We start from the raw sequence: 144,179 nt of genomic DNA on the forward strand, positions 1-144,179 counted from the left end.
TCTCCCCACAGCCAACGCAGGACAATTTGCATATTTACATCCTTCTCTAGCTATGGTAAAATGACTCTCTTGAGGAGTTTGAAATACTTGTAGCTGGAGGAATGCCTGAGAGCCAGTGACTTCCATGCTGAAGCAGAACAAAGGAACCCTCACTGCTCCTGAAACAGGAGAAGATATTCCAGACAAGGTGGTAAATCCTGTACAGGCTGTGTGGTTCTTTATCTGTTGGTAAGTTAATGTTGCTAGCCCAAGGCTCATTGTTTTACAGAAGCGTAGGGATCAAAAGATTGAATGCGTGAGACTGCATTGCTCAATAGTTCCCATATACTGCCTGTCTCCACACATGCTTAAACTACCCCCACTATCAACATCCTGCACCAGAGAAGTATTTTGGTCATAATTGACTCATTATTATCAGCCATAGTTCATTGTTTACATTAGGATTCACTCTCAGGGCTGTACATTCTACAGGGTCTAACAAATGTATGACAACATGTTTCTGTTACAGTATTGCACAGTAGTTTCACTATCACAAAAATCCTCTGTGCTCTATTCAACACTCCCTCCCACTCAAGACTGGTGACCACTATTTATTTTTACTGCTGCCATAGGATTGCCTTTTCTAGCATGTCATATAGTTGGAATCCTACATTACATATGAACCCATTTTGAATTGGCATCATTCAATTGGTAAAATACATTTAAGTTTTCTCCATGTCTTTTATGGGTTGATATAGCTCATTTCTTTTTAATACTGAGTAATATTCCATTTTCTGGATGTACTACAGTTTATTCACCCTCTCACTAGTGAAGTGTGTCTTGGTTGCCCCACAGTATTGGCAGTTATGAATAAAGCTGCTATAAACGTCTGTGTGCAGGTTTTTGTGTGAACATAGTTTTTAAATTCATTTGAGTAAATACCAGAAATATGATTGCTGGATCATATGGTAAGCATGTGTTTAGTTTCATAAGAAACTGCCTGTCTTCTGAAGTGGCTATACTATTTTGCACTTCCACCAGCAATGAATGAGAGTTCCTGTTGTTCCACATCCTAGACAGTATTTGGTGCTATCAGTATCTTGGATTTTGGCCATTCTAATAGGTGTGTAGAGGAATCTTTTTCATGGTTTTAATTTGGATTTCTCTAGTAACGTGATGTTGACCAACTCTTCATATACTTACTTGCCCTCTGTATATCTTCTTTAGTGAGGTGTCAAAGTCACTTGCCCATTTTTAAATTCGATTATTCATTTTCCTATTGTTGAGTTTTAAAAATTCTTTGTATATTTCGGATAACAGTTCTTAATCAGACGTGACTTTTGAAAATATTTTCTCACAGTTTGTACTTCCCACCTTTTCTCTTAAGACTGTCTTTGCAGAGCTCAAGTATGTAACTTTCATGAAACTCAGCTTATCTTTCTTTCTTACATGGATCATGCCTTTGGTGTTGTTTCTAAAAAGTCATTACCATATACAAAGTCATCTAAGTATTCTCCAGTGTTGTCTTCTAGGAGTTTTACAGTTTCATGTGTTGTATTTAGGTCTATGATACATTTTTTTTTGTTTTTTTTATTTTTTTTCTATGATTCATTTTGAGTAAATTTTTGTGACAGTGTACATTCTGTGTCAGGATTAATATTTTGCATGTAGATGTCCAGTTGCTCCAGGGCCATTTGTTGAAAAGACTATCTCCATGTATTTTCTTTGCTCCTTTGTCGAAGATCAGTTGACAGTGTTTATGTGGGTCTAGCTTTGGGCTCTCTACTCAGTTCCATTGATCTATTTGTGTATCTTTTATCAATACCACATGTCTTCATTACTGGTAGCTTTGTTTGTAAATCTTGAAATCAGGTAGTGTCAATACTCCAACTGTTCTTCTCTTTCATTACTGTATTGGCTATTCTGGGACTTTTGCCTCTTTATATAAACTTTAGAACAAGCTTAATATCCACAAAATAATTGAGATTTTAATTGGCATTGCAGGGAATCTACAGATCGGCTAATATCATAGCAATATTTAGCCTTCTTATCCATGAACATGGATTATTTCTCCATTTATTAAGTTCTTTGATTTTATTTATCAGAATTTTGTAGATTACCTCATACAGATCTTGTGCTTAGTTTATTAGTTTTATAGCTAAATATTTCATTTGGGGCATGCTAATGTAAATGTGGTTTTTTGTTGTTTATTCTTTTAAAGATTTTATTTATTTATTTATTTATTTATTTATTTATTTATTTATTTATGAAAGAGAGAGATAGAAAGTAGGACTGGGGGGCAGAGGCAGAGGGAGAGGGAGAAGCAGACTCCTTCCTTAGCATGGGCTTGATCCCAGGACACTGAGATCATGACCTGAGCCGAAGGCAGACACTTAACTGACTGAGCCACCCAGGTGCTTCTGTAAATGTGTTTTTAATTTCAAATTCCTCTTGTTTATTACTGGCATATTGAATAGTTAACTTGTGTATGTTAATTTTGTATCCTGCAATCTTATTTGAAATGCTTATGCTCTATGAGGTATTTTTTGTTGTTTTTAAATTTTTTTTCTACCTAGACCATCATGTTATCTGCTAAGAGGTTTAATTCTTTCTTCTTATTCTGTATACATTTTCTTTTCCTATATTATTGTATTACTTAGGACTGATAGTACGATGTTGAAAAGCAGTGGGTAAGAGACATCATTGCCTTGTTCCTGGTCCTAATGGGAACGTTTTGAGTTTCTCACAAGTATGATGTTAACTAAAGGTGTTTTTGTAGATGTTCTTTGTCAAGTTTTAGAAGTTTCCTTTCTGTTCCTAGTTTGCTAAGACTTTTTACCATGAAAGGATGTTGAAGTTAGTAAAATGCTTTTTCTACATCTATCTTTATGACCATATGATTTTTCTTTTATAGCCTGTTGATGTGATGGATTATATGAATTGATTTCTGAATGTTCAACTAGCCTCGCATATTGGAGATAAATTTCACTTGCTCGTGGTATATAATTGTTTTTATATATTGCTGGATTTGATTTGCTAATATTTTGTTAAATGCATTTGTACAAATGTTCATGGCAAATATTCTTTTCTTGTGATGTCTTTGTCTAGTTTGGTATTAAGGTATGCTGGCCTCATAATATGTCTTAAGGAATATCCCCTCTGCTTCTAGCCTCTGAAACAGATTGTAGAATATGTATAATTTATTGTTTTGATGTTTGGTAGAATTCACCAGTGAATCCATTTGGGCCTGTTGCCTTTTGTTTTGGGAGGTTATTAATTATTGACTCAACTTATTTAATAGATATAGGCCTATTCAAATTGTCTGTTTATTCCAGTGTGGGTTCTGGAAGATTATGTCTTTCAAGAAATTGATCCATTTCATCTAGGTTACCAAATTTAGGGGCAGAGAGTTATAAATAGTATTCTTTTATTATTTCTTTATCATACATCAGATCTGTAGTAATGACTCCTCTTTTTTTTTCCTCTTTTATTTCTGATAAAATAATTCAGTACTTCGTGTTTGCTCTCATTTTTTTGTTAGTGTGGCTAGTGGCTTATCACTTTCATGGATCTTATCAAAGAACTAGCTCTGGTTTTATTCATTTTCTCCATTGATTTCCCATTTTCAATTTCATTGATTTTTGCAGTATATTTATTATTTTCCTTCTTTAAATTTAGTCTGATTTTTTTTTGGCTTCCTAGAGTGGAAACTTAGATTAATTTAAAGTTTTTCTTCTTTTCTAATATATGCATTCATGCTATAAATTTCCCTCTAAGCACTGCTTCCACTATATCCCACGAATTTTGATAAGTTGTATTTTCAATCAATTCAAAATATTTTTAAATTTCTCTTGATATTTCTTTTTTGAACCATGTTTTATGTAGAAGTGTGTTGCTTAATCTCCAAGTATTTGGGGATTTTTACACATATTTTTTACAACTATCTTATTTGTTAATATTTTCTAGTTTAATTTCACTTTAGCCTAAAAGCAGACATTTCATGATTTCTACTCTTTTAAATTTGTTAAAATGTGTTTTATTACCCAGAATGTAATTTATTTTGGTGAATGTTCCATATGAGCTTGAGATGAGTATTTAGTCTGCAAGTGTTGCATGAAATAGCTATAAAAAAATAGATGTCGATTATATCTAGTCAAATGATAGTGCTGTTGAGTTCACCTATGTCCTTACTGATTTGTCTAATGGATCTGCCATTTCTGATAGAGTGTTTTTAAAATCTTCCAAATATAATAGTGGATTCATCTATTTCTCCTTATAGTTCTTTCAGTTTTTCCCTCAAGTAGTTTGATGTTCTATTATTAGGTGCATATACATTCAGGATTATTATACCTTCTTGGAGTACTGACCCTTTTATCATTATGTAATGCCTCTCTTTATCCCTGATAACTTTCCTTGCTCTGAAGTCTGCTCTGTCAAAAATTAATATAGCTATTCCAGCTTTCTTTTGGTTAGTGTTACCATGGTAGAATTTCCTCCATTAATTTACTTTTAGTCTATATGTATTTTTATGTTTAAAGTGGGTGTCTTGGGATCCCTGGGGGCTCAGCAGTTTAGTGCCTGCCTTTGGCCCAGGGCGTGATCCTGGAGACCCAGGATGGAGTTCCACGTCAGGCTCCCTGCATGGAGCCTGCTTCTCCCTCTGCCTGTGTCTCTGCCTCTCTCTCTCTCTCTCTCTCTCTGTGTGTGTGTGTGTCTCATGAATAAATAAATAAAATCTTTAAAAAAAATTAAAAACAAATAAAGTGGGTGTCTTCTAGACAACATATTGTTCGGGTGATAGTTCTTAGGCAGCCAATAGTGTCTGCTACATAAACCTCTGCATTGCAAAATACCAGAGACATTTTACACATAGACTAACACAGGAACGATAGGCCCCAGAATAGTGCAATGTGGTACTGTCAAAATTAATTACTGGTAATTTTGTGAAAATAGTATTGGGGAATTTATAAAGTAAAAATTGATTTATTTTCATCCAATTGCATAGCCACTTAAATGAGAGTGAGATTAGTGTTGGTAAAGAATTCAAGGAATGAGCACTCTAAGCACAGACACACAATGAAAAGGGAGAACATTCTAGCTGGGGAAGTATATGGAGTGATATCTAATTATATTGAGAAAATATATGGATAAAGTGACATCATTAGATTAAGATTTTCTAAAAAGTCTCTGGTAAGTTTTCACATGCACACAAAAGTAGAGAAAGCATACTAAAAATAAGAAATGCTTGATAATAATAAAAGCAATCTTCTCTGTTTAAAGAAGTACCCTAGAGGAGACATGACCAAAATAGTTAGAGATGAAGTCTAGTTAGTTCAAGAGTAAGGATCCCTGGGTGGCGCAGCGGTTTGGCGCCTGCCTTTGGCCCAGGGCGCGATCCTGGAGACCCGGGATCGAATCCCACATCGGGCTCCCGGTGCTTGGAGCCTGCTTCTCCCTCTGCCTGTGTCTCTCTGCCTCTCTCTCTCTCTCCGTGTGACTATCATAAATAAATTAAAAAAAAAATAATAAAAATAAAAAAAAAATAAAAATTAAGCCATCTTTCCACACAGATGAAAGGGAAGGCCAAGGATTATTTCCTTGGGATAAATTCCTAGAAATTACCTGATGAAAGATTATATCATTGTTTGCTCATTCATGCAGTTTTTGACAATTTCTTTTCAAAATTTCCAACTGAACCAGAACTTTCAACTGCTGATCATTCCAGTGTCTTTGGGGACTCTAAAATATTAAAAATATAAATAATCAAACACAGCAGTCTCATCATGGATGCCTATGGTTACTCTTGACTTTTTTTTTTTTTATTGATTTATTTGAGACAGAGAGCACAAGCAGGGGGATGGGGTGGAAGGGGCAGAAGGAGAAGCAGACTCCCCACTGAGCAGAGAGCCCAACATGGGGCTCGATCCCAGGACCCTGATGATCATGATCAGAGCCAAGGTCAGATGCCTAACCAACTGAACCACCCAGGCACCCCTATTCTTGATTTCTTATCTTTAATCAAGTAACAGGGACTTGACTTCTAACCCCTTCCCATCCGAAGGGGAAAGACTGGAATTTTGCTAGTATTTTTACATAATTTACGTAAAAGCACCTGGATTTTTGCCAGTCTTTTTACATAATTTACATAAAAATCTAAATAGATTTAAAAAAAAAAAAACTAAAGTTCCCTTTAATCCATGTTTGTATTTACTCACTAGATCTCTCACTCTATTACTCTTTCTTAAAAAAATATTTTATATTGTTTTTGCTGCCAAAGATGGATACAATGAGTATAATGGGAAGTAGGGGTGCACAGCTTCTAAACGTTCTGTCACTAATTAGCTGGATAGTGTTGGGCAAGTAATTTTTCCTTCATGGACCATAGCTGCCTCATGTGCAACTATAGGACAAAATGAAAAGACAGCTTGGTATTAGATGGGCATTTCTGTTCCATTATTCCATGATTCTAGAAAATAACTTGAGTGACAAGATCCTACTTTCAATGTTAAGTATCATCCATTTTTCTACTGCCCTAGTGTAGTACTGGTAAAATAACAATTTTCATTATACTGGGTCTCATATGTTAGAGAATTTTAAAGCCAAAGTTATTCATCCCTTTGCCTAAATATTAGTTGTAGGCCTCACAATTCTTTGTATTAGATTCAGAAATATAATCTAGACATCCTAACTTCCAGGTCTCATGCACTTCCCTCTTTTTTCACCTGAAAATGTAATAATTACACACTATGTGAGCCTGACAATTATGCTGAATTGTCCTTTCCTCCCCATATGAACACTGTGGATGATATTATCAGTGGACATAATTAAAACATTTGTCATTCCACATCTTAATTGTATCTGGACAGACTCAGCATCCAACAGTATGGAAGTCTCAAAAGTAAAAGCTGAGAAATTGTATATTTTCCTATAAGAAATAGCTCCAGGAAATACACCTTTGTCAGAAAATTAACCCAGAATAACATTCAGCAACACATAGCATACACACCTGCTGAGGAAAACATTGATTTGAGGTTCTAAATATTGCTCAATTTAAAACATATTACCTTCCCTTTCTATAAACTTTAAGGCCTTTTTAAATGAAAAAATATTAAAAATCTACTGGTTAAAGATTACCTCCCTCTCAAATAAAAACATGTTACTTTTTATTAGCTTTAATAGTATTCACACAGTAGTGCTGAAAAAAAATCATAAGAAAATAGTGATGATTTATGTAAGGGGCCTTAAAATGGTGTCTCTTTTACAAAATGTGCAGCAGGGGGGGCAAACGCTCGCATAAGTCATGCTCCTATCTAATCTTCCAGCCCTTCCACAGGAACCTCACACTCTTAGAATTGAGGACAGTGCCTCAGCCACTTCACTGCACCAAAGTCAAAAGTTTCCAAGCCCTTGCTCAGTCATACAGCTGCTTTGATGAAAGACAGGGATCCAGATGAAGCTCCTCCATATCTGCATGCCACCCTCCCTTCACTGGGCCCCTCTAAGGAACAGACTCTATGACAAAATATCTCACCTTAACCCTTCTCAACTGTAATTTATGTTCAGTTTCTGCTCTTTCCTGGTGGGAGTTAAGGGATACATAGCTTTCTCTTTATCCTCTACATAAGGAGACATATAATGCCAACCACAAATTTCCAATTTTCCCTAATAGTCACTTAGTAGGATGTCTTTGAAGAATTTACTTGGTAATAAAGACAAGTGATGTAGGAAGAAAAAATAAAAGATTCCCTCCAAATGACAGAAGCAAATATTTTTAAGACAAAAAAAAATATGTAAATGCAACTGGCTCCCAAAACTTTACACAATTAATTTCTTCCTAAAACATTTGTCTGCTGTCATGTGGATACAGCCTTGTGTATTTTTCAGTAGGCCTAAAAGGGTAATGTTTATCAATAAAATGTTCCTAAGTACCAAAACTAATTATACTTTATATTGCTAAATCTGGAAGTTGCTTTATTTAAAAAAAAAATCTGAGGTTTCTATCTTTACCAAATATGTGGCTTCCTTGCTGTCTGTATTTCATTTCCCTTGCTTATTTACCAAGAGATAAACTAGTCACATTTTCCCCCTGGCTTTGCTTAGTTATAATTTTTTTAACCTCACGGACAATTTTATTTTGGACTTTGAGAATGGGCTATCCTGTTCTTAGGTTTACTCTGTTTGTTCTAATTTAAATTTTATTCAATTTAAAAATGCATTAGCAGAAATTCAATTCACAAATTCAAAATACAAAAACAGAGTTGAAAACAGCAGCAGAGTTTGTTACCCGAATTCTAACTCTTAAACCAATAGGGATTTTTTTTTTTTTTTTTCCGTCACAATGCCCTTTGTTCTCTAAAAACTGATTTGGCATCATCCCCCAGGTCTTTAGTGCTCAGATTGGGATCTGCCATTAAGAATCCTCACCTAAGGAAGTTCCAAATGCTCACTGAGAATGTCCTCAAGTAGCTCAAAAGGGTTTGTTCTCCACTCATTATGTAGGACCTATGTGCAGCCATCCAGCCTTAGGTTTCTATGCAAAATAACCAAATCATGTTTTATCTTTGCACAAAGCTAGCTCAGGAGTCAAGTCTCTGGCCCAAGTGAAATAAGAGGAAGAGTAACTTGACACATAGAGCGCAGGCCCCAAGTTAGGGGAAACAGCTCTCTTTACTGTTACTGTGGTCGTATCAATAGGAAAAGGCAGTTGTGCAGAAAAAGTGTCTGCAGTTAGGAAAGGAATAAAGAAGCAGAGGACATGCTTTTGAGCATGTATTCAGAACCCAGAACTTTCTGGAAGAATAAAATCAGGGACCTGAAAGAGAAAAAAACAACAAAAACATCTACGTAAAGAACCATTGTCTTTATACCTTAGATCCTTCTAACACAGATATTCCCAAACTGTGACACTGACATTTCTGAAGTGCAAAGTACTCCACTGGGTACCCAGCACTTTTGTATTCACAGGATAGTGTCTGAAGATGAGTCCTGGCTCTGCCATTTGAGCAGGTTACTTCCCCTTCCTGAACTTCAACATATATGTCTAAGGTCAATACTCCTCTCTGCTTCCCTTGCTTATTTGTCACTGACAACTCACATGTCTACTATTACGGCACTGAAGTTTCTTTGACAAATCAAATATTAAAAGTTGCCTTTAATTACAATGGCCTACTTTCCCTATATTACTAAGCAATTATTTTTCTGGGGTTATTTCTGTCAATCTAGAAGCTGGCCTCTAAAACAGATAGAATCCAGCACCAATTCATATAAATAACGTTAATCTGTTATAAGTAAATTCTGAACTAGAGCAAACGCTGTTTATATATTTGGAGAAAGCTAGTCAAAAGGTACAAATTTCCTGTTATAAATAGGCACTAGGGATATAATGAACAACATGATGACTAAAGTTAATGCTGCTATATGATAATATAGGAAAGTTGTTATGAGAACAGATTCTAAGAGTTCTCTCACAAGGAGAAATTTATTTTTTCTTTTCTCTTTTTGTATCTATATGAGATGATGGATGTTAACTAAATTAATTGTGGTGAGCATTCCACTGTATATGTAAGTCAAACCATCATACTACATACTTTAAACTTACACAGTGATGCATGTTAATTATTTTTCAATAAAACTGGAAAAAAGAAAAGAATGAAAATGGGCCACTTTAGCTCTTGATCATCTTCCTAATTCATGCTTTGGAATTAAAAATATTTTTCAGTCAATCCCAAATAATCTGACAGGCCTTGTTTTTCCAAATTCAGGTGTCTAACAAGAGGTATTAGAAGATGTGTGTGTGTGTGTGTGTGTGTTTAATAAATGGGAAAGATCACTTTCACAGTTACATTTCTAACTGCAGAAAATACAAAATTAAACCACTTCTCATAAACACCTCCCTATATTTAACCACAGCAAATATAGGTAAAATCATAAAAACACTGGCTACATAAATAAATCCAGAAAACATTACTATCTAGTGCTATTAAGTAGAAAGAATATACCCTCATCCACCCAGAAATGAGCATGACTTTGGTTAAAGGCAAAATTGTATTTCTTTCTCACAAGTTAGCCAAAAAAAATTTTCCAAGTCCTATCTCCTTCTGTCCATAAAACATAAATATATCAAACCAAAATATCCAAACTCACACTGACAACTGAAAGAAGAATGTGAAAGCCAGAATGGTATAGACAAGGAGGAGCCATTATAGATGCTGGAGCAGAAAATGAATTTTAAAATCACATATTTTTAGGGCTATTATTCTGAGGGCAGTCTCTTCGTCCCTTAGCTAGGATTCAAGCAACTTATCCAAATGCTCCCCTAATTTAGGGATAGTCTCATATGTTCTCAACCACAAGGACATGCTCTTTTGAAGGCACAAGTTCGAATAAACTGAGAATTTTCCAAACAACATGTTAAGTGCCCTAGAGACTATGAAATGTTCTCCCTCCCTGTCCCACAGCTTCAGCAGGGGCCACTGTTGTTCTTGCAAGTGTATTACATCTTCTAAGTATGTGAAGCTTTCCTGCAATTTGCTAGTTTAGTGAAGGCACAGTAACTCATCACTACTAGCCCTGTTATCCTGGGCAGCTTGCTTCCTCTTCCCAGGCCACCGCCTCTGCTTCTCCTCCTGCTCCTCTTGTTCCTATTGCTCCTCTTGTCCTCCTGCTCCTCCTCCTGTTCCTCCTATTCCTCTGGCTCTTGTTCCTGCTCTTCATCCTCTTCTTTCCCCCCACTACCCCTAGCCTGTGAAGTAAGGGCAGCAGGACTAAGGAAGTTAAAGTCTTTTCCAAGCATAAAGGTTCACTATTTTATCACCGTTCAGGCTGATAAGGGGACAGGATAAAAGACAAAGGTTTTATCTGCACTCCATAAATTCTGGGTAATATTGATTTCTGTAAGGAGTTATTTGTCTGTGAAATTCATGGAATTGTCTGGACAGTGACCAATCCACAAATTATCTGCATATATAGTTTGTCCTGGGAATCTTTGTACTGTACCCAGATTTTATGCCTAACTAACAATTCATGGTTAGTTCATCTCCAGTTTTAGAGAATTATCTTTAGATCAAAGTTAAGCAGGCTAAAAAATAATACTATTTATCTCCCTCCTTCCTAACTAAAGAATAAGTAAAGCTCAATGTAACAAATTCATTCACAAAAAATTAATGATTTTAAAGATTAGGAAACATTTAAATTTTTCATAGTAATTTAAAAAGAAGGTAATTTTAATATAGAGTTTTTACTACAGCTTTCTACAAGTGCATGTTATTTATAAACAAATTTCTACTTTACTGAATTCATTTTCGAAAGCTATTTGTGTGAAAATATTTTATTGAACACTTAGCAATCAAAATGTCTTATTTATTCTTTGGTTAGGGACCTCAAAGTCATTCCCTATAATCAATCAATAATAATCAAAATAATCAATAATCAATCAAAACTTAATATTAAATTATATATTTCTTGAGGACAAATGCCATGTGTCATTGTCTTTTGTATAGTTCAAAGAATATAGCATATCAAGCAAGCACTAGATATTCTACAATGCACTTTGTATTAAATTACACTCCTCTGCTTCCTTGTACACATACAAAACATATTATTAAACACTGGTTACTCACTGCAGATATGTGTTCTAGTTACTGTCCTGACGATGACATAGAATTTGTCTCAATTGATTTAGATGAAGAAACCTGAACAAAGTTACCAGTTATAGGGGTATGGGTCTGGTAAATAAACAAACAAGAAATGATGATGATAAACCAGCAATAGAGAAGAACTGTTAGCACTCCTTGAGCTTAAAGGGCAAGGGGAGGAATTCATATTGCAGGGATTCCAGTGAAAGTTGGAACCCTGGAGGAAAGGTTATCCAGTAGGAAATGGAATCTGGAAGGACATGGCCACTGCCAGAAAAGTTACAGTCAATCAAATAGAAAAAGAGGAAGAAATACCCAGAGCTCTCTCTCCTGGGCTCTGAACTTCCGCAGATTCCATTCTCCCACCAACAAAACTGATGGCAAGTCATTGTCCAAGGGGCACTGGTGATATACAGGTATCAGCACAGAGCTGAGGACAGAACGGCAGGAAATGGATCTGGGGACCAATCCAAGAAAAATCCAGCAGCATGAATATTGCATTCTCCCAACACAATAATATTTCTAATAGTAATTACTGGATAATTTATCTTCTTTGTTGAAGTCTAACAGAGGCAAAATTTGTCAAATAGGGAGAATGGGTTTCAGGTCAAATTATATTTGATAATATGTATGTTTTAATAGGAGGCGCAAAGGACAGCATATAGATTAGGAGACTCTTACTGGGAAGTAATTTAAATAATAAGCTGGAAAGCATAAAACATACATCCAGAAAGCCTGAGAACAGAAGGTAAGGAAAGCAAGTCAGGTGGAGTTCGCAGAAAGGATGCAGCTCAAATGCCTAGCCGGCAGGAGAAACTCTAAGGGATTATGTCAGGGACATGTAACAGGAAAATATCGAACCCTGATCCTTGTGAAACTAGAAGATAGAAGTCACAGTTCCTTCAGCTCTTTTTGTAGACAGTAGGACAAACAGAAAAAAATTTCAGGGCCTCTTTTTTCTCCTCCTAAATCTCTCCATTTACTTTCTGAGTCCTAAGATTATTTTGTTCGTCATTAGTAATAAGGTACCTAAAATCATTCAGTCATTCATGCTTTTTACAAGGGATGTAGTTCTGTCTTATTCATTTATAAAATCCTGCACCATGCACAATGCTACACTGGCACTTAACAGGTATCAATAAATATTAGTTAAATAAAAACTAGTTAAGTGAATAGACGAAGGAAGAAATTTACTATAAATGTCTGTTGTTGTAAGACATTGCTACTTTAAAGAAAACACGATGACCTGCCAATTGAATCACAAAGATGACATCACAAAAACGACTGATATTGGAGTGTTTAAACTTCTGATCAAGGATACAAGACTAGGAAACCTAGAGGGCTTGAAGTGGAAGGAGGCACAGCTCTACAAAGGGACAGCTGGAAACATAGAAAACAAACAGAACTCTTCATACTTCACAGCTTTGTCAAGGGAAGGTTCTGTTTACCATCAGCTGGGAGGAGACAAATAGCAGCTTTGTGGAAATATGTTTGGTGTGTTTGGTGCCAATAGGCAGAGTTGAGTTTCCAAGAATTTTTGTGATTTATTGTATAATTTAAACATTCTAATATAGTTTTTTTTTTTTTCCTTCAAAACATCCGTGTCACTACCTTGGCCAATTTTCATTCTCAACAGTAGATCGTTACGTCTGTTTGAAAGCTTGGGAACAGAAACTTTAATTCCGTTTCACGCTTTGAAAAAAAATTATTGAAGCCAATACCTATGCTTTGAAATATCACACTGCTTTATGGAAATTTAATCTTGATATGGAGAAAGCAGAATCAAACTATAAATCTACTCTTCTAAAAGATGCCATGAATTTCCTGAAGAAGAACTTAAAATTTTCAATTATATAGAAAAAAATGCTTGATTATTCTGACAATACGTGGCATGCATGGCTTTCTAATTGTGTTCATTTCACAAGTTTTGATAACATAGCCCCCTTTGCCAAATATAGACATCAATATTTAGTTGGCTAATCAACTGGTACCCAATAATTCAACACCAAGCTATTCTATTACTTTTCTTTGGCTATTGCAGCAAAGATATATTGGTTTTGCATAAGGAAAGCCTCCTAACCGCTTATCATTTCCACCCTGGCACCTGAGACATTAGAGTGATGAGTGGTCAGTGATAAGGAGAAGAGGAGCTGGCTGGGGGAAAAGAGAAAACAGACAAGGCAGGTGTTACCAAAAATATTAGGACAGCGGCCTATGGTTGTTAAAATTAGGACTCAGCACCTGAGTTCTAAACTCTGTTCTCCCACTGAGTGACTTGGGCATCAGTTCATTCAGCTACAAAGTGAATGAGTTGAGTTCAACTATTGCTAAGTTGGCTGTCAAGAACTGCACTGCTCTCTGTGGCTTAAGACCTTTTCCTTTTGAAACCCCCTCTTAGAAAAATAAGATACCACTATTTAATTTGTCCCAAATGTCGCAGACCATAAGCATCATCTCTAGCTACATCCTGCAAAGACCAGAAGCCCCAACAATGCCTTAAAACTGGCATCTTCCATATCCGAAAGGGAACAAGGGCTGGAACACACAGTCATGAGGACTACCACTGCAGACTTCAAAAAATGAGGCCTGCACATGTCTACTTTGTAGAACAGCCTGGCTGACTTTTGACCTGACTTCTTATTATTTGAAGCAGCTTACTGACACTGCCAATTACATCACACATAATAGAACACACATCTTGTAATTGAACCACAGATAGTGCCAAGCAACATAAAGAATCCAGGAAATACATACTTAAAATGTAAACTGTTCAAACAGAACAGCTACTGAAGGATCTGGAAGTACATATGTAAACTGCTTCTCTGAGGTTAAAGAGCCACATTTTAGGATTCTTCAGTGGCTGCTGCCATGGACCTGCTTTTAAAAGCCTCAGTAACTTCTCAAGACATCACGTTAAACAAAAGGCCACATCTATTTCCTCCAGTAAAGACTCAGCCTAATAATACTGGATATGTTTAGGACAGAGAAATAAAGCATGCCTTCCAGAAGTTGAAAAAAAAAAAAAAAAAAGAAAGAAAGAAAAACAGCCTTTTAGAATTAGTAGGTACCACTCTAATCTGAAGCTTGTACTGTCCTTTTCAATCGTTGCAGAGAAACAATTAATAAAGGAACCCATTAAGACCTGATTATTGCTGCTAAAAAAAGGAAGGTAGAATTTCAGTCCTTTGAAGTAACTGAGAATGATTCAGGCCTCATTACAGAGATATAATCTACATTCATACATTTATGTTAGTGATTCAAATCTATTGGGAGAGATTGAATTCCGTTAAATAGTGCATCTTTCCTGTGGAACTTTTCTCAGGCTTTCTCAGGCTAACCTAAGAGGTGACCTAACAATGCAAAGCAGTGGAGTATTTAGGGATTCAACTGTGCTATAAAAGAAAGGCTGTGCAGAAAAGAAAAAGAAGAATGAGATATAATCTAAAAAGCTATGTCAGCTTTTCCTTTGGGCTGTTTTGTAAATGCCCTTCCTGTCATCACGCTGTACAGAAGAACGGCAAAAGGACTCTAGAAGTTTTAAACACTGCACCTGCTGCAACCACATTTTAATATGGAAGTTTGACGATGTGTTTTCTCCCCCTCCCCCCATTTCAAACAGAATAAAAACACAAAACTTCTCACAAAGATCTGAATAGCTTTCTCTGCTGGAGCAGAAAGTCCGTAGATGTGGGGGTTAGGGTGGGAGTGGGGGGACTGCCTTCAGTGTAGGAGGGGGTGTCTTTTGTGAGTTTTTTAAAAAATTAAAAGGATCTCAAGTTGGCCTCAATAGTGTTGATGCCCAGTGTAGAGAAACCTCAAAATTATAACTTCTCATATTTTGTAACTTTTCACAGAAGAATCTTTACTGTATGGTTTCATCAAACATAAAAAAAAATGTAGTTTTAATTAGCTGTCAATTCAAACATTTGGATTCTACTGAACAATTTGACTGAAACTCAAGTCCCTTAGAAACACTACACTTTCTTTCAGGCACTTGTTAGCTCAGGTATAAAACTGTGAACTAGAAAAATTAGCACATGATTTCATTTCTAAACAACCATGCTTTAATGAAAGAACAAAACTTTGAGCAGACAAATGACGTAGCTCTTTAAGTTTCCAATTAATGGCTACAGAAATCAGAACTAACTATATTAAATTTAAAAACCTACTGTGCTGCTCACCACATTGTCAAAATCTTTTCAGTAAGCATTGCAACTGGATATAAACAATGCAATTAAAACCCTAATTCTAGCATTACGTGGCTCTATTTCAAAGGCTCTGAATGTGTAGGAAAATATAAGCACATTCATGTAAAGTCATTTTTTCAGGTCACTAAACAACATAATTGGGCAATCATTCCTAATGCCCATCTCTAAAGCTAGATTTTTTTTTTTTTAATTTCTCTGTATTTTCTCCTGTTCACAATGAAGACTGAGGTCAAACGCGTATTATAGGGATCCTGGCTTGTGGCATATACACAAGTTCTTCTGATTAGCTCCCCTCGAATTAGTTACAGAGGTCAAACTCCCAAGTTCACCTTGAAGTGACTCTCCATCTTAGAACAGCAGTCTCTAAATATTAAGCTGAACCATATGAAATTGCCACTTTGGAAGGTCAAAAAAATATGAGATAGTGGCAATTTCACATGCTTCAACATAACACTAACATCCAACTGCCTTACAGGAGACCATAAATATTTTACACCTTTACATCTTCAGTTACCCCCCCCCCCCAGTCAAGCCCTCCCGAGTTGAGAGTAATCCTCGTAGTGATTCTCTAGGAACTATCTCCTCCTCGGATCGGAACCGATGACCACAGTTACTTGCCTCTCGTGCCTCTTGGTTCTTGGCAAGTCTTCCTGGAGGGGGATTTGGTTCTGTCTACACCCGGGCTGCCAGCATCGCTAGCAAACGAGGGTGTTGGGACGTGGTGCGTGTGAGAAAGAGGGAGACCTGGTAGTGCAATTGCATTTGTAAAAGAGAGCTCTCTTCACATTAAATGTAAAGGTAGGAAAAAGACGCCCCTTTTTATGGCAAAGCGCAGAGGAAATCGCGTAGAAGACAGCAGAACGTGCGGGGCAAATGGTGCGGGTATATCTTCCCAATCTCAGTATTAAGTGCGTTCGCTTTGAAGTGCACGCGTGATTCGGTGGACGACTCACGCCAGCAATTAGAAATCGCTCTTTTCGGTCCCCCACTTCTTCTGCGCCAAGAGAGAGGCGACTTTTAAGGGTGACGATAAATCTCCCTGAGCTTAAAAGGCAGAGAGGGCCAAAGTGTGAACTTTTTACTTCGGCAACGGAAGCGAGAAATCAGTGATTCATTAAAGCGGAGACCTCCTTGGAAGCTGGCAAAAGAGGAGGAAAAGCAGCTAATTACGTCTCCCCTTTTCTGGGCTCGCTGCGACCAGTTTATAATGTGCTGCTTTAGAGGGTTTTGTCCACAGCATCCTCTGCTGTCCTCCCCAGCCTCTCTCCTTCTTCTGGGAGCCAGAGAGGGTGGGTGGGGGCCGGGCTGGGGGTGCGGTGGGGGTGGGTGGGGGGACAACCGGTCAGCCGAGCACCGAGCTCCAGGTGGCTCTCAAGTACTTCACTGCCAAAAGCCCGGGGGGGGGGGGGGGGGGGGGGGGGAATCCTGCGCTGGAAAACAAGTGAGAAAGGGGCTCCCCAGAGGGGACTGGCTCCGGCTGGAAGACAGCAAACCTCGGGAAGCCCGAGGACCCAGCTCGCGCCGCTGGCCAGCGCCGCCGGCGCACGGGCGCTCCCCGGCAGCTCGCGGGGGCTGCAGGCGCGGGGCGGGGGCGGCGGCCGCGGGGCCCCGGGGAGCGGACCCGGCCGCCCCCAGCTCCGCGCGCGCAGGCACCGCGCTCTCTGCCCCCGGCTCCCCTGCTACCCCCCCGCCCCTCCCCCTCCCCCTCCCCGGAGTTCCCAGCAGCCGAGGGTTTCAGATGTCCCACCGCCGGTTGACCCCCTCCCCCCCGCTTCTCCACCCCTGCAAAGGAGGTTTGACCAGCAGAGGCTGAGCCCACCTCTGGCTTAGAATCACTGACATTTCGACTCCGGGCTTCAACCTGTTTACAAGCGGGCTTCCCAAAGGAAGGGGGTGGCGGGGAGGGGGGCGGGAGGGAAATAGGGCCAAACCAAACACCAACCGCCATCTCCCCCAAACAAGAAGTGACTTTCTGGAGGCTTCGCATCCGCAGGCACCACCAAAAAGAGAAAGCAAGAGGGGGAAGGAAACAACGGCGACGGGCAGCTGCCTCCAGTCCTGACAACCCCAAAGGGACGCGCTTTGCGAGCGGGCTCGCAGGCTGGGGCTCCGCGGAGAGGGGCCGGAGGGCGCCCACCCCGGGGCGGCGCAGCGGGCTCCCGGCCTCCCGCCGCGGCCAACGCGGGGTTTGTTCACCGTGCTGTCATCTGTTTTTCAGACCTTTTTTTTGTTTTGTTTTTTTGTTTTTTTGTTTTTGTTTTTGTTTTTTGCATCTAACATGGTGAAGAAAGGAGTGAAGAAGCGAACAAAGTAACTCCCGAGGGGAGTGGAGCTCGCTGGTGACCCAGAGCCCCGCCGCCGCCGCCGCCGCCGCCGCCGCCAGCTCCCGCTCCCGCGGCCACCCACGTCCACGTTCACCCGGAGACTCGCGCGGCCGCGGATCCCAGGACGGAGCGAGGAGAGGCGGCCGGCCCTTCCGAGGAGTTATGGATGTTGGTGCACTCACTTCTGGCCAGATCCGCGCCCCGGGGGAGCTAACCAGCGGCCGCCACCTCCAGCTGTCTCCTTGCCTCGCACCAGGTCTTACCCTTCCAGTATGTTCCTTCTGATGAGACAATTTCCAGTGCCGAGAGTTTCAGTACAATGTGGAAATGGATACTGACACATTGTGCCTCAGCCTCTCCCCACCTGCCTGGCTGCTGCTGCTGCTTCTTGTTGCTGTTCTTGGTGTCTTCCATCCCTGTCACCTGCCAAGCCCTTGGTCAGGACATGGTGTCACCAGAGGCCACCAACTCCTCTTCCTCCTCCTCCTCCTCGTCCTCCTCCTCCTCCTCCTCCTCCTCCTCGTCCTCTTCCTCCTTCTCCCCTCCTTCCAGTGCGGGGAGGCATGTGCGGAGCTACAATCACCTCCAGGGAGATGTCCGCTGGAGAAAGCTCTTCTCTTTCACCAAGTACTTTCTCAAGATTGAGAAGAACGGGAAGGTCAGCGGTACCAAGAAGGAGAACTGCCCGTACAGTAAGTAACAAATGCGCGCTCCCCTCCTTCCAATTATCCACCCCCCACCCCACAAGGGGGGAAAATCTGTTCCAGATGTGGCCAGCTAAATATTTACGTCCCCAACCCCTGTAAAATGATTAAGTGGAATACTTTCACACTAAATCACTCCCCCCCCCCATACATTGAGCTGCCGCCCCCTCCCCTTGGCGCGGCTCCCTCCCCCCCCCCCCCCCCCGCCACCCCGTCCGCCCCGTCCGCCCCGTCTCCCCGGCTTGTCATCCGCGGGACCACGCCGGGCGCCCGAGAGTCGTTGCGGTGCCCGATGCCCCCTCTCCGTCTCCGTCAACCCCGCCGCACCTCATCCCCAGGTCCCCCTTTCCCTCCCTTCTGGAAATGGCTCCGGGTAAACACATTTTGTTTCTTTTCGCTGGCAATCTTATTAAGAGGTTTGGGACGGTTTCCTCAAGCTGAAAATAATTATCCGCTGTCAATTACAGGGGCTTTATGGGAGCTTTATTTAAGGAAGAAAAGTCAATTCCTCGGGCTCCCCACCCCCCACCTCTTTACCCTACTACCTATCTGGACAGGAGTGCAAACATTTTTCTGGTTTTGATTTTTTTTTTTTTTCTTGACCCCTCATGTTGGTTTGAGTGATCGCAGCCCATGAAGTTAGCTTTTCAGGCACCAGCGCTGCTATTTGTCTTCTGCCTGCCTTCTCTCTTGGTAACATGATGCTCATGTCTGCATTGTCAATGGCATATGCGCTGCTTTGTGGTGTCCCGTTGTACTCCTCTCTTCTGAAACCTCTCATATTGCAGAGCCACACTACTACAGCATTGTAAACATCTGGGACTGGATTCACACAGACCTCACACAAATTTCATTGTCATTCTTTTATTTTCAAAGTAAGAGTCATAAGTCTGTTTCCATGGCTATAAGTTTGTCCCCATTGGATGAAGTTTTCTGCTCAGGATAAATTATGCTGCCTCCCCCCCTCCACCTCCCCCCCCCCCCCCAAGCCCCATCCCTAGATTTCTTTCCATTTTCCTTTCTCTCTTTCCTTCTTTAGCTCTTTCTCTTCTTTCTTTCTTGCAGGGGTGTGGGCTGGGTAGGGGGAGGGAGAACTAGAAGAGGAGGGGTGGATATTGTGTCTCTTGAATCAGTCCAGCAAAGCCAGATTACTCTGTTGGTTTCCTTTCCTAGTTACTTTTCAAGTGGTGAGACTTATTCACCCTCTATTGATGGCTTTTTGAAAGGATCCCGAGGCTATGTAATGGCACACTGAAGACAGTAGACAATGACATTTAAACATCTTTAATGACCATTTAGCATTATCTCAATGGTCTTTCCTAAATTACCTTTTAAAGGGACCTTTATGTGTCAGTTGTTTGGGAATTTCTTGCCAACTAACTTAAATATGTGGGTCGGACATTCCCAGATACCTTGGCCCAGAAGAGTATTTGGTACGAATGGGAAAGACAGCTAATCAGAATTTAGGATTTTCTTTTTTAAATAAAGATTTATAAGAATTAAGACTTAGATTCCTTATTTGGGGATCCACATGTATTCAACATTAACTTCTGTTCCTCTTCAGCTACTGCTTCCATTTACTAAAATTAGCGATATGTTTATAAGTAATAAAAATATTGTGAAAGTATTTAAAAATATTCCACCTTGCGTTTAATATAGAGATGTTAAAAAACCCATTACCTCTTTTTTTCCATTCTGATTCATAGAAAATGCCTGAAATAATGTCATTTATGTGGGGTTTTTTTTGTTTGAAAGTCATTCATTCCCTGAATTCATTAGATACTATGTAGAGATGTTATAGTTGTTGATTAAAACTTAATACCTTTGTTCACTTCTAAAACAAAATTAGTTGTGGTGTCATCCAGGAAGGTCGATGTAGACAGGGAAGAAGTAAGCCAAACACTTGCTAAAGAGTGAGCTGGGAGTTAACAAAACCAAACAAAACAAACCCCATTGACTGAAACTCTTCTTTGTATTTTTAGTTTATTTTCAAAGTGTTAACCTTGAGCAAATTGTTTGTTTGTTGTTTTTCGACACTAATTTGATTTTGCTATATTTTAAGTGTCTTTACAATGTGACACAAAGACCAATCTATACTAGTTTGTTTATGCAACTGAAATTACTATTTTCTAAAATAATAATCATATGTGCTTATTTAATAAAATGATTGCCAGGGGTATAAATTGAATTACATTTTTACAGTAAGAATTATCTGCAAAAGAGAAAGGTATACAATTTTTATTGATAAAAACTATTGTGGAAAATTTCTATCCCAACCATCCAAAATATAATATCTCTTCCATAGGAAAAGTATACCAGTAGTCCCTGTTAAAATATCCTATCTTATATAGTAATGCAATTGTAATCAATGGTTGAAAATCAAAGGGGTGGGGGCTTACTCTGGCAAATAATGTCAAACTATAAACAATTTAGGCTTTCCAAGAACATCTGTATCAAGACATGGCAAGTGAAAAGTAGAGGTTGAAAAAGCCTTAATTTCACATGTGGCTGGGTAATCAGAACACTGCTACAATTTCCAGCTGGACTGATTCAGCTGAACTACATGGTATCATTAAGATATTGTCTAAATGTTGCATAATTACATGTGAACAAACTTTTGCCATGCCTACAGGGTAACCAGCCAGCCAGCCCACCAAATGGTAGCCTGTTAAATATTAGGGTTTCTGAAGAGTGTCAGTTCCTTGTCCAAAAACCACTTTTCAGTAACATTTTCCTAAACAAGTTATTAATTATTCTCAATACACAAAGCTGTTCTTTTGAGGTTTGCTTATTTGAAGCTTAATTTTCTTTGTTACTTTGACCTTAGTATTATTGCTGCTAAAATACAGTAACAGCTTATCTAAGAGGTTACATGTTTGGGATGTCCTGGGTAATTAAACAACTGCTTTCCTGGCTTTTTGCCAGCAAAATACTAACAAAGGGGAAGTAAGGAAATCACCCATAAGCATTGCAAAATCATTTTTAACTTCTACCTCCAAAGCTGGTTCCCAGAAATTGAATGGTTCTAAAAATATTACATGTGTTAAAGAAACTCTTCTCAATTTGGGTGATTATAATTTTTTTTTTTTTTTTTTTTTTTTTTAGTGGAGGGGGTGGTTTTTGGTTTGCTTCTATGCCATTATATGAAAATAGAATAAAAGGAGCAGAGATGAATTATGTTTCTTCTTCTACAAGTCTAAGAAAGCTTGAATAATTTAGAATAGCTGCAGTGTATCTGTCACTAGATATGCTTAGACTCATTTAAGTTTGTTTTATCATTCTTTACATCTAGAGCTTTGCCCTTGAAACATTACCACTCAGCTCCAGTTCTGGCCTCCTGGAAAGGCTGGATACAGCTGTTAGGTACCCTTGCAACTGGAAATGGTAGACTTATTTCTGGATGTGAGTGCACTGTGGGCTTCTCCCATGGTTGTCATTTGTAGAAAAAGGGAGTCTAGTGAAAAAATAAAATGTATCCCTAAACTTGAGAGAGCCAAGAATGGCTATTCTCAAAATGGAAAGCCACAGTGCCTAGGAGTCTCTGTGGGAAAGGAATTTGGGAAACAATGGAGAAATCGGTATGTACTGTGTAGCATGTGCTCTATTTCTTCAAATATATATATCATTGAACACATAGTGGTCCTATAATTTAGCTATAACTATCCACATTTTTTCAAAGATGAAGCTGAAAAAAGTAAATTACCCAAGGTCATTCAACTGGCAATTGACAGAGTTAGGTCAAGACTAAATCTATTTGGTTATATTATTTCTTTTACCTCTGCTACTGGCAACATTGATGCCAATATATTTGAATTGGACATCCCAAAACTCTAAAAAACAATTTATCCAAAATCTTAATCGCTTCTTGATATGAACACCAATAGTTCTTCAGGTTCAAACTGAGACGGTAGTAAATTGAGAGAGGAACAGAAATGAAACATGTTCAAGGTATCATCACTGCAGGTGGCTACATGGTATCAGACAATGGTAATGCATTATCTAAGTGAAATATCCCTTTTGATATTTTGTTTGAGAATATATATGCTTTTGGAAACACAAACTACATGTACATAGATCTCAACTTTTTAACAGAGGGCATTAGAAATACATGACCATTTAAGAAAAATACATGAATGTTATTGTATATAGTAATTGTTTACAGCTGAGGGCAAAATGTTTAATTGTTCCCACATGTAATAAAAATAATTTGATTGTAAATACCAGTGTGAAATTGGGCTATTGCAGAAACTTCTGATATATGACTCTAAAAAGGGCAAAATCTTAGAGACCTAAAGCTCTATATTTGTTAAGAAAGCTTTAAAATGACTCTGCATATCAAAAAGGTACTTCACCACATACAAATGACAAATTACTGTCTAGGATTAAAGGCTTGCATTATTACTTTTACATCAGGACTAGGGCGTATTGTAAGTAGTTAAATAACATGAGAAAGTAACTGTTGAGGAAAATAGGGACTTGAATATCATCTCCTAATAAATATACAATGTGTTTTGGAAAGAAAACCTATATACAGCTTAAAGCTTCCTCTAGTGTCTTACTTAAACTGTAGTCATTTCTAGAGTTTGGTTGTATAATTTATAACTGGCAGCATTTAATCATGCACACTGAGGATTTATGAAGGTGGAAGACACTGTTTTTAATGTTTACATGACACTGTCCTGTTACCTTTACTGCATTTCTACCATATGGACTCTCCACTCCGATGGCTTTATCATAAATCTATTAAAAATGCACAATTACAGAGTTTCCTCTTTACAAACCTGATTTATAAGCTACAAGATGAAACCCAAGAAAACAGTTGGCAGAAATCACATGCCAATACTAAAGTATGAGAACTCAGAAACCCCAATCTCTAGGTAGGTCTTGGGTATTTTAGGGATCTATTAGGCGAAGGTATGGACCACTCTTTAAAAACAGGTGTTTTCAAAATGATGTTTAAGCACAGACTTTAAAAGAAAAATTGTGCCTTATTGAATGACCCATCGCATGCATATTTTCTTCTGCATTTTTACTGTCTGGTTCAGAGCAAAAAGGCATATTCCAGTTCATTTTTTTCAGTGTTCAATGAACTTATAGCAGAATATGAAGGAGCACTTTAAATTTCTGCACTGTTACCTTAATGTGCAGAGGCGAACGCCATTTATTGTTCAAACGTCCAACTTTCCACAAGCCAAAATGCTGGAAAAAAGTTGACAGCTCATTTGAAATGGAGCTAATGTTCCTCACATTTATGAGCTGCCTGTGAATATCTACATCTTTCCTAAGCCTTAAATGTCTGTATGCTTATCCAAAATTGTGGTACAAATGTTATGTCTTTATTATGCTTCAGAAGGAAGAATAATACATGCGTATTAGTTCAAAGTGATTTTAATCTATCTTAACGTTAATTCTGTGAACTTTGCAATGAAGAGTAATTCAGATGACATTTTTAGTATTACTGTTCCAACATTTGTTAGCATTAATAGTTGATACTTACTTAATATAAGTAAAATATTAGCATTTCCCTCCCAGAAATTAGAGTTCTCTTTTAATTTTCCAGTATGATGGACATAAGATTTATGTTTGTCATCTTAATACAGCTTTGTCACAGTCTAGAAAATAACAAACCTCGTTTTGTCTCAAGTCCTTTATGCAGAAATATCTTTATTTTTCATGGCATATTGATATGATTTAAGATCATTTACATTTACCATTTGACTAGTGGTGTCTGTTATTTGGTTTTGCCAATTAAAAATACTTACTTTTCATCATTGGCACTCTTATTTTTCAGTGCCTGTTACCTTTACCTGTGCCAGTCAGTCAATATAACAAGTGACAACCTAGGAAGAGGCCTTTAAAGTTAGTGAAAGAAATTGTACCTGATCTTGGGAAACCATCAGTGACATTCTGATCAAGAATTAATGAATATACAATGTCATGCTTTATAGGATCATTTAAAAACCAAATACTTAATAAGTACAGCATTTACACAAATAGAAAGTTTCAAGATATCTAAAAGGGAGCCAGGTCATCTACCAAATAATGGCCTTAAAGGCCCCCTTGCCTTTAAATCAGGTCAGTTGTGTTCTTTCTTTGAACACTGTGTTCTAATTGGAACAATAAATCAAAGAAGACACTCAGAGTAGATTCCCATGTAAGGTGGACAACTGGACAGTGACTTTTTACTGCTGCTAACACGTGCATCCAATTACCATCTGAAAGATTCATAGTGCTGGCAGTAAAGCATTGCCTCATTGTATAGTTCACCTAATAATTCTTCAGCCTAAATCTGTCCACCTTTACCTATATCTAATCTGTCAGTATGTGTGTTATCATTAATGAGGAATTTTCAAATGTTTGGCATGCTTCCTACAGTGAATGATGACATTGAGAGATTAATGAACCATTTAATTAACCATAACAGAAGAGGCAAAGTATTGATTAAGTTGATGTATCCCCAACTTGAAGTAAATGTCAACAAAACATAACCTAATAATTGTACCACAACTATAACTTAATTATGAGTAATGTGGATTAGTGCAACTTAATTCTAAGTAGCAGTGGTTAATTGCAAAATTGAGAACTTTTTAAAAGGCATTTTTCTATAATCCTATTTTCTTTCAAGAACCTGGTGTTAACATGTTTTTTTACTAAACAAACTAAACTAAAACATGATTTACTGATAAACATGCGTGTTAGTTCATCCTTAACCTTTTTTTGACACATTGTCCCTGTTTGAGGATAACCTGGCATATTCATAGAGTCTAATTCAAGGCTCATCAACTTCCAATAGTTCTGTCTTGAGGCATTTATTCACCTGAAATATTAGACATTTGTGATAGCCCCAACTCTGAGGCAATGTGAATCCATGATACTTTTTCAGTCCTTTAACCCCTTCATTACTTTTTCCTCTTTTCCTTGTTTTCTCCCACCACCCCACCTTCTCTGGTTTCCAAACCCTTTAAATACCATGTAAGCCAGGGAAAGGTGTCCATTATCACTGCTCAGCATGCCAGACTATATAGTTAGAGCCAGCAGCCTCAACGTTTTTGGATGTGCAACATCCAAGACAGATAGCTTATATTCTATGCATAAAAATCTTTAGCAATGTAAATTCCACATACTCCACAGGGGTCTTTTCTCATTTTGAATCTTAAGTGCATTTTCTCTTATCCCAGCACTCGGGTCAATTTCTTAGAGATCTGCCTTTAATGAAGTAGGCAAACCACAGATAAGTACCTTCTGTGAATGAATGTTGATTGTCTGGTTACTAAATCACCATCTTGCTGCATTTTTCCTCCGGATTAAATATTCTGTTTCCAATAACTCTCTGTGCAGGTTCACTTTACCTTTCTTTTAAATTGTTTTAATACATGTAATACTTAACAGCTACTTTATCAATTTCCATACTTCTTTTGTCATTAAAGTGAAGATGATTTAGGAAATCAGATAACTATTTCTCTTCCATTTTAGTCATCATTTATTTCAAAGAAGATGAATGCTAATCATAAAGATCTTTACTATTTCCAACTTCCATGATTTCTCTTAAATTACAAAGCTTCTCTATACATCCCTGCCAAATGTAGCATTTTTTTAAAGATTTTATTTATTTATTTATTCTTGAGAAACACAGAGAGAGGCAGAGACACAGGCAGAGGGAGAAGCAGGCTCCATGCAGGGAGCCCGACGTGGGACTTGATCCCTGGTCTCCAGGATCACTCCCTGTGAAGTGAGTGGACTGAAGGTGACGCTAAACCGTTGAGCCACCGGGCTGCCCCAAATGTAGCATTTAAAAACAAAACCCAGGGACCCCTGGGTGGTTCAGCGGTTGAGTGTCTACCTTTGGCTCAGGGCGTGATCCCGCGTCCTGGGATCAACTCTCACATTGGCTTCCCTTCATGGAGACTGTTTATCTCTCTGTCTCTGTCTCTGCCTCTCTCTGTGTGTCTCTCATGAATAAATAAATAAAATCTTAAAAAAAATAAATAAAAACAAAACCCATTTACTCATTCATAATAGTTGTCAAAGGGGAAAAATGTAAAATACACATGAATATATACTCCAGAATGACCAAATATAGAAATGCACATATCTTTGTTAGAAAGATAGTAAGACACTAATGGGAGTTAGAATTTGAATTAATAGCATACATGTATATTCACTTGTTTCTTCCCCTTTTTGTACTGATTGCTGAATTAAATTTATTTTTATTATATACAGAATGTGACTATATAAGTTAGATTGCTCTCTTACCATAATAATTAAAAGTCAAGCTTCTTTTTACAATTGGTTTCAAATTATATAGATATATAAATGTAGATATATTTCCAAAGCCTGAGTTGCTTTGATTTATTGATAGAATTATTAAAAGAAAAATTAATATTTTATAACATGGGGAAAATGGCGACACATGATATTAATATGCAAACTATTTCTCATCTAAAGTGAGACATATTTATGATGATATTAATAATGCTAATTACCAATGTAGTAAGCCGGATTTCTAGGGCATATTTTGGAACATCTCTGTAGAAGGGTGTGATTCTACAAGTATGAAAAAAAGAGTATATTGATCATATTATGGTACAAAAGCATGATAAATGAAACTACAGAAGTGCTTTAAAGCTGAAACAAGAAAAAAAATAAAGCTGAAGCAAGGGAGATAGTAAAGAACATATAATTAGAATGTTAGAAACCAGAGGAAAAGCAGAAGACAGAGTATTTAGATACAGATTATGGAAAGAGGAAGACATGCTTTGCTAGAATGATGGAGACTAGGGTTTGGAACTCCCAGGAAAGAGATCAAGCTAATGAGTAGCACTGCAAAAGGGCTGACATGACAAGAAAGGTGTGAGGGAAATATAACCCAAGCCCTGGCATTTGAGTTAAATTAACTGAAATGAGAACCTGTGATCTAAAAGGAATCCTACAGAAGTAATCGCAGCCGCAATATCAAAGTAAGAAAGGCTAAGTCCAGAGTTCCTGCTAAAGAGGCAGTAGGATAGAGGGATTAAAAGTGTGGGCTTTGATTAAAAGTGATTACAAGCATGGCCCTGGATTGAAAATGAGTTTTGAAGACACAGAAGTAGTGTAGTTGAGGCTCTGAGCTGCCAGACAATAGTGTATGGCTTCAGCAAGTTGTTATCAGTAAAACAACAATATTAACAATACCTTCCTCTTTCCTATATGGTAAAGATTAAGTGAGATTATTCATTCAACAGAAATCAAGTGCCTGCTTTGTGTCAGATACTGTACGACACTACATATAGTGCTGAAAAAAGATGCTGGCTTTGCTCTGACAGAGATTCACTCTAAAGACAGTGACCAAAAAAAGAAAAACAAACCAAATAAACAAAGAGCTGTGTGATGAAAAATTAGGGTAAATGCTATGGAAGAAGCAAGTAGTATACTCTAAAAGAACACAATTAGTAACTATTCTAAACCTCCTAGTTAATTAGAGGCATTTGAAGGTGGTAAGAAGAGCATGAGGAGTGTTTGGTGCCTCCTCCAAGAAGTACAGAATTGGCATACTGAGCCTGGGGCTTGGTGAGAAGTTTGGAGAAGTCAGACTTAATACATGGACTAGCTTAATGGTGTTTGGTGCCAAATTAAGGCCTCATTAAATGGGTATTATGTAAAGAAAATGTACATATGATGCTTCCCTTTGTTTTAAGGGAAAAGATTAGGAAAGCAACTAGCAGATGATTCGCTGAAGTGGGAAGTAAAAATATTGGAGCTAAAGAAAGAGACAGGAATGAGGAATACACCTGGTATTTTTAGAAAAGGGACATATTAAAACACCTGAAATTATTTAGGATTTGCAAATTGTAGTGTTTGTAATGTTCTAAAGTTTGGAGGGGGAAAGAGTAAAGGTCTGATTTATTAAAAGACTAGTAGCAGATATTTGAAAATTGAAGATAATTTGAGGAGACAGCAAAGAGTTGAAAATAAAGACGATAACAAATATTTTCAAGGACATATTGTAAAAGAACAAAGGAAGACAAACAGGGATGAAACAGGTAACTGTAGAGAATGGAGGAAAGCAGATTATTGCAGAAAAGGCAAAAAGACAAAAGTGACTCTAGGCTAAATACTTTGAGACAAACTATGCTTCAAGTTATGATATAGTTTTGAACCAGGATTATCACAGATGCTCAGCTCTTAGTAAATTCTGTAAAGTTCTTATTTCTCATTCCATGACTGTGACCTCTTTGGCCCATAGCCTAAAGTGCTCACAATCTAAAGATAGACAGAAGACTTTCACAAGGAGTTGGAAGATAATGTAAGACATTTATACTAACCACCAAAGAAGCAGGACAGAAATTAAGTGAACAGCCACCATGAATGACATGGACAGAGTCACACTAAGGATAAGAACTTCAACTAGACACACAGAGAAAGGAGTAAGAATGTCCTAAAAGAGGGCACAGAACCTTACATGAAGTGTCCAGGCAATAATGGACAGGTGAAGGGGGTGGAGCAGAGTATCTAGGCTAGCACTACCTTAAGAAAAACAAAGGAAAATACACTAGAATATGTTGTCATGTGAGAGTGGGGTATGTAAATACCATGGTATTTGAGGACTTTTCTGCTAAAATATTACATTAACATAGTTTTCTTTTTTTTAAGATTTTATTTATTTATTCATAAGAGACACAGAGAGAGAGGTCGAGACATACGCAGAGGGAGAAGCAGGCTCCCTGAGGGGAGCTGAATGCAGGACTCGATCCCAGGACCCTGGGATCACAATCTGAGCCAAAGGCAGATGAGGCCACCAAGGTGTCCCATTAACACGTTTTCATTTAAAATTGGCCTTTCTTATTTTTTTATTTTTTGAAGTAAAGGAAAAACAAGCAGAAACCAGAGAAATACTTTAAAAGAGTATATAAATTATAGTAGAATAGACATAACTGAAACATCGAAATTCTAGCTTGGTCAGCAAAGCAGAAAAAACCCAAAACTAATTTTATACTAGGGACATGAAAAAGTAGTTAGGATCTCCACCAAATGACACCATCTTTAGCACTCATCATTACTTAAAAATTTAAAATAGTCCCTAGTGCTGAAGTTCTTAAAATATACATAACATTTGGAAGGGTTTTGTCATTTCTCAGCAGATTCCCAAAGGCAACTACTGAGGACTCAATATTACTTGCTCCTGTTGCATATTTTTCCTTGTCTTTCCTGTTCTAAAGTATCTCAGATTTACCTGGTTTAGGTTTTTAGGAAAAGAAACAAAGTAAATACAGCTCCTTTTCTTGCAAAAAAAAAAAAAAAAAATTTACATATTTTTAAAACAAACTAGGCATGGGACACACCAAATGCAACTGCACCCACAACGAAGACCATGAGCTTTGGAGATGAACTTCTTGATATAGAATCAGGGCTCTAAAACTTTGGAGCTTTGTGGCCTTGGACAAATTACTGGGTCATGATCTTTGCAACTCTAAGTGAAGATAATAACATCACCCACCTCGTCACTGTTGGATGAGTTTGTAAACTTAGAACTGGGACTATAAATGTGAAATCCTCGATTATAGGACTTGGCACCTTTGAAGAGCTCAAAGTGTTAGCTCTCATTACTATTTTATGCAATGACTACTGTGTTGTTTTTAATTATCTCCTTTTCTGAAAAGATCCCTAAGTTATGGGCTAACATAAGATTAGACAGAAAATTGATTATCATACTACTTTACTTCATTTATAATGCATTTTTAGGTTTTCATGGGTTAATTCTCAGAAAAATTTTATAAAATGGGTAATTGTTACTCTCATACTATATTTAGATGAGAAAACTGAATCTAGAAGTTTTGGGTGCCATGCTCAAGTTAGCATGAGTGAGTCAGGATTCAAACCTAGGCCAGTCTAGGGTGACTTCTGCCTTGGTGTGCTCAGACAGTCTCAGTATGCGCCTCTTGCTCTGGCATATTATTAATAGCACCCTATTTACTCTCGAAGGCAAAATCACCCTAAGCTAGTTTGGTCTATGTATGGCACAAATCTACACAAGCCAGTTCCCCATTAAATACTTTAATTTCTTCACAATGTCCTCAGAACAAGATCTATATTCCTTAACATGTAAGGCCCTCATGATTTGTTTCCTACTAAGCCCCTACCCCATTTCTTACTATACCCCCCATTGTAGACATACTGAGTTGATGTTAGTTCCAGGACATGCCTTGTCCCCTCATGTCCAGACCTTGCAAACACTACTAGGTCTGGCTGGAGTGATGTTTCTGTCCTTGTCCCTAGCACTCTTCTTTTCAACATCCTGTTAGATGTCATCTCTAGAAAGCCTTCCCGAACATTCCCCAAACACTTTGTCTCTAGTGTTTTAACACATTATCATGCTTGATTAGTTTGCCCATCTAGTTTCCTCAAACACAGAAAACCTGTTGGGGGTAAGGACGGTACATATCACATTGACCTTCACATGCAAACCCTCAATACGGAGTCTGGTATATAATGGGTCCTTCCTATTTATTTACTAGGTAAAGATGGTTGTTTTTAACTGCGTGTCCTTGGTCCAAGTCACTTAGACTCTTGGGTTCGGTCACTTGGTCTGAAAAGTATGATTAATACACCTAACCCCAAAAATGTGGTTGAAGTAAATTTATCTTTTAAAATTACATCAGGTCTAAATTCTACAGTTCTGAGAAATTAGAAAATGTTAGACCCATCATTATTTAATTGAATGTTAAGTCATTAAATTCATACAAACTTCTAAATTGAAATATTATGTAACCCTTGAAATGGATCCTTTTTCATATTTTTCCCATTTTCCTTAAGTTACTATTGCCTATGATCAATGGATATAAATGATGACTTTATTCTGTTTTAAAATTGGTGCTGGCTGTGAGATACTTTTTGTTTCAGAGTTATACTTGGATACTGGAGTAATTTGGTAACAATTAAGAAATGAACAACTCTTGGTAATTCACTTAGAGAAGGAGAATGTACTGCAAAGAATAGGAGTAAAAGCATGTGGTTCATAGTCTTGGTTGTGTTAGAACATCTGCTGCGCAATCTTAGGCATGCCATTTACTTTAACTTGACTTTAGATACCTAATCTATGAAATGCGTGCATTGAGCTAAATTATTATTAAAATATTTCTATATCAATACGCTCATTCCCTAGATTAAGGACCAGATTCTGCAAGCATACTGATATTAAGAGATAACAACTATGATACGCTGAATAATAGCCACCCAAAGATGGTAAGTCCTAATCCCTGGAAGGATCACCAGGATCACCAGGAGGAGCCTTAGGCACAGAAGGCTGAACCATACATATAGAGGTAGAGACCCTAAACATAGGCCCAGAGGCAAGACCCTCAAGCTATGGAGAACTATTCTAAGGTGCTGAATTCTAGAGGAATTTGCCCTACTAGATTTCAAAATGGTTGAGACTGGTGACACTTTTCTTCCTTCCACTTTTCCTTTTTTGTAATGAAAATGTCTATAACAGCTGTACTATGCCTGTGCCACCACTGTATTTTGGGAAGAGATGCTTTATTTTCTAGTTTTACAGATTCATAGATAAAGAGGAATTTTGCTTCAGGATGGATCATACCCAGAGTCTTACCCACATCTGATTTAGATTACGTAGGTGATAAGACTTGGGATTTCTTAACTATGATATTTAAATGAGATTTTTTTTAAAGATTTTATTTATTCATGAGGGACACAGAGAGAGAGAGAGAGAGAGAGAGAGAGAGACAGGCAGAGGGAGAAGTAGGCCCCATGCAAGGAGCCCAACATGGGACTCAATCCCAGGTCTCCAGGATCACACCCTAGGCTGAAGGCAGCGCTAAACCGCTGAGCCACCCAGGCTGCCCCATTAAATGATAATTTAGAGGGGAGTTTATGCTGTGTGTAAACCCTGAGGGATGTCCAGATAGAGTTTACTTATGCAATGGATGTGAATTTTGCAGGTCCAGAGGTGGTATAGTATTCTGAATAATGGTCATTAACGGTCATCCAAAGATACTGGGACCTAACCCCTGGAACCTCTGGATGTTATTATAGTGTTTTTGCAGCTGTGATTAAGAATTTTGAGATGAGGACATTACCCTGAATTATCCAAGTAGGCTCTAACTACCATCAGAAATGTCTATAAAATAAAGGCAGAGGGAGATTGGACATACACACAGAAGGCAGAGGGTAATTTGATGATAGAAGCAGAGAGAAGATTTGAAGATGCTATACTATTGGCTTTGAAGATGAAGGAAGGGCCATGAGCCAAGGAATGTGGCTCAAGAATCTGGAAGAGGCAATGAATAATTTCTCCCCTAGAGAGCCTTCAGAAGGAATATGACCCCGCCAACATTTTTTTCAAAAGATGTTATTTATTTATTGATGAGAGACACACACAGAGAGAGGGGCACAGACACAGGCAGAGGGAGAAGCAGGCTCCATGCAGGGAGCCTGACATGAGACTCGATCCCAGGTCTCCAGGATCATGCCCTGGGCTGAAGGCAGCGCTAAACCGCTGAGCTACCAGGGCTGCCTCCTGCCAACATTTTAATTTCAACCCAGTGAAACTGATATTGGACTTCTGGTCCCCAAAACTGTTAGGAAATAAATTTCTATTGCTTTAAGCACCAACATTGTGGTAATTTGTTACAGCAACCCTAAGAAACTAATACAGTCAACCATGACCATTTTATGTGGCCCAAATTAAGGATAATTTGGCAAAAGCAGTATCTTTTTTTTTTTTAAAGATTTATTTATTTATTATTTTAGAGATTGAAGAAGGACAGAGGGAGAGAGAAAATCTTAAGCAGGCTCCAGGCCCAGTGCAGAGCTTGATGTGGGGCTTGATCTTAAGACCCTGAGATCATGACCTGAGCTGAAATCAAGAGTCAGACCCTTAACCGATTGAGCCAACCAGGTGCCCCCCCAAAACAGTATCTTATCATGAAAAGTACTAAGCATTAATTTAGATGTAAGTGCAAACACTTTATCCACCTGTTGAGTGTCTGAGATAGGTGACTAGATTCTTCATCTGATCAATGAAGATTAAAAGAACTTCTGTAAAAATATCCAACCATTAAGCTTATAATAGAAGCTCAAATTTTAGTTGAATCTAAATTGATGATGAGTTTAAATGACTCTGTATCTGTAAAACATTGTTTAAAAAATATAGTTTAGTTCTTTGATTGCTGGGCCCTGCAAGAGCAGAAGAAGGGCTTTGATTGATGCAGAACTGTGGTCTGATTTTTCACTTGGTTATATATTCAATAAAGAGTATCTGTTCTCTTCCTCATTGGCCCAAGAGCCGCACTCCTGAAGGTACATACTAAATCCAGGGGAACTGTTCCAACTTAAAAAGGCCCTCTTAGAGCTAAAGGTGATAGAAGAGCTATTTAATAAATGGATAATTAATATAATTAAGTAAGTGGTACTCTGCAAAATATTTCAATGTCTCAATATGTTGAAGCCATATTTGCTCTCTTTGAAACTATACTCTGCATCCTCTTTCCTCTGTTGCTGTGGATAAAATTCACATAACATCTTAGTTTCAGCTTTTCACATCACAAGATGTTTCCATAATGGGGCAACTCTCCTAAAATGTATTATCATGACTGTTTATATCACTTAAAGTTTTAAAGCCTGGAAAAAAGCATGATTCTAAAGCTGGCATTTCCTCTTATAGAAAATTAGTCCTGCATCAGGCTCCCTGCAGGAAGCCTGCTTTTCCCTCTACCTATGTCTCTGCCCCTCTCTGTGTGTCTCTCATGCGTAAGTAAATAAAACCTCAAAAAAAAAAAAAAAAAAAGAAAATTAGTTTCTCTCCCAGCAATAGGGGTATGAAATTGCAGACAGTAGATAAATGTTTTTGTTATTATGTCTTAAAGCAATGGGGCTTTTTTTCCAAGCTGAGGCTGACAGTGACATCTCCTAAGTTGGAGTGTGATAAAGCTCACTCCTTTTTCTCCTTCACACTCACTGTTAACTGAGTGCTGGGGCTAAAGTAATTTGAGGAGAGGTTATGGTGGTGATATTGGGAAATGTGGTTGCAAATATGAATAGGGCTCTCATGCAAGGGAACTGGGTAAAGGATCCGATCCACAATTATCTTGAGCAGAATGAGTTTGCTAGCGGTGAGGATCAATCTTACCATCCCTGGAAGCATTCAGAAATGTTTACTTGTAGTCTCTGAGACCAGGCAAATAGCAGAGGTCCATACAAATCTACAGAAGGCTCCTGAAACATTCTTAGCAATAGAATGGCTGATTGTGAGTTCCGGTTTGAGAGGTAGCACGTAATATAAATAAGATTCCTTCTAATAAGTACACAGAAAAGATATTTGGAGCAAAAAGAGTAAGAAAGGCCAAATTTGAAAGAGCTAGTAGTAATAGGCAATGTTAAGTATTTCTCAGAGTTGGACCTATGAACCACGTGATCAGAACGTACTAGGGTGCTTGCTTAAAATGCGAATGATAAGAGTCCTATTCTGGAAGGACTGGTCAGTGGTACACACACAGGAATCTGAACATCAATAAGCACCTCAAGTGATTAATGCCAACAAACCTCTAAGGAATAATCAAATTAAGGACACACTAAGTTTGGTGTGGAGGTGATAAGACAAAAGGCCAAAGGTGTTTGAGCTTGGAGTAATGGAAAAAACTTGGCAGAATGAATTTCATACACATACTGTGTGTTTGCATATTTTCCATTTTTTGCACATATTCTGGGAATGGGGAATGTGCCAGTATATTTTGTAAAGAGGAAGTAATTTTAAAAGTGAGTTAAAACATATGCTGAAGTGTAAATACTCTTTGGTTGGTGAAAGTTATTGATAAATCTGAGATTAGGTCAGTCTTTAGCTCATGGTTGTCAAGGCATGAGTCATGTGTGCCAAATCTGTGGTGACGGGAGAGAGGCTCGACACCTGTCTGAAGCTGGCTGTTTCGTCCCCAAGTCATAGTGCCCTGCCACTGCTATTTATGAGGAAGAGTTGGGCGGGTGCTATATCAAATGACAATTGTGTAAACAAACTTTTAGAGATTCAGGGCTCCTCCCCACTTGTTCTGTTATTGTTGTTGTTATTTTGAAGCCACAGGAATCTGTGTACAAGCACCCCTAATCCCAAGAGTGTTAGCAGGAACGGAAACCTCAAAGTGATCACTTGAGTTTGCTGCACAGCTTCCAAAGCTAGAATCACGAAAAAGGAATACTGATGAGATTCTAGAGTTTCCTGGAAATGATCTTCCAAACTCCAGCAGCTCTTTAATGGCTTAGGCATTGTTGAGGGGGATTCCTCTTTGTTGTAAGGCTTTCTTTCAGCTGTGGAAATTGTTTGAGCATCAGTTCCCTATATGACCCTTTTTTTCAGGTGATTCAGACTGTCAGGCACTACAGCAAAGACTGTGTGATATGGCCACCCTGGCTATTCCATGAGTATGCAAATGATAGACTCCTTTCTGGTTAAGTGACATTTATTTATACCTACAAAAGACGTCTCAGACAGATTTACAGCCCAAATAATTTACAGAATGTCTCCTGCAAAGTCACAGGAAATATGAATATGGAAATGTGAATACAAAATCAACAATTAGCACACCCTCTGATGCAACTTTTTTTCCCATGCTTATTTCTTCTTATACATTTTTCTTTGTACTGAAAGCTTCAAATTCACTTGATAAGATGAGCCAAAATCTATTCATCTGAGTTGAGCTGTACATAATCACTGACACTGGCCATAATTTATTAATCTGAGATAGTTATCGTACTGACCAGCCTTAAGGAGTATAGTTGGGTTTTTCACATTCCAAAAAGACTTCATGGGTTTTAAATTATTTGTTATATCCTGCTGTGCTCTATGAGGTACTTGGCCAAAGGTGTTTTTGCCCGATGTTTTGTGCTTCAAAGAAGGCCTCAACTTTTTTCAACTTTTAAAAAAATCTCAAATTGAACACTGCTGATTTTATTCACCAGAAAAATGCCATAAATTGTCATGCTATTATCCCTTTTGATCACAAGGATTATGGAATAAAAGCACCCTGTTCTGAAACTTCCTATCATCCCATGGCCTTATTCGGAGACTGACACTTTAATTGAATTAAAGTTTTCAACTAGTAATGGTGACATTTTGTCATATAGTAAAGCTAGAAAGATACTAGAAAAAGAAAAATAACTTAGAAAAAATGGTATTCTTAAATTCATTCTTATTTTACCTTAAACATAATAAACATTCAGTAATGCTTCTACAATCTCTTAGATTAACTGCACAGAAAAAAATTGTTTTCCTCTATGTTGATCATTAGAAATGTTTGGAGGCATTTCTGTTTTAATCAACATATGGGTTCTTCATGTCCTATTGGTTATTTATCATTTTGGATATCAGTAGAATACATCAAATACACAGGAAAAGTGGCATTTAAAAACAATATAACAAAGATTTTATTAGGCAACATAGAATGATTGATGTAAATTGGGGGAATAGTCTTAACAGCTGATACCTAGCTCTATAGTTGTAAATATTGTTTCAGTTCTGTGTTTAGAATGGGATAAGAGAAAAACAGCTAGTGGCGTTAAATGCTTAGTGAGTCCTAAATACTTCACATATGTACTCATTTAATCTTCAAACAACCCTAGGGTATAGATACTAGTGTCATCCTAACTTGCAGATGGGGAAATGTAAAGATGATAGGAGACTGAGTAATTTCACTGCAGTCTTACAGTTAATAAGAGGTGACGCTGGGACTTGAATCAGGTAAAGCAACCCCACTGCACAGGCACTTAGTATGATATTGCACTTTTCCTTAGGATGCAACCTACAACTGGTCTGATTTGAAATCATTTAATCAAACAGAGGCAAGCTGACAGTACGGGACATTAGGAGATTAAATTTTATAGCTGGGGGAGCTTTATGCAGTGATCTATGCTTTCCTGACTCAACTTTGCCTACTAAAGACCAAAGAATCCTTCTTCTTGCTATCTACAAATTTGTACCCACAGCTTCAAAAGGTTGGCTCCTGAGCAATCTTTGATGCTGTCTTGATACTCACGATGACTAAAATAGAAACAGGACAATAAAATATATGTACTTTTCCAGTAGTAAACTTTTAAAAGAATGATAAACTGGAAATGTTTTAAAGTTTTATAGTATGAATTTATTTTTCTATCAGTTCTTTCAGCTCGAAATTCTTTATGTCATTTACTTAAAATCAAAGATGATACTTTTGACCTAATCGCATATGAGGAGAAAATACTTTATTTTCATGCAGTTTGGGAAATATTTGTCTGGAAGCCAAACTGCCCAAAGATATATTCTTTCACTAAGAAAGCAAAATTTTAAGAGTTTACTTTTCCCTTTTATTTAATGTCCCCATAGTTTCCAAGTTCAAGACTTGAAGTATTCTCTTTATTAAAGAAAGTCATTCATATTAAACCCCTACATCCACATGTAGCCATTTTTAAATCCAAAGGAGAACTTAAAAATGATCCAGATATTGAGTCAAATAAAAGATTTATTCCCCTATCTTAGCAAATGTCTTTTCTAATGAATTTCAACCAAAGTAACCTAGACTCAGCTTTTGGCATACTTCATGCTAATGGTAGATTTGCTTTCTGCTTTTGAAGGCGAATTGATATTCACAAATCATATGTCACAAGCCACTAAAAGTGTCAGAATCCCACAGCAGGCCCTTGGTGGCTTGTTAATCTCTCCTGTTTAAAGGAAACAGACTAATTCACTTAAATATAATGAAAGCCATGCCTGCTCCAGCCCGGTCCCTCAGAGTGTCAGCCCATGCAAGTCCTGCCTTCTTTCTTCACCTCCTTCTTTCCTGGCTCTGACAATTAAACATGAAACTAAGAAGCAGTGATTTCCTTAATGCTGCCACGTCTGAGTTATTTCAGATGTCACATATGTACAAAATACTGAATGCTTTTTTTTTTTTTGCATTGAAAATACATAGAAGAAGGTATCCCTGCACACCTTTCACCATTGTTCTCAACAAAGCATAAAAGATAAGCCAGGATGGTAAATGGAAGGACCAGATGTATATATAACCTTTTGCCCTCATTATTCTAGTTGGCTTCCATTAGGGAGAGGGAGGAAAAAAATAAAATAGTACAAAATAGGAAATAATTGATACAGAGGTATGAGAATGAACTTTTACAGTGGATTGGCTAAAATCTGGAAATATGATCAGAAAGATGGAGGAGTGGGTTTTCCAAGGTACCAAACCATAGGTGATTGGTATAAAGTTGGTGGAAGGGAGAGAAAGAATTTCTCTTAATTCTGTGCATCCAGAAATTGTCCAACTGTAGTCAATCATGCCCAAGCTATGTTATTTTCAACATTTCTCAGTTTTTATCTTTTTTTACACTTTGAAAGAAAAGCCAAATGTTCTCTGACTCTTTTTGCCCAAATACACAAAACCCTCACTCTTTTGGCTAATTATACCTGTACTTAGCTTCCCCCTACCCAAACTTGGGTATTTTCCTCTTTTAATAGCATTGTCTATTTGTGGTTCTCCATGCTGAAACTAACTGCAACACATGGTGAGGTGAGATTTTTCTATCAAGTACCTTAGCGACAAAGGAAAGGACCTGGGGCTGGGATGAAAACAGATCTTTACTTTTAACATATGTCCCAATCAAGCTTAAAGTCATAAGAGTGAAAATCTGGAGTTAGGACACTTAAAGGGAAAAACAATTTTCATTGCAAGCATACTGTACATGTTAGTCATGGCTCAGTGGAGTAGAAATTTTATGGAGCAAGAAGGGGGAGGTGCAAGAAGAAGGTTTTGAGTTTCCTTCCAAATGTATTTTTAAAAAAGCATTACAGAATCAGTATTTATGAAAAAAGGAAGACAATGACAAAAAGGAAGTTTTTTCTTTGGCAAATTATCTACGAACTGAATTGACCACCAGTAAAGGGACACGAAGAGACCAAAAGAAGACAATTAATAGTAGAGCTCCCAAATGTGGCAATGTCTGGAATCCCACAAGACAACCTGCCAGAGCCTGTTGACGCTAATCTTGGGGTATAAAGTCTGAGTGAAGGTTGTAGGAAGGGAAGGAGCTTTCAGAGGTCACTTAGGTCACCCCCTCCCTCTCTTCACAAACCACATTCTTTGTCATTTTAGATATCTCACACCCACACTGATATTTAAGAATCATTATAATTGGAGAATCTACAGTTTTCATTAATTGCCACTTCTAGTTTTGAATATACTATCTGGATATGTATACTAAAATTTTTAATGTAAGCCTCTGATTCTCTCATCTTATTTTGTCTTAGTTTCTTCTGAGAAATAACTGAGTCTAAGTAACCTATTTAAAATCTTTACATTTTCCATTTATTTCTGTCTTCTTCAATTCTTTTGTTAAGCCTTAACAGTTTTCATTGTACAGGTCATTCATTTCCTTGGTTAAATGTATTCCTAAGTATTTTATTGGTTTTGATGTTATTGTTAATGGGATTGTTCTCTTTATTTCTTTTTCAAATAATTGGTTGTGAGTGTGTAGAAACATAACCACTTCTATATGTTGATTTTGTATCCTGCAACATTACATTGTCACATAAAAACCACCTGTAGAAAACCATCCACAGAGATTATATTATTATATTTCTCCCTTGATTTCCTTAAATCAAAAGATGATCCTGGGATCTTGGGATGGAGTCCTGCATCAGGCTCCCCGCAGGGGCCTACTTCCCCCTTTGCCTATGTCTCTGTCTCTGTGTGTGTGTGTGTCTCTCATGAATAAATAAAATCTTAAAAAAATTAATTTTTAAAAGGAAAAAAAAGAAAAAGAACATTTCTTACTGTGATTCTTTCTAAAGGAAAGATGGAAAATTGCCTTATGATGGGAAACTAAAGGCCTTAGAAGGATGAAGGGAAGGTAGTAGATATTTGAATCACATTGTAAATAAATAATTATTTATTTTGTTTTATTTTTGAAGTTTTCTTTTTTTTCATAGTATTCTCTGAAGCTGAGAGCTTTTGAAATATGTGATTCAAATATAAAGAAATCAAAAAAAAATATAAAGAAATCATGTTTATTACTAGTCAAGTTGTTGCCTCATCATCGTGGAACCCAGGGCTATCTTATTCATGTAGTCAGGGGTACATGAAAGAGCTAGAGAGACAAATTATGAAGGAAAAGTTTATGTGGGGAAACTAGGAAATAACTAATGAGAACAAAAGAATGAATAAGACCGAAAGTGTATGCAAAATTATGGGTGATTGCAAGTAGATGTAGATAGTGACATTCTACTTTCTAACGTAATAAATTACCTAATGACACAGAACATATACCAAGTTGCTAAAAATTACTTTCTTCATATTGTAAAGAGGGTCTCATTAATCAGCGAAGAAAGTCTCTGTGAAATATTTTGGGGATAAAAATTTAGTCATTGCTGTCTCCCACACGGAGCTCACAGTCTCAAACCAGAGACAGACATATGCACAATTATATGCATATTAACGGCAAAGAAACAGTGTAGTGGAGGCACAAGAAGAAAAGAGAGGTAAGCCTGCCTCAGTCTAAGTGTCTTGGGTAGGAACATGACAGATACATGTGATGGCAATTCATGTTTCTCCAGGAAAGAACCTCTTCAGCAAAGAAGATAGGATACATAGAATATCTCCAAGAGTTTAGGAGCATTGTAAATAGAGGGAGAGTAGTACATATAAGGCAAAGAGGAATATAATGCAGATTTATTCTCTAGCGCATAGTATCCATTTTTACTCTAGGACATCTCTAAATGGGATAGTGAATATGACAAAATGGATATAGGACCAGCTGCTGTGAGTGTTAAAGTTGTCAAACATGAAGAAATATTAGAATAGCTGCTATAGGAGCTTTACATATGTGTTGGTTGATTCTATCAAAAATAGTATGGAACAGATGGTTGGTTTTTTCAAATTCATTTTTCAGAAGCATTAAGGGATAATTGATCGAAGTTGATGAGGACAGTAAATAGCAAAGCCCTGATGCCAAGTTAGGTTTGCTTGGATTCAATCATGAAATACTGTCCTTCTATGTGTGTTATCTGGCTTAGTAAGATGTTATAGAGAGCATACTCTCTTCAGATGGCTTTCAGAAATGGAAGCAGAAAGCATAAAGGTACAGAAGTTGGACAAAATAAACATAGACCACCTTTCTGGTAAAGGGAGCAATTGAGAGAGCAAAAGGAGGTAGTTTTGTGTGTGTGTATTTGAGAGGAAGACTTTTTGCAAACGCATGTAAGTGAGTGAAAAGTGACATCTAGGTGCTCAGGAGATGGAAATTACAAAACTGCTGAGCAGACAAACTGAAATCAGTGAAAATTTTCAAGTAAACTTACAGAAAATATCAAATGCAGATTTATTAAGTGCAATATAAAAATGAGTTTGTAAGGCACAAAGAATCTGTAGAAGCCCAATATTTCTAAGTTTTGCCAGACTATGCAAGACAGACTTCTCTCTCCTCCCTGGCTCAGATCCTAAACAGAGCTATTATCTGGAGAGATAATTCCAGATGCTCTGACCTCTTCCAAATTCTTATTTGATGATCAGTCATCTGGAGTGGAACTCTTACTCTCCAATGGGTTTTCAGAGCGATGCACCAAGCTTTGCTCTCCTAATTAACACTATGGGTCATCTCCATGCACCCAGTAGTTCTTGGAGACTGTCAGAATTCTCAAATCTATGACACTGCCCCTGGGAAGGAGTAGGATGGGTGGACCCCTTGAGTGGCCTTCAAATGCCTCAGCATTAAAATAGAAGTCTCTCATGAGTGTCTGAAAAATCTCAGCTGTTATTCCTCCAACTTAAAAAATTTTTGAACTCAGAAAGCAATAAACTACAAACTAAGAAGGCCCAGAGAGCTTCTGTGGGACAGCAGAAGCCATTTTTAGCTGAACTAGCAAACTCTGATTGTCATCATTCCAGTCAAGATTTCAACACTGAAGAATAATCTTGACACAGTTGCCTCTGCAAGGCAACTCTTTCCATTTAAAAATTTGTATTATTGCTTATAAGTGTACTACTTTTTAATGTAGACATTTCAGGGCACTTTGGTTTGTATTCTATATTGGGTCAATGAGATTAGCTAGGACAACATTCATTCAAAAAAGAAGTTTTGGTTTGGAAAATTAGGAATTTGCCCATGTTTTCATCAGCATCAGACCTCCTTAGAAGATCCAAATTTTGAAATATCATTAAGACAGAATATTTTCTAGATAAAGTCATGCCCTTAATATTCTTTGACAATCAGTCAACTAGTGATGGGACTGCTAGAGGTATCTTGCTTAACTTTTAGTGGTAGTGATAATGACTGTCATCATGTGCTGCAAACATTAAGTACCTGCAGGCATAACACAAAGTAACATAAGATTCTAGGCCCCAAGCTTAAGAGTCTTACAATCTAATTTAGGAGACAAGGCTGGTAGTATAATTATAAGAATGTATAAAATTTCCTAATTATTAAATACAAATAGAATGAATGGTATGTAAAGTCAATACAGAGGCAGGCATAAAGAAGCCATAGGGCTAAACATTTGAGAGATGCTCTTTAAAGGAAGAATATAATCTAGAAAAGTGGCTGAGATGGCAAGGAATTCGAGGTGGTGGCCATGGCTTAAAATAGAACTGTGACTAGTATGTTCAGGGATCTAGGCCCAGATGCTTGTAGCAGAATGAATGGCTGCCATAGAGAAAAGAATATGAGATATTAGCAAGAAAAGCTATACTGACATATCAAAAGCCATCAGAATATCTTAAATGTCAGTCCCAGGAGGAAAGTCCAATTAATACATTAAATACCTTACCTTTCAAAACTACTTTTCTTGATGAAGTATATTTTAAACAATGAAATCTGTTTTAATTAAAGATGAGTCTTATGTGGTTAAGATAATGTCATTTTATAGTGGAATAATGAATTGTAACATTTGGACTTCAAAATCCTCCAAATGTGACTTGGCAAATGTCATCCCATGAAATCATGATATGTCATAGTGAGCCAAAATGTTGAATGAACACTGGTCAATAGAAAGCCTGTTTGTGGTTCCTAGGACTATGAGGATATGCGATGACTTCAAGGCCAACTCAAACGGTTCATAAAAGGATACAGGTATTCCAAAAAGATAATTTATCCCCGGGAAGTATCATTTTCTAAACAATCACAAGGCGAAATATAGATCCCATATTTTCAAGTTGGAATTAGGTTTTCCAGTCCAGTGGGATTAGACCCGTTAACCACCCAGCACAAGCTACCTTAACTAAGGAACAAAGTAATCAGCCATTAAAGAGTACCTACCATATGCAAATGATTTATATGTGCTCTTGTATAGGTTCCCTACTGAAATGTCCAATGAACAACTCCCTCCCTCTGATGCAGTCTGCACAATTGGCCCAAAGAAGGTGTATCTAATCCGTACTTCTCCTCTCCCCAGCAAGGTGGAAGGTTTTATGATTTCCCTGGGAAGCTGTATGACAAATGCCAGGTAGGATAATTAAGGATTATTTTCCCTAGGAGATCCAAAATGTCATGTCAGTGTCTTTGAATACGCATCTGATTTTTGGCATAAATACATCCAAGGTGTGTTAATATAATTTTCCTTACAAAATCCATGATGTAAAAATGTGCAAATTCAGAGCATACCTAATAGTAGGAAGAAAACCCTGAACATTTCACTAGTACAAAACTAAATATAAGCACTCTGCAATGCACTGTGCACAGTTCAAAAGAAGTACAAGATGGTACCCTGCATTTACAAGACTTCGAATCTTGCTAGAAACCTCTCTTTGGGGTATAAGACTACACATAATCAGCTGTTGAAAGGCTTGAGCTTTTGTGCATAATGAGATTTGGAGGCTTGGGCCCATGTACATTGCATCACACAAAAAGAAAAAAATGTACCACAGAGTCTTTTGCGGTGAATATCATTCTGAAATTTTCTATTTTGGGAAACTAATCCTATTAATTATATAATTTCCATTTTTTCTTGGCTTTTAAAATAGATATATCAATTTAAGATACAATGTACTAGCTTTCAGTGTTCTCAAGGGTAGAGCATGTACCATTAAAACTGATGTGTGGAGATAATATGCACCACATGGTTTCTTACTGTCTATATGTCTGGCTTTAATCATAGATTCTTCATGAAATGTTGCAATCCTGGGGTGAGCTAGATGTGAGATTCTTCTGGGGTACAGGCTGAGCTGTGGATTATAGGTGAAACTGCATTACGAGGCTACTGAGGTTAATTATGTCTGAAAGTTTCCTGTACAATCCACATCAGTTGACAGTCTCTGCACACTACATAAACAATCTGGAGAGAGTCCTTTATTAGCAGAGCAAGAAAGCAGCTAGCTGTCTGTGTTCTATAATGTCCTTTAGGTTTTTAGAGATTTTGACTCAAATGGCCCTCTGCTTGCTTAATGTATGTTTTTTCAAATCTGTACTTATTAAGCCAAACAATGAAGAGCCAAGAGGATCAAAAAATTGGATATAAATTCTCAGTCTCAAATAATGTCCTGGGGATTATGTGCCCCAGGACAGTAGTCCAATGCACCACAGGGAAAAGCATCCTAGTGTTTACCCAGAACTCCGCATCTCTGCTGGAGCGCTGGGAGCCTTCCTAACCTGCAGAAGTTTTATTTAAAAAGTGAGCCAACAAGCAGAGGTTAAAGCTTTCATCCCCTGGGTATGTTGTGTCTTATCTATTGGAGCTTCTGCCATGTAGAAGTCTCCTAACTCTCAATGAGTCACAATCCTCTTATCTGTGACACTCTTTCAGTTGTTAAACAACAACAAAAGAACAGAAACACACTGGGGGCCCCATAGTCTAGTCTGGCCTGGAAACACTTTTGTCTTCCATCAAGTCTTCTGACTTTGAAGGCAATTAGCCTTTGGAGTACACCAGGTCCACATTTCCTCACATGGGCTCTGCTTCATCATCTTATCATTTGGTGGGTATAGCACATTCTGGAAGAGACAGAGGGGGATGTAGAATTCCCACAGGTCTTCTGAATTACTTCCATAGCAGAAAAGATTAGGAAGTTTGCGGATCCTGAAGACCCTGTAAGTACAAAGGTACTGTGCTCATAAAGAAAACCTGATATTCACCAAGATGTTGAGAAAGTAGGAGAATTTTGCCCCAAATTGGCATCTTTGTCATTACACTGCTTAAGCATCTTACAAAGAGGCACAAGAGCACAGTGGCTAGGATCAAGGACATGGAATCCATCCTGCTTGAATCCTGGCTTCGAAGACCACTTATCACGAGACCTCAGGCAAATTAACTAAATTTTAGTTATCTCTCAGCCAAATAGGATACTAATAGTCTATTAGATACTAATAGACTAATAGGACTATTAGATGGTTAAATAATTTGATACGTGTCACCTGGTAAGCATTCAAACTTCAACTGGAAATGATCAGTCCCATCCATTTCTCTGACACCAAGTTCATTGTTAGCAATTTGCATATAAATTTTTAGATCTGTAAACTGGGAAAAGAAATACACATGACTTACAAGATATCTAAGTTTTATATTCACGTACTTGTGAACCACATGACTGTGTGACTCCTTGATCTTTTTTGGGCTCAGGTTTCCTCAGCTGTAACATGAGGAGGTTGAAGTAGATTACTTCTATGACCCCTTTCAGGTCTAATGACTAATTACTCCAACCCTAGAGTTTTGTTGTTGCCAAGCCAAAATAACTCATCATGTTTCCAAATTGCATTAGAGTGTTTGTTTTTCACCATATCTTAGGAAATTACAGGTAGTGTTAGTGATCTAAATGGCATCCCTCACCTACATGCACACACATATATTTTTTCCTTGTAACAATCCTTCTAAAAGTTTTGGCAGTTGAAACAGGAAGAAGTGAAACATTAGATTTTTGAAAGCAAAGTATATTGCAGGGAAAGGGTTATAAGGTCACCTGGTTAGTCTGAAGTGTGTAATTCTTTTCTCTCTCACCTCATTCTTGGTTCTTCAGAGTAGCAGTTGAGTAATATCGTATCAGTTTGATAAGGCTCCCTTGCCCTTCCTAACAACTAAAACCATCCTGGACACCTTTTCATGGACACTCCCTCCATTAAAACATCAGAGAACTTTAGAACTGCTTTTAAAAATAGATAAATTAATGATTTTCTTGAGAAATATTTTTCATGAGAAGAATCTGACGGAGAGTTGATAATGCTGCATAATATGATCCTTACACTGAGTAAAGACATGGAGCATTTTGGCCTCCAGAAACACGTTCAGGAAATATCCCTGGACATTGATATTAGAAAAGGAACAGACGCAAACTCTACTACATTTGGCTGCCAGTAAAGAGCTCGTTTTGTTTACATTATTACTCTCCAAAGAAGACAAGATGAGATTGTCATTATCCAAATGTTGTCCAGTGTTTTCCAGCTCAGTTCCTGAGCTAAAGTAAGAGATTGCCAAAAATCATGTTTACAACATTGAATGCATTGTGTAATAAAGTGTTAGGTAGATCAGCTAATAAAATTAGTTACTTTAGACTTAAATCTAAGTTGAATTTGGGTCTAATTCTCTTCCCCAAAGGGAACAGAGAGTTGATTTTCTTATAAACTGAAACATACCCAACTTTTTGTTGATAATAAGGGGTGAGATCTCTTATCTAGATATTGCCCATGGGAACCACTCTTTTTCAGTGGGAGAAGTTGGCCAATCTCAACTGAATTGCTAATGGTCATCTTTCTAATTGATTCTGATTCTCAAATTTGTTAAAACAAAGTTGGCAAAGAATATTTTTTATTGTCCCTCTTGGCTGACCTATGGACTCTGAGCTGGAATGGAGTTGGTAAAAGTTTAGGAATGGAACTGAAATTACATCCTTAGATTCCCATCATTAATTTCCTAGGGGAGATTGTAACAACTTCACCTCCCACCCTTTCCTGACACTGAGAGTTGTATGATCAGCATTCCCTTGTTAAGGCATTAGTGGATCAGGCCTCTTGGGAAAAGCACTGATGTGCTTTGAATATTTGACCCAAAGTACCACTCAGGATAATTCATCTCAATTTATTCTACTTATAAAATGCAGATCAGGAAAACCGAATCACGATGCTTTAAAATAAATGCACCCTGTTCTTAAAATAGCCATGAGGAGTCATACATAAGAAGTCTCCTCTTCTATGCTATGTTGTACTTACTGTTATTTTAGTGTTGCTGGAATATTGCAGAAAAACTTGGGCCATTGGAATCTCCTTGTTTTTATGATACCTTTGTAAACTAACAATTAGTCATCTTCCGTTTGAAACTCAGAAGCCTGAGACGTTGATTAGTTCTCTACTTTCTGAGGTAAAGGATACCATTTTAACGTAGAATGTAAATATATAGCAGGATATGTTCACACTTATGAGTCCTCAGCAAGCTTCCTTGTGCTACTCATAACTATTCACATCAAAGCCTTATAAGCTGTTTTCTCTTTCTGTTCATTCGTTTAACATGTCCACAACAAAAACATTATTCCATGTAGAAAGGGAATATACTTTGACTTTTCTATAAGTACTCCCTTAAGAAGATCATTTGTAATATTAGGTAGGGGCTACATACATTAGACTATTTTGGTAGATGCCGAAGAATCCAGGAGACAATGATTACACTTCTTGAATCAGTTGTCTTCTTCCCTACCCCATTTTCCCAATGCTAAATTCAAGTGAACTAAATGTTCTTGTAAACCCTACTTTCCTTTTCATCCCATTCAGACTGTAGTTCTGCAACATATGGACATATGTTAGAGACTGGGCAGATGCAAAAAGGATAAAGTCACAGCCTTTTCAGGATCTGAGTTTACATCAACACTGCCTAGCCAGAGAGAAAGCCTAATGAAGGAAAAGGGAACTGGTATTACAACGGTAGTGAATCATAAAACCTAATAAAACTAAGATCCAACCAAAGCCGCATCTGGGAGTGAGGTTTTAAGGAGCAGGCAGGAATGTGCACTAATTATCGGATTGTTAATATGTTACATGTGTTTTGGAGAAGAGATAGTGTGACTCAGGGCAGGCAGTAGCTGAACCAGTAGCCCTGGGTTTTATCCATCACAGATTTAGTACTAAAACGCCAGCTGCATTATAACTTTTCTAATGGAACAAATTCCCATATGTCACCTGGTGCAACAAGCAAACATCCTACCACTCTCAGAGACTTTTAACATTTATATGAAGACTAGGATCTGTTTGGACACCTTCTCAACAGGATAGAAAGTTTAGATATATATGCTAGGGGATGTTTAAGTTTTGCCATGACAAGGAACAAAACTCAAGTTCTTCATGACCAAGTAGATATGAGTCAGGTGGTTATTTGACTTAAAGCCAGTGTAATCGCTCTTTAGTATGAGGTAGCTAGAGAGTCAAGGAAGACATCTTAAATACAATATACTACATATTACATATTTAATAAGCCCTTCTCATTACTATACCTTACTCTAAATCAATATGAGAAATGACATCAATTACAATACCAAGGCAACATATATGCTAGGCAAAAACATTTTAATAAGAACTGGGAACATCAACATTTAACATGTTGCCCACTCTCTATTTTCCATTTAAGGGTTTAACTTGACAAAGAGATTTAAATGTTACGAAAGCTGCAATATAGGAATCTTCTATATTCTTTGCTAAGCAATATGTTTGTATTCTCCTAAAAAGTGGGGAGGGGACTTTCTAACACTCAAAAGGTAAGGTGGATCTAACAAACCCTAATTCACCTAAACTAAGAAAAGAATCCCTGCAAGTTGTAGCTTCTTATTCACCACCTTACTCTGTGCTTTGCTTTATTACTTAGTTGTATTACTACCAGCATAAGAGACAAAAACAGAGAAAATCTTCAAATAACTTAGGAAATAAGTGCATTCGTTACAAATTCATTTCAAAAATGGAAATATATGAGCTAGCTGGTTAAATTAGAAGTACTCTTACAAGCATAGCTGCTTCCTAGCAATGAAAATAAGAGCTGTTTTTTCATGATAAATGACTGAGTTTTCTCTCCCTAATGATGGCTTAGTAGACAGTTCACTTACTCTTAAAGCTAATAGGAAGAGACTGTAAAGCCTCCACATATTTCCTTATTTCCCAGCTTCTTTTGCTGAAGAAAAATTTTCCAGATACATCCAACTTTACTAACAGAATCTTCCTATTTAGAAATTATCTAAGAAGCTCTTGTGACATTGGAAAGCACCCTCAGAATTTCTTTTCTGTTTATTTCTACGTAATTGCCAAAGGATTTGAGGCAATTAAAAAAAGACAAATGCACCACACCACCTCTAAAATAAGGAAATAAGAATAGGAATTATGTAATAAGGGTTTTTGTTGGAATAGTTTTATTAGAAACTATGCTAGAGGTGGCTATTAAGCATAATGTTTGGTTCTAAGCTTATTGAATGTAAAGAGAAAAATAGAACAATGAAAGAGTTCTCAACAATAACCACAATAAAGTAAAATAAACAACAAAGTGAGATCATCTGGACAGTCAAAAATATATCTTGGCATTGGACTCTTTTGTGGATACTAAAGAAAGAATGACTTACAGAAATGGAAACTAATATTAACTAAGAAGAGAGCATTGAGCAGACACTGTTTTAGGTATCTATATGATTTAATTCACAAACATTTCAAGATTTCTGTGAAATGAACAGTATTAGCTTTGCAGGGAAGATAAGCATGCTGAAGCTATGTGATTTAATTCTACCTGCATATGGTACTATGTCACATTAAGGGAATTTTTTAAAATTCCAAAATGTGTTTTCTAAGTATCTCACCCATTCTTGCAACCAACCTAGGATATAATAATAAGAAGCCTGAAAGTTTATTTTTAATAATAACAAAACAACTTCTGTTAGTGTTTATTGAGCACACACTACATCAACTCATTTAAACCTCAGAAAATCCCTTGTGTTAGGTACTCTTAATATCTTTATTTTACTGATGAGGAAAAAGAGCCATAGAGAGATCAACTTTCCCAGGTCCCCATAATTACAGAACCTAGAATTTTCCCAGGGTAATGTCTAAATCATGTACTCTTGGTAACCTAAATTAACACAGTTTGTGCATCTTAGAATATTTTGACATTCTCGGTCTTTCAACTGCCAATCTCAAAACTTGGTTATCTCAAAGTTCTGACAAGAGCTGGGAAGGAGTCAGGCAAAGCTTATGAAATGCACAGTTGATATTTTGTTCCCAAAGGTAAGATCCTGGCTCATACCCTGGCCCAGGTAAGGGTCATGCCAATTCTGCATCAATGTTGCCTTTTGGATGCACGGAAGGTCAGGCATGAGTTCCCTCTGCAGCAGCTTTTGCACTGTGTACAAGCAGCTTTTTTACTGAACCCATGAGTTCTGACAATGGATTTCAATACACCCTGGACTTGTGCATCGAAAGTTTCAGTCCCTCAGAGCCAAAGCCCTCACCCCGTTAACTAGCTCAGTGGTGTGGCATTGTAGTTGTGCATCAGCCCCAATGCTGTGACCAGTACTGAATGACACCTACTCACATGTCACTGTATCTCCGAATGTGCTCCTCTTTCAAGGGATATGATTCTGATTATTTTTGGCCCTTTTTAGCCTGAGATAGAATCACTAAGAATGATTGACTGACTCTACAAATATCCACTAGCTTTTAAAACTTTTACCATTAAAGTCAAATTAAAACACAGTTCTCAGTTGTCAGAAAATTTTACAACTTAGGAGTACAAAATAATAAGCTAAACATAAATCAATAAATATTTAACTCTAGACTGTGTATCTTTATGTGTGCGTGTATTTAATTTGAAGAAAGGAACATGTTGATTGTACATCTTTTAGCACAAATTACTAGGTTGAAACATGTACTTTTAACTACGCTCCTCCAAATCTTATCTCTAAGTTTAAATTTACATGGTTCAATCTAGTACCTCCAAATAACAAATTATTAGTAATAGCAAAGTAGCAATAGAAATGTTAGCATAGAAAATAGACAGTGGTAATCTGGCTATCTTCCTTCCTTAAAAAGGATTCCAGGAGTGCCTGGGTGGCACAGTGTGGGTGAAGTAACTGACTGTTGGTTTTGGCTCAGGTCATGATCTCAGGGTCATAAGATAGGGCCCTATGCTCAGTGGGGAGTCTGTTTGAGATTCTCTCTCCCTCTCCCATTCTCCCTCTGCCCCTCCAGCTCATGTGCTCACTCTCTCTCTCTCTCTCTCAAAGAAAGAAAGAAAAAGGGCAATTCTAATAATGAGCTATATGGGAAAATACCTACTTGTGGTTTTCAGAAGGAAAGAACACATTGTAGCATGTTTCTCTGTTTAATTAATCAAACACAGTGTTTGTGATCATCTGACTCAAGTTTTACTTATAGTTCTCAAATCTTCAGATATTTTCTGTTGTTAAATATTTGGAAAACCACATAACTTCAAAAACAACGTAGATTATATTAAATAAGATAAATCAGAGAGCATGACCTGTCTTTAATCATGCATAGTCCTGAAGCATAAATAATATGAGAATGAATCACTGACTCATTTTATCTATTATCTATCTGTTCAATTATCTGTTATTGAATGATGAAGTACTTTTTTTGGGTAAGAAAATTGGAAAACAATGTCATGTCTTTAAAGCATGCCTCATGTAGATGATTAGCATATTTTTAAAAAGATAAATAAGAAACTCATATTATGGATATTATCTTCTCTCAAAAGAGAAAAAATAAGAGTATTTAAAACCCAAGAGAAGTTAAATTTTAACATGGGCTAAACTGGATTAGCTTATGTTTATCATTTTAACAATGCCAGAAAAAGCAATCTACCTGACCTTAGAAGATTAATTTTAACCAATGGATATCTACCTATTTTAAATATTTTCTAAATTCTTAGCTGCAATATAATACATGTAGGTTTTCATTGGTCATTACTTTCTAAGCTATCTAATGACACAAATATAAATAATTTTCTCAACATAGAAGTTACTAAAAATCAACATTCCTCTGAAAAAATAACTGCACTGCCATCTAAAGCATGAATCAAAACCAAGAATGACCATAGTGATTTTATAAGCTCTTTGCGAAACACAGATACTCATTTTTTAAAAATTTTTTTTAATTTTTATTTATTTATGATAGTCACAGAGAGAGAGAGAGAGAGAGAGGGGCAGAGACACAGGCAGAGGGAGAAGCAGGCTCCATGCACCGGGAGCCCGACGTGGGATTCGATCCCGGGTCTCCAGGACCGCGCCCTGGGCCAAAGGCAGGCGCTAAACCGCTGCGCCACCCAGGGATCCCCAGATACTCATTTTTTTCCCACAGAATGAACCATGAATATAATAAAAGTATTCTTCATTTTAAAAACTCTTACTGATCATTTTAAACAATATATTTCTTAAATTACATTATATATATTTTAAGAGCACATATATATGTCCACTTATGCATTACATATATGTATATGTTATCCATCTATGTTTATGTACATATAATTTTCTCATTGCTAATATATGTTCATTGTTAGAAAGAAAAAGAGATATTAAAATAATAATTATTCAAAATTTCACTACCCAGAGGTGACTGCTGTTCTATGGTCAATTTTCTTTCATTCTTCTCTCTGTATCTATGATTACATAATTCTATATTATGTTGATATTCCTAGTGGATATCATGCTGCATATAGTACATTTTATCTTGGTTATAGTTTTATTTTTCCCATGGATATTTTTTCATATTGTTAAAAATATTTATAGATAGTAGTTTAAGACTCCTGTAAGATACTGACTTGTAGCTATATCATAATTTACTTAACCACTTACCTATAATATATATTTATTATACATAATTAGGAAATACATATATGTCTCTACTTAAACTAATCATATTATTTTAATATTCTTATTCCAATCTTTCAGATAAATAAATGAGACTTAGGTTTCCCACAGCTGATAAAACTAGGGTTGCTTGTATGATTCCAAACACTATGCTCTTAGCCACTCAACTTGACTATCTTCAAATGATCTAGAAGCCAACTTTTTAGGTCAAAGAGTACTCAATTTTTTAAAGTTACTGACACATAATTCCCAAATAGCCTTTCAATGTTTTCTAAAGATATTTAATCAGAGCAAACTTAGAATACCAAACTACTTTCAAAACCAAGTGTGAATCAAAATGGTATGACATATACACCTAGACCAAGTCTAACTTGATTTCAAAATAGAGGCTCCATTCCAGCAAGGGAAATAACAGGACTTCATCAAAGCTAGTGAGATACAGATACATATAAGCATGCGCATGCACACACACACACACACACACACGTATGATTTTTCTTAGGGAAGAATTGCCATTGTTACAAAATTAAGGCCGTGAAGACACGGTCTGTAAAACAATGTTATGTTGGCAAATTGAAAACCAATAAAAAATAAATTTATTATTAATAAATAAATAAATAAATAAATAAAAGCTACAGGGGAATAAAAAAAAAAGATGAGATAGCTAAACTGCTTTGCATGTGAACTTAATAGAAATCTGGCTGCTGGGGCAAATAGATAAGCAAGAAGCTTGAAGAAATGAAGAAGAGGTGAAACAAAACAGGAGACAAAAGATTACAGAGATAAGTGGATAGTGAGAAATTTGCTCATAGTGTAAAGTGGGAGGAGGACAGCGTCAGATCGAAGTACCCTGGAAAATAAGCACATCTTTATTTCATCTTAAATTATTTACACTATATCCCCTCCCTAGTGGCAAATGCTAAGGGAAGCCCACTACATACAAGACACCTTGAATGAGTTTAGGGGACAACATTATAGAAAAGGAGCCCAACTTCACAAAGCAATCAGTGTAGAACATAAGGAAGAGAACGTTCATGGAATGTTGAGATTGAAACTGGCACATAAGATTGAGGGTTGAGTAAAAGCAAGAATTTAGAGCCAGAGGTGATGAAGAGAAGCAAAACTCACCACTTTCCAGAACCCTCCACAAGCAGAGTTGACAGATAAATACAGGTCTTCCAGTTAAATATGAATTTTTTTTATACCTCAAAGGACAGGGCAAACACTAATATGTACAGTGTCAGAATGATTATAAAATCCAAATCCTATGTTAAGTACGTGTTATAGTCTGAATTTTTGTGTCCTGTCAAGATTCAGATGTTGAAATCTTAAATTCCAAAGTTGATGGTATTAGCAGGTGGGACCTTTTAGGAGGTGATTAGCTCATGGAGGTGGAGCCCTCAGGAATATTATTAATGCTCTAGAGATTCACAGAGCTCCCTTCCACCATGTGAGAACACAAGAAGTCTGTAACCGAGAAAAGGGCTCTCACCCTCATTCCAGCACACTAATCTTAGACTTCCAGCCTCCAGAACCACAAGCAACAAATTTCTGTTTATAAGCCACCTGGTCTGGTATTTGGTTATAGCAGCTGAGCAGGTCAAGACAGGACCCCATTTCTGTCCTCTAGTTCTGCTTCCAGTATGACAGGACTCTTCCATTAGCAAGTTTTCTTAATATCAGCTTTAATATCGATATTTCATCCTACTATTGCCATCATACTATTGGTTTCATAAAAAAAATAGCTTTTAATAACTCACTGCTTGCTCACCTCTAAATGAACAAACAACTCTTTAGAATAGCTAAGACATTACCTTAAAGAAATTCTGTGATCCTAACAGTGCCTTGGTAGCTATCTCACCTGTGGTTCAGCCAGAAGGTAAGTAGAATCCTTGGGATCTTCTGTTAACTATCCTTATATTTATGAAATATTTCTACTCGGACACATTCTCTTTACATTTTATACCCAATTATGACAGCCCTAAAAAATCCCCAACATACTGCAGAATCGTTATATGGAAGATTCCTATATTTATGTTCTAAATTTAATAAAAATATGGCCCCAATGTAAATAAAACCAGAAATTAAACGTTAATTGTTCTTTGGAAGAAAAATGGAAGAAAAGAATTGTTCTTCCAGGAAAACAATAAAAGTCTTGAACCAGAGGTACTAGGTTCTATCCATCAGTACAATGGGATTCTGCTATAAGGTCATGAGTGGAGTTTAATTAACAATTATTGATGGAGCATTTACTATGTGCTAAAGCTAGAACTCTTGCTCTGGCATAAGGTTACAAAGTAAGTCACAGTCCCTAAAACCAAGTACCCGATATTCATATAGTAACCAAGGTAGGGATAAGATCTAAAAGGTACACAAAAAAAGGAGTGATTCTCAGCAAAAGAAGGAAGATTTCCCATGAGTGAATCATCATATGGAGCATACCTTCAGGTTTTTGAAGGATACGTAAGAGTTAACCAAACATGAAAGGAAGTATTATTCAAACCAACATGAGATGTGTGAAAACTTCAAGCACTTTAGTATTGCTTGAGTGTAAGATAGAAGGTAAGGAAGGCCAGTGAGGCAGAAGTCACCATATCATTAAGAGATTCTCATGACATACACCAATGTGTTTTAAGCAGTAGTGTGTGACATATGTAACTCAAACTGATCTCTGAGTAACATGAATGAGAGACTTAATTGAGGCAGAAGTAGTCCAAGGGTGTCTAGGGAGATAAATCAGACACATTATGATGCAGACCTAACCTCCAGCAAGAAGCAGAGGGGATGGATTCATCTACTTACCCATTTTTTTCGTCAAACGCTTATCGTATCTGTGTTTGACTCCAAAGTCAACACAATATCTCTTTATTGAGTAGATCAAAAGGAGAAATTACAAGAATGATTATGCATATTACAAAGAGTGCCCCCCAAAATAGGAGCAAAAGCCACAGAGTGTGGTATCTCAGAAGACAAGTGAGAAAACTGAAGTATGAAAGAATAGTTACTTCAAATGCCACTGACAAAAGACTTAAACAAGAAGAGACCCTTGGAATTTGGCAAGGTGGGAATGTTGGTGTCTAATGAAAAGGTGCCAAGTGGAAGCCCAGTCTTATTGAGCTGAGGAAGAGAATAAAAAGTGAGAAAATGGAATTATATAGACAATGTATGACTTGGTGAGACAGGGAAGAAAAAAATAGAGAGAAGCTTGGGAAAAACCTGAGGTCAGATGTAGGTTGTTTTTCTCACACCTGTCAGAGTGACTAAAATAAAAAAGATAAGAAATAAAAAGTGTTGGTAAGGATGTGGAGAAAAAGGAACTCTTGTGCACGATTGGTAGGAATGCAAACTGGTACAGCCACTCTGGAAAACAGTATGGAGATTCCCCAAAAAGTTAAAAATAGAACTACCCCATGATCCAGTAATCACACTACAGGGTATTTACCCAAAGAATACAAAAACACTATTTTGAAAGGATATATGCACCCTTATGTTTATTGCAGCATTATTTACAACAGCCAAATTATGGAAGCGGCCCAAGTGTCCATTAATAGATGAATGAATAAAGAAGTGGTATATATATATATATATCATACATATGAGAGATATATATATACACACATATGAGATACATATATATAATGGATTTTTTTTTTATGATAGTCACACAGAGAGAGAGAGAGGCAGAGACACAAGCAGAGGGAGAAGCAGGCTCCATGCACCGGGAGCCTGACGTGGGATTCGATCCCGGGTCTCCAGGATCGCGCCCTGAGCCAAAGACAGGCACCAAACCGCTGCGCCACCCAGGGATCCCTATATAATGGATATTATTCAGACATAAAAAGGAATGAAATCTTGCCATTTGCAACAACATAGATGGAGCTAGAGAGTGTAATGCTAAGAGAAATAACTCAGAGAAGGACAAACAACATATGATTGCACTCATAGGTGGAATTTAAGAAACAAAAAACAACCAAAGGAAACTATCTTAACTATAGAGGACAAACTGATGGTTATCAGAGGGGAGGTGGATGGGCAAATGGGGTAAAGAGGTGATGAGATTAAAGAATATACTTACCACATGAGCACTGAGCAATGTATAGAATTGTTCAATCACTATGTTGTACATCTGAAACGAATATAATATTGGAATTAAAATTAAAAACTTAATAAAAGTTAAAAAAATATTTGAAGTTCAGAAAACAAAAGGTAGATTGTTTTTAAGATGAGAGCTACCCAAACATATTGCAGAGAATGATCCTGTATTTGGGTTGAAATTGATGATGGTAATGGTCAATTTGCTTGAGAGCTAATATGAACAGAATTCCAATAATAATGGGAGTTTTAATGTATTAATATTCTTACAAACAGAAGAATAAAAAATATGGTTGAAATCTGTCTTGGGAAATACAATCTTAGTTCAGTTTTATTTTACTTAAATTTTTCCCAATATATCTTCAAATCGAATCTTCTCATTTTCTCATTCTGTCATTCATTATTTACCAATAAAATAATATACTCTCAGTAATTCCCAATCTTTTGGCACTTGAAGACCATTTTTCAGACTCTACATGGAATCATCATAATTATATAATGGTAAAAAGCTAGTATGAATGCTTTAAAATAAATTTGATCATTTTATCACTACAAAATATTCACATACTTGGGAAATGACACTTATTCAGGTTATAGGCAATGTGTAATGTGACCATTGATCCAATAACTGAAATCCTTAAAGCACCCAAGGCCACAGATTGAAGATCCACATATAATATGAAAAGAAGGGAACCAGCAAGTAATTGTAATTACTACTCTAGCCTGAATCAGGGATGTTGCTAGGAGTATACAAATGCTTTTATCCAAATTCAAAAAGTTATTTTTCAAATGAAATCCTTTGAAAGTCCGAACACTTCCTTCCCTTTACTGACCCCTAGAAACCACTGACCCAGTACATACCAAAATCAGAACAATGCTGAAACTGTTATTATTAGCAAATGTTTCACAGAAAATCATCTTGAAGGAAAACTTGTACTCTCTCAATACTGTATTGAAAATACAAAATATTTTTATTCCTGGAAGCAGAAGTGGGTCAGGGTGTTGGTTAAATTTTTTTTTTTTTTAGGAAAACCCTATTTTGGTGAAAAGAAAAATTATTGCCCAATTATAACTCTGCTTTAATCTGGCATTTTTACTGTGTTTGATTTAAATGTAGGGAGCAAAAACATTCACTGAATGTTTTTAAATTTTTCAAATGATGTATCTTGTGGTTTTATAGTAACTTCATGAAAAGTACAATTGCTCCAAATGCTCTTTTGTTAACAGTTTGTCTTAAATTGAACACGGTACTGTCATCTGCCTGAATGTATCCCCACACAGGAACAAAGGTTGTGTAAATCTCAAAACTGGATTGTGATGATGGACTGCACTGACATACTTGGGCTAGGAAAGGAGCTTGCCTCTGCTTTGGAGCAGATACCCTTACTGTGTTGTCATGCATATCCTCATTGTTCCCGACAGATGTCCTTCTATTCACTTTCTGCCCAGATTTTTTTAAATAAATTTATTTTTTATTGGTGTTCAATTTGTCAACATACAGAATAACACCCAGTGCTCATCCTGTCAAGTGCCCACCTCAGTGCCCGCCACCCAGTCACCCCCACCCCCCGCCCACCTCCCCTTCCCACCCCTAGTTCGTTTCCCAGAGTTAGGAGTCTTTCATGTTCTGTCTCCCTTTCTGATATTTCCCACTTATTTTTTCTCCTTTCCCCTTTATTCCCTTTCACTATTATTTATATTCCCCAAATGAATGAGAACATATAATGTTTGTCCTTCTCTGACTGACTTACTTCACTCAGCATAATACCCTCCAGTTCCATCCACGTCGAAGCAAATGGTGGGTATTTGTCATTTCTAATGGCTGAGGAATATTCCATTGTATACATAGACCACAGCTTCTTTATCCATTCATCTTTCGATGGACACTGAGGCTCCTTCCACAGTTTGGCTATTGTGGACATTGCTGCTATAAACATCGGGGTGCAGGTGTCCCGTCTGCCCAGATTTCTAAGAGAAATCTTGTCCTATTGGTTTGTCCACTCCATTCCTATGCCTGGATTTACATCTGTCCATGTTAACTATATTGGCATTAAAATTAAAAACTTAATAAAAGTTAAAAAAATATTTAAAATCCAGAAAAAAAAAGGTAGATTGTTTTTAAGATGAGAGCTACCCAAACATATTGCAGAGAATGATCCTGTATTTGGGTTGATATTGATGATGGTAATGGTCAATTTGCTTGAGAGCTAATATGAACAGAATTCCAATAATAATGGGAGTTTTAATGTATTAATATTCTTACAAATAGAAGAATAAAAAATATGGTTGAAATGTTCCTTAATCATAGCTTTTCCCTAAACTGTCTGCATGCAGGATTTTTTACTCTTCCAGAGTAAAAAGTGACACCTTTAAGTTTGCAGACAACACTGAAGTCTAAGGAGAAACTCCTCAGCCTAAATTACTGAAATATCTCAAAGTGTGCAACTGATTTTTTTCTAAATGGAGATGAACTCTAATGTGGGCGGCGTTACAAAGAATTTTCATTTTCTTTATTCTAAGGGTCCCTTGGCTCCCTCCTCCTACCTGTGTTTTACTAGACTGCTTGACCTAGAGCTAGCAATCTGTAAATATTCTGAATAATGGATTCTGCTTTCTTCATAAAGCCTCCCACAATTTTCCTAATCCCAAATCCTTGTTCCTTTGAACTTCTGTTGAAGTTATTGTTTGTACTATTCATTTGGCAACATACATATTCAGAGATGGATTTGTGACATCTATATATCGAACATTTATTAACTCTTCACAAATTGTTTTGTCCCTTGACAGTATGTGCCTAATACAGCATTCAGGGAACTTAATGGCTGAATTAGGAGCAAGGTCTAGATGCTGGAGTGTGACTGCAACTTCCTGCAGTAAAAAATACATATGGTACTTGACAAGTGGTCATTGACATGTTCGTGATGCTTGTGAAGATCAAATTTAAAACTAAAAGAATATAATTTTATACAAGAGACAACTAAGGAATAGATAGCAATAGATGGTATAGACTGAAAATACTTCTACTAGTATCTACTTGCTTCCATATAGGATTAAATTCACACATATCAAAGGAACAATGGAGTTATTAAGAGATACATAGTTTTTAAAGCTTATGTTAGAAAAGACAGGGCTGCTTTCCCAGCTCTGCCTCTGTCATCACTAAATGGTATTTCTGCAAAGTCTACTGGGTTAGAGTAAATAAATTAAAATGACCATTATTCTTTAAACATTTTCCATGCATTAAATTTATTTATTTATTTATTTATTCCTTATATGAACCTTATGAAAAGTAGGGCTGTTCAGTATCACCTAAAATAATAAAAGGTAGAACTGGGTTGAGGTCTGTCTGATTTTAAATTCTATGATCAATCCACTGTCTGATGATTTCTTCCCCATCACTTTGGATCATATGCCGTCACATTTCTGTTGTTACAACTGCACCCTATAATAGCAGTGCTTAGCAACACTGATAGTTCTCTGGTTTAGGTCTTCAAATGATGGTGTGAAATATCTTTTAAGACAATCCCCTAATCATGGGAGTGGTCTCTAATGCGGGCATTAAAGAGCTTTTTTTTTTTTTTTATTGGTGTTCAATTTACTAACATACAGAATAACCCCCAGTGCCCGTCACCCATTCACTCCCACCCCCCGCCCTCCTCCCCTTCCAACACCCCTAGTTCGTTTCCCAGAGTTAGCAGTCTTTACGTTCTGTCTCCCTTTCTGATATTTCCCACACATTTCTTCTCCCTTCCCTTATATTCCCTTTCACTATTATTTATATTCCCCAAATGAAAGAGAACATATAATGTTTGTCCTTCTCCGACTGGCTTACTTCACTCAGCATAATACCCTCCAGTTCCATCCACGTTGAAGCAAATGGTGGGTATTTGTCATTTCTAATAGCTGAGTAATATTCCATTGTATACATAAACCACATCTTCTTTATCCATTCATCTTTATTGTTTTCCCCTAAGTCTTGAGTTGCAAAATACCTTACCTACTTAAAAACTCATTTTGTGTCCTTGTTTTCTTTCTCTTTCCTTCTATTCTTCTCTCCCTCCCTTTCCCTCTCACTCTTTCTCATCTATCTACATAAATATGTAAAATAATGAACCATATTATGTTGGTCTTTCACTATAATCAGTAAATCAGATCTATGACTTAACGAGGTAGAACCAAGTGATAGTATTTTTTGTTCCTTTTTAAAGAATTCCTTAAAAAGCGAAATCTAATCAATTTTTATTTAGCTCAGTATTTATCATATACATCAAATTCCAAGAAGACATGTTCAATGATTCTGCATTATATAAATAAGCAAGAAGCAAATTCCATTATAAAACATTACACTATATTTATTAGACTAATAAACATTTATTGTCATTTATTTTACCAAGAACTCATGTGCAAGCTTTCATTCTAGAACCTAGACATCAAACAGCCCCCAGAGATGGTGAAAAATAGGAACAGAGAATTGATTAGAAGAATTTTTTCTCTTATTAGATAGTGATATAAATCAGATCATCACATAAATCCATCCTAATTTAGTCTGCTTCTCATGTTAATTTCTAGGATATTTTTAGGAAAGTGAATTTTTTTTCTTCCTGGCTGATTCTACCTTTGACTTCATCTTTCTTTTTCTTTGGGGTAAAGGAAAATACATAAAATCCTAATTTTCTTTTCTACTGTTTTTAAATTTACCCAAAGTGGTAGATTTTAAATCTTAGAAAGAGGACTAGCTGTGTATCAAAAACAGCTAGTCCATTGGAATCTAAATTTTCAAAAGGCATTCTCTTTCAGAATTTAATGTTTGCTAACACTTTTCAGGTACAAAGTGAAAAATATGGGCTAGCAATCATTTATGTTAATATCTTTAGAATAATGAAAAGTAAAACTATCACATTGGCAAAAGATAATACCTAATGCCATCATTATACAGAAATAATTAACTCTGTCCTGATATTAACTGTGTCTTAAAGCCTGCACAAGCCATGTTCTTAAACTTTCAAACTTTTATTATGTCTCATAATATTTTTGTTATTAGGTCAGTGCTGGATGTTTTTTAAAGAGTTAAAGGAAAGTATCAAGAAGCTGAAAAGAGAGGCACTTTATGGGCATAAGGGTAGATTTCAAAGGTTTATGACTCTCACTCAAGTTTATAGCTCTTGGGCAATTCTTGAAGGGATTGGGAAAGAAGCAAGCCCAAGGAATGGTATTCCTGTTCTTAGGGCCACTTTCATGTCACCTCCCAAATTCTGTGTTGATGCATACTCTTGCTTTTTCCCATTCATCCACTATTTCAGCTGCATCTGCTTTCATTATTTTTATACATTCCTCTCCGCTTTATTGCTACTCTTGCTTAACTATCTATAATAGTAAATGCATGTGAAGTAGAAAAAAAACATGGTCACTTTGGCAGTATGGGCAATTGGTAAGCGGGAAAAGATCATGACTATATTCTAAAATTCTTCATTCCTAGTCTTTAATAAATTCAAATTTCTTACCATTTTCTATCCTATTAACCTAATCGTGATGAAACAAATTTAAAGTTATGGGAAATGAACAAGGTTGCACATACTTTAAAGAGGTATGTAATAATGGAGACCTAAGTCTTCAGAGGCAAGAGATGGGTGTTGATAGCGTAAAAAGATTGGGGGCAGATGGCATGAAGTGGTTGGCAGTCTTTTGTTCAAGATAATAAAAAAAAAAAAAAACCCAAAGAAGGGGAGAGAATTCAGTCAAAAGTGAGAAGGTGAGAAGCTGAAGAGCAAAGAGCAGAAAGCAAGATGTTAAAGATAGGAGTCAAATGGCAAGAGGAAAACTTTAAGATAAGAGGACACTGTTCAAAGAACCTCAAAGTGGAAAAAGAGGATATAAGTGGAAATTTCTCAGAATGGGCCTAACAGGTCTGTTACACATTCAGTGTGTTGATGGGAGGTTATCATGGCGTTACAGGTAATTAGCAAATACACAATATGAAAAATTCTCTTGCTAGCCCATTCATATAAAGAAGGATAATTTCTCTTACAGGATGCCTTATACTAAGCTTGTGTGTGTGTGTGTGTGTGTGTGTGTGTGTGTGTGTGTATAGTGTGTGTTGTTTTTTATTTTCCTAAATCCCACATTTCTTTAACATACTGGAAGAACAGAAATATCATTTCTACATTTAAAAGCTAAACACCAATTAGATTATAGTATGTGTAATATTTTTGAGGTGGGAGTTAATTTACACTTGCTTGCATTACTGAATTCTAAAATGATCTAACTATTCTGATCCTCACGTTGCAGCATTTAGAACCTAAGATGTACAGACTTCAGATAAAAAAATAAGTAATACAATTTTTATATGTTCTTTGTGCTTGGATTTTAATCTCTGTTTTGAGTCAGATTCAATATTTTAGAAATTTTCAAAAACTACCCTACCCTACTAGTTTTTTTTCAAAAACTATCATATTCATTGTTATGATCTCTTTTAGAAAGGAAAATGGTAAAAGGAAAAGGACTTTTTAAAATTAAATATACTTGGTGCTAAATGACAAAAAATTAGATTCATTGATCTGGCTGTACATGAACACACCCTTTAAATTCATTATTAAGTAGCTGGTTAGATCATCTCAATCTAAGTATGTTTTGCCATTCTAAATTAATTTTCTACCTTATTTTATAATCTTCCTCACGGAAAGACAATAAAATGTCTATTATTTGCCCTTGATACTTGAAATCACAAAAGGCTAATAAAATTAATAGAGTAAATAGAGTACTTTAACTCAGCTGTTAGGGTATTTCTGATAAAGTTACAGATAAACTTTACATTGTAATTCAAAGCTAGGAGAGGGTTTTGTTACAATTTAGCCTCTTCAGAATAAATGTTTCTTTGAACTTGTGCTTCAATGAGGGAGGGCAAGGGGAAAGCTCTGCTGATCTTTTAAACACATCAAAGCTTAGGAAGCTAACATGCTGGACAGGTGCTTTTGTCAATCTGAATGGTATCTGCACCCCATCTTCCTAGGGAGACATGGCATTTGTCTCCTCTCAATGGCAAACAGGAGCTCCCATCACTTCAGGAACTCTAGGAGGTCTACCCGGAGCTTCATAATTTCTACGTCTTTCAGTATCTCTCCAGTTTGATTATCATCAAATCATTTTTTCTGACAATTTTGTACTCAGAAAAAAAAATGTTCAAAGTACTGGCTGTGGAAAATATAGGAGATTAAAAAGAAAAAGGAAAATCATCAATAAAGCTATCACTCAGAAGTAATCACAGTTATTTTAGATAATCTGCCTCTTTTCTGATAATTATATGTAATATATAAGATACATGCTAAATAGACTTTCAGAGAATAGCAATCATACAGTATCCTATTTAGAGCTTACATTATTAGCAAATCCTATCACTAAATGATGTTATTTCTAACATTTTTCTAACATATTTTCTATGATTGCCAATGGAAATATAACAATTATATGATAGAATAATTTAACACTTATGTTTAATTGAACATTTAAATCATTTTCTGTTGTTATTACACATAATGGTTTCAGTGTACTTTTTAATACATCATCTGTTTTTGCCATTCCTTTTTTTCCCAGAGATTTCTAAACTCTTTGGTTAAAAGGTTTAACACTTTTAAGGTTATTCCAGCAAGTTGCTTAATTGCTTTAAAATGTTCTAATTTACACATCTCTCACCAATTCACCAAACCCCTACCAACACTGGCTATCGTTGATTCTTTTTATCTTAGCTACTTTGATATGCAAAATATTTTTTTTATTTGAATTTCTTTTACTAAGGGGCTAAATATTTTGTATGCCTAAAAACCTGTATTTTCCTTTTGAGTTGTATTTTTACGTCACTTGCCCAATTTTCTGCTGAATTTTAGTTCTTTTTCATTGATTTATGTGAGCTTTTAATGGACTGGGTTTAGTTTCCTTGTCAAATTTGTAGTTGAAATGTTCTCTTTTTAAATATTTTTGTTTATTATATATGATGTATAAAATCATTAGTTTTTAATATTCAAATCTATCATTTTCACTTTGAGAGTTTGTCCTTGCATTTGTTTTCTGATGCCCCAAGATAAGATTATTTCTCTATATTTTTATATCTGAGTACATGATGGTACTGTTTTTCAAAGTTAATGCTTTCATTAATTCAGAGTGTAACATCAATTTGAGGACAGGATCCAATCACTCCCTATTACCTAAGTATTTAAATAATTGCCCAGCATCCTATAATTAATCTTCTGATTTTTCATGAATCATAAACTATATTTGACATACTATTTATTTTTTTTACACTATGTCTAATTCCAATTTATTTAAGAAAACATGTAAAGACAAAAGATAAAATAGGGACACCTGGGTGGCTCAGCAGTTAAGCATCTGCCTTTGGCTCAGGGCGTGATCCTGGAGTCCCCTAATCGAGTCCTGCATTGGGCTCCCTGCATGGAGTTTCCTTCTCCCTCTGCCTGTGTCTCTGCCTCTCTATCTCTGTGTCTCTCATGAATAAATAAATAAGATCTTAAAAAAAAAAAAGATAAAATAAAGGTAAAATGAAGCAAAAAAAAAATAAGAGTTAAAATTGTAGATGGAGTTAAGAAGAAGTTAAGACAAATTTTTACCTTCAAACATAATTATGCGAGGAATGGACTGTAAATAATGTCCCTAGTGAGTATAAACAAGTTTAGTATGTTACAGGATTCAGGACTCACAAGTATAAGAAACTAATGCTCCTAAAAATTACAAATTATCTGTTTGATGAAACCATAATGAAAGACACTGTTATATGGTAAAATATATTCTTTATGATATTTTTGTAACAGATGGAGCAATACTAAAAAAGAAATGTTTTTTTTTACTAACACGTTCTTTTCAAGCCCATAGCTTTAGTTTTCTGATGAATTTAACTATAGTTTAAAGCTTATAAGAATGGATCCCATGTCCCTCAAAATTTTTGGTACTGCTACAATTTTTTAAAGATATTGAATAGCCATAAATTCAAAAATATTTAACCTGAAAAGTCCTTGCACTGCCTCTAATGGATGCAAACAGTTGAGGGCAGAGAAAGGATTAACAATCTGAAGACTTAGGATAAAAATGACATTTTCATGAGTACATTGAGAAGTGATAAAAGGTCATGTCATATTTCTAATAGAAGTCCATACTCCCTCGGCTTGATGGAAATGTTAATATGTAGGATAACTAGTGTCCCAGCTGTCACTCCATTCATGAATCTTTAGGTGCCACTGTCACATTGTTGAAATTATTGTATCTATATATAATGTATTTTATTATCTAATAGAAAATGCTTTCCTCAAAGTCACATATTTTTAAAGGTGAAATTTTGCTATTCTCAACTATTTATTCTTCTCAAAGAAATATAAGACCCCCTTACCAAGTTGTAACATTGAAATTGTATCAAGTACATAATAAATGAAAAACTGAACATTTCTAACATTCATAACTCTTTATACTCATCTTTTATCTTTCAACATTTTGTAAGTTTCTTCCTATAAGTCCTGCATATTTTGCTCATGATTGTTTCTTATTTTATATCTTAGGATTTACAAAGGTATTATTTTCAAATAGTGGATGGCATAGAGAAAAACTACTAATTTTAAATATCTTGTATGGAATCAACTTAAAGAATTAAAGTTTTCAGTAGATTATTTTGGTGTTGTAATTAGGTAATCCTATTACCCAAAGGTAATGATAGTCTGTCTTCCTCTTTTCAATACTTTTCCTTCTAATTTCTTTTAATGTTCATTGACCTGAACTTCTTGGTTCAGTTTTTAAAATTTTTTTCATTTATTTTTTTCTGTTTTTAACTACTCTCCACACCCAGTGTGGAGCTCGAATGCATTACCCCAAGATCAAGAGTCACACATTCCATGGACTGAGCCAGCAAGGCATCCCTTTGGTTAATATTAAATACTAGTTGTATCAGAGGGCATAGTTACCTAATATTAAACTATGTTTGAATTTCTGGAAAAAATCTCATTTAATCATAATGGCATCTTCCTATAGTGTATTATTGAATTTGATTTACTAGTATTTTTTATGATGCAATAGTAGCTTTTTCTCTTTGTGTTATCTTTATCACAAGATAAAGGGCCAGGGCCAGTGATAATGTTTTTTTTTCCCCAAAATAAAATAGGATCATTAATATAGCATGAGTTTATCTGGTTTAGAAAATTAAATAACATTCACAATTATAATCATTAGATCTTAGACCCATTGTTAGGACTGGAGAGATTGTTTACAATAGTAGTGGTAGTAAAGGTGGCATTCTATCTTATCTAAAGTAGATTCTTTTCTCTCTTTGACTCAGGTGATGAAGAACATAGGTTCTAATGATATTTGAGCCTCTGGTGTTGAAGTCATTATCATTACTAAAATTCACTAATTTTATCCTGATATGTTTAATATTCAAGAATATAAATAAGTTATATGATTTATTAAAGTGGGTATGCATATATAATATAGTATATTCTATAGTTTACTTACAGAATTATTCTTTTCCATTTCCTCAATCTATACTTTTACATCATACAGTCAATAGGGAGGAAAACTGAATTAAAGCTTGACATGTAGGCAATGTCTAAGCGTATAGCTTAACTACTACATGAATTTGTACAAAGGACTTGTTTTCCATGGTTAACTTCCATGTATTAAACAATAAATTAATACCAAATATAGAACTACATCATTGTCTGTTAATGATGCTCAAGTTGTAAATTAACAAATAAATTTACATGCCAAGTTATATTTGGCTTGTCACTTTGGTATCATAAAATCTGAATGTTTCCTCCCAGGAGAATTCCCAAGAAGAGTTTATTTAAAATTTCTTATGATAAGGTATATTTAATATGAAAGATTTTTTATTTATATACCAAGATATATACTAAGTAGAATACTAGCTGTGAACAGGACTAAAGGTACAGCCAAAATTGAAGATTTTCAATCATCAAAATTACCAAAGTTCTTGATACAAAAAAGAAATTAGGAGACCTTTCCAATCTAACAGTGCTTGCTGCAGAAAAGGTGGAGTAGGTCATTTCTTCTCATGAGGATGCAGTAGTGTCTCTTGGTGAGTGACCATTGTGGATGATCATTGTTTTGTTGTGACCCAACTATTCCCACCTGTTAAGCAGTTAGAAAAAGACAAGCTGTTCTGATCTTTAACTTCTTCTTTTGTTATTCACCCTTTCTTATCTTGAAGTTAAATTCTGAGTCTGGCACTATGTGAAATCAATATTTGATTTAATATTGTGAAAGAGATTTCACAATATTAGATCTTTAAAAATCCTGTAACATTAGTAGGGGAAAGCATTCAAGTAAGAATGAGTAGGAAGAGAGAGAAAAGTTCTGTGATATAGAAATTTTCTTATGCTCAGGTATTTCCTCTCAGTATTTATGATTAATTTCCACTGAGCCTTCCTGAGGTTTGTTTACAACCAGAATATTTATTTGCCAGCTGATTGAACATCATCAGGCGTCAGCTTTCTTGTTCTCCTGTCATTACTAACTCAGGTAGAAGCTACTTTGCATAGCATCATTTTTCTAGAGCTAGGAAAAAGAACATTAGGCTGGGGTTGGAAAAACTTGGCTAACCACTGCCATATAAAGTGAGGTAATTCATTTAACTATTGTATACATCCAGTCTGTCCAATCCAAAATACTGACATTCTTTAATATAACCTATAAAGACACTTCTATTGATAAGCATGTAAGGCATTTCCGAATATAGTTTTTGTGTGAAGTGACTATATATTTCCCTTCGTAGTTGGAATGATAATGTGGCATGCATTTCTTTTCAGTGAATTGGGAGAAAACTTGCTTTTGTATTTGGATTTCAAGAAATCTTTGTAGATGATGCCTAGGAATATTCAAAATGTGCTTGAGGAAAGGGCCAGAAGCAGTATTTTTTCAAAGGGATTCTCACTCTAGAGTGCAGGGATAATATGGCAAAATGAGAAGATGGGAGCCTAAAGTTATAGACATAACAAGAGGACACTTATATCCTCAATCAGAAATGTGATATGGGGCATCTCAAAGTTTTCAGACAGCTGAGGCTTACTGGAAGCAGAATGCGAGGAAGATAAATGTAGAGTAACACTTATCATTTGTATAGGGAAGTAGTGCCCTTCCTAGCTGTAGGGGCAAAAGAAATGATAATCACCTTTTTTGTACCATATGACCATTTGCTTCTGAAAAATAAGTGAGGCCCAGAAGACTTAGTGTAAGAGAATGAAAGCTCTGATGAAGGAATAGGAAGTCAGATCTAAAAACAGACAAGAGGGTCAGGCTCTGCCTTCTTTCCTCCTGCCAGCTCCTCCCTCTTCCTACAGTCAACTCCCCACACATAAAATACAAATGTAGAGATAGTAGGATCCAGACACACATCATTTATCATTCAAACTGGCAGCCTCAGTTCCAATGCACTATGGAGGTGCCTGTTGAGAATATGGAAATCAAATCATACAGAGGGAAAGGACTCACTTCATCTGTTAGTCAACTGGAGTTAACATTTTGAAATCCAATAAAATGCAACATAATCTAGCGGGTATAGCGGGTAAGACCCTACACATTTGATGTCTCATTAGAGTTTGTACCTTGACTCTGTCCTTTTCAATTTCAGCATATATATATATACACACACACACATATATACACACACACATATATATATATATATATATATATATATAATGGGGCCATCAAGGTAAGGACCACAGTGTGCTTAGCACAGGGTCAAGTACAAGTGCTTGAAATATAATTTTTTGCTGCTAAACTTAGACTACTCTTTTGTCTGGAAAGAAGTCCCACTCTGCAAGAGTTCAGTGCATCTGGACATATGTACTCATTGTTCCATCAACACAGCTTCCTTCTGTAATAAATTACACCAATATGGTGAATATTTTCTGTCTAGACTGCTTTTAATGTGTTTTTACATAATTGTAGAATTGTCTCTCAAATTAGGTTCAGTTACTTCTACTTTTTGGTAGGCCTGTTAATTAAAATTTACTAAAATATAGTAAAATACTAGAGGGACCTTAAGTGTTCATGTATATACTGTCATATTAACCCTGGATGTCCAGTGATCAAGAACAATGTGGCTTTGCCAAATGAGTCCCTTCAATCTGGTGGACTTCTTTCCTTCTCCTCCTTTTTCTTATCCTTCTGTCCCTCTCCCCCTCTCTTTTTTTCCTTCATTTTCATCTTTAACTAACTAGAAACTTCTCAGCACATGCCAAATGTGTTTCCTTCCTTGCTTGAACCAATTATGTGCCAAAGAGTACTAATCATTTAAACTCTTGTCCAAGTGTTCTAGGACAAGCAGCAATGAAATCACCTGGCACTTTGTAATGCAGAAACTGAGGACCGGCCCCCCTCCCCCCATGTGATTAGTTTGAGGAGCGCTATTTTAATCTATTCTGCAGGTGATGTAGGGAAGATATGGTTTCACCCACTAGAGGGCAGTAGGACACGTACACCACTAAACCCTACCTTTCCCAAGTAGGATTAAAAGTTCTTTTAAGGATCACCTATAGTTGCCAAAGGGATAGTATACTTAGTTCCTTTAAAGGAAAAACCACAAAGTCAAACCAGGTTACACAGAGAAACTCAACATGTGAGATTAATGAAAGAAGCAGTTCCATGGCACTAGCATAGTATAAAATCAGGTGCCAGATCCTAAATTGTATTTTTGGCTCTTGTTTGTAGATTATAGAATTATAAAGCTGGAAAAGACTTTGATGATCACCTCTGGGGCAACCTCCTTATTTTACAGATGAGGAAGGAAACTCTGAGGGGTTAACGGGCTCTTCCAAATTCATATAGCTCGCAATCTGCCAAGCCAAACCTGGAATTACTATCAACAGACTCCCTACCAAGAGTAAAAAGTTTTTAACAAAATGCTAAACATATCTCTGCAGTATTCCATGGTAAAATGGAGCTCACACTTGTGCTTTACACTTATGGTGGGTTAACACTGTTAGTCGTTGTCTGTTAAGAGGGAAGACAGAAAGGGAAGCATTTGTATATTTTTCCCTTCAGTTATTTATATTCAACAGCACTACCATCAGAAACAAAACCTAGATGTCTTCAGCTCTAGCCCCAAAGTGTCCACATGTAAATATCAACCAATCACCAAGTATTGAGTAACCATAATATTCATGGCAGTGTTTTACATTCCTTTTAGCATGATGCTAACATGATTTCTGTTCTTGGTGGTCTTTGGTTATGTGTGTTACAATAGCTTGGCCGGTAACTGTTTTTTAATTCTCAGTCCCATATGGTTTTTTGCATGCAAAACAGGATCAACAACATTGTGTCAGACCCAAAGATACAGAAGGTGATGAAAACTGAGCTGATAGATCTTCATTCATCTAAGAAGCTGGCAAGGCTTTACAGAGAAAGGAACCCTAATTGCACATACAACACCCTCAGTACAACTTGCTCACATGTCTTCAAAATGACCTTTTAAAGAATGTTTTAAATGTCAGTGCTTTTTTGGAAAACATTGAACCAAACATGGAAACCGCATGAGAACAATTTCTGAGTCTGTAATTAAAGGCTCAAAGCTACATTTTCAATTTCCTCTCCCTTTTTCTCTTATCAATGCAATTATATAATAAAAACTAAAATCACGTAAAGTTAGTACACATAAGCATTTGGATGTTGATGGATATAATGCAAGCAGTTTCTTCAAGTCTCAGTTACTGGGCAAAGCTCCAAGATAAAAAAAAATGTGGTGAAACAAAGTCCTAGTGGGGAGATCCCAGCAACAAAGAAGCTCCAAAATAACTGCATACATTTTTAAAAAGAAATATCTTATCTTGCTTAATTTTTACTTTGACAAAAAAATGTAAATCTAGTTCCCAAATAAATTTTTCAGTCACTTCCCATTTACCCATTTCTCTACCTTTAGCTATCCTGTATAAATGTCATAACTGATGTTAAAATTTTCCCAGTCATAACTATTTATAGTGTTATCCACATGATCATTTTTAATTATTAGACTATAAATGCAAAATATAACTTCAGGGATCAAATCAGTCTGAATAAAAGATACAAGTAGGATTTTTTTTTCTATTTTTAACCAAACAGACAATAATCTTAGCAAAAAATGGCAATGTCTAATCAACTGAGCTAATAATCCCTAACCTATAAGCAATTTAAATCATAATTTTGATATTTTCCTGAGGCATAGACAGAATATATACTATTTATACAGAGTATGTGTTTTCCCTACCATAACAACAGTATAACAACTGTAAAGAAAAACAGTAGCATTTAATAAACCTGATTTTTAGTATTCATTATGTGAATGTATATACAGTTATTTTACCATTTGGACTTATGCTACCTATTTCATCTGAGAATAGTCTTTCTTTTTTCTCATTATAATAAAAGAACAGCTCTCAATTATTACCGGTAATATTAGTGGCATACTCATGTTTATATATCAAATATGCTTTTAATTTTCTGAAGCAGAGGCAAATTGCTGGTGATATCTTAATGTTTAGAGGTAGTTAATGCCAAAAGGCTTGGACCTGATCTTAAACTGAATATTTCCCAGATGTGTAGTAGGGTGAAAGGTGGAATAACTAACAGAAACCAACTTCCTATTCATGTTAGACTTACTTAGGTGAATTTTAACTAAGGATTAATTAGACAATGAGACTTTATAAGCAGTCAACCTCAGCTCCCAGAGATAAAAGCTGAGGACCTGTTCAGTTGTAACATAACCCATATGTTGAGAAAGAGAAGTTATCAACTACCACTGTCTCCTTGCACCTTGTTTATAATGCCTTTTTAGTCAACTCTCTTTTGAAAATCCAATACTTTTGGAAATGTTGAAAAGCTATTTACTAAAGGATTAAAGAACCTGTAGTTTTTTAGTAAGTATCAGCTATTGAAGTAGCAAAAATATATGCAAAATATTTAACTCATGCGGATGAACTCATAAATATAAAAGGACAGCTTAAGAATGACAAGAGGAAACTGCTATTAATGTGGCTTATCCTAGACCAGCTTTGTACTAGCAGATACCCTGGGGACACTAAGGCTTTAAAAATTCTATGTCACCGTGGGAAGCCAGGCTGCCTATTTCAGGAAGAGGAATTTGGCACAAATTCACAGTTGTTTGTCCAGATTCAGTAGAGACTAAAGATGAATTGGAACAAAATCTTGCCAGTTACCCATTCTGAAGGGTTGGGTTCTTTAGCTTGACAAGATTTTGCCACCTAAAACAGCTGTTTTGTGTTGAAGACTAGATGGTGATTTTGCCAGGACTACTTAGAAGATCTCAGCCATAGATGCCAAAACAAATGTTTCTGATATTGAGTGTATGCTCATTTTGTGGTGTTTTTCATTTAAGTTATCATGTGAATATGGAGGCTGGTTGAGGCTGGAGGTGTTGATGAAGAAGACAGTGATGTCAGGTTAAAATATGCCAAACAATTAGGAAGAGATCTGTTTCAACAAACATAATAAAATCTAGACTTGGTAAAGTCAAAAGAAATCAATGAGATGTACCTCTTTGCTAAAAGTAAGAGCAAAATCTTCATCTGCAATATCAATTCTTCAAATATTTCAACAAGTTATTCTGGATAGGAATCTACTTGAAATGATTTTCCTTATATGGTTTTCGTCTCCTTAAACCTTTTTTTAAAAAAGATTTTATTTGACAGAGAGAGAGCACAAGCAGGGGGAACAGCACGGGGAGAGGGAGAAGCAGACACCCTGCTAAGCAAGGAGCCCAATGTGGGGCTCTATCCCAGGACCCTGAGAATAGGACCTGAGCCAAAGGCAGACACTTAACTGACTGAGCCACCCAGGCATCCCTCTTTAAACTTTTTGAGAGTATTTATTAACATAGGTAAGATAGTCAGGCTATAGTTAGAATTAAAGTAAATATACAGAATCTGCCTGTGAAAGTGTCTTGCAAAAAAGAATAACTATATAATTTTCCTGTCCCTAATAAATGTGTCAAAAAAAACCCCACCATGTCTATTTAAAGACTCAGTGTGTCAATACTTTGCTTCAATTTAAAAGTCAAAAATAACTCTGACTTTCCAAGGTGATTACCTTACATAGTAGCTAGCTAGCAAGGGCAACTGAAAAAAAACTATCAGATTCCTATAAGTAGTACACTCCTCTCTACAGGGATGCCAGTATTTTTGGAAGAGTTGAATGAAGGTGAAAGAAAATACAACATTAAAATGAGAGTCAGGTACAGGCATTTAACAGGATCGTGTGCACATCCCTTGAAGTTTGTGAGTGGGAAGACAGCTAAGCAATTGTCTCTGAAGCTCTCTTTTTGGAAATCAAGTTTGTTTAACTGGACAAGACATGTGGCACAAGTCTGTGCAATTAGATCACATAGCCTCGTACCACAAACATAATTATTAGCGGCTGTTTTTGTTGAATGGCAGGTTAGAGAAACAATAAAAAGAGGAGTTGATGATGATGAAAGAGGAAGGGCGTGAAATTGTTGTACTCTTCTAGCAGCTTTTAAGTCTCAACATAAAGAAAAGACTCTGTCATCTTCTCTGGACTTAAAGTGTTGACTGAGAAAGCAAAGAGGGATGAGAAGGCTGTTTGTAGGTAGGAAGAATAAAGATAGGATCTCCCACCATGTCAGAAAGCTGTTAAGCACTCAAGGTGAAAACACCCAGCAGGGGTTTAGAGTCAACAAGTAACTGTATATATTTGGACATTTGCAGCAGACCTCATTACCTTAACATCCTCGACCAAGTTTCCAAGGCAAAGGACATCCAGGGTGGTGACTGAGAAAACTAGACTTTATGCTTTGGCAACTTTTTTTTAAGCTTTTCAAATAGTTTCTTATGACTCCACACCTATGTAAGGAGAGGGAGGAAAGTGGTCCTTTTGTTGTGGTTGAAAAAGTGGAATTTAGTAGGAAATGACTGAGCAGAATAATTCTGTACTTAGGCTTGGGACTTCATTTCATCCTTCCTCTTCCTATACCACGCAAGTCAAAGTGACTCTTTTTATGCTCAGTAGGTGGCTTTACACAGTAAACATTGAATATTTTTTGATATTTTCATATGGTTATATTTGGTAATCAGTCCCTTGAGGCAATAATGCATTACTTAGAGTTGAATATATATACACAAGACTAATGAGAGGGATCAGACTCTGGGTCAATCAGAGACTGTGCTGAGAATGGAAGATAAACTGGGGCAGTATTGGGGGGACAATGTCATCCTCCTCTATATTCCTGTCTGCTCTGAAAGGTGAAACAATTTTGAATTGGCTTCTGATTTCACCTGAATATCCAGGGTTGCATTGGCACCCTCAAATTAAGAAGGATTACCTGCCAATAACATTTGCTCTTTTCCTCTTTCCAGAGAAAAGTGCCACCATTGAAACAGGTACTTTGCACATGGATTTATTAATTTGTTCCATGATTATATATTGGGCATCTGCTGTGGGCAAGGTCCTGCTAGCACAGATGTGGCCCATATGGAGAAGCAGAAGAGCTGTGCTTCCAACAAACTAAGGGCAAACTGAGACTCTTCCTATCTCTAGCTATATTCACTCTTCTAGTTTCTCACCATGGTTCTCACTTCTGCCAAATGATCCAAGATCAGAGTTTTGAAAGAATCTGAAATCTGCATACTGAACATTTCTCCTTGATAAGAAAATAGGTCTAGTTTTTTTATCAATGCATCAAGAATTAAGTTCAGTGACAGAGTAGCTGTAATCTATCCATAAATAAAAATTGCTTAATAGAGTTCCATTCCTGAGCGCCATTTCCATGGTCTGCCATAGTTTAATTGAGCTTTGTGAGCTTTCTCAGGGCATGTCTATTTTTATTTATTTGATTTTTAAAAAAATTTTACAATTACATTGTAACCAGTTTGTATAAGACAGATGTGCATATTTCTACTCATCTATCTATTTAATAACACTGACCAAGAAATGTATAGCGTATTATGGGTCCTGAATTTCTGGGCCTGTTTTGATAAAGTATGGAGACTTTAAATATATCTCCTTCTAAAATTAAATTATGACACTAGATTTGACATCTCTCTGGACATCATTTTTTAAGATTCTTATATGAAAACAAACGGGGTTTACTTTGAATCTTACCCAAGAATAATCTACACTGAAATATTTCAATGTTTGTACTAAATTAAATTATATTACAATCAGAGTTTTCTTTCGGTCATCTAGAATTACTAGGAGAAGAGGAAATATTTGCAATAGAAATCGAATAAAACTACTGAATGTTACTTGTTTTTTTATATATGTTTCAATTAATTACTAAATTGACTTGCTAAAAAGCCAACCACTTTACCTAGAATTATATTTTGCCTTTAATGGCAATTTGACAAATTATTTTCAAATTTCTTCCATTTTTCCTTATACCATATTATGCACCAACATTTTAATCATTGTAAATTATCTTATTTCAGTTGAATTTAAGAATTATCTGGCAATACTGTAAACTAGTCTGAATTGAGTAAGTCAATTAAAATTCCTTCTTGCAATTGATTATGTGAATTAAATAATATTAACTGAGTCTTCTGGAGGGAATGTTTTCAGATTTTCATAAATAAACAAATGGAAACATTTCTTCAAAACATAATTTTGTGAAGTTTTGTCCAGCATAACTAAAGTATGCTACAAAGAAGTTTAAGATAACTTTTCTTTGAATGTTATTCTTTTCCCAAAAATTTTAAAGGTGTTAACAATTTGGAATAAAATTTGAATTAAGTAAAGTGAAACATTTGCAGTTTGCAAGGTTTGGATCAAGTCAGTCTAATCATTTCATATCAGTGTTTCTCCTGTTTTAGGTTTTAATTTTCACTTTATTTTTTTCTATAATCTGGATCCCAGAAATAATATGTATTTAAGGACTCAAGTACATAGTAATTATAATCTATCCTCTAGTCTTTTTTAAAGATTTATTTATTTATTCATGAAAGACAAAGAGAGAGAGAGGCAGAGTCACAGGTAGAGGGAGAATCAGGCTCCCTGCAGGGAGGCCGATGTAGGTCCCCATCCCGGGACCCTGGGATCATACCCTGAGCTGAAGGCAGACACTCAACCACTGAGCCACCCAGGCGTCCCTATCCTCTAGACTTAAATGCTAAACTTTCAGCATGTTTTATTTCGAAAAGTTTACTAAGACTTGCACGAAGCTGAGTACAAAATAGTACTTGACAAAGAGCAATAGAGGATATGTGTTGGATTCTAATGTCAATCCTTAGTTGCATCTCACTAAAGAAGGAATAATGTCACTCCCACTCCCAATCTCCCACCCCACATGTAATTAAGGTAACAGTATCTCTTCTTAAAACATCTCCTCCTCTCCCAGGTTGTTCTTCTGGTGTTGTCTATGCTAGAATGTCAGGCTCTTACAAGGAGTTTTAATCTTTGTTTTTATGCTCTCTCCAAATACCAATGTTACGTACCAGGAAAACCCTTTACATTAATTTCTGTGAAAGTATCCTTTACAGCGTGCTCTGCAAAATACTGGCTATGTGCTTTACTTTGTGATCCAAAATGAATGTATGATGCTGTCTTCTATTTCCAGGCTAAGAGATCTGTTTTCTTTGCCAGTTGTGTGATGTGGCAAGGGCAGGGCAGTTCCATGAATCTTGGGGATAAAGAATCACTTCAACCTTGGTGTATGGCCAAAAAGGGGCAATCTTCAATCGAGAGGGCCATGAGCTTTCTATCTTGATTAAACCTTTTCAGCAGAAGCCAGAATTCCTCATTGCCAATATCATGAGTTACAGAAGTATAGATTTTCACATATGGTAAATGTTTTGGTTTGGCCAGTATATATAAACAGGTGAGTTGTCTTTCCACACAATTAAAAAAAAACATATAAACCAATAGTAGTATTTATATTTCTTAGCAAGTGTTATAATTACCCACTGTCTAAGTAACGATGGAAAGAATCTATGAAAGAGTTAAGAAGCTAATTATAAATTATTTTACACCATGTTGAAAGCTTGGCAAATTTACAATATATGTGTTCAAAGTGAGCCTGGGTTTGAATCCTAAAACTTGTTCTACATTAAGTATTTTAAACTACTTAGGGCTGTTCATGTTTGCTAATTTGTGAACACTTCAATGCATCAAGTAAGATTTTTTTCTTGCCAGAAACCCAATATCAAGATGTGTTCCACTGACCCACTTTATTCTTTTCATCAAATTGAGGAGTGAAGATAGTGTATATTATATTTAATTGTATCAAATAATTTCTTAAAAACTTTAGCAAATGCGGTTAGACATTTTATATGAATGTCTTTAGGGTAAGCATCTAAACTGACTTGGTGCTCAATTAGTGAAATATGCCATGAAGTAATTTCTCCAACTCTTTCTGTTGGCTTTTAAATTTTTCTTCCTTTATAAATAAAATGCAGTGGTCAAGCTCAACAAGAATGAATTATTATTTCTGGGTAATGAACAAGATAAATTAATCTATAAATCATTAAATAGATAAAACATTTTTGCCTTGTTGCCAACAGTTTGTAAATGTTTATAGGAGCCTCATGGTGTAGTAGAAAGAACATGGACTATTTCAGTCCTGAGTAATCTAGAAGTGCTTGATAAGTCTCTTGTTGTCCCTGGGTCTTCTAGTGTCATCTACTACAAAAGAGAATCAGAGATGAACCAGACACTTGTTAGATTTTGTCAAGCTCTTCTCTGACTCTACAATTTGCTAAAAACTAGTTTTTTCTTAAGCCTTAAATAATCTAAATTTTACCACTAAAGAGAGAGCCCAAGAGGAGAGAGAGAGAGAGAGAGAGAGAGAGAGAGAGAGAGAGAGAGAGACTGGTTTTCTTATTTAGTAATTTTAATTGATTTTGAGGCTTTGAAATCTGTGCTTTAAATTAGATTGATCAGAAGCTTTGATTAACAGAACATTTCTCGAAATAATCTCCAATGATTTAGTGGTTTTTTTTGGTGGGGGGTGAGGAAGTATAACTGACAATCCTGCTGACACCTCCTTATATTAGATCTAATTTAGAAAGTTAGTGGATTTTTACTAGAACACAACACATTTCTAGTATATTTTGCATTCTCTATAGATTTTTCCAACAGCAAAAACATTGCAGTGATTTCCCTTACTTTTGCCAGGTTAATATTTAAAACCCTTCCTATAACAGAATGGCAGATTTTCCTTCTCCCCAAGGCTCAAGGGACGAGACATAAGACACAGGAGGATGCTGTCAGGTTCTTTCCCGAAACGTGAAGTGTAGGAGGCATATTAAGTTTGAGCCAAAGTTGGGTGTGGCTAGATGCCCTGGCAAGAAACTAGGATTTCTGATTTTCTAAAATTATTCCTGAAGAATTGGTTTTACAAAAATAAAGGACGAAAAAAGGCAAAACTATAAATAGCTGTATGACTTTATGTACAAATATATTTGCTGGTACAGAAATAAGTTTACTTTTCAGGAAGAAATATTTTCAGTAACTACTCTTAGCCTTACCCATGGCTTTATTACCATTCAAATGAATTGTACTGGGCTTTTCTGAGGGTATCTCAAGACTCCTTTTCTAAACTCTTCTGTTTTATATCTTATGTCATACTTCCTACCATTTCTCCCACTGTACATAGGATCCACTGTCAGTTATCCTGGGTCACAGCAAATGACTCAAACATGTAAGCATTCTAGTTTGTTTGTTTTCAGATTGCTGGTGTTTGGAAGTAGGGGGTTTGATTCCCATTATTAGGGGCACATAAGCTTTTCTAAGTTTTTATTTCATGCAAAGTTAGCCAGACAATCTTTTCTCACTTTGCAAGTTAATTATTTTTATATCAACATTTACTGTGGACAATTCTCAAAAATTCCAAATAAAGTATCATCCTCACAAACATTTAATGTTTCTCATTATGAATATATCTCAAGAACACAAAAGGTAATATTTGAAAATATGGCACTATTACAATGTTGATAACTATTTCCTGAAATAATTCAATAAAGTCAAGTGGACAAAAGACAATCTCTGGAGAGGGAAAAAAAATAGAAATTGTCACATTTACTAAATCTATTGATCTAGCACAGTGCCATGAAGAAACACATTAAATAACTATCTGCAAATATTTGTTGACTAATGATCAACATGGAAGACTCCAGAGTCACATCTCATTTGCAATTAAAAATGCAGTAGAAAATTAATCTTTAACATATTTTAAATAATTAATTTACATCAGACACTATTGTCCCTAAAACTGTGTTTTTAGTTTCTGATACTTTTCATGGTAGGTCACTGACAATGGTTCGATTGCAATACTGATCAATTAAATATAGCCTTAAATTGAGAAATGTTTTAGAATTTGCCACTATATTCCTCAAAAAGGCCACACTAATGACTGCATTTAAAGCATCAGTTGAAAATGTAAAAGGTCACTCTGGCCTTTAGCAAATTGAGAAAAATACATATCTTCTTATATAGAGAGGGTAAGAATTTTCTGCTAACGTAGGTCCTGTTTCTGTCTGCAATTCTAAATGAATGTCAAGGGTATCTGAAAGAACTGTGGATGATAGAGAAACTAAATCGCTGTGTTGCATTCTGCTGAAAGGGCATCCAGAGTCTAAAATAGTACAAGGTAGACCAGAACTAGATTAATGATTAGCACACTCTGGTATCCTCTTTTAAAGGTGGTGAGATCATTCTAGAACAAGTATATGCCTTTAACTCTGGGTAGAGGATAAGGGGTCAAGTGAATCGCCACTGATCTGTAGCAATTTCTTGGCTATCAGTATAATTTTAAAGGGGCCACATGGCCCCTTAGAGTGTTGACACAATTAGCCCAAGAGAATGAATGTAAAATACTCAGGGAGTAACTGAAGGCATTTAAGTTTCAACCAACATTTCCACATTCTTAGTGAGGGGAAGAAAATAAAGGCTATGATAATCTTATTGCAAATCTTTAAAAAAAAAAAAAACTGCCTATAGACAGAAATGAGGTATATTTGTAGACAAGTTCCAAATCCACATAATTATAGTTAGGCAGATGCTGAGTTCCACACCTATCAAAAATACACAAAAGAAAAACCTTGCACTTCCTTCCACATTCTTTAAAGTGTTTTCATTGATGTTAAGCTGCTACCATTATTTGTGTCTATTCCTGTTTGTGGTTCTACTTTCCTGCACGTTTCTGTTGATGCCTTTTCATATCAAAGGCCTGCTCTGACTCTGAATCATAGAGTATAGAACATGTGTGGTCCTTGGACCAGCAGAATTGCCATTTCCTAAGAAATGGCTAGAAATTCAAATTCTCTGGCCCCACCCCAGATCTTTTAAATAAAAAATCCCAGCAATTTGTGTTTAAATAAATCCTCCAGATGATTGTGATGCATGCTCAAGTTTGAGAACCACTGGTATGAAAACCTGGCTAACTCCCCACATCCTGATTCAGTGGACAGTAAATACCTATTGAATACCAACTGCTGCAGAGTCAACACAGTCCTGTGAGCTGTAGGCAATTAGCCCCAATTTGCAAATGGAAAGAGGAGGAAACCAAGACTCAGGAATTACAAATGACCTACTCAAGGTCATATAGCTGGTTAAGTAACAGAACTGAGATGTTAAGCCAAGTTCTTCTGCTCTTTTGGAGCTAGTTCCTTCTCATTTACACTTAAACTCCTCTATTAATTTCATCATATAATATATAACTTTGATGTTCCCTTTAAAAATCTGTGTGTGTGTGCCTGTGAAGTTATTAGCTTCTGTGTGTGTGTGTGCGCGCACAATTGAGAGACAGACAGATGGTGGGAGGGCAGGATGGAGAGAAATGAAATGGGAAAATAAGTAGGTAACCAAAAAATAAAATTAGTATCACAAATGTTGCTGTCCAGTCACTCACAATATAAACAGTTAGATATATTTGGACATTCTTCCAAGACAGTTAACTTGAAGTCTAGATGCACTTCTTGAAATTGTTGAGTCAAGCACATAGGCAATCCTAAAACAAGTCTGCTTAAGCTAAGAGATATGAACACAGTTCTGTTAGACCCTCAACTGTGTGCTCTCCTTTCCCAGTCAGGCTTCAAAAACCCATTCTCTTCCTGCATTCTTTGCATCCACCACTCATGGACTCTTTTTTGGGACATGCACTACTTATGAATTTGGTGACAGTTTTCTACTTCATTACCTCTGTGAAATTTTTTGAGCTCATGTAATTTGTCAAGCAGACAAATACCACCAGAAGCTTGTTAAAGGTGATAAGGGAGGGAGACTACTAGACGAATCAAGCTCAACTCCAACTCAGACAAAGGTGATTGAAGTTTTAAAGGGAGAACAAAGAAGGATTACAGGAAAGCAGAAAAGGTGAGAAAAAAAGAGATGAGAGTCTATGTGGAAGTGGAAAATTACAGAAGGAAGGAAGTAGGGGAATTACTGAAAATAGCATGGGAAGGTGGGTTGGGACAATGTATAATTTGCAATTGGGCAACATTGTATTTTCCTAAGTAAAGACTCAGCGTGGGACCTGGGGTCACCTTTAGGGACACAACCTAGTGCAGGTGGAAGTCAGGCTTACCTTTGGTCAGGGCTCTTAGCAGAGTGTTCAGGAAGATCCTTTGTGCTGTGTGAGAGTTCAGCAGTTCACATAATATGATGAGGATTCAATCAACTCTGTTTCACATTAAAGAGAAATGAAAACATTATTTGAAATATTTTTAATTACTGTGATGGAAATTTAGATATTGAAAACTTCTATGTTTTTTCTGGACATGATCTTATAAACCTGCAATCTATTCGACTTCCTAGTTGCAAAGTAGCATTTCACTGTCAAAAATCATGAGTGGAATCACGTTTTCAACAAATTCAAGGGTATCAATGAACTACTAGCTGAAATAATAATTGCTGTGTAATTTTTTCCACACCAGTGTCTATGAAGCAAAATTATACCCCATTAGATTGTTTGCAAATTATCACAATTTTTACAACATAGGAAATTTATTACATGTTTTATCATAGATAAAAAAGATAAAACTAATGTAGTTTGTTCTAGACATAAACCTAAATATTTTTGTTGCCTCATTTGTGTAGAATTTTGCACCTCATTTGTGTAGAACATCACTCTCTGAAATGTAATGGAGAACCTATCAAAAAGAGATACTAGGATTTCTACACAAAACCTGTACTCAGAAAAAAACACCACCAAGCCTTGCCCATAATTTTGACTCAATTCTAACCAGATTTCATATTAATTCATCAGCTTATTTTAATGGAGGTATTCAGAAGTTCTTTAGGGCATTCTACTTTCATAGCAGAGAAAGTCATTAGTGATAATATTGATGTCCCCGAGTCATCAAGAAAAACATTACTTTTTTATTAGTAATCTCCATATATGAACAAGGAAGTAAATGAACCTGGAGATGAAGGTGCCAAATTACTTTTTAGATAAATAACATCCAAGAAGCTGTAAAACTTTCATTACCTAGAAAATTAATCTATATGGAAATTAATCGCTTTGAGTTGACTAATCAGTATGCTTCTCTAAAATACTTTTGAAATCTAAAACTCAAGTGTTTGCTATAGTATGGAGTATTCAAAATAGGTAAAATGGTCTTTATCATTGCCTTTTTTATTTTGCTATATTCAACTTTAGTCAACAAAGCCTTATTTAATGGAAAGAGAATGGGCCTTGGATCCAAATACCAAATCTGCCATACTCCAGGTGAATGTATGTTCTCCAATTTATTTAATTTCTCCAAGGCCCAATTTCAACATGTACAGAATATAATGCTTACTTGATATATTTTGTGAGACTCATATATGAATATTAAATATATGATACATGATAGTCACTCTGTACCATTCTTGATTTTTGTGCTATTACTGTCTTTCAATTCAACTTACCCCAATTGGTGCTTTCTTAACCAAGAATGTTGTCTTGAGAACTCACACTCTAGATAGCCTTTCTGATCCAGGTTTTATTTTATTTATTTTTTATTTTTTATTTTTTTGATCCAGGTTTTAGATCCCTTTTCTCACAATTTTAATAATGAATAGTTGAAGATATATACACATATTATTTAGAAAATTTAAAACAGCTTCAGATTTCTATTGATTACTTATAAATAACAAATATTTATATTTTGTAATTCACTGACTTTTCCTTTGAAGTATATTCATTTGGGCATTTCTTTCTCTTTTTTTATCTTTAAAATCTTTTTTTAAAGATTTTATTTATTTATTCATGAGAGGCACAGAGAGAGAGAGGCAGAGACATAGGCAGAGGGAGAAGCAGGCTCTCCCCGGGAACCCTGATGTGGGACTCGATCCTGGGACCCTGGGACCATGACCTGAGCCAAAGGCAAATGCTCAATGACTGAGCCACCCAGGTGCCCCCTCATTTGGGCATTTAGTTTTACTTTCATTTTCATTTTATTTGGACATAGAGTTATTATCTCAAGGTTTTACTAATTTGACCTTACTATCAAAAGAAAAAAGATTCTGTATTTAATGAGTCCTGAGTTTCTTTTTCTCAGCCATTTGCTGGACTGATCATTCAGTAATTCATTCAATATAATAATTCATTCAGTAAAAATATATTGAGCACATATCATGAAATATGTATGTATACCCTGTTCTAATAAAAAAAGAAAAAGACCACTGCAATTACTATGGTTCTTTTAGAAAGATACATGCTTAAGGGAGTATGACCTATGTGATTCTCAAGACTACATTTGGAGCCATGTAGGCCCACACTTTAGAGTATGGCCACATAATCTCTGAGGTGTATAGTGTAGATGTGATAAAAACTCTGGGGGGTTTCATAGGCTTCTTTATATTAGGATATAATATAATATAATTTATTTGAGACACTTGACAATTCATGAGAAAGAGATTTAGCTTAGAGAAGTTAGGATTTGTGTATTACATTATACTAATCATATGTATATGTTTCAGGACATTAACTAAAACTATCAAACTATATAGCATAATTTTGAGGTAAATGTTTAGAGCAAAATAACAGATATGACTAATTCTGAATTCATGAGGCTCTGACACCTATTGAACTGCTTCCAAATTTCACAACAAAGTTTTTGGAAAGTACATTCCTCACCGAGGAGAGCACCACTGCTACTCAATGAAGTATGATCTATACTTTTACTGAATAGTCCCCACAAAGTACAATTGGTGGGGAAAGCCAACCATAGCTCAAATACACACTAAATCTTTTTGCTTCCCCCAGGCCTTTCTTTCCTCACTCATTTATCTCTGAATAGACTATTCCTCTCAACTTCCCAAATTCTCACCTACTAAAATCCTACCCCTAAAAGGTTCACTTCCAACATCAATCATCTTCATCAAGACAACTTTACTATTTAAAATGAAGACAATGTATTTTCTCTCTCATGTACCTCTAAAATATTTTTTTAAAGATTTTATTTATTTATTCATAAGAGACATAGAGAGAGAGAGAGAGAGGCAGAGACACAAGCAGAGGGAGAAGCAGGCTCCATGCAGGGAGCCAGATGTGGGACTTGATCCCAGGTGTCCAGGATCACACCCTGGGCTGAAGGCAGCACTAAACTGCTGAGCCACCCGGGCTGCCCCTAGAATATTTTCTTTGTATTGTAATTACTTTCATTATATGTGTCCTTATTTTACCCAGTCTTAAAACTCCTTGAAGGTAACGACTGTGTTTTGTTTGTCTTTGCATCCTCCATAGTAAGAGCTAATACAAATCCTACACCATGGCACTTACTACATATTAGTCAAATGAATTTACTCAGAGAATCTCTAGTGTGTGCGTGTATATAGAGAGAATATACATATATACAAATACAGAGAAAAAAAATACAGAGAATACATATGTACATATATATACGTATACAGAGAACCTCTAGTGTGTCTGTATATCGATCGATAGATAGATAGATAGATAGATAGATAGATAGATAGATAGATAGATAGATAATAGATTCTGTTTATTTAGGAGAGGAGGATGGGATTTTGCATTTGTTTTTTACATCTAGCTTTCCCCACCTATATCCTTTGTATTAAGGTTTTACTTGCCTTTTACTTTCTCCTGTTATGTCCATAAAATATATATTTAAGGAGAAAGTTACCATGCTGGCCAACAGTTTGTTTATTCTAATAAGCCCAAAAGAGAAGTATTCTTGGTGCAGAGTGATTGCTGGGGAGAAAATGGGTCAGATGCTTTTCTTCTGGAGAAGGATAAGAAGTATAAACTGAGAAAGAAACTTGTGAATGGCCCTCCTCAGATTAACTACTCAGTGATTCATCAAAACATAACTCATGCCTTGGCAAGTTAAAAGAAAAGATGATTTACATGAAAATTGTGATTTCTAGGTTATTAACATTTGAAGTTTATCAGTTTGCAAAATCCTCCCCACTACTATGGTGATGATGCATTTGTAGGTAGAATGTACCCATTAATATGAGCTGATTTATGTCACAATCACTTGTAATTTTGATAATCAATCTTTATTATTTAGGATGTCAAATATAATTCAAAATAAACTTTATAGATTGCTATTATATACTTAAATGAATTCACAAAATATTGGCTTTTTCTAATGTTTTTTAAAGTTATATGTTTTTAGGTAAAATACCTCCTTTCTCCAAAATTGTCCATACAAGATGGTTGATACCTTGAGTGTTTCTTAACTTCCTAACCTCCCATCTCATGAATTCCTTCCTTGTTCCTTGTTCTCTAGTTGGTAAATCAAACATGATTTTTCTAAAAATATCATGCTATTTCACCTTAATGCTTTTGTTCATGTCTTCTCACCTTTCCCCTGGATGCTTCTTATTCAACCTTCAAAACTCAAGTTAAGTCTCCTCTCCAAATCATAAGTCTGCCTTAGAGTCCCAGCCAATATTAACTACTTTTATTTTCTCTTCTTTTGCGTTTCATCTTAGCTCTTACTATCACTTAATTTGTTTTATTGCAATTCTCTGTGTATTTGTCTTTTACTCTCAATACAGCATAGATTTTGCTTAAGGAAAGCCATAACTTACTTGACTTTATGTTCCCATTCCCCAAAAGAATGCCCTTCTCCTCAGAGGTCTTCCTATGTGTTTGAATTAAACTGTTCAAAAGCTCCTAAATAGATTTAGAATACCACCTGGCATATTCATCTTTTAAGAGACATCAAAACTGATGTGGTTAAAACTTAATGTAAGTAATAGAATTTCACTACAAGAGTATGGGTTTAAAGTTAGAAAATATCTGACTTATATGAATGGGAAATATAACTTATGTTCCTTTCATTAATGACACAATTTTCAGGTGTTAGTTTCTTTGAGCAACAAAACCTTATAACTTTTGAGATAATTGTAGATTCACATAGGTTGTAAAAAAATATAGAGAAATCTGTATGTCTTTCACTTACTTTCCGATAGGATGTCAATCCTTTAATTGGCACTTAAATTTGGATCAAAGTATACAATACTAAGTTATTAGCCCAACAACATTGAGTAAAATTCTGGTTCTCCTTTTCAAAAATACTTTTATAGGCAAACTTGATCATCCTTACCAAAGAACAGAGAATACTGGATAGATTACTTATGAAAAATGTGCAAACCCACTACACTTAAGCCCCTCAGAAAGAGTTACTTTCACATTAATAGATGCTTATAATAAAGACAGTCATTGTTCATTAGGGAAAAGTTATCAGATTATAATTTACTGACATACCCAAAAATTCTTTGCAGAATTTGAAAAAACCTTAAGTCGTCTAGGTCTTCCCACTTTCTTTTTCGAAGCATAGTGAACCTTTTCACACTAGTCTTAACTGGTTGCAGAGTGGGAAAATGGTTGATCAATTGATGAATTCTTTGAATATTGAGTTCCTATTTGTGCAAAGCAGAAAAAACGAGAGGTTTCTAAGCTAAATATGATAGATCATGTGCAGTGCACTCTCAGGAATAACTGGTCAAGGATTTAGTAACATTTGTATCACGTTTTTCCTTTTGTCAGCTCAGTCTCTTATCATCTAGCTTAATCCCATTACTTTTTATTCATCTTCAAAAATCCTGCTTTTATTCTTTGCTAAAATCATCCTTCAATCTTTTCATTCTAACAATTTCCAGTTACAAAAGCATACATAGGGAACACCTTGCAATTTACTGACAGTGTTTGTTTCTTAGGGAAAGTAAACACCAACCTAAATATTTTGCCCCAGGATTCAACCTCCTGCTTTGCTCTACTATATCTTCTGTTTGTCACATAAAGTATATGAGACTCCTTTCCCTGATACTTAGACATTTTACTTTGTAGCATGCCTATTAAAGGCTCTTCTCTTTGATGAGTCATTTTGTCAGATAGTTTTCCAACAGGATTCCACGTTGGAGAATGGGAAAGGGTGGGGAGATGATGGAGAGGCAAATAGACACAGAGAGCAAAACAGTCTAAAAGCCAGAAGCTTTGGTGTTGAATCCATCACTTTATCATCTTGTATATATGAGCTATATGATCTCATATCCTCCACTTTTTTCATCTGTAATTAAGAATAGCAATACCATCTTAGAGGACTGTTGTAAGAATTAAGGAAATAAACTACAAGAAAGTGTTTTAAAATATGCATATAAGGGATCCCTGGGTGGATGCTCAGCGGTTGAGTGCCTGCCTTCAGCCCAGGGCATAATCCTGGAGTCCCGGGGTCGAGTCCCACATCAGGCTCCCTGTATGGATCCAACTTCTCCCTCTGCTTGTGTCTCTGCCTCTCTCTCTCTCTGTGTCTCTCATGAAGAAATAAATAAAATATTGAACAACAAATAAATATGCATATAAATGGATCTATTTGTTTGTGCCTTGAGGGCAAGGGAGATATTGAATGCTCTCCCTAGAGTTACCTACAGTTTTCAGAGAAAAATACCTTTGGATGCACCAACCAAAATGTGTGTATTGGGGGAAAAGGGCTCCTGTCTATCAGTTACAATTTCCCTCAGTTTTCCATTCTTTCTAGGGGAAAAAAAAAGCCTTTAAAAATGCTGATGCATACTGGATATTCTCCCAAACCAGAGTTACGATTTTGCTATTTTAAAGACAATGTGGATGTTGGGATTAGTCTTTCTGTATCACAGAATGTCAACACATTTTCCAAAACTGAATTTATCAGTTAAATGTAGCCAAGAGATTTAGTTTATCTAAGTGCCCTACAAAGGAGAAATAGTTTACCACTGTTTTTACAGATTGAGGCAAATCTGACATATTATTGACATATGCTATGGATTTAATTTAATACCATAGTACAGATGTGTGCTCTGATAAGTTTTTGTGAAATCTAGGCTAAGATAGAGTTGTTTCAATATTTATGGGGTTGAAAATGCAGAGTTAGCAAAGGAAGCATTTTAATTAAAACAATATTTTGCCTTATATGCTCACAGTAAAATATAGGCCAATTCTTTTAAAGACCAACTACTTGTTTAAATATAGTTGTTGGGTTTTTTAGGCACATTGAAATAGATTTGGGTTTTTTTCCAATTTTAAAATTTTTTAGTTATTGTTTTTCAAAGATTTATTTATTTATTTGAGAAAGAGAGGGGAGGGGAGAGGCAGAGGAAGAGGATAAAAGAGAATCTCAAGCAGACTCCCTGCTGAGTGCAGAGCCTGACACCAGGCTCCATCTCACAACCCTGAGATCATGACCTGAGCTGAAACTAAGAGTTGTTTGCTTACCTGACAAGCCACCCAGCTACCCCCAGTTTTTTAAATCTACTGATTTTAGAACTATCAGAAATTCAAACTCAATAGTTCTGAATTTTCTTTCTTTCACTTAAATGTATATAACTCTTCAAGTTTAGCTTTTTTTTATTGTATGTTTTAGGCATCCTGGAGATAACTTCAGTGGAAATCGGAGTCGTTGCCGTCAAAGCCATTAACAGCAACTATTATTTAGCCATGAACAAGAAGGGGAAACTCTATGGCTCAGTAAGTATTCTGCTTTAATTTTCCAAGTCCACTGCAGTAAATCATTACCACAGTTTTGGAATGTTTCCCCCAGACACTGAAGAGCTTTGTTATCATTCTATTGCTAGTAAATAGAGCCACAGTAGGCTGGTCACCAGAATTTCAAGGGCTGGCAAAGCAGCTCTCGCAATTCTGTAATTTCCTCTGTTGTTCACCCATCAGTCTACCACACACGCTGTTGCTGGCTTTCGTCCGTCAATGCTCTGAACTGTTAACGGGTCATACTCTCACGGAAGCATCTGGTCAAATTGGCACGGGTGCTGCAGACAACTTGTAGAAGAATCATTGAAAACAAAGATCTTAAATTGAGTAGGAAACCATACACTGTGTGTATTTTAGAGATTAAGATAAAACAGGAGCTTCAAATTTTGTATTCTATTAAAATATGAGATGGGGAGACAGAGTAAGAAATTCACCATTTGTGTGCCTTCAATCAACTCCATAATTTTATTTATGTAGACAATAGTCACTAATTCATTGATGTAGTTGGTATCCAGCTGACTCTTTTGAGTACATACATCTCTGTGTTTTATAGCAAATATTAAGGAATATCACTTCAAAATGTGTAAAAAACCTTATTTTGTTGATTAGCATAAGAACAATTGCACTGCCTGCCTAGAGCCAGCAGCTCCCAAACTTGATCACAATCACTGAAAAGATTAATACACACTTCTAGATTTTCTGATACATTAAAGCTGTGATAAGACCTAAGAATGTGCATTTCTAACGAGGTCCCAGGAATTCCTGATGCAACACTTGGATAACCCAAACTGAGAACCACTGGTCTGATTATAGAATAGTCATGTATTTCTTTTGTATCAGGTCCACTTATAAGTGGGGAGCTAGGCACCCACACTGTGGGCCTGTCCCTCTGTCTAGCATAACTGCATTTTGCATGGCAGGGGAGGAAGGTGGTTAAAGGAATTTCAGTTAAATTTTTCCATTATATGCAGCTCTGCTCATGAGCCCAGAAATGTAATGGGCCATTTTAAAAAGTGGTGTCAGTCAGGGTTCACATTATAATCACTTCTGAAGTATTTTTAATTTATTTTCTTGAATGTACATGCTTGAATCCCTCCTTAATCTACTATTATCAGAATTACTGGGCAAGAGAACTCAGTTTATATTCTTTGCAGAGATACTAATATACTTAGTCAAAACCAAAGCTTTAAAGTAAAGCCAGATCACACCATCTAGATCAAGAGAAAAAGGGTAAATAACTTTAATTGCGATAAAAGATTGAAATAACTTTTAATTGATAAAGTGTATGTTTTTTAAAAGGTGACATCAAAGAGAAATGGAGAATTCTTAAATGAACTGTGTCAGAAAAATATTTAATACTTCTCTTACTTCCCCACCTTTTTCTTCTATCCCAGCATAGCTCGCATACTGTGCCTATGCTTCTTACTGAACTCTAAGATGTGTGAATTCTTTCATCCCATTTCTATATCTAAATAGATACCTACTGCTTTCTATCATAGCATTCCCTTTTAGTTATCTGCAATGGGTTTTATCAGAAATTCTCTCATTAATGTGTCTGTTGTTAACTCTCTTCCCCTAATATATTGTGAACTTAAATTGGGCAGAGGCTTCCTTGTCCCACACTATACCCTCAGCACTCAGATCCATCCAGAGCACAGGGCCCCAAGACTTTTTTTTAACTTTAATACTTATGATTCACCTAAATGCTATAAAACACATAGATTTCTAGATCCCTCCTCCAGAGATTCTGATACATTTGAGGTAAGGTATAAATATTTTTAAAAAACACCTGAGAATCGGAATCTGCTACAGGTGTACCTCACCTTAAGAGACAGTATTTTAGGGCCACCAGGGTGCTTCAGTCAGCTGATCAAACCACTCTTGGTTTCAGCTCAGGTCATGATCTCAAGGTCATGAGATGGAGCCTGGTGTCAGGCTGCACACTCAGCTGGGAGTCTGCTAAAGATTCTCCTTCTCCTTCTGCCCCTCATCTACCCACTCACTCTCTCTCTCCTTTTCTCTCTAAAATAAATAAACCTAGAGACATTGCTCTAAAAATTTATTTGGGGGAGGAAAAATGAGTATTTACTGCTACTTTTCAATACACAGCTTGTTGCAAATATAAAATCATCTCAAATAACCTTAATCCTTCTAGTTTCTAAACTGCACCACCCCCTTTATTAGAATGAATGTAATTATTCATGCAAAAAGCTATCTCTGCTTTGAAGCCATTTAGTTTTATTTATTTATTCTTTTTGAAGCCATATAGTTTTAGACAAACTAAGATGAATAAATGGAAAAAAATAGTAAGGATTTAAATTCCTTTCTAATGCAGAATTCTTTGTTGCATTATAATCCCTTTTTTTTTACATTATAATCCTTATTTAAGTAACTTACCTTTTCATCTTATTTTCAACCAAATAAATCATTTGACTTTTTTTTTAATCATTTTACTGTTACACTTAAATGTTAATTTGCAGAAGATAGGCACATTGGATAAATAAATTCCAGGAAACAAAGCTTAAACCCGTAACATTAACATAAATATACCCGTTTGTGATGGTTCTGATAATGTTCAAAATGATGATCTAGCTCATAGAAACACAGATATTTAAATATATACATATTCAGGAACTGAGAATTTAGTAAAAAAAAAAAATTTAAATACCAAGTTGAGAAAAGCTGTCCTAACTGCCCAGTAGAGGCCAGCTAAAATATGTCTACAATGACCTTTGTTTGGATTGGAAAAGGTGGAACCAGAAGAGCAAAGACCCCAATTCCTTAGCTGCCAATTTGCTTTAGTGTGGATATGAGGGAAGAGGTACATTTCTAAAGCTAGAGTTTTGAGATTAGTGATTACTCTTCATCAATAACTCCAGGGTGAAATACTAGATTTGTGGAATGAAGGAAACATCAATTCTTGTCCCAAAGATCCCCTTAAAAACACATGGCTACTTGAAACAATGCCAAAGGACTATGGCTATAGAGTGGAATTTCCCAGGATCAAAGTCTCAGGTTTATACAATAAAGGCAGTGATAGTCACCATGCTTGTAATTTCTTTGATATGGTAATTCACAAAGCAAGGCATTCTGTGTCATAGTTTTCAATTATTTCTAGACCTCAGAGTAAACCTATTAAAATTCCAACTTATGGAAAACTGTAAATAATCTACAAAATGGGGAAATCTAGTATTTGTAAGAAACAATGACAGCTCCCCACCCTTCCCTGGCCTCTTGTTTAGTTATCTAGAACTATCATGAGCTTGCTATAAGATCTGCTTTCTTACCAGTGTGGGCATATTTATTATGGACTTATACCTAGATAAAGTTTGAAAACTTGATAAGCTTAAGTTTTTTTCTGTCATTCTATTTTCCTCATGAGACCCCTGGTCATTACTTTGAAAAAAAGGATTATACATAATGCTATTCTTTATCATTGGCATATCACAAATACTGTTCATGGAATGTTTGCTTCTTGACAGTCATTCTAGTCACTTAAACCATGTCATCTTCAAAACACACCAGCTTTTTTAAAGGGCCCTAACATGTGGTTATGATGATCAATTAAAATGAATCATGAGACTTCAGACACAGATTCTGTTTATGATTATGAGTTGTACTCTTCTGTTGCTGACAGTGCACATTAAGTGCACAACTTACCTACAAATGGCAACAGCAAACAAAACTCTTGAACTGGCATTCTCTGGATGGTTTGTGTCAAATGGAATTCAGTGTCATCATCACAGGAATAAAAGATTTTATTTTTCCCTTGCAGAAAGAATTTAACAATGACTGTAAGCTGAAGGAGAGGATAGAGGAAAATGGATACAATACATATGCATCCTTTAACTGGCAGCACAATGGGAGGCAAATGTACGTGGCATTGAATGGGAAAGGAGCTCCCAGGAGAGGGCAGAAAACACGAAGGAAAAACACCTCGGCTCATTTTCTTCCAATGGTGGTCCACTCCTAGAGGAAGGTGATGCTTGTGGATACAGTGAAACCAAAGGTTCTTTTGCCTCTGGTATTCTTCATAAAGACAGGAGCTCAGAAGGCAAAGATACATTGCAGATGTCTGCTTGCTTGAAAAAAAGGAAGTCTTTAAAGGTGTTGTACTCACTGCTGACATACGATGTTCTTTTGATTAGTTCTGTGTCATGCCTTATAATCGAGATATAAGCAGATTAAATGGGATGGAAGTTATTCCTAAGCGAACAACATTGTGGCTGGGTTTTTTTTTGGTGAAGTTTTTGTTTCTGTGCTTGTTTTTTAACCTCTAAGATAGAACTCAAAGGACATGGGACAATCTGTTGAATGATCTTCGGGAAAGTTATTTATGGAATACGAACTCATATCAAAGACTTTCATTGCTCATTCATTCAAGCCTAATGATTTAATGAGCAGTAAGACACGCAAGCATTTCCTGGAAAGCACTTGGGTCACATCGTATGCACAACCAAAGGAGCTTTGGGCGTGGCATCATGGAAGAGTCAGATAAGATTTTAAAAAATGTAAACATGTTAGTGTAAAACTGTTCTAACAAAACAAATAGTATGGTATGCTTGTGCATTCTGCCTTCATCCCTTTCTATTTCGTTCTAAGTTATTTATTTAATAGGATGTTAAATATCTTTTGGGGTTTTAAAGAGTATCCTCAGCAGCTGCCCTCTGATTTACCTTTTCTTTTTCTTCAGCACACCACATGCATGTTCATGACAAAGTGTTCTTAAAACTTGGCAAACACTTCAAGGATTGGAGAGGAGATAGGGAAGCAGGGTGAGAGCCCCATGTGCTATCTGTTAACTTAATATCACTTCTGCAATAAGAACCATCAACAATAAATATGACACTGCTGTGGCATGGCTTGATGAGAGATATCTGCCATCATTTAAAAACATCTATCACTCCTAAGGCTTCCTTTCAGAAGAAATAGACCCAAAGGCCAAATTCTTCTCTTTTAATACACCAATGGGGCTCCAAGAATATGCTAAAAGAAGGAAAATTGTTAAATAAATTTTAGTACCTAGCCTCATTATTTACTGATTTTCTGCCATGCGTCTCAATGGTAAGTGATGAAGAGGCTGTCTGCATATATAAGAGCCTTTTATGAGTCCCACAATAGTGCATCTCCTCCAAAGGAATTATTGAGGAATCTGAAGTATAACACTCCCAGGGGCTTAAACTGAGCAAATATATCCTGGTATATGTGTAGCCATATACTGAAATCTGTTCAAGCTGTATCATCTAGTCTTTACAAAACCGAATAAAAGTTATTTTCTATAAATTTAAAGAGCTTTGGAAGATTCCATCATGTAACCATATCAAAATTCATTTTGTTAGAGCAGGTATAGGAAACAATACATAAGAGTATACCAGTCATCATCACATTGTATTCCACTAAATAAATACATAAGCCTTATTTGCAGTGTCTGTAGTGATTTTTTTTAAAGTGTAGAAAAATACTATTTGTTTTAAATACTTTGATAACTATAAGATTATATTGATGCTGCAGTTTTATCTTCATATTTCTTGTTTTGAAAAGGTCTGTTTATTTTTACTGTTTGGATACAGTATATTGGTACAAGGGAAAGACTCACTAAATGTGTCTTTTTACTAAAGTTTAACTTCTAGAAAGGCTGGTGTTTTGTGATCCTCTCTTATAACTTAATTGTGTCAATGCTTAACCAGTGCTTCCAGTTAATCTGTTATTTAAGAATTAGTTTTATTAGGAAACTTTCCCATAAGGTAATCCCATAAAAGTTCTTATTTTTTCATTCCTTAAAAAAGTTGGGATTTCAAAAGATATGCATTTGAGGCAGAGAGTTTTGGCTTATGGCTAAAGTTGCGTTTTGTGGCATTTGGCTTCCAACTTGCTTCTTAACAAATCAGATTCTAAAAATGTTTAATTTTTGTGGTTGGAATCTGTATGTGAAAATATAATTGGTAACTGAATCTGAAAGCCATAATGTAATGTATTGCTATCAGAACTAGATTACCTTTGTTCTTTCATTTTAAAATAATAATTGCACCTGACACATGAATACAGACCACCCAAAACCAAAATTAAATGCTTGGTGAGACAAATATAGGATTAGATGACTGCACGAACAGCAAACAGGGCACAAACTGGATTCGTATTTCATGTAGCCATTTAGATTGCTAAGGAGACTATGTGTAAACAGGCATCAATATCAGACTCCAAACACTAAAACAGCTTCTAGCAAAATGTATCAAAGCTTGCAGAAGCCAAAAATAGAAAACATCTCCCTCACCTCCCCCTCCCAACACACACACATGTGTGCAAGTGTGCTCGCACTTGGGTGTGCACATACACACACACACACACACAGAGATAGAGACAGAAACAGAAAGGAGATTCTCCTGAATTTAAAAACGGCATCTTTGCTTGATATTGAGATAGAATTCTGGTCACCTTTGTAGTTGGATTGTGCTACTGAAGAAAAGGCAGTTCCAGCCCTGAATATTGTATATTAAAAAAAAATCATCATGATTTTGGGAGCTCAGTCTCTGCGGGAAGTGCGGCCCCTAGCCATGATGTCAGGGTGAGTTGGCCATAAATGTATGTCCATCTAAGTGCTGGTACTAAGGAGACTCCTCATAAAGATATAAAATCCCTCCCTCTTCCTACCTCCCAAAAGGCTGAACAGTGTATAGTATGTTACATTTCAATAAATCAATAAAAATGCTGGGAAAAGAAAATACAAATATTGTCCTTGTTTGTTTTATTAGCCTATACCTAACTATACCTGGTAATACAAAGAGAAGCTCAAGTGTTCTACGCATGGCAGGAGGTGGTTAAATGCCCCACAGTCCCAAACAACAACAAAAAGAAAAAGAAATCACTGAAACATTTGTAAGTTTTCTTTAATGTTTCACATGTGTGAGTCAGCTATCCTTCCTCTAATAACAACCAAATGCTTTAGATTTTTCCTAAGGATTCAGGTCCACCTAGTTTACACAGTGGATAAAGAAGGATGAATTGAAAACAAGGATGGCTTGTGAAACAATGAAAGACGTTTGGAGGAAAGCCAGTAGGCTGCAAACTCTGATTTCAAGAGAGTGTAGGCCAGTGGATTTGATTTCAAAAGTAGAGAGAGAAAAGGATAAAGTTGGGTCCAGGGCTCAAGCAAGGTTATAGACACCATCTAAATTCATCAGCATTAATGCTGCACAGTTCCAATAATTTGGATGTCATTAATTCAGGATTTATGATTATTCAGCCAAAATGAAATTTTACCTTTTCCTTATCAGTGAAAGCCTTAGCTGTTCCAAACTTTGTTTAAGCAAAGATATCTATAGGAAACTCAAATACTTATGATGCTTAGTGCATTAGAAGTAACCCAGTTAATACAAACAAATGCCAGGCTGATGAAGAATTCTTGTCTATTCACTCCATAGGACTTTGGCAACTTAAACAAAACAGTAAGAAAAAAAAAACAAAACAAAACAAAAAAAAAAACAAGAGTAGTTTTGAAGGATACTGGAAAGAAATGGGCAGGTCTGAATTCCACCGGAAATGGGACATGAAACAACTAAACTCTGCCTCCCTCAGCACTTTTTTCCTCTTACCCCTGACTGGCTTTATTTGCTCGCCTACTGCTTGCCACCAATTTATGTCTTTCCAACTCTACAACCCAAAACCTCTTTTTCTCAAGATCCCCAGGTGGAAACATCCTAGGTGTGAATGTTATTGGTCAGTTTGGGATAGCATCCCAACCTCTAGAGAGAACAATATAACAAAGCACAGGAGCATTGGGATTGGCAAGTTTCGATCACATGACCACAGAGCTACAGGGTGCAGGTTTTGGCAGCCCACACAATTGGAAGGAATGAAGAGTGTACCAAGCGAAGAGCAGTGCTGGGCTGATCTAAAAACAAATATGGTTCTTCATTATATCTATTTAAATGAGACCACTGACTTAAACATACACCTTTTTTCAAAACATGTTTTAATCTTATATTTTTCACTAATTCTGATTAGCCTTCCCCTAATTTGTTCAAATCAGAGACATTTCAAGATGTTTTTCTTTTATGCATTTTTTATAAGGGAAAGATTGTATTTGTTTTGTTTTAGAGCCAAGAGAAGGGCCCTGAATGTAGCCAGGATCAGTAAAATTCTGCAAACTTCATGGAATAATAATTGAGAGGAATACAAGTTTTCACTAAATCAAAAGGTAATCCTCCTATTAAGTATCAACCTATGCCATAACATTAAAATTATTTCTTTAAAGTTAACTCAAAATTATGTACCAGTATTTTCGAGTGTATCAACATGTAGAAAATATCTGCAAGTCAAATGCCATTCATTTTTTTAAAATGTAGAATAAAAAAGAAAAAAAACGGCTTTATGTCTTTTACTATGTCTTGTATACATTCACTATGAGGCAAAAGAAAACTTTATAACACATTTCTGTGTTTTGCTGAGTACAATAAAGCACAGAATGCTCCTGCAAGTTTACTGAAAACAACCTTTAACAAACACCATGTATTAGTAAAATGGAATAAACATGATCAAACTAATGAGATCAAAGGAATTGGTCTCATTCCTAGGTGGCTAATAGTGAATATTTCCATGTGGCTGCTCCATGATATCAGCTAAGGGCAACAATTCCATATTCAAAGAGAAAAGCCATATGTCAGCCATATATGCATGTGGCATGTATTAACTTACACATTTTTATTATCCTCCACAAAAGAGCCTATGTTCATTTTTTAATATAGGCAATTGCATCCTCTAGAGATGAGCACAGCAAATGAAGAATCAAAACATCCCATGTTCCTCATTACAACTGTAAATTGAACATATGCCTTCATACAACTTAGGCAGTGACCCCAACTGTAGAATAACCAACTACAGTAAGGTCTTAACCCTCCTAAAGTTTGTTTTTAATTACCGTATACACATCTTAAATGACTAAATAATCTTACAATTTTCTAAATTAGTTATCATTTCTGTGCTCAATTTAAGCTGCTGACAATGCAAATATTCCCAGATCTTTCAAGGAGCAATAAATTAGAATCAGTGTTTCACCAGTATTATAGATCAAAAAAAGACTGCTTTTTTTATGATTATGAGAGGCATTCAGGGTAAAGGTTGTTTATCAATTCAACATTGAAAATATTTTAATATCGGGTATTTAAACACGAGACTTTTCAATATCCATTTTTTTCAGTGACATGATCCATACATTCGGATATTAATAGTATTTAAGCCAATGTCTGTAAAACTGATAAGAAAAAAATCTGTTTTCAGAGAGCTAACTCTAACAAAAGAAAACTAAAAGAAAAGCACTGAGAAATGACATTGCAAATAAGATACAAAGAGTATCTTGTTTTCCTGATAAATTGATGTTAAATGTAAAATGCATTTTATAATGCAAGCTTACTCTCATGCAGGAAACAAATGAAATTTAATAATATTTTTAATAGTATTTTTTAAGTCAGATCGCACGATTTTCTTTCTTATCTTACCCCAGGAAAGTTCTGCTTTTGGCCTCTAAAATCTCCCAAGAAAGAGTCAACTCACCACATTTCAACTACAACATTTTCTCTTTTTCTTCATTCTTAAGTCCAGGTGATACTAAATAGCTACATGAAATCTATTTCCTTACTAGACTCACAAGAAAAGATAAACTTTATTTAGACTCCTTTCTACCCTCAGCTGCTTCAAACGAGTGAAACTCCACAGTAATGTACTTAAAAGAGATTGTTGAATGCCTAGAATTGTTACTTTCACCTCTCTGGTTTTATTTTTTTTTATTTCTATTTCTCTCTCTGGTTATATTTCCTAGTGATAAAATTAGTGTTTCCTAATCATTGAAATTATTCACTCCTGCTTTTGAGAAGAAAAGAAAAACAAAGTTTAAACATAGGACCTTGTCAGGGACTGTAGTCCTAACACCCAGTATCTTAGAAGGTAGTCTTCTTAGGAAATATGGTCCATGGAGATATAATTAGTTAAGATGAACTCAAACTAGAGTGGACCCCTAATCCTAGTATTACTTGTGATCTGATAAAAATAGGAAACCTGGGGACGCCTCGGTGGCTCAGCGGTTGAGCGTCTGCCTTTGACTCAGGGTATGGTCCTGGTCCCAGGATCGGGTCCCCCGTTGGGCTCCCTGCGAGGAGCCTGCTTCTCTCTGCCTGTGTCTTTACCTCTCTCTGTGTGTCTCTCATGAATAAATAAATAAAATCTTTAAAATAAATAAATAAATAGATAGATAGATAGATAGATAGATAGATAGATAGATAGATAGATGATAGATAGGAAACTTGGAGATAGACATGCACAGAGGGAGAACACTGTATACACAAAGACAGAGATTAGGATGAGTCTACAAGCTAAGCAACTCCAATGATCACCAGCAAGCCACCAGAAAGCTCTTCACTCTCACAGCCCTCAACCTGCCAATACCTTAATTTTAGACTTCTGGACTTCAGTACAGTGAGACAATGAAATTCTGTTGTTTAATCCACTCAGTTTATGGTACTTTGTTATGGTAGCCCTAGGAAACTCATATAGTCTATAACCCAAGATCCACAGAACTCAGGAGAATGTCTGACATATCTGGAGTCATAATGCTTTCATGTAAATACATAGAATTGTTTAACACTAACCTTCATATCAAACCACCTTAACCAACTCCTAAGCTATGTCGCTGCAAAGTCTAATGTATCATTTTGCTCAATAAATCTTTACTTAACCCATAGATTTTTGTAGTATCCCTATAATCATGTCATATTTTCCCCTCAAATTTTGTAGTTTGGTCAATGACCCCAAATATGATAGATTCAAAAAACTACACTTGACCAAAGTATCAAAATGCTAGTTAGATGAATTTGATGTAAGCCAGAACATTTAGTGAGGAACAGACATACTTTCGAGAGTTCTGATATTTCTAAATTTTGACCTTTCTTGTTTACTAGAGGAACAACAAAAAACAATCACATTAGTACATACAAATATAAATCTACATATGGTATGCCCATTAATTCCTGATAATTTATGACAATTTTATAAATTAACATCTCAATTATTTTATGTGAAATATTTACAATTAGACTATGAAAGAGATATGACTGTAAAGTCATGACTATAAAGTAATGGAATTGGCTAATACACTAAAATTTATACATCTAATGGGTATTGGCCATTTCAGAGAGCATTAGGAGACCATATTTATATTAATAATATTCTTCATCTCAGAAATCAAATGCTCCTACCTCCTTTCAAGGACATGATTTGATGCAAGTGACTTTCTGTTCCATCCCATCCATAGCAGTTTACATCAGAGATAGGTACCTGTGCTCACACTCATTTACAATCCTAGCTTCCATCTTTTTAGTCTTAATTTTCCCAGAATTACAAAATTAGCTTTTGACTCCAAATATGTTACTGAATCAGTTCCTATTATCCTACTGTTGTGCAACCATAAAATGGGTAGCTAATAAGGGTCTCCTTCCCCAAAAACTTTAGTAAATCTATCTAGAACCGACAGTGTATAAAACAAGGAAATGTTTGTGCTTTGCACCCAAAAACTACATAGATCTTCTGTAAATACAGTCACATTTGTCAAACCATTTCTCCTAATTTGTTTACTCCTCCTCTTTTGATCATCTACCATCTGAACCTCCATCTTCTTATGTGCAACTAGTAATCAAATAAGCAAGAAGCTAGCAGGCCTTCAACAAAATAGACGTCTGCTACAGAAATAAAATGACCCCAGGATAACCCAATCCTAAGTCAGTGGCTGCATATAACCACAGGAGCATTCAACAGTCAAACTGTCACAGTTTGGTTCTGGGACACAACATAGCCCTATCACTGAAAAACTTGTTCAAGATTTGTCTCCTAAATCAAATGTAGAAAATGAATCGAAAGGTTGAGCTCTATCATTCTGCTTTTATACCCTAATTTTATAAATGATAAGACTGAGGTTCAGTTTCTTTACCAGAGCTCAGCTAGGTAATGAATGCAGGTCTCCGGATTCTAAAATCGCTCTTCCTTCCATTATATGGACACTTTGCCAATAAATAAATAAATAAATGAGAACCACAACATTTACAGTCCAATGTTTTGTTTTGTTTCAATGTACTTCTAAGGATAATGAAGGTGTTTCCTTTAGTGACACATAAGAGGAGAGGAATGCTTTTTTAGGAGGAATAGCATATACTTTTAAATCAGAGAGAGAGAGATCATTTTTAACCCTAGCTCTTCCATTCTCTGACAGTGAAAACTTAAAAAAGTTATCCCTTTTAGGATAAAAATGAATGGACAAAATAATTGAATAATGATTCCTAACATTTGGGACAGTAGTAAGGATTGGGCATTTCATATTACTTCACTGTTTTGACTGGCAACCAATAAGTACCTCAATACATGTTAACATACTGCCCCCTCATTGGTCGATTGTTAATATTTACAAAACATTTCCTAATGTGCTAAAATAATGACTGGGTCACTTTCAAAGTCTCCACATTTGCTCAAGAAGATTACTTCATTACACATATTTTAGGTTTGAGTCATGTATTATTTTTTCTTCTCCAGAAAATCTTCTTTTGACCATTGCCTAGATCATCCCTATATGTTAAAATCATGCTTCTTCAGCACGGTGGATTACTGAGCTCTGGACCAGCTCATGGGGAGGTACTTTGGTTTTGAAGTACAATTTTCTCCCCTTAAGAAAAAATGAATGGGCTTTCTGAGGCATCAGAATGAAGGAGGCACAGATAATATAAACATGGACATAGCTTTCTTATTCTAGATATGGAGGTGACATCATCTATGGAAAGTTTGGTTTGATAACCAAGAGCAATTGATGCTCTAAAATATTCACTTGGAAGAAGGAACACCAGGAGCACAAGAGTTTCTAGTAAACTTATAGATGTTTTAGCAATATTTCAGCTTTTCTTTTACCTCACTTTCCTAGAAAATGAAAGTGATAACTATCTAACCCATAGTGAATAGGGGGGTACAAAAAACAACATAAAAATATTTTTTTCATATTCTCCACTGTATAGCCACCTACTTTCTGTTACATTTTTAATCCTTTTGCAAATAAATTGGGAAATGAGGGAAACCATCCCTATCCATCCTCTTTGTTTCCAAGCAAACAGCTTAACTTTTAGAATCCTGCATACTTAATGGCTGTCCAAATCCCCTTTTCAGGACCCAGGCACTCATTCCCTAGGTGGTAAAGGCAAGTTGCATGCTTTCCCTTCTTGCCTGCCTTGGCAGTCACATCCAAAGACAGCTGTCAGGTATAAAAGCCTTGACCCCTTGCTCTGTTGAGAATAAGAGTCATCCCTTATTTGATGGGTCATCCCTGCGGGATCAGCTGAGACATCTATTGTGACTTCATTCAGATCAACCTCTTTCCCTCTGCCTAGAGCTGTTTACTTCACCTCTCACAGGTGTTTGTTCTAAGAGCACGCCCCCATCAACTTCCTACATGCAAATCTCCACCACAGAGTCTGTTTCCTTTGGAACTAGTTCTAAGGCTTCATGTTAGGTGTAGTTTGTTTGTTTTTAAGGTAGGGACTAATTGATAAAACTGTCGCAAAACAACTACTCCTTCTTCTGAATGATGGTTGCCTCAGTTTTTACTTAAATGACATGTGAGTTTAATAAGTCCACTAGAGAAACCTAGGGACACACACACCAATTCCTAGAAACAAATTGATGAGGAAAGCAGCAATTTTTCGGACTAGCTTGGAGACAGCCAACAGCATAAGCGACTAAGAATGGATTTACCAATCTAGCTCCAGGATATGAACTAGAGGCCCTGGGCACTAAGCTAAGTGCCAAAATCATGCAGAGGCAAAATGGCAATTGTCTAAAAATCTTTCCCTTTTCTTCATCTTATGAAAGAATCAGCAGAGAACCTATGATAGATGCAATTCTATTGTGGAAAACCTAAAGGTTAGAAAAGCATACTCAGACATTTTAAAAGAAATATTGCTGAATGTTTCTTTACAGGAAAGAAAAAAGTCAGTATGAGAGATATGTAGTATATGAACTTCACTGTAAAAGAGTTCATTTCAGTTTACCATGAATCCAGACAGCAAAGGATACTATTTTCAAAACTAAGAAAAGTTCCAGGGCAGCCCCTCCAAACAGTTTCTAAGTATTTGTATTTTTGTAAAGAAAATCACTGATAACAATTTGCTATTATTTTTTCCCCAATGTGCTATGTTGAAATTCCATTACTGAGAGCCTCAAACATCATTATCCAGGACAATTCCCTATTATTATGTTGGAAATGGAACTTAATTTTAGGTTTTCAATTCCAAGTCCTAAGTGGGAACTAAATGTCACAGAACAAAATGTCACGCAATGAGATCGGATGCTAAAATATGTGACAGTAACCAGATGTTTCCCTAACAATTACCACACAGCAAAAGCCAGTCAAAGAAATGAGGTACAGTGCTTCTCACAAGCCAGAGAACTTCCACATTGTTATGTGGTGTGCTCGTATTTGCCAGTTTATATTCTGATGAGCACACTCTGGATGCCTCTGAAGAAATACAGAATATAAAATATGGTTATTTCTATGAAAGACTTCTTAAAAGAAAGTACTCAAAGAAGTCTCAAATAGGACAACTCATAGTATCAACAATAAATCCAGGTTCTCATCAAAATATGAAGTAGACAGAAATAGGTCTCTAATCATTCCACTAAAATCCTTATCACCATCATCCCTGCTCTAATGCTCTCTCATTAATTACTTTGCCATTTGTGAGGCATGCAAACAGGCAAAAAGAAATGGGATTTAGGAGATGTATTCAGCTCAGAGACGAAGGAGCAAAATCAGAGCCCCCACCTTGGATACTATCTATGACTAGCTCCTGAGTCTCGGTTCTTGGACTGGCCTCAACATCGACATAAAATTGCAAGTTTCAGGGAAGTGATTTGTTTTAGGACTGATATTCCTTTAGCCTCTTGATACACAGTTTTAACAGTTTTCATCAACCAAAGATGAAAAGCAGAAATTCTTCAAGTCCAATGGAGATGAGTACCCAAACCTCCATGAGATAAGGGTAAATATTAGCTTAAGGGATTTATTAGCTTAGAGGATTCAAGAAAATACGTCAATAACCTAAGTCAGAAATAGGATATAGGAAATACACAGCCTTTTGATGTAAAAACAAACTTAGATTAAGACAAATCTTAGAGATGGTCTTATGGTATAACAATTTGACCCAAGAAAACATAAAATACATTTAATTCACCTTATCTGTATAGTATTTCTTTTGGGGAGGCTCTAAAGTATTATATAAACTGGTATATTTGTATTAATATATGTGAGTTTAACATAGGATAGGATAACAATTTTGGAAGTGTTCAAGTTCTAAAATGTATCCTTAAACAACTTCATTATATTAAGATATCCCTTGGCAGCTAAAACACTATATACTATATGTTGGGTGTTTTTTTTTTTTAATTCGGAGTTTGCTAATAAGCCTTAAAATATAAAAGTATATAGTGGCCCTCTTTTTCCACACTCACAAAAATAATCTTTGATGAATTTTGCATTTCTCTTCAGCAGCCTTGGTATGCAAAATGCAAGAAACAGGTGACTCTATAAATTTTGAGAGAAAAAGGTCAAAATTTTTCTATTTAGTGCAAATTTTAACTTCATACATTCAGTTTAATTGCTGCATGGCATTCCATTTTATGAAAATAACATTATTCACTTATTCACCAATCCTCAAACTGATGCACATGTAGGTTTTTATAATCACTGATGTAGTGAGATATCTCATACAAGCCCCTTGGTGTACAAGGTCAAAAGGCCTCTTCAGTGTGTAATTAGAGATGGACTCTAGGGTTTTATCACCTTTGAACTTTCCCACATATTGTCAAGTTGCTCTCCAAAAGAAAAACTTTTCATTTTAATACCGTTTGTGTTTTCATGTCAAAGAGATTCTTCACCATCTTAATGTTGTAAGCTTTTCTTATAATTTTTTCCAAAAGTTGTGAAAGTTTCTTTCATATTTAGGTTTTCAACTGATGTGAAATCTATTTTTGCTGTAGTGTAGAATATGGATAAAACCTTATCCTTTTTAATATGGGCAGCAATTGGGATCCCTATTTACTATCAGGTCCACACTTATGATATACATATATGTAGGGTGACCATATATATTTTGCATCCAAACCAAAAAGCTTTCAGAATTAAAGGCAAATTGTTACTAATTATGCTCAGACAACAAGCAGAAGCAAAAATGTCCCAGGCAAACTGAGACATAGAGTCATTTTACTCATAAACCAAATTCAAATATGTGTCTGAGTCTATTTTTACTACTGGGTCTCCTCTGTTAAAGCTTGTCTATTCCTACAGCTGCAACACACAATTTTAGTGATGAGTTTATAATGTCAGATAATTTCAGGCTATTTTTAGCAAAAGGTTAAGAAAGACATGATATTACAGTATAAAATTAGTTCATAAAAAGTACAGATTGGGGGGGGCGCGCCTGGGTGGCTCAGTTGGTTAAGTGTCTGCCATCAGCTCAGGTCGTGATCCTGGGGTCCTGGGATCGAGTCCCGCATCGGGCTCTCTGCTCAGTAGAGAGTCTGCTTCTCCCTGTTCCTCTGCCCCTCTGCCCTGCTTGTGCATGCATGCTCTCTCTATCTCAAATAAATAAATAAAATTTTTTAAAAAATCAGATTAGGAACTGATATTTGCAGCAAATAACACTGGAAAGATTAATGGGAAGAATATACCAAGAATTCCTACAAATTTCTAAAAAAAAAAACACTCATATCCATCAAATTAGGGAAAATTGGAAATTTTGGTAACACTAAGTGTTGGAGAAGATTTGTTGAAATGGATAATCTTACGTACTGCTGGTGTCTTGTCAAGCAGAGAGGGAAAAAAGGAGAACAATCTACTTACCTTCTTCACGACAAATGTTCCAAAATGCTTCATGGCCCTTTTTATTTTACATGAGCTTTCAAATCAAGTTATCTTGTTCCTCTAAAAACTGTTTTTGCTTCATCTGAGTAGTTTTTCTGCTCTCAGCTGGCCACATCACAGCTGGCTTGCCTAGGAGAGTACCAGTGAATTTAAATTATTCATAATATTGCTTTATTGCACTAAGGGATACATGTGCTTTAACTACACTAAGGGATAAACATGCTGGAGAATATATGGTGCATGACAGCTGTAGTAGAAAGATGCCGGGGCAACTGTGATACGAGTGAGGGAGTTCAATTCTCTTGAGTTATCCTCTAGCATCATGGTGGTCACTATTTTTTAAACTCTTAAACTTATAATTTTGAGATATTTATTTCACATGTAGTTGTTAAAAAATAATAGAACAAGAGCCTGTGAACCCTTGAGCTAATTTCCCTCAATGGTAACATGGTGCAAAACTGTAATACAATATCACAACCAGGATCCTGGGATGAAGAGAGGCACCATATAGGACATTCTCATTACTACAAGCATCCCTTATATTGCTGTTTATAGCCACACCCACTTCCTTCTCACCCCCTGCCCTTAACATCTGGCAACCATTTATCTGTTTTCTATTTCTATGGTTTTGTCATTTCAAGAATGTGATATAATGAAATCATATCGCATGTAACCTTTTGGAAGCAAGTAAAAGCAAGGGGGTGGAGATAGGGAAGGAGAAGAGAAATAGGAAGCATCATTTTGGGATTTTGACTGAATTGTTAAAAATGCATAGCCTAATTAGGGGAAATTTTTTCTCCATTGTCTCATTCTCTCGTTTCAACAGGCTTTCTACCTCTTCTTGTACATTTAGGTTTCCTCCTTTGTGATTGCATCCCTGCCAACTATTCTGACCAATTTGGTGAAGGGAACAGTCTGACATTCTAAACTTATGTAGCAGAGCCCTTTCAGGTATATTCCTAAGTCATGGTGGAATAACAACTATTTCAATGAATGTGCTGGTTACTATTTCTTTCACATATAAGCCTGTGATCTAGATTCAGTAATTGAGAATTTCTTTCTTACTAATACTCTGAACATGCCTTTTACCATGTCCTCCCTGCTCACTCATCTCCACCACATTGTTCTCACCGCTTCTCAAATACACAGGCATCAGGGCACTTCAGGACTTTTGTGCTTGCTGGTTCTCCTTTGTGGGACTCTTCCCCCAGGGTAACTATATGGCTTATTCGTTCATTTCAATCAGGTCTCTGCAGAAAGGCCATTCTTAACTGTTCCACATAAAATATGTTTGTAAATGGGTTTATTCTGATGCATGGCACTTAATAAAATCTGACATACTGTATATTTGTTTGTTTATTCTCCACTGGCATTTAAGGCCCCAAAGAACAGATTCCTTTTGTTCACCATTATATCCCCCAAATTGGACTGGCTCCTGGCATGGAGTTGGCAAATATTTGTTGGGCAAATGAACAAATAAATGATAAAAGGAACTTTCACCCCCTTTGAATGCTTGTATATTCCTAGTGATTGGGCACAGGGAGATCTTACTGCTGCATATCCTTAAGGTAGGAATACAGAGGGAAAGTTTGGAGAAAATCATAGAATTAATGGCAAAATGAGAAAGAGAACCCAAGCTTCAGGATCAAAAGTTTAAACTCACACTCTCCCATGAACTTTGACAATTCTCTACTTTTACATTATTGTCTAAATTTTATTATCTGAAATTATTTCATCTGTTCAGCCCACTAGAAATTTCACAGACAGAACTTTTTCAACATAAAATTTATAGCAGGATTGGCTTCCTCAAATCAGATCTAAATTACCCCAAGAACAAGCCTTTCCCCATAGTATTTTGGCATTTCCCCTCCTGGCTCCAGTCAGATCCCAGAAGCCAAAAGGTGTTCCAAAGTGAAAAGTAACAGGAAAGAAAAATTAACCAAACTCTTGAAGCTCCAAAACTATTGGTTTCAAGTTGCATTTGCATTTTGGTGTGGATCCGTCATGAGAGATGAAGGGGAAGGGTTATTATTCAGTCTGAGCATTTATGTTTGAGATAATTTTTTTTAGTTGTTAAGTTTTACTTGGAGTTTCTTTGTTTAATTATCTCCTATTTCTTGCTGACAATTCATTTTTAACAAAGTTCTCCTTCATGTATATTTAGATAATTTTCTTATCGGGAGCTAGAACACATTTAACATAATCAGGATGGATCTAATTAAACAGAGGACAGATGTCGATCTTTCCATAATATATAGAAAAGTTGTAAGATTTCTTTTTAATTGAGCATTAAATATGCAACAGATTTTTGCCACCTCTGTAAAATTACAGCTTCAATAAATATATATATGATAGTGTATATGTACATATACAATAGTTTTCAAAGATACAGGAAAATAAAAGATAAATACGTGTAGAAAATATTTTACACATAGTTATTATGCAGGTTAGCCTAAAACCGAACTTGCCAAGTTTGAGAAGAAACTACCTTCCATTCCGTCCAGTAATATAAAAGTATATTCAGTGTACAGTGATGAAAATCGTTATCCTTTCTTGCCTCTTCTCGTTACTGACCCCCTCCACGCCCAAGGTAAAGTAACAACACATTTTTTTCATAAACTATTTCATAGGTTTTTTAAAGAAATGGCCTGAACAATCTCAGTGTAGTCGAGACAATATGAATATTGGAGACTGACATAACCTGCACTCAAACTTTGGCTTAGTCATTTAGCTGAATTTAAAGGAAGTTTACTTATGGTAAAATAGAGATTATATTTCTCCCCTCAAAGGTTATTATAGAGATCTGAAACAATGCACACAAAGATCCTAGCACAGTTTCTGGATTACAGAAAATGCTCAATAAGTGCAAAACCAAGTGAATTCTGAGAAGAAAATCTTACAGGTCCTTACTGATATTTGTTTCAAATAAAAAACTGACTTGCCCCCTAAATTTTTCAGATACCTGATATAACATTAATATTGGAAGGGACCTTAGATTAAGGAGTTAAACCCATTTGTTTCAGAGATGATGAAACAGAGGCCCTGAGTAATTAAGTGATGGAAGAAACAAGACTTCAGGTAGTCTGGGTTCAAAGTAATGACAAAAATTCATTTAAAAAAATGAGATTCACAATTCTACAACTAATCACTTTAATTTTTCTAGGGTTTTCCTCCCACCTCTTTTCATATGGATATTTCTTCTCATGTGTTAGAATTACAGCCTAAATATAATTTTATAGTTTTTTTAAAGCCTGTGATTTAAGAAGTTGGAGAAGAAAAAAATGAAGAAACATAGGAAAACAATATCCCATTTGGGGAATTATGGTCGTTTGATGGCCTCAAATTCTGGTTGGCCAATTATTGTCCACATTTCTACTGACTCAGTTGGAATTTTCTTTTTCTAAGTAAATGACCCCTGTGATCTAATACCATAGTCCCCAACCAGGGACAGTAGAGAGGAAAATCATATGTCTGTACCAACTGTGAAAAAATTTCTTTCTTAATCTTTCAACCCTTCTTGCTGCATTTAAATCACTAGATTTATAGGATCTCAAAAGTGGAATGCATAAAATTATCCATATGATGCGTGAAAAACTGTTACATATTTTCAGTTAAAAGGAAAACAGAAACTAAACTTTCTTAAAATCCAACAAACACAGGGACACTGTTCACCTCTGTAGTCCTTTTATCTGATAGCCATGATCACTCACTAGGTGAGACACCCTAAGGGAAGAGCAAGGTAAACAGTTGAGACTCTCAAGACTTGTCTGCTTTCAGCATGTTAGCATTTAGTGGACTTTACATGTGGCCAATTATGCAGATTTATTAGGTTATATTAGCCAGTTTTAATTCAACTAGCCCTGACAAGATGAGATGGATAACTGACTTTAAAAGATTTCCATAAATATTCAGAATGAAGATAACATGAATAGAAGCACAAGCAAACAATAACAGAAGTACTTCTATTCCTAGACCAAGCTTTAGCTTCATTACAAGGTTCAAAATGGTAACTTTGCAACCCAATTTGACATGGTAAGATTGCATGCAGTTGTTGAAAATATAAAAGGTCCATTTCTCAAAAGTAAAATTTTATCAATGAGTTTAAAAACAAAGCTTTGTTTAAAACATACACTCATTGTGTGGTAAGAGGAATTTGAAAACAGAAGCTTGGAAATGTTTCTACTGTCACATGATTTTATATTGAAAATTATATACATTAACTATTTCAAAAACCTCAAGTATCTGTGCTGTGCACACACAATGTGCAAACATGTGAGCACATGCACACACACACACATATCATGAATCTTTTTTCCTAATTCCATTTTCATAGCTTTGCCCCAAAACAATCCTCCTCTTTATACTTTGTTTAAAATTTGAAAATACAAAGTGTTCTTCCTTCCTATAACCTCATTATAAGGCTTTAAAGAGTTTTTATAATAAAAGTGAATTTTAGTCAAAATATACAATTCCATAAAAATGTACATATTCTAGGTGCTTTACTAAAGGCTGTGTGGTTGTAAAAAATTAAAGACTTATAATCTCTGAGATGGTAGCAATATAAAAGGATTTGTGGACCAGTAGATAAATAATCTTGCACAAAATATAATATGATAACAGTAATATATTACAGAAAAAACTGGGTAAATTCTGAATTATGGAGAAAAGGTATTCGAATTTGGCTATTCAAAGCAGGGTACAATTTGAACAGGTGATATTAGGTAACGAGAAAGAGGAGAAGCAGAAAGCCAAATAAATCCAAATAAATGATACCATCAAAGGGAGGAGAAGGATACTACGGGAAGAGAATGTTGGGATAATCAATGCCTGGTTTTTCAGTAATAGTTTTAACACATATGGATGTACTTCTACGCAACTTAGTGTTTAGTTTAACTTACTTTTGAGCTTTATATGAAAGAAATGAAACTGTATGTATTTTGTAACTTTTTTTCCCCAAATGTGGGTTTGAGACTCATCCATGTTGAGAAATTGGCTGCAAAGTAATTCATATTTAACTTGTAGTTTTATAAAGATATCACTAATTAATTATTCTAGTATTAAAGAATCTAGGTTTTGCTTGCTTTCTTTTGTTTTTTAGTTTTTGCTGTTAAAACATATCTTCCAGTATACACACACACCTACCTAGGAGCAGAATAGATGGTATGTGTGCATTTATTACCTTATCAGCTAATATGAAATGGTTTTTCACGGTAATGGTAATCATTACACTTCCACAATGTTCCCATTCCAACAAATCCTCACCAATACACTGTATTTTTAGAAGTTAAAAAAAATATTTTAGCGACCTTGTTGTGTGAAATGGTAACTGTTACCCTTAATACTCATGAAAGTAAAAGTTACTTAATAAAGATGAGTATTTCGGGACCCCTGGGTGGCGCAGCGGTTTGGCGCCTGCCTTTGGCCCAGGGCGTGATCCTGGAGACCCGGGATCGAGTCCCACATCGGGCTCCCGGTGCATGGAGCCTGCTTCTCCCTCTGCCTGTGTCTCTGCCTCTCTCTCTCTCTGTGTGACTATCATAAATAAATAAAAATTTAAAAAAAAATAAATAAAGATGAGTATTTCATATTTTTGTGGGTCATTCTTGGTATAAGGTATGTCCTCAGTAACTATTTCTTAAATTGGTGAGTAAAGAATAATCAAATAGCATTATGTGCATTCTATCAAATCATGAATAGTTTTACAGTAAGATTCTACTATTTTTCTGAAGGTATCAAGAATTTGAAAAACCAGGATGCCAGGGGGGCTAGTGGTTGAGTGTCTGCCTTCAGCTCCTGGTGTGATCCCAGGGTCCTGGGATTGATCCCGCAACAGGCTCCCCACAGGGAGCCTTTTTCTCCCTCTGCCTGTGTCTCTGCCTCTCTCTGTGTGTCTCATGAATAAATAAAATCTTTAAAAAAAGGAATTTTGAAAACCAAACCCATGTTATTTGGAAAGTGTTGCTATATATCTTTCAGGGTTGTAGCTATTCTGTAAAAACAAAGTAGAATGGTATGTTTCTTATTTAACTCCAATTTTTCTTATCATTTGAGCTCGATCTGTAAGAATATTTGCTTCTAATTAGAGTAATGCTCAGATAACATTAGCTTGCCCTTAAATTTCTCAAATTGTTTGATAGGCAATTTAAAACTAGATTTGCTAATCATTATTTAACAGATCTGTAGTAACAGATCACAGGAATATTTAAAAATCATGACCACAGATCAGTTGTAATTGCCTGCTCTACATCCACTATTGAAGCATCCCTAATGTTTTGTTACATTAAACATTGGTTCCAGCCATGGTGACCTTATTTCAGGTTTCTGAATGTGCCATGACCTTTGTGCCTCTAGGTCTTTAAATATGCAGTCCTACTATTAATTCCCCCACCAGTTTCTGGGTCCAAGATTTCATTAGACTCCACATATCAAAAAAATCATCTTTATTATGCTTACAATCATTTCCTCCTTCCCTTTTTCACACAGTCATATTCTACTTTTTCACTCCTCATTATTCTTTGAACTGATAAAAGTCATGTAGAAAGCTATTATTTAACAGTAATATTTTTCAAATAATCTTTATATGTTTAACAATATCTACGGAGTTCAAGAAGCCAATGGATATTTTTCATAGAGACATGTTAAAATAAAATTAATGGTGCAGTCAGCAGAGCCTTTTGTTTGTTCTTTACACCTTTAACATTTGTGAGCAGTTATACTTTTGCCATTATAAATTTTATATATATTTTAAGGATATTTTCATAAATATATATTAACTATTTGAGATAATCCCAGTTGGGTTTTTCTACTATACTTAATACAATAGTTTAAATAAAGAAGAAAATATATTTAATTCACCATTCCAATAAAGGTACTAAAAATAAAAATTTCCTGAAAAGAATCAATTCAATAGAATTATGTAGACACCAAATTAAGTATTTTTACTTATCTAAGTATGATCCTATCTTTCTGTATAAGAAAATGAATCTTCTATCCTGAAGCCAAAGCAACATTTTTGGAGAGCCCTTCCCCTCCATAAAATGCAGAGTGTAAGATTATTTCTTAGAACTTCTCATTTTGTTTTGGTTTTCTATTTGCTTCCCCTTGAAACAGTGTGCCATTTCCCAGGTTTCAGACATGCTTATTCATCTATGCATACAGAGTTTAATATTAGAAACATACTATTTTTGGAAGTGTATCTATAGAGTATTTTCTTTTTTTTTTTTGGAAAAGTATTTGACTTTATTTGACTTATCTCACTTAGCATAATGTCCCTATGTTCTTTCCATGTTGTTACAAATGGCAGGATTTCTTTCTTTTATTTTTTTATTTATTTATATTTATTTATTTATTTATTTATTTATTTATTTATTTATTTATTTATTTATTTTTATTGGAGTTCAATTTGCCAACATATAACACCCAGTGCCCATCCCGTCAAGTGCCCCGCTCAGTGCCCGTCAGCCAGTCATCCCAACTCCCCACCCACCTCCCTTTCCACCACCCCTTGTTAGTTTCCCAGAGTTAGGAGCCTCTCATGTTCTGGATATTTTCCACTCAATTTCTCTCCTTTCCCCTTTATTCCCTTTCACTATTATTTATATTCACCGAATGAATGAGACCATATAATGTTTGTCCTTCTCTGATTGACTTGCTTCACTCAGCATAATACCCTCCAGTTCCATCCACATTGAAGCAAATGGTAGGTATTCAACATTTCTAATGGCTGAGTAATAGTCCATTGTGTATATAGACCACATCTTCTTTATCCATTCATCTTTCGATGAACACCAAGGCTCCTTCCACAGTTTAGCTCTTGTGGACGTTATTGCTATAAACATTGGGGTGCAGGTGTCTCAGTCTTTCACTGCATCTGTATCTTTGGGGTAAATCCCCAGCAGTGCAATTGCTGGGTCGTAGGGAGGACCCTCCACACAGTTTTCCAGAGTGGCTGCCCCAGTTCCCATTCCCACCAACAGTGCAAGAGGGTTCCCCTTTCTCCATATCTCCCCCAACATTTGTTGTTTCCTGTCTTGTTAATTTTCACCATTCTCACTGGTGTGAGATGGTTTTGATTTGCATTTCCCTGATGGCAAATGATGAGGAGCATTTTCTCATGGCTTGTTGGCATGTCTTCTTGGGTGATATTTCTGTTCATGTCTTTTGCCCACATCATGATTGGATTATTTGTTTCTTGGTGTTGAGTTTAATAAGTTCTTTATAGATCTTGGGTACTAGCCCTTTATCTGATATGTCATTTGCAAATATATTCTCCCATTCTGTAGGTTGTCTTTTAGTTTTGTTGACTATTTCTTTTGCTGTGCAGAAGCTTTTTTATCTTGATTAAGTCCCAATAATTCAATTTGCTTTTGTTTCCCTTGCCTTCATAGATGTATCTTCCAAGAAGTTGCTACGGCCAAGTTCAAAAAGGTATTGCCTGTGTTCTCCTCTAGGATTTTGATGGATTCTTGTCTCACATTTAGATCTTTCATCTATTTTGACTTTATCTTTGTGTATAGTGTAAGAGAAACGTCTAGTTTCATTCTTCTGCACGTGGCTGTCAATTTTCCCAGCACCGTTTATTGAAGGGCCTGTCCTTTTTCCAGGAGATGGTCTTCCAGCTTTGTCGAATATTAGTTGACCGTAGAGTTGAGGGCCCATTTCTGGATTCTCTACTCTGTTCCATTGATCTATGTGTCTGTTTTTGTGCCAGTACCACAGTCCTAATGATCACAGCTTTGTAGTACAACCTGAAATCCGGCATTGTGATGGCCCTGGCTCTGGTTTTCTTTTTCAACATTCCCCTGGCTATTCGGGGTCTTTTATGATTCCACACATTCTTAAGATTACCTGTTCCAACTCTCTGAAGAAAGTCCAAGGTATTTATTTTATTTTATTTTATTTTTATTTTTTTAAAGATTTTATTTATGTATATCAGAGAGAGAAAGAGAGGCAGAGACACAGGCAGAGGGAGAAGCAAGCTCCATGCTGGGAGCCTGATGTGGAACTCGATCCTGGGACTCCAGGATCACATCCTGGGCCAAAGGCAGGTGCCAGACCACTAAGTCACCCAAGGATCCCCAAGTCCAAGGTATTTTGATAGGGATTACATTAAATGTGTAAATTGCCCGGGGTAGCATTGACATTTTCACAATATTAATTCTTCTAATCCAGGAGCATGGAATATTTTTACATCTCTTTGTGTCTTCTTCAACTTCTTTCAGAAGTGTTCTGTAGTTTTTAGGGTATAGGTCCTTTACCTCTTTGGTTAGTTTTATTCCTAGGTATCTTATGCTTTTGGGTGCAATTGTAAATGGGATTGACTCCTTAATTTCTCTTTCTTCAGTTTCATTGTTAGTGTATAGAAATGCCACTGATTTCTGGGCATTGATTTTGTATCCTGCCACACTGCCGAATTGCTGTATGAGTTCTAGCAATCTTGGGGTGGAGTCTTTTGGGTTTTCTAAGTACAATATCATGTCATCTGCAAAGAGGGAGAGTTTGACTTCTTCTTTGCCAATTTGAATGCTTTTTATTTCTTTTTGTTGCCTTGATTGCTGAGGCTGGGACTTCTAGTACCATGTTGAATAGCAGTGGTGAGAGTGGACATCCCTGTCTTGTTCCTGATCTTAGGGGAAAGGCTCCCAGTGTTTCCCCATTGAGAATGATATTTGCTGTGGGCTTTTTGTAGATGGCTTTTAAGATGCTGAGGAATGTTCCCTCTATCCCTACACTCTGAAGAGTTTTGATCAGGAATGGATGCTGTATATTGTCAAATGCTTTCTCTGCATCTGTTGAGAGGATCATATGGTTCTTGTTTTTTCTCTTGTTGATATGACCTATCATGTTGATTGCTTTATGAGTGTTGAACCAGCCTTGCATCCCGGGTATAAATCCCACTTGGTCATGGTAAATAATCTTCTTAATGTATTGTTGGATCCTATTGGCTAGTATCTTGTTGAGAATTTTTGCATCTGTGTTCATCAGGGATATTGGTCTATAATTCTCCTTTTTTTGGTGGGGTCTTTGTCCAGTTTTGGGATTAAGGTGATGCTGGCCTCATAGAACGAGTTTGGAAGTATTCCATCCCTTTCTATCTTTCAGAACAGCTTTAGTAGAATAGTTATTGTTTCTTCTTTAAACGTTTGATAGAATTGCCCTGGGAAGCCATCTGGCCCTGGACTTTTGTGTCTTGGGAGGCTTTCGATGACTGCTTGAATTTTTTCCCTGGTTATTGGCCTGTTCATGTTTTCTATTTCTTCCTGTTCTAGTTCTGGTAGTTTGTGGTTTCCCAGAAATGCATCCATTTCTTTTAGATTGCCTAATTTATTGGCGTATAGCTGCTCATAACATGTTTTTAAAATAATTTGTATTTCCTTGGTATTGGTGGTGATCTCTCCTTTTTCATACGTGATTTTATTAATTTGACTCTTTTCTCTTTTGTTTTTAATAAGGCTGGCTAATGGTTTATCTATCTTATTAATTCTTTCAAAGAACTAACTCCTGGTTTTGTTGATCTGTTCTCCAGTTCTTCTGGTCTCTATTTCATTGAGTTCTGCTCAAATCTTTATCAACTCTCTTCTTCTGCTGGGTGTAGGTTTTTATTGCTGTTCTTTCTCCAGTTCTTTTAGGTGCAAGGTTAGCTTGTGTATTTGAGTTTTTTTCCAATTTTTTGAGGGATGCTTGTATTGCAATGTATTTCCCTCTCAGGTTACTTTTGCTGTATCCCAAAGATTTTGAACAGTTGTGTCTTCATTCTCATTAATTTCCATGAATCTTTTTAATTCTTCTCTAATTTTCTGGTTGACCCTTTCATCTTTTTAGCAGGATGGTCTTTAACCTCCACGTGTTTAAATTTCTTCTTGTGATTGAGTTCAAGTTTCAGAGCATTATAGTCTGAAAATATGCAGGGGACAATCCCAATCTTTTGGTATTGGTTAAGACCTGATTTGTGACCTAGTATGTGGTCTATTCTGGAGAAAGTTCCATGTGCACTTGAGAAGAATGTGTATTCAGTTGTGTTTGGATGTAAAGTTCTGTAAATATCTGTAAAATCCATCTGGTCCAGTGTATCATTTAAAGGTCTTGTTTCTTTGGAAATGTTGTGCATGGAAAATATGTCTTTTGCAGAAAGTGTCATATTGAAGTCTCCCAGTATTAATGTATTATTATTTAAGTATGTCTTAACTTTGGTTATTAATTGATATACTTGGCAGCTCCCACATTAGGGGCATAAATATTCATGATTGTTAGGTCCTCTTGTTGGGTAGAACCTTTAAATATGATATAGTGTCCCTCTTCATCTCCTACTACAGTCTTTGGGGTTAAGTTTAATTTATTTGATATGAACATTGCTACCCCTTCTTTCTTTCAAGGACCATTTGCATGGTAAATGGTTCTCCAACCTTTCATTTTCAGGCTGTAAGTGTCCTTATATCTAAAATGAGTCTCTTGTAGACAGCAAATAGATGGGCCTTGCTTTTTTTCTAGTCTGAAACCCTGCATCTTTTGATGGGATCATTAAGCGCATTCACATTTAGAGTTAACTCTTAAAAGATATGAATTTAGTGTCATCATAATACCTATTCAGTCCCTGTCTTTGTGGATTGTTTCTTTGGGCTTCCTTTTTCTTTTAGAGTTCCCCTTAATATTTCTTGCAGAGCTGGTTTGATGGTCACATACTCTTTCAGTTTCTGCCTATCTTGGAAGCTCTTTATCTCTCCTATTCTGAATGACAGCCTTGCTGGATAGAGTATTCTTGGTTGTATGTTCTTCTCATTCAGGACCCTGAATATATCCTGCCATTCCTTTCTGCCCTGCCAGGTCTCTGTGGAGAGGTCTGCTGTTAATCTTATATTTCTCCCCATATAAGTTAAGGATCTCTTGTCTCTTGCTGCTTTAAGGGTTTTCTCTTTATCTTTGGAATTTGCAAGTTTCACTATTAAATGTCAGGGTGTTGAATGGTTTTTATTGATTTTAGTGGGGGATCTATCTCCTGGATCTGAATGCCTGTTTCCCTCACCAGATTAGGGAAGTTCTCAACTATGATCTGTTCAAATATGCTTTCTGGTCCTCTGTCCCTCTCGGTGCCCTCTGGAACCCCAATTAAATGTAGATTTTTCCTTCTGAGGCTGTCATTTATTTCCCTTAACCTTTCCTCATGGTCTTTTAATTATTTTTATCTTTTTTCTTCCACTTCCTTCCTTGCCATCAACGTGTCTTCTACGTCACTCACTCTTTCTTCTACTTCATTAACCCTCGTCGTTAGGACCTCCAGTTTGGATTGCATCTCATTTAATTGATTTTTTATTTCAGCCTGATTAGATCTAAATTCTGCTGTCATTAAGTCTCTTGAATCCTTTATGCTTTTTTCCAGAGCCACCAGTAGCTTTATAATTGTGTTTCTGAACTGGCTTTCTGACATAAAATTTAATCCAAATTCTGTAACTCTGTGGCAGAGAGTACTGTTTCTTATTCTTTCTTTTGTGATGAATTCTTCTTTCTAGTCATTTTGCTCAGTGCAGAGTGGCTTGTTAGAAGCGCAAACTCTTCTCTCTGTAGCATTCCAGCTGTTCTCTCTTTAAATCTCAGGTTGAATTCATAGGTTTTCAGGTTGATTTGAAAGTTATCTAGGTAAGTTGGTGAGGACAGGTGACTTGGGGACCCCACTCCTCCGCCATCTTGCTCCGGTCTCTGTATATATTATTTTCAACTTCATGCTCTACACATCTTTCTAGACATGAAAGATCAGTTCTGAACACCAGAAGCAGAAATGTTTCAACTTCCATCCTCCTACTCTCAACATTCACATTTTTCCCCTAGGCTAAGGAAGGCCAGAAAACCTCCAGGTACTTCATCAACTGCTTCATTTTGCAGAGAATGTTTTCCGTTATTTTGAGGAATCAATTATTGGGATTGCTTTCTCTAAGACACTAGTCATTCTATACAAGGAGTTGAAGTAGCATTTCAATTCTGTTTCAAGAACAAAAGGCTTTGCCCTTATCCTCCAGAGTTCCTTCCATGGTAAATAACTTGGGTGTTTTTAAAACACAGTATGTTATCCCATGAGTAAAGGGACATTATAAGGAAACAGAGACTAGAGATACAGCTCTCCCTTGCCTGAAGCACCTAATTGGTGATGCTGCTGATGTGTTGCATTGGAGGTTTTTCAAATTAGCCATCCTTATATCCTCCTCTCAAAATACTAACCCATTTAATATCTTCCTTATGTTTACCTTAGTGAAACAATCTTTTTAAGTCTGATTCTAGTCATTTTTCTCACATTTTTTAACATTTTATATTTCACTCCAAATTATTAAATACTATCAATTAAAGCTAGATATGGAATTAGTTGATTTTAATATTTGATAATGTGAGTATAAAAGAAAAAAACAATATTCTTTGTGCTTTCTCATATTAATTATGTCAATACATCTTGTTAAAGAAAGTGTTTTGTCACTTCATCATGTGATCTTCGTCAATTAAAGCAATTAATACACAATTTACACACACACACACGCATAAGGAAGCAAATCCTATGAGTTGGACAAAATCTAATGTTCTGCATGTTCTATAATAATTCCCCCAAAGTAATTTAATTAATTTTAAATATTTCTTGGATTTTTAAGATTTTATTTCATAATGCTGGTGTTTTTCCAATTTTGTAAGGAATTTTATGTTTTCAAGTTACCAAATAACTTTAATGGTTAGCAAGTAACTTTGTGTTTTGTGTTTGTATTGGACAATACTCATCCAGAGGTGAGTAGTCTGTAAAATGAATTCAGGAATCTAACTATAAGCCATCCCATCATAACTTGGGCCTGTGAATCCCAGGGCAAAAAATAATTCAGCTGCATCTCAACAGCTTGTAGAATAATTAGGACCCTTAGGTTTGGAATTTCACCAAATCAATTTCACCCACTACTTAGATTTCAAAAATATTATTTTTCTTGTAACCTTTCTCACACTGTGATATGAGGTGGACAATACAGTCCACCTCTGACCAAAATCAAGACACCTCACTATTTGGGGGTGAGTGTCAGTTGAGCACCTACTGTAGATTTGACAGTAAGTATTTTTGTCTGATGATTAATCACTTATCTTTTAAGAATTTCTCCAATCATTTACATTTAGGAATGTGCCTAAGTAAACCATTTCTATTTCCTGAAATTGACCTAAGTGGCACAAAGAGTGGTAGGACTGAAAACAGGCAATTGACAACCTACCGTCTCAACCCAGCCACTAGTTTTGGTTTTGTTTTACTTTTCAGACATTTGTGCCTAACAAGGGGAATGCTGTGAAAGAAGTACATGACAATTTCCTACTTCAATGGGACTTCTGGTCTTGCTGAGAACAAAAGAAATGGAGACAAGATTTATACACGTGAAACAGAAAATCAAAAGTGAATCAGGTCTCTGCCTAATATTGGTACCCCAACTACAATCCAAGTGGCATGGCAACAGACACTTTGGCTGTGGTACTCAACTCTACCCTCAGAACCTAAGACAGTGCCTGGTACACAGTAACAACCAACACTGCAGTCTGGACTGTCACTGACCATCACCTTGATTGTGAATGTGGCATCTGTAGTGACTGGCAAAGGACTCTCCTCAACCATACTCCACTGACTTCCAAATCCTACACCAAATCCTACACCACAAGAAAGAAAACCATTTCTTTTTCTATCAGCACTACTACTACTGTAGTGCTACCAGTAATGTTGAGGTAACTTTTGACATGCTTTTTTTGAAATAGTTCCCCTCATGGGCTTCTTGCACACAAAAATTCTTTTATTTCCATTTAATATTTTTGAACTCCATCATCATCAGGCATGTGATAAGGTGCTGAGAGTATAACTATGAATGAGACATGGTTCATTCCTCAAAGACCTCAAAATCCAGGATTCTTAAAATATATTTCCCACACTGAATAATAAATGCTATAGTAGGAAGCAGAGAAGCCAGATACTATTAGGATCCAACTGTGTTCCAAGCTTAGGATCAAGCAATATTCTATGGCTTTCCATGATCTTGTAAGTTAGGGTCTATAATATCTAAAGTTAGATCTGAGCATTCTGTGTTCACAGAGACAGAATATCTTCCCAAAACAAGAACTTGTACTCATGGGATCCATACTTCATTGTGCTAACTACCCTGTACTACAAATTGTACCTCACTCCCCAGTTCTTATACTCCATCATACTGATTTCCCCATAGTGTGTTGCCTCTTCCACTTTGTCTCTTTGTTACCCCTCCTTCTCTGAACCATTGACCATTGGTTCAACCATTGCATATCCTCTGGCATGAGGTAAAAGAAACATATAATTATATAAACTTAGATAAGATAAGCTTAGGTAAGATTGGGACGCTTGGGTGACTCAGCAGTTGAGTGTCTTCCTTTGGCTCAGGATGTGGTCCCAGAGTCCCGGGATTGAATCTCACATCAGGCTTCCTACATGGAGCTTGCTTCTCCTTCTGCCTATGTCTCTGCCTCTCTTTCTCTCTCTCTCTCTCTCTCTCTGTGTGTGTGTCTCATGAATAAATAAATAAAATCTTTTTAAAAAGAAAGCTTAGCTAAGATGTTTTTGGAGTCCTAAAATTTCTTTTCACTATCAATGACCTCCATATCATTTGATACAGTGACCTCCTATTCTGTATTTTAAGAATGTAAAATTGCTGTTAGGTTATAGGAAATCTAAGCACCATACAAGCTGATTCAAATACTGTTTTACTGAAGATGCAATGAACTCAACAGGAATATGTTCCCACAGCTATTACAAGGCTTCAGGAAGCTTAGATACATCCCTGTTGGCCACACAGGAGTCTTAAGTCTAAAGAAATAATATCAAAGTGCTATTTTCCCTTAAATCTACTAGATGGTTCAAATACTTAAATTCATCCACTAAAAATCCATAAGGACTTACATATATTTCTATTGGCTTTATCTGAATTGAGATCACCAGATTGTAGGTTTTTAATAATGTACTCTGCTAACTAGACCCCCAAACTTAAATTGTGAGTTCAAAACAAGCTTGTAAAAACTAATAGATGCCACTTACGTGCCCTAAGTCTTGCCTCTGAGTTTATAAAATTCTTTTTCCAATGGCATAATTCATATAAAAGAAATATGTTTGTTTTAAGTTTTTCCCCTCTCTTTTCCACATTTGTGGTAACTATTCACTCCTAGTTATTAATATCATAATACAGAAAGTGGACTTCTCTGAACAATAGTGTGGCTACGGTGGCTGGAAAAACATGAGAATTTGCTTACAAAAAATTATCCACCAAAGCAAATAAACTGGTTTTGAACTATACAAGCTGCCCACAAAATATTTCTTGGCTTTTTGACCCTGTTTTTCCTTTGGGTAAACAGAATTCAAGGACATGAATACCAACCATTGCTGACATCAACTTCTTAGACCTCAGTTAGTGAATTCTCACTTTCTCTCATTTCTGAAATGATGCTACCCCTCCAGAGGATAAAAACAATCTTACACAAGCCTTTAAGGACAATTTCACTTTCTTCCAGCTCAAGTACATTTTAAAGTTCTTTTGACAGAACAGCAGGAGGTAACATATCCTTTTATGTTCCTGGCAACATTTCATATTTTAAATGTTTTATATATTTAATTTGGTATTCTTATCTGAAACAACGAAGTAGGAAATAAAATTGTGCTTGACATTCAAAGGCACAGAACAGTGGTATTTTTAGGTCATGTGATGACAACTGTCTTGTATATAGATTCTCAGACAGCAGAATGAAAAGATAACCTTACTTGTATGTAGAGAGAACTAATCTGAGTATTTTATTGCCTTTGTATTTGAAGATTTTGTCTCTTTTGTACTGACTAGTTCTTAGAAATAATTCCATATAATTCTTTTTTACTTTGCTTCCTACATAATTATTTAAGTACCTTGGTTCAGTGTCTGACAATCTACTATCTTCTCCAATATTTGAAGAATGAGACAAATATTGACAAATGAATAATGTATTTAGAAAAATATTTAGCTAAAAATAAAAATCATATCATTATGGAAAATACAATGGTCCTCAAAAATAACTATTTAACCAGAAAATTGGTCTCTTTTGGTGTGTCTACCTTTCTATGATACTAGTTGTAGAAATACAAGGTCCTTCTACTTAGGTCATTGTGGTAACCTAAAAATAGTTATTTCCTCTTTTGAGGGCCATGCAGACATGTGGCAGAGAAAAAATCTTCAATACCTTGTAGTTCTGGTGGAGACACATTATAATGATACATCTATCATCAAGGCAGAAACACCTTGGCAGCTTATGAACATAATAGTGCCATATTATATAATGTGCTTTGTAAAACATAGGTCAAAAAATTCTATTTAGGGAGACAGAAACCCACCATGATCAAGTCAATGTTTTAAAGAAAATTTAACATTTACGTTAAAAGTAAATAAAAGCTGAACCATATCCAGACCATATCTATGCTTCACTTGCAAGTTATTATTAACCTTAAGTTATAGGTTCACCCTATAAGCAACTCAGAAAGACAGACATTTTTTTATGAGATGCACAGTGACATGTTGGGTTTCAAGAGATCTGAAGGTCTTTTCATCTGTCACCTTCAACAGGCTTATTCAGAAAATTATTTATTTTGTCCCTTCCTTATAACTAATTAACCATATGTTTTGGGGTCATGAGATGCCATGATGCAGATCACATGCCTTTTCTGTCCACGGATTATTTTAACTCAACCAAAGCTATTTCAGATCTATTGTTGAAAATAACAGTTCTTGTCAATCTGTATTGCATATAACAGCTGCTGAGTTGTGACTATATTATTGGATATAATTTGAAATAACACCAAGAGTATGTTGAACCATGAGAAATCCAAACCAATGAATAATTTTTTTGAATAAATTCTTTTCTTTGACAGCTCTGACAATCCAAAACAAATCTTGACCAAGCTTTTTAATGACATCCCACACATGGAAAAATAAGTTAATTTTACTAAATAAATAAGTGTCCAGTCATTAACTCCACTCTGGATTTTTGGTTCAATTTCAAATTGTTCATACTAGTATGTAGCAATACAATAGATTTTTACATTTTGACCTAGTATCTTCTGACCTTGCTAAACTCGATTTTTTAAGTCTAATACCTTTTTCTGTAGGTTCTATGTACACTTTTCATAAACAATCATGCCATCTATAAATAGATAGATTTTACTCATTTCTCTCCAATCTGTATAGCATTTATTTATTCACCTATTTTCTTCCCTTGTTGCACTGGTTAGGACCTTCAGCATAATGTAAAATTGAAGTGAGATGAGAATAAGCATTCTCATCTTTCCTCTCCCCTAATCTTAAGGGGAAAGAATTCAGTCTTTCACAATGAAATATTATGTTAATCTATTTGGGGGTTGGGGAGGAGGGGAGAAGATCCCTTTATTGAGTTGAGAAAGTAAGCTTTTATTTCTAGTTTGTCGAGAATTTTATCATGAATGGATGTTGAGTTTTGTGAAATGCTTATTCTGATAAATATGATCATATGGATTTTCTTCTTTAATTATTGATATCCTGATTGCATGGATTTTGAGTACTGAACCAGCCTTGCTTTTCTCAGATAAGTCCCATACAACATTTTCTTAAAATTGTTGATTTTAATTTGATTACATTTCACTGAGGATTTTTTTAAAAGATTTTATTTATTTATTCATGAGAGACACAGAGAGAGAGGGAGGCAGAGACATAGGCAGAGGGAGAAGCAAGCTCCTTGTGGGAAGCTTAATGCAAGACTCAATCTTAGGACCCCAGGATCACGACCTGAGCCAAAGGCAGATGCTCAACCACTGAGCTACCCAAGCATCCCTCACTGTGGATTTTTATATCTGTTTTCATGAGAGATAACAGGCTATGTTTTTTGTTTTTTTGTTTTTTTGTTTGCTTTGCTTTTTACCTATAATGTCTTTATCTGGTTATGTTAAAAGGTTCTGGCTTTATAAGATGAATCTAGAAGTTTTCAGTCCTCTTCTGTGGTCTCAAAGAATTTGTGTAGAATTGATATTTCTTTCTTGAATATTTGGTATATCAAGTGCACTCCACTGAACATACTTTAAAGTCAGCAATTTCATGTAAACCAATACCATTCACACCTTAACTAGGAATCCTTGATGTTTTAAAGAAGTTACTTCTCAAATTGACTTTTGGATTTAATTTAACCTAAATTGTAAGAGTGTTTTACAAGGAATTTGATAAGTTGATTCTAAGTTTATGTGGAAGAACAAAAAATAAAGTATTGCTGAAGGATAAAAAGATGATATAGTAAGCCCCCATGAAACATCAATGCTTATTATAAAGCTATAATAATTAAGACAGTATGGGATGGGCTAGGATAGACAAATTGGCCAACATATTAACTAAACCAAGAGGCCAGAAACAAACCAGTACATATAAGGGTATAAGAATATGAGACAAATGAGAGAAATGTGTTATAACTCCCTGAAGAAAGGTTTAGCCTTTAAAAAACAAACAAAAAAGTAGTCTACCTTTTCCCTTGTTTGCATATACACTCTCTCAAATAAATAAATACAATCTTAAAAAAATGAGAGAGAAAATCCTAAGAGTTCTCACCACAAGGAGAGAGTGTTTTTTCTTTTCCTCTTCCTTTTCTGTTTATTGTATCAATATGAGAAGATGGATATTAGCTGAACCTATTGTGGTAATCATTTCACAATATAAGTAAATAAAACCATCATGCTGTATATCTTAAACTTATGCAGTGATGTATGGTAATTCATTTTCAATGAAACTGGGAAAAAATTTCTGTTAACCAAAAAACATGAAGTAAAAATATAGACTAAACTGAGACAAGTTACTTGCAGCACAAAGCCACCAAAGGAATAGTATAGTTATAATATAAAAGACTGTAAATTGGTATGTAAAAGATAAGCAATAGAAAAATCAGCAAATAGAAGACATTCCACAGAAGAGGGACTATAAACGTAAATAAATAGAAAATAAAATGCACAGCATCAGTAGAATTCACATCATTTCAAACTAAGACAGACAGTGAGATACCATTTTATACCCACTATATTGGAAAAACTAAGAAGTCTTATACTACCAAGCAGTAGAGGGTAATGTGGATCAAGAGAATCTCATATACATTACTTGTGGGGAGGTAAATTGTTATGATCATTTTGAAAAATAATTCACTACCATGTAAGTGAAACATTTTTATGCCATAAACATTTTTATGCCTTTTATGCCATAGTAACTCCACTCCTAGGGAAATGTTTGCATAAGTTTACCAAACGATATGTACAAGAATCTTCAGAGTAGTATTATTTATAATTGCAAAACAACAGAAACCGAAATGTAGTTCAGCATCATCAGAAAAATGAAGAAATTATGTTATGCTCTGTAAAATTCTATTAAATAAACTTACATGCAAAATAATGAATGAACTGTAGAAGTATAATATTGATAAAATAAGCCCCAAAAGACTATGTATAATATGATAACATTTTTATAACGTTCAACTATTTAGGGATCCATACACAGTAGGAAACTTTTTTATAATGAAGTAATGATAAGCAATGTTCAGCACAGTGTTTTTAGGTAAAGCAAGGAATTGTGATAGAGTAGCATATGAACCTTCAGTGATTCTGGTTCCATACCAGAGCATTTTATAATTACAATTTACATTGTTTACATATATATCCTTTGGCTTATATCAATTACGTAATTTAACAGTTTTTAAAGATTAAATAAGGTTGCGTATGTGTGTATGTGTATACTTTTAAACTGCTTAGTTGTTATCACTATACATGATTTAATCCTATGCAAGTGGAACGAGCATATGGCCAGATTTCCTGGATTCCTCCAATTCTATACACTGAGTGATGAGAGAAAGAAGTTTCATCTGGATTAAGGGCTCAAGACCACAATATATTTCACTCTAGTGCTATACCATTTCTGCCTGAAGCCCCTATCCCTCAGCCTGTCACTAGCTTAATAGCCTGGGGAAAGAAAAAGTCAAAGAGAAAGCTTTATCACCACATAATGAGTTCAGTTTTTTTGTCTCTTCAATCTCCTCTTCAAAAAAGAGAAGCAAACAGAAGACCAAATCAGTTACAAATCCTGAACATAAATATGCCAGAGGCCTTCCATAATCCTACAACCTATCCATTATCTTCTTTTGGAAGAAAATAAAATCAAATAAAAGGGAATAAAAGGGGAACAGAAAGAAACAATGCCTGACTGGTTGCTGAAATTATTCTATTTTTGACCCACTGAAGCTCAAGTCACATTTTTAGCTTTCAGATAAACTTGTACAAAAACTGGATCCAGGACTTCTTTCTGTGGTCCAATTAATCTAGCACTATATATGTTGCAGATCATATGTCAAGTAGTGTGAAGCAGCCATTCCCAAGACATATTCTTGCCATGCCCTTGCCAAAACAAGTAGAAGCCTCCCTGAACCTATCAAAATTCATACTTTAAAAACTTCCATCCATATCAACTGTATGATTGTGGAAATCTCAATTAGCATATGATGGTTTCAACAAATTGAAGAAAATCTTATAAGAATCCATGAGAGATGTCTCTACTACTTACTGAAGCCATAAGCCACCTGTTTAGGGTTAGAGCAGAGACAGAACACAGAACAATTAAAGGTAACTCAAGGGGCACCTTAAAAAAAAGATCTTTAAAAAAGAAAGGTAACTCAATTATATGCTTATATCATTCAAACATAATTGGGTGATATATTCCAAAGTAACACTTATTTAAAAACTTCCTTCCTTTGCCCATAAGTTTTCATCATATGCTACCTATAATTTTATTCTGATTTCTCTCTAAAAAATGTGAGAGAAAGAAAACATGTTAAAAATTCTTCTGGGGACCTTGAATCAGCCTTGTTCTCCACCTTCTCTTTCTTTCACTCTCTGTTAGGTAGATGCTCCCAAAGAGAATGGGATGAGGCACTGTTTGTGGTCTGTTAGACTGGCTACAGCTAACAGGCTCCATTCTAGTGCTATAGTAGCTCCAGTGGCACAGGGCTGGATGATTGTGGCTCTCAGTTTCAGGTCCTAGGGATGCAGGACCTGGAAAATTAAAAAAAAAAAAAAAAGACCTTTTTTAAATAAAAATAAATTTTATTTTTTATTTTTTTAAGATTTTATTTATTTATTCATGAGAAACACAGAGAGAGAGGCAGAGACACAGGCAGAGGGAGAAGCAGGCTCCATGCAGGGAGCCTGATGTGGGACTCGATCCCAGGTCTCCAGTCATACCCCGGGCTGCAGGTGGTGCTAAATTGCTGTGCCACCAATAAAAATAAATTTAAAAAAAAATTTTAAGGGAAGGAGAGGGAAAAATCTGGGTTCATAAAGCCAGAATCATCCTTATTGGTTTGTGAAAGAGGAAGGACTGTGGAAAAATTATAAGTTAATAATTTTTTACTAAAACTATATGAATCATTCTATATATCTGTGCAATCTGAGCCACCTTTATCTTAACCAGTGGTTCTCAATTAAAAACACTTAAGGGGCTATGATTTTAAAAATTTAAGGGGCATCTGGGTGGCTCAGTCAGTTAAGCATCTCCCTTTAGCTCAGGTTGTGATCTCAGGATCCTGGGAACCAATCCCATGCTGGGTTCCCTGCTCAGTGGGAAGTCTGCTTCTCCGTCTCCTTCAGCCCCTCCTCTCTGTTCACACATCTGCTCTCTCTCTCTCTCTTAAATATTTTTTTAAAAAACAATAAAAAAATTAAACATTTAAGGAACTTTTATTCTTCCTTTACTACTGAGGGATAATTTTGCTGGATATAGAATTCTAGATTAGTGAGTTTTCTTTTCTTTTAAGATTGTATTTATTTATTCATGAGAGACACAGAGAGGCAGAGACATAGGCAGAGGGAGAAGCAGGCTCCCTGTGGAGAGCCTGATGCAGGACTGGATGTCAGGACCCCGGGATCGTGACCTGAACCAAAGGCAGATGCTCAACCACTGAACCACCCAGGCACCCCATGAGTTTTTCTTTCAACACTTTAAATAATTCATTCCACTTTGTCCTTGCTTGAATGGTTTTTGATGAGAAGTCTGCTGTAATTCTTATCCTGTTTCTCCATAGGTAAAGTGTTTCATTCCCTGTGACTTAACATTTTCTTTCAGCCTTTGATTTTCTGAAGTTTGAATAGGATTTGCCCGTGCGTGTGTGTGTGTGTGTGTGTGTGTGAGAGAGAGAGAGAATGAGAGAGAGAGAGAAAGAGAGAGAGAGATCCTGCTTGGCTGTACTCTCTAGATTCATCAATCTCTCTACATTTAGGGAGAGTGATTTTCCCTATGACTTCAGTTTTCTGATAAGTTCAACAAAAATCATTGATTTTTAGTTTATTCCAATATTTTTCTTATAAGGACAGGAATGATGACTTATAAGCTCTTTACATGTCAAAACTAAAGCCAGAAGTCTTAGGGGGCTTTTAAAATTCAATTGAACTGGGTTGTTGAAAGGAATTTGTGTTTTTTTTACTCTCTGGAATGATTATAATATGTAGCCAGTATTAACAGCCTCTTCCCTTAGATCTTTAGATCTTAAAACATTTCTAAATTATGTCACTATTCAAGTCTCTTAATAAGAGATAATGTGAAATACCCTATTTATAATTTTCTTTCTGACGAATATCACATGGTATATCCATTTAATAGCATTTTTCTATGATGATCATTAAAAATGTGAGAGCACAACTGTGACACTTCTGGGCTTAATCCTGCATGTCAGAACCAAGCTGCCACTTTTACTTAACATGATCATCTATCACTTCCTAAAACTTCACTCACCTGGGACAAATCACTCCTGACCAGTCATTTTTTACATACTTTCCCTTGCTATTACCCTAGAGAACTCTAAAATCCATACCAAAAAACCCCACCAGAATTCCTAGTTTTATAGATCCTGAAGTCCTAAGAACTTTACTTCTACTCCTCTTAAATACTCAACCACATGGTTGCTCTCTATCTTACCTGACCTGAATAATACTGTCATAATACACTTATGGCATCTCTTCTCTTTGACTATTGATTCTTATTCTCCCTCATTAGGTTTTCTTCTTCCATTCTCCCCTAATTGTGTCTTTCAGTGTTGCTTTCTTCCATTCTTCTTTGTTTTCTAAACACTTCCCATAAGTAATTTTATCAAACATTTTGACTTCAATTATCATCCATCAACAAAACCAAAGAACTGTGCCTCCACTTTCCCCAAGAAAACATGTTTAAAAGTAGATATCTATAGTTTGGTTGTATATATTTTATATATTTCATAATTTGAAGGTACATAGTTGGAATCTTTTTCACTTTTCCAATTACATACAATAATTCAAAACATATTCTTTTTGAAAAAGTTTCAAATAGCCATCAAATTTAAAAAGAGCCTACCACAAGAAAAAACTTAGCATCAGTAGTCTAGGCAAATGATATGTCATTTCTAACTGATCGACTGAATTTTAATCATCTACGTGCTGCTCCATGCAAACATAAGAGGTGATATTCATTAACTGAGGAGAATTACAATTGTCATCAATTACTTGCTGCTTTACTTTCTGTGTAAAGGTCTAGTCTCTTGAACTATACAGTAATCTCTTCCCCCTCTGTAGAAAGACTTAGGTGTTTCACTTCTTTAGGAAAATACATCCAGAAAAATGAAACTCAAACAAGGTTAGCAACAAGGTTCTGGGACCTTGTCACCCTCTGAATTTAGAAATCATCCAGATGACTCTGTTACAAATCAGAGTAGCTCCGTCTGGTCCAATGTTGAAGATCTAGTAGTGATTGATAGGTATTTGTTAATTGATTGATGTCTGTCTGATACAGTGAGAAATTTGACTCCACATTTAATATATAGAAAAAGGGAATCCCTGGATGGCTCAGTGGTTTAGCATCTGCCTTTGGCCCAGGGCATGATCCTGGAGACCCGGGATCTAGTCCCATGTCAGGCTCCCTGCATGGAGCCTGCTTCTCCCTCTGCCTGTGTCTCTGCCTCTCTCTCTCTCCCTCCCCCTCTCTCTCTCTGTGTCTTTCATGAATAAATAAATAAAATCTTTAAAATGATAATAATATATAGAAAAAGATGACATTTTTCTAATATGTAAGAAAGTTACCTTGTTGTTTTGTTTTGCTTGTGCTTTTATTTCCTCTTTAGAAATTTGACTTTGGATGCAAACAGGATAACTTTCTTGCATTAATGGAGTTATCATCCCTCAATTTTCTTTGAAACAAGAAGCTAAGAATTATTATATGAACATATGATCACTAAACTCTCCAAAAATTCTCATTAGTTCATAGGATATTTCCCTTTTTATAAAATAAAAATTATTTACTTATGGTTATTCAGCATACATCATGATTATCTGTCATCTATAACCTTCTACTATGACCCCTTTCCATTTTTTCCAAGTAAGCAGTAACATTTCCATCATTAAATATCATTTAAATCATGATTGTATCTAGAGAAAATAATTTCTTTTTTTTTTTAGAAAATAATTTCAAATATGGGACAACATAAAATCTAGATTCCAGCACCAATCATATACCATACTTAACTAGAGGACACACAATTTGAGAAGTGAGATGTAACACAGCATTAAATTAGCTCCTCAGCACAGTAAGATATTTAGTAGGCCATTATTTTCACAGTTCATCACAATGAGTAGCTTTGCCATATTTGCTTTATAGGGAACATTTTATCCACCCCATAAAAATCTTTTTTCCCCCATCTCCTCTTCTTTAAGCAAGGGTTGATAATCAGACATTGAATTTTAATAAGTGTAAGAATATCCTAGTTCACTGAGATTAGAAGCTTTCCTTTGCAAGATTCCATTCTTGCTTCAGGAAAACTTCTCTAACACTCTCCAGCATAATATATTGTTACTGCTTTGACTTTCATTCCCAAATAACTCCATTAATTACCAACAACCAGACTTCACTTCCTTACGATGTTTTGTGCACCTGGTTTGCAGACAGGATGTAGTAACAGAAGCCGACACAGCACACCCAGACCGCAGTACAGGCCAGAATGTTGGCTACTCTCAACTAATTTTATGTGTCTGTGGAAAACAGAGCTTTGGATTTCAACCAGCTGAAATTACTGTTTGCTATTTTTCTATTCAACACCAACATTTTCTGTACAAAATCAGAACAAGGAAAGTGAATTTTCAAGATGGTGATCAAGTCATCTTTTACTTGCAGACCTATTCAAATAAGTATGGATTCACATGTTGAAATAGAAACCTTGTGAATCAAAGCCTTCCAATAATTTGGGTCTTTGTCATTGACTTTGCATATTACAGCATGATATCTTTCTAGTAACAATTACACAATAAAGGCTGAGGGCTCCTCTGGAAAAACAAACCAAAAAAAGCCTTAATATACTGCATTCTTATTTACCATTTACATCTATATTAGTTCAGGGAGTTGAATGTCTATTTAAAATAAGTCTTAAAATGCCTTCTCTGCATGTGGCATGAGCTCCATGCCTGTAGTATGCCCAACAAATATTTTGGGGAAAGAAAAATGCTTTGTTTTTATTTTGAAACCAGGCTTTTTTCCCTCCTATTTCTCTCACATTAACTTGTTTTGTAATATTCAGGGTAAGTTTTCTGATAAGAAACTAGCCACAGGAGCTGTCTTTGGATCTTGCCTCCCTGGGATCTAATAAAACCTCCAAATAAAAGTGTCAATGAAGTTGATAGTGAACTGTCCCAAGACCAGCCATGTAGGATGTAAGAAGCAAGCTGTCTATGAGAATGTAAGAAAAGTACATTCCGCACTTTGACTAGGAGGTTATATTGAGCTAAAGATACAGATGAGGAAAAGACCATAGTATAATTCCTCAAAGATCTCCAGCACAACTGAATTAAAGTTTATAACTACAGACACTTTAAGGTACATTACAAAAATCCTTACACTAACTTCAGCATTCTAAAATAAAATGCAGAAAGATATTCTCTGGGCTTTATATGCTCTCTCTGGACCCCATGGACCTTGATTTAGGGAGATCTAGGATCACAAAAACCAACTCAGGACTGCCTTCAGGGCCACTGCATGGTACCCCAGGAAAGAACCAGAATCTTTTCATAATAACAACATACTGTTTGGACCAAATTTATTTTACTTCCCATAATATTATCAAGAAAAATGGAATGAGGTGATTGATTTTGTGGGAGGACTGGGGTAAGGGCCAAGCATGACAGAAATATTTAGAGCTACAGAAAACTGGAAATTTAAATTTTTTTCTTTCTTAAGGATAAGACTACTTCATTTTAAAATTAAGTGGAACTTTGCTCCCAAAAGATTTAATATTCTAAATTTTTTCTAAAGTAAGAACAGATAGGAAGGTAGAAAAGTCACTGGACTATACAACAAAATGAAATCTGCAACAGCATTTTCTCTAATATTGATTTCATCATTGAAGAAATAATTGGAATTTTTCTTCTAGAGTACAGACTTTGATAGAAATGTCGAAAGATTTTTGCTAACGTTATCTTTTAATCTTAGTCCTTGTGGCAATTATTCCCAGACCTTATTGTGGTTTCCTGCACAAAATTATACCCTTAAGCAAAGCAGCCTTGCATTTACTACAGCCCAGGACAATAAAAAGTCAACAGCAGGAGAAAATATGTTTTATATGTTCAGTTAACTTTACACAGAACTGGAAAATATTGGCAAGTGGCACTTAATTATATGTTATTCTAGTTTCTTTAATATATATAAAAATTGCCAACTTGAAGAGAGATTATTAATTTCTGGTTATTTAGAGAAACAATAACTATTTCTATTATTAAAGCCTTCAAAAAATAGCCTTTGTATTTATGACTTTTAAATTCTTCTACTCAATTTATAGCATTATCATTTATTTTTAATTTAAATTATCTTCATATATAAAATGAAGGAACAGTGATTTTATTTGATACACATAAAAATATAAACTAGACCTAATTTCTTTAGCAGGTTGATTTGGGACTTGTATTAATTTAATATCATCTGGATTAGAGATCTTCCCATTGGTGGTAGAGTACATATGCATTAATTATATATTGCTATATAATAAATTACTCCCAAACGTGGCTGCTTTAAATAGCAGACATTTATTTTCTTACAGTTTTGGTAGGCCAGAAATTCAGGGGTGGCTTCACTGAGTGGTTCTGGCTCAGGTTCTCTCATGAGATTACATGCAAGATGACAGCCAGGGCTATAGTCATCTGAGTGCTTGGCTGGGGTTGTAGGATCTGCTTCCAAAATTTCTCACTCTTTCATGCTTACTGGCAAGAGGCCTCAGTTCCTCACTGGTTATTGGCAGGAAGCATCAGGTTCTTGCACATAGGGTTTCCATTGGGCTTCTTGAGTGTCCTTACAAAATGGCAGCTGGCTTTCCCAAAACCAAGTCATTTAAGGAAGCAGGAAATCAAGGGGAAGCCACAATGTCTTATCACTTAGCTTTAGAAGTCACATTTAGAAGCCACCATTTCCATAATATTCTATAGGTTACAAAAATTATCTCTGTTCTACATGGGAGGAAAATATACCAGGATGTGAACACCAGGAAATAGAGATGGGTGCGATGAGCTACAACAATCTAGTCCAGAAAGGAAGAAAAATCAAGAAGAAGAAGAAGAGGACAAGGAGGAAAGAAAGAAGAGGAAGGGAGGAAGGAGGAGGAAGAGGAGGAAAAGAACAACAACACAACAGAAAGAAAAATCCCCATATACATGAAAGATGGATAGCAAGGTCATAGACAGTAAAAATTTCAGAACTAGCTGGCACATTTTTAGTATTAAAACATTTCTTGAAAATAGCTGCACAAAAGCTACTCACACTTTAAAATAAAATGCACAGGCAAGTGACCAAAACCTTGTGGGATTCTAGGCATGTACCTGCCTTTTATTCGGTTATTTTAATTTCAATTCTCAAATCTTTCAATAATTGAGACTCCTTATGATTGCTGCTTAGATTTCCTACTCCTTCTAAGCACTAATAAGATGGTGAATAACGTGTATAAGAAGGACCTCATGAAATTTTACCAACAGAAATTTAAATCAAATGATATAAATAATAATTTGTTACCATTTGAGTTGTAAGCTGACACTATTGGTGGGTATCAGCCCATGGCTATGTAACTAAAAAATAAGATTTGTAAACTATAATCTGAGTTTGTACATATATAAATAAAATCTCTGCTAGAAATGCCGTGTGTGTATCCTACATGTAAACCTATGTGTAATAGAGGCCATACGGAGGCATGAACTAAAAGCATTTTTACAGTTTCTCAAAGTCCTAAAGATGTCTGACTCATTGGTCCTACTTTTTGACAAGAAATCTTCACAGGAAACATCACATAACCTGGATTAGTTTTACTTCCTCATTACTGACTTTCTAGTTGCACTCAAGGACCTATATCCTCCAGATTGACAATGAACTCTTAATGGAGTTCAATAGTTCCCCACCATCCAGGAAATGACAGTGAGAAACTTATCAATGATGAGTTCAAACATTTTATTTGCCCAATGTCTGCCCATAGTAACAGATGTCCAGAAAGTACACAGCCTTAAATTAGAGATAGACATTAGCCAGAAGGGAAAAATAGTGAATCTAAGTGTGAAAGATGGTAAAAGAGCACAATAAAATAAAAAAGAGAAGTGAATTTGCAGAAGGAGGAGAGAAACAATAGAAAGGATAAAAGCATAAGCTGAGATACATGGAGCAAGGAAGGTATACAACTTCAAGTGGGGGAAAATACAAAAACAATACAAAAAAAACAACACACACAAAAAAAAAATAAAAGAAAGAGAGAAGAAAGAGAAAAAAGAAAATGCTATGAGAGAAGAGATAAAAGAGGCTTTATTAGAATTAGCATCCAGGCACGCCTGGGTGGCTCAGTGGTTGAGCATCTGCCTTTGGCCCAGGGTGTGATCCCGGGATCTGGGATCAAGTCCCCCATCAGGCTCTTAACAGGAGCCTGCTTCTTCTCGGCCTGTGTTTGCCTCTCTCTGTGTCTCTCTCATGAATAAATAAATAAAATCTTTTTTTAAAAAAAGAATTAGCATCCAGCACAGCAGTTACCAAGAAACACTGCAGAACATCAAGTACAAGCAGAAAGATACTCTGACCCACACACAGACATAATAGAAGAGAGTCTTGGGATTATAACTGGCTCAGTAGTCAGAAGTGAGGAGTGGAGTTAGAGACAAATCTGGGCTTGTATTTAGGGAGTGTTAAGCCTCATAGAGAGAGAAGAGGACATCTTGGGAGGAGCTGGGGATAAAAATGTGGCACAGAAAGTCAGGAGATTCCAAATAGCATTAGGTGTCACAATGGAGCAAAGGAGGTTGGAGGACAGACCCCAGACAAGTTCTAAAGAATATACTTATATTTTCCTTGACACAAAAGACAGACCTCCAGTACTAAAATCACCTAATGGCACAAAGCAGTTTATCACAAGAAGATGACCCATTAATCAAGAAACTATGAATTAAACATTAATTATCCATGACACAAGAGACTATAGGACTCATAATGCCAAAGTGGCTTTACTGAAATCCTTAATTTGCAAAATTTTATATATGGAGTTATATTCATGAATGCAGCATATTACCAGACACTCCACAGATACTAAATGAGCTATTCTTTCACTTGAATTTCTTACTTACTTCCTTATGACTTAAAAATGTAAGAAAAGAGTAATGCTACCTTTGGGCATTTTTAGTAGGAGGCTAAACAAATGTGAGTGGGGGTTAACCATGTAGCAATCAAGGATGTGGCTAAAAAAATATAGAGGTGGAATAAATTGAAGAGCCAAGTAGCTCTACAAATCTGTGGTTCTATTGACCACATTAGAGTATCAATTTATATAAACAGTGCACTTTTAATCTTTTGAAGTACTTCCACATATTTTCCATATTCCATTTCATATCCTTACAACAGTCCTAGGGTAAGTTGGACAGGTATAATTATATCTTTTCATTTAGCTGGAGAAATAGACTCACGGAGGATAAATGGCTTCTATAAGCTGGTGAGTAACAGAGATATAGTATAGGAGTACCCTGAATCCCAGCGTGGTTTGTCTCCCCCAGACCAAGCCTCTGGAACTTGAAAACAATCACTAGGAATATTGCTGAACTATAGATTCTAATGTAGTAGTTCTAGGGTGGGACCCTAGGACTCTGCATTTCTAACCAGCTCCCAGGTGATACCAATGCTACTGATCTATATTCTACACCAGACTGCATCTAATCCAGTAATTTCTTGGGCAGCCTGGGTGGCTCAGTGGTTTAGCACCGCTTTTGACCCAGGGCATGATCCTGGGGACCCGGGATTGAGTCCTACATCAGGCTCCCTGCATGGAGCCTGCTTCTCCCTCTGCCTAGGTCTCTGCCTCTCTCTCTCTCTCTCTCATGAATAAATAAAATATTTTAAAATAATAATTCAGTAATTTCCTAAATCCGTAGCTATCAATTATTTTTTAAAATATGGATTCAGGAACCTTAGTTCAGGTACAGATTTGGTACAGAACCCTGATCTCTGCATTTTCTTTAAAGTTCCATGGATGATTCTGATTAATAACCAGGGCCGAGGATATTTTCACACTTATAAAGTCATAGCACCTGTATGTACATACATTTAAAAATCTTTAAGAGAGTATTTTCATTGCAACTATTAGGAATTCTGGTTCTCTCCTAACTCACCACAAGAGAACTTTTTCATCCATTTGTAAAATATTGAACTCTTTCAGATTTCTCTCTCTCATTTTTTGATCTCAAGATTTTCATTTCTCCAGTTTCCAAGGTACAAAATGTTCCACCACTCTATAATGCCACAAAATGTCAGTTTCACTCATTCTTGTTTAAAATAACATCACTTACAAATTTCAATCCCTATTTTCTTTGACCTTTTAAGATGTCTATGGTTCTTGAAGAATTTAGGTGTAATTTTCATTATAAGGCACATTTTAGAGGTCTATACAGAGAGATAAGAATGAAGTGTTCAAGATATAAAAATCATTTCAAGAATTACAGTTTGAAAGGGAAAAAACTAATATCTGAGTGATGATTAAAGAGATGGCAACCCTACTGCTGCAGTTAAGCTTCTCAAGTGAACTCACGGCAAAGACTAGTTGAGATAAGAACAAGCACTGATAGAAAGCATTAGAAACGATGTGCCATGCTGGTCTTGCATGTGGTCTTTGAGCGTTTGATAAACTAGCAAGTTATCTTCCAGAATCTCCACTCACTGATTTGAGGCACAAGTTAAGAATAGTCTAAGGATGCACACAGCTTTCTTTTTATTTTATAAGGATGACCTTGGCTTTGAATTGCTAAACTCTACTGTAGCCCATGTCACTCTTTATATAAAAGTAAACAAAGGTGGTGATCATAGGCTATAGATTCTGGAAGAACAGTCTGGGCAATTGAGAGTTCTCCCCATGCACAATCTCAAGTTATTAATGTTACTTTTTTGGGGGTACTAATGGGGTAATATCACCAGAGCAGAGATGTCTTCTCAGTTTACAGTGGTCTTAATATCACAGTAATTTTTTCATAGCACACTCTAAGCTAAAAGAAATACTGAACAGTTCTACTTAATCAGTAGTTAGGGTTTAACAATTTGCTAAGTATTTATATCCTAACAACTCCGTTTCTGTTGAGCACAGTACAACATCTCAAACCTTAGAATCAGAGAGAACACTGCTACATCATTTCCTGTTCCAAAATGATTTTCACAAAATCCTTGCTTTCTATCATAGAAAACCCAGCCTCACAAAGATACAACATGAACAAATGGAACATAGCAATCTAATGTTTAAATTGTTAGCTCACATAGTATCCAAAACAGGTTACTGTAATTTCCATTGAAATTTTAAAATATCTAAAAAAAAAAAAAGAAATTTTAAAATATCTAGTAATGTCCCTATAAATCTGCTGCAGCTCCACAAAATGCCTTTGTACACAATTTTAAAAAGCTCTAGCAAATTTGAAGCCCCAGACTCAGATTTCTGGTCCTGGCCACTGAACCTTCTAGCCATGTCTTATGGGGGAAATCTATTAATTACTCTGAGCTTCAATTTCTTCATTTTAAAATATAAACAGTTTCATCACTCTAAAAACGAACATGACTAAAAGTACTTTAGTATATAGAAATACTATACTAGATATGTATTTCCTTAAAAGTGGTCTAGTATAGCAAATTTTAAACTTTTATTTTTTTAAAATCTAGAATTCTTTCTTCAATAAAACACCCTTAAGTTACAAAGCACACATGTGAGATTAGACATAAAGATACTCCATTGGAAAAGGCATGTTGGTCATTTCCCTCAGACCCAGCCCTTTATCTCTTTATGCTCTGCTATGTTCCAAGGGGGATGGATTCCCACTTTCTTGCAAATTGGCTTAACACTGGGCTTGTTTTATAAGCTATTGGAAGAAGAATCTAATATTCCTCCCATCCTGTCTTCTGGAAACATCTTCAGCAGTCCTGCATTCCATCTCCCATTAAAGACTCCCTCCTACAAGGTTCTCATTCCTATCACATGGCCTCAGCTCCTCCTCCTGTCTCACTCATCCAATGGGTAAGGGTGGACTCCAACAGATGCTTTACTTGGAGTTGCCTCAACTTCCCCAAGTTGCTATCTCAAGCTTGTACCTAATATCCTGTATTAAATTTCCTACACCAATTTACCAATTTTTTTGCTGTTAGGTTTTACTTATGACTGATCTCTAACTGATACTAAGATGTGAATAGCCCAAAGCACTGTCTTTAGGCCCCAGGCTTCTGATATAGTGTTCCTTTGGCACATCTGAAAAACGGAAGGCTCATTTCTCATTCTATCACTAAAAAGCTGTACAATTTTAGGCAAGTCACAGAATCTCTGAGCCCCATTTTCCTAATTCTGCAAAGGTCATACCTACCTCCACTCCTGATAAATGGAAACTATTTGGTTTGATTTTAAAAGATCAGACTGACCTTTATTACAACCCAGGACTTTGTGTCTTTGGATAAAGGGTTTACACTTAAAAATGAAGACGTTGATTTTCAAGACACCAAAAAAAAAAAAAAAAAAAATAGACCTCTCCTCCACACTCACCATCACAACCCAGGCCTAGCTTTACAGAAAGAAAATTATGAACTGTTCTTTCAAACAATTAGATGGGAATGAATGAATTTCTATCAATTGCAAAAAAGTTAAAACAGATCTTGTTTACAGCTACTGATTCATGTTTCTATTCTGATCTTGGTGTTTATGCCTAACAACCCACACTGGTATTGTGCTCATTCCTTCTTGTATTGTGGTTTCAGCACTTCCAGAGTGGTTTTAGGCACTCCTAATCCAAATTTTAGGTTCATGTACTCAGAGATAATTATCTTTGGTTGCAAGGAGGATGCACACATGACAGAAGATGGAATTAGACAATTATGGTTTGAGAATTGCTGCTCCAAATAGAAAAGTTGAAACATATATGTTTGTAAATAACTGTGGCCTAGAGTATATTGTAGGGTTTTTTCCTCAATAAAACTTTTTTTCTTTAAGTTCCATGTTCTGTAGCATCAACTCTGTCTGATAGAAAGAAAATATTTGGGTCAATGTCACTACCATGCATAGTCTGATCCATGACTGAGTATTGATTAAATAGACTACAGCAATATGAATACATTGTATTGTGACTCCTCTTATCAGCCTGGCCCCTAGGATATAATAAACTTGGAAAGGAGCAAGAGTGAGTCTTTTCCAATATGTATTTCCCATGCCAGCATAACTGCCTGACGCACAAGTGGCTTTCCAAAGAACTGAGATGAGTAAATGAATACAGGCAAGGCTCGATTAAAACCAACTGATGCCTTCAGCACAGTCCAACAACAGTGTCTCCTCAGCCAGGGCTCAAAATGAAGACCTTAAGAATCATATGTATAAATCAGCTGGTAAGTTAAATGCTAGCCAGGCTCACCAGCTATGTTTACACTGGATATAAGGGGAAACTCTCAAGCCATGAGATAGAAACAAATGTGGAATCTGACAACAGCTTTAACCCAAACTTTTAGTCACTCATCATGACAAAGAAAATGTCTAATAATAACAGATTAAAGTAAAATATGGCAGATAAAGATGATACCAAAAAAATGAACTGACATCAAGAGCAGCAGTGAGTGGGGAGAAACTCTAACGTTCTTCTTCCTTGGTGTACTTGCTTATTTTGCTTAACAATTAATCCAGGCTGAATGGATGGCAGAATATGTAGGGCTTATATTAGAGAAACTCTCCCTTAACAGTCTCCCTGATTTTCCCAAAACGCTTTAAGCCCCAGGCCACAGTTCTATTCCATGACTCTTCTTTCTTCATATATCTTTTCCACTTTCCCCAATTCTATGAAATCATGCCTGAGAGAGCTTTCCTCTGGTAGCACTCTGCACCCTCACCACCCAAGCCTCTGGCCACCTAGTCAACCAATGTTGTTGCATAATGTGCACAACAGTAAGGAAAGCATGGGAATATAAAGGAAAGATAAAACAACTGCAGTGCCTTCATCCTGAAAATAGTTATTATCTAGCTTGATAGCCAATGCACATATGCATGAAAATATTCTAGGTCTCAATTTCATCATTACATCAACAGGAAAATGTAGTTTTTCCTAGCGCTATCATTCTATGACTGTAAGACTTAGAAAGTAATAAATCACCAAGTCCAAATTGATAGAGTATTTGCAAAATGACACAATAAAATCGGAGAGTTACTAAGTCATACAAAGTTATCCAAGAGTCATAGTTAAATGAATTAGATAGACTTCTGAGTAGAGGGTACAGTCTGAATGACATTGGATAAATAAGATCTTAGGAATGAGAAGCCCTCAAGAAGTCTCTCACTCCACCCCATTATTCAGATTTATTAAATCTTAACATTTTTTCATACTTTTCACAAATCCCTATTGTTAAGAAATATTGTTAACAATAGTGATTTCTGTGATGTTGATCCTATTCTCCTTCCCCACTGGATAAATCAATTGGAAGAAGAATGGATAAATTAACTAAGATATACTCATACTATGGAATACTCTACAATAGTTATAAGAAATAAGTATGAACATAGACAAAATTTTAAAACAATGAATGGTTAGGTTGATTTCAGTTGTTCACCAACACAAGCATTGTTGCAATAAACATTTCCTTATACATAAGTGCAAGAGTTTCTCAAAAGCCTATGTTAAGAAGTGAAATGTGTGGGTTTTGAAGGATATGTACATTTTCAGCATTATTAGAGATTGTAAAAATCTCTCTAAATAGATTTTTTTAACCAATTAGTAACCTATGACAGCTCTCATTTTTGCCATCCTCAGGGATATTTGGTTAAAGAAAATTCAATTTTGACAATCTAATAGTTTTTAAGTTTAGTTCTTGAGAATGTTCTTAAGAACATTAGTTCTTAAGTTTATTGCTTGTTTCTATGAATTGCCTATTATATCCTTTGCGTATTTTTTTCAGTTGTTTTGTTATTTTATGTTGATTTGCATGAATTATTTATATATCCTAGGTAATAATATCTTGCTAGCCATATGCATCTAAAATAATGGATAATAATAACTTTGT

At 36.0% G+C, this 144,179-nt stretch overlaps 1 protein-coding gene, 1 long non-coding RNA gene and 1 pseudogene across 2 annotated transcripts; 2 read left to right on the forward strand and 1 right to left on the reverse strand.

Annotated features, from left to right (window-relative positions):
- The first annotated feature begins 17,726 nt into the window (after positions 1-17,726).
- FGF10 (fibroblast growth factor 10) lies at positions 17,727-97,363 on the forward strand. The gene is made up of 3 exons (XM_038535148.1): positions 17,727-18,836; positions 90,520-90,623; positions 94,420-97,363. Exons 1-3 carry the CDS (start codon positions 18,464-18,466, stop codon positions 94,615-94,617), a joined length of 675 nt encoding a protein of 224 aa, XP_038391076.1. The 5' UTR covers positions 17,727-18,463; the 3' UTR covers positions 94,618-97,363.
- A 31,909-nt stretch (positions 97,364-129,272) lies between these two features.
- LOC102151954 lies at positions 129,273-138,700 on the reverse strand. The gene is made up of 3 exons (XR_005358498.1): positions 138,593-138,700; positions 132,713-132,819; positions 129,273-129,661 (listed from the first exon to the last, which is right to left on the reverse strand). It is a non-coding gene; the product is annotated as an uncharacterized LOC102151954 (long non-coding RNA).
- Positions 129,537-129,658, forward strand: LOC119871704 (annotated as a pseudogene).
- Positions 138,701-144,179: the final 5,479 nt, after the last annotated feature.

This window comes from Canis lupus, chromosome 4 (assembly GCF_011100685.1).
Source record: "Canis lupus familiaris isolate Mischka breed German Shepherd chromosome 4, alternate assembly UU_Cfam_GSD_1.0, whole genome shotgun sequence".
Taxonomy (NCBI): Eukaryota; Metazoa; Chordata; class Mammalia; order Carnivora; family Canidae; genus Canis; species Canis lupus.

What these genes read in the sequence shown, in the direction of transcription:
- FGF10 (XM_038535148.1), top strand. Translation starts at nt 18,464, where the DNA reads ATGTGGAAATGGATACTGACACATTGTGCCTCAGCCTCTCCCCACCTG. An exon ending in GAAGGAGAACTGCCCGTACA is followed by an intron (nt 18,837 to 90,519) that starts GTAAGTAACAAA and finishes TGTATGTTTTAG; the next exon opens with GCATCCTGGAGATAACTTCA. An exon ending in AGGGGAAACTCTATGGCTCA is followed by an intron (nt 90,624 to 94,419) that starts GTAAGTATTCTG and finishes TTTCCCTTGCAG; the next exon opens with AAAGAATTTAACAATGACTG.